The sequence below is a fragment of the Vicugna pacos genome, chromosome 2 (genome assembly GCF_048564905.1).
Source record: "Vicugna pacos chromosome 2, VicPac4, whole genome shotgun sequence".
NCBI classification, from domain to species: Eukaryota; Metazoa; Chordata; class Mammalia; order Artiodactyla; family Camelidae; genus Vicugna; species Vicugna pacos.
The window spans coordinates 121,620,523-121,756,186 of record NC_132988.1 but is presented as its reverse complement, the minus strand read 5'-3'; the positions used below and the strand labels follow the sequence as shown (position 1 = coordinate 121,756,186).

Below are 135,664 nucleotides of genomic sequence, written 5' to 3'. Positions count from 1 at the left end.
GTTTCTATGATTTTAACTACTCTAAGTACCTCGTGTAAGTGGAATCCTACAGTACTTGTCTTTGTGACTGGTTTATTTCACTGAGCATAATATCCTCAAGGTTCATCCATGTTGTAGCATATTACAGAATTTTCTTCCTTTTTTAAGGCTAAATAGTACTCCATTGTATGACTATAGCATATTTTGCTTCTCCATTCATCTGTTGATGGACACATTAGCTATTGTGAATAATGCTGCTGTGACCATGAATGTACAAATATCTCTTTGAAACACTGCTTTCAGTTCTTCTGAGTATATACCCAGAAGTGGAATTGCTGGATCATATGGTAGTTCTGTTCAGTTTTTTAATAACTTCCATGCTATTCTCCTAAGTGTCTGCACCATTTTCTGTTCCCACCAACAGTGCACAGGGGTCCCAATTTCTCCACATCCTTACCAACACTTGTGTTGTTTTGTTTTTGAAAGTTGCCATCCTAACGGGTGTTTGTTCTGAATGTAGTCCTGATTTGCATTCTTCTAATGATTAGTGATATTGATTATCTTTTCATATGCTTATCAGCTATTTGTATACCTTCTTTGGAGAAGTGTCTTTTCAAGTTCTTTGCCCATTTTTTAATCTGGTTGTTCGTTCTGTTGCTTTTGTTGAGTTTTAGGAGTTATCTGCATAATCTGGGTACTACTCCCTTATCAGATCTATGGTTTGCAAATATTTTCTCCTAATCCATGGGTTGCCTTTTTACTCTGTTGATAGTCTCCTTTGATGCACAAAACATTTTGGATTTTCAGGAAGTCCAATTTGTCCATTTTTCCTTTTGTTGTCTGAGTCTTTGATGTTGCACCTAAGCGATCATTGCCAAATCCAATGACATGAAGCTTTTTCCCCTGTGTTTTCTTCTAGGTTCATAGTTTTAGGTCTTACATTTAGTTTTGAGTTAATTTTTGCTTATGGTGTGAGGTAAGGATTCAGCTTTGTTCTGCATGTGGATGTCCAGCTTTCTCAGCGCCATTTGTTGAAAAGACTGTCCCTTTCCCGTTGAATGGTCTTGGCACCCTTGTCAAACCTCATTTGATCATATATGTGAAGATTTATTTCTGGACTCTCTAACATGGTCCATTGATCTGTATTTCTGTCTTTCTGCTAGTATCACATGTTTTGATTAATGTAGGTTTATACCATGTTTTGAAATAAGGAATTACAAGTTCTCTAGCTTTGTTCTTTCTCAAGACTGTTTTGGCTATTCAGAGTCACTTGAGATTCCATATGAACTTTTGTATGGGTTTTTTTTAATTTCTGTGAAAACATCATTGAGGTTTTGATAGGGATTGCACTGAATCTGTAGGTCATTTTGGGTAATATTGACGTTGTAACAATATTAAGTCTTCCAATTCGTGATCAGAGGATGTCTTCCTATGTATTTATGTCTTCTTTATTTCAGCAATGTTCTATAGTTTTCATTGTTACAGTAAATCTAGCTTTTACAGTTGCCCATGTTTTTACCTTGACTGAGATCCTTATTTCTCCATGTGGCTTCAAGGTGCTGTCTGGTGTCCTTTCATGTCACCTGCAGGACCCCTTGAGCACTTCTTGGAGGGCAGGTCTGCAGGTCATGAACTCCCTCAACTTTGGGATTTCTGAGAACGTCTTAGTTTCTCCCTAACTTTTGAAGGGCAGTTGTGCCAGATATGGGATTCTTGGTTGACAGTTTTTTTAAGCACTTTTAGCACTTTGACTATGTCAGCCCACTGCCTCCTGGCCTCCAAAGTTTCTGATGAGAACCCTGCCAGTGATCTTGCTGAGGGTGGCCCTCATGTGTGCTGAGTCACTTCTCTCTCTGCTTTCAAGATTCTCTTTGTCTTTCAACAGCTTGATTATAATATGTCTTGGGCAGGAGGGTGGGGGTTGGAGTTCATCCTACCTGGTGTTTTTTGAGATTCTTGGATGGTAATATTCATGTCTTTCATCAAGTCGGGGCAGGGTGGGGCGGGATTGTAGCCATCATTCCTTCAGGTATTCTCACTGTGTATCTCCTGCACTGGGGGAGGTCATCCCATCTCCCTTGGGTGCGCTGTCCTAAGTGCTCTCATTCTGCCCCTACTGTGAGGCTCCCCCTAAGCCAGGCCGTAACTTAATAGCTGTGAGGACGTTTCCCCAAATTCTTATCAGCAGCTCCAAAACAGTGGCCTCAGGCCAAGACTGAAATCCAATCCCCCACACCCCAGGTGCGGGCCTTGGGGAGGCAAGTCTGGGGGCGTTTTCTGGGCCAGGCTCCCCCATGCACTTTCCCCCAGTGAATCTCACCCAGATGGACTGTGTTTCCTCCAGGAAAGTCAGGTCTCAGGAGAAACCATGTTTTCAACTCTCTACGTGAATGCCCCGAGGCCCCCTCCCTCTCCAGATACCCTACTTTTCTGCTCCCCTTCACGCATCCTGTCTCAGGGTCCCTTTCCTTCTGCACCTCAACTGCCACCCCAACTCAGCACTCAGAACCAGACTTTGAAAACTTAGGTAGTGTCACCAGGTGGCCTTTGTGTTTGCTGGTCCCTCTGCCAAGAACACTGTCCCTCACACCACATGGCTCCTTTGTGGAGAGGTCTCCCCGACCCACCCTCGGGCCCTGCATTCCCTCCCGACCCCAACTACTGAGCCCCCTGCAGCACACTGGGTGGTTTGTTTGCTCTGTCTGTGTTCCAGCCACCACCCCTGGCAGAAAGTGAATTCTACGACTCTGGGATGTTTATCTGTGCTGTTGTCCAGTCACACCAGACCTAAGCCAGGCAATAAACATCCTTCCAGCAAGTGACTCTCTGACCCTGAGGAAACGCAGGCCACCTGGAAACTCGTGGTCTCTGGCTCCTCAGGCCACAGCGGGCACACAGGGGTTTTAGGTGGGAATTCTAACGACGGACATCCATGTCAGCCAAGTACTCTGAGTTTCCACTCAAGTTGCCTAACCCTCATAGAAAGCCATTTCTGAGCCCGAACAGACTGAACAGTATTTTAAAGAAAACTAATTAATTTCCACAAAGTACAGAGCTCTACCTCACAGCTCTTCTTGAAAAGAAAAGTCGAGAATGAACAGAGACTGGCTCCCACACTGCCTGCACCTTGTTTTTTTCTCTTCCTTGTGCTGTGGGAGTAGCTGTGAGAATAAAAGCAGTTCTCAGCACAGCGCTCACCCCCTTCGCCCAAATTGCAGTGACCCTCCAGGGCCCTGGGCCCTCCTCAGGCACTGGTGTCCCCTCCCCACTGCCCCAGTGGGTCCTTCCTGATCACTCTCCCTGGGGACTCCGGCTCAGGGGTCCCCAGCAATACCTTTCTGAAAGTGTCTCAGCCACTTTGGTCAGAGGCCATAGAAGCAGCAAGGACATCCTAGGTTTGGCCCTGGGATGGTGGCATTCCTCTCCGGTCTACTGTGTCAAGCTGACTGGTCAGTTATAACTGTGATTTCCACTGCCTAACAGGCCATGCTGCACCAGAAGCTGGACAAAAGGCCCACTGGTGCAGGATTTTGGCTTCCCCTTCTTTCCAGGCTGTCCTTTTGTCCATGATCCACTGGCTTATCGTGAAGACTGGAGGAGGTGCCCTGCCCCTCCCAGGACAGGGCGAGTGGCACCAATGTCAGAAGGCTTTGTAGAGAACACACATGCTCAAAGGCTGCTCTCATATTCTAGGTGTGTGAACAAGCGGAAGTCAGGATGTGTGGTCAGGAGGCAGCAAGGAGGGGCTGGCACGCCTCTCCACCCTGGGCAGTGCAGGCCAGCTTCCGTCACTGGGCTCCCACAGTGCTGTCACTGGACACGAGGTTGGGAAAAGGTGGACGCAGGGTGGACCATCTTCCCACCATAAAATATCTTAAGAGTATGGACAATAGTGAAATAATGAGGAAATGATGATTTGTATATTTATTACCTTTGCCTTAATATTCTTAATTTTTAAGTTAATGTTATTTAACTTGAATAATGACTGTGTTTCACAACCGGCTCACAAAATCCTGGAGATTCAGGGACCGACTCTTGGGAGCTTACCACTAAGGAAGAGCTTTGGGAGCACAAGCTGCCCGGGGCCCACGGGGTCACCTTTCCTGTCTGCCCCCTGTTCTCCCAGTGTCCTGACACCTCACGAGGCCAGCCTGCCCTTCCAGCGGCTGTGTGGGCCTCTGTATTGTCTGTCCTCACGTGCAGTTGGACGTCCCTCATTTTCCATGTCACCAGCTGGTCCCTCACCAGCTTTCATCTCAGAGCATTAAACCAGAACACAGTGACTCCGTGCAGGGCGATGCTGCAGCCCCTGGCTGACCACACACTCGTTCACTCAGTCACCGGGTTTTGTGTCCACAGAACACATGGTGCATTCTGGGCTGTGAGCGCTGGTGACTGTGGGCACAGGCTTGAGGCCAAGAAGGGTTTGCCACTCCCTGGGAAGGGGCAAGGTCTGGGGACTCACAGGGTGAGGCATAAGCTGCCCCCCCACCCAAAGAGGGCCCTTGTCATCGGCCACACAAGGCCCCCTGTTTGATTTGCAAGTCTCCAGATTTTACATAAGAATCAGGGTTTCTAGCTTTTCTAAAATGGCTGGGCCCCACCCCTCACCCTCAAGGCCTCTCCCTGAGGGAACTGGCCTGCTGGACTGCTCTAAATCCTGACCTGGCAATGGTTACACATGTGCATGCTGATGTAAAAATCCATCCAGCTGCGTTCTGAAGATCTGTGCACCAGACTCAACTCAGAGAGTCAAACATGGAAACAGGAAGGAGGGGGAAACGGCAAAGCCTCGGGGTGGGCCAGGCTGCCTGGCTTCAGACCACCATGGACATGTGCCTAACCTGCCGAGCCCCCACTTCCTTGGGGCCATAACAGGACCTGCTTCATAGCAGGGTTCAATGTGGTGACTGGCCCTTGGTCTGACTGGGGCACCAGAGGGGCAGGGGTGACAGGAGACGCTCTGCTGGGACAGAAGGAGGGTAGGGGTGGGGAGTGGAGGAAGGTCTCGCCTAGAGGCTGAGCTGTAAGGCCTAAGCCCTTTTCCTCCTCACTCTGTCCCTCTTCTAGGGGATGGGTTTGGGGACTGAAGTATTCAGGTGGCTCAAAAATTAGGTGTGCAGCCCAGCCCCAACCTCTGACATCTGGGATGTGGGTTCTGGTCCCAACCAGGGATTTGCACCCAGGGAGAGCTCAGTGAGTACCTGTGGGACAGATGCACAGGTGGCTAACACACACTCACAGGCACACTCACAGGCATGTTCACGCTGGCATTTAGGGTTCCCAAGAGCCAGGTGCTCCTCCAAGAGCATGACACCTGTTCCACCTTTAATCCTCCCAGCATTTGGAAGGTGGCGCATCATCATCCCATGTTATCAGTGGGGAGCCTGAGGTCTCCAAGTTAGTTGACTTTCCCAAGGTCACAGAGCTGGGGGGAGGCAGGTCAGCATTCTCACCCACTGTGTAGTGGGAAAGGTGGAGAGTTCTGTGCAGGGTTCTTCCATTTCCAGGCCATTACTCCCTCCCTCCCCCAACATAGGTGTGCAGACTTCCAGGTGGTAGCTGGCTGCGGAACAAGGAGTTCAAACAGTCTGCTTTAGAGCAGCAAATCTCACCACCTTCCACACACTCAACAAGCACACCCTGAGCACTCAGAGGCGAAGTGAAGCTCTGGCCAGGAAAAAGCTGGACCACCCGGCCTCACGGAGTTTGTGGTTAGGAGACAGTGAGACGTGCCTCTGCGAGGTCACGGATGAAATGGAGTGCTGCAGGGGATCTGGGTCAGCGGGTGCTCGAGGAAGGCCCTCCTGAGAAAACTTTAGGCTAAGTGAGACTCAGGGATGAGGAAGTTCTGGGATAAGAGCTATGAAGACAGAGGCCAGAGCCTGAGCAAAGGCCCTGTGGTTGGTCAGAATGAGCGTTGTGGACACAGTGGGAGTGCAACAAGAGATGCAGAGAGGGGCGGGACCAGGCCTCTGGGAAAGCCTGCTCCACCAATGGGGAGAGATGGTCGGGATCAAATCTCCATGAGCCTCCTCCACCAGTGGGGAGAGGTGGGTGGTGGACTGCCTCCTGGTTAGAGGACTCTAGGGCAAATGGGGTCTCCAAAGCCCATCCCTCCCTATGACAACAAAGAGTGGGTTTGCTGTAGAGGCCTCAAGGGTGGGGGTGGCAGGAAGGGAGCCACGCCTGGAAGAATCCCGGTGGAGGAGGGGCTGGGCACCCTCAGTGGGTGTGAAAGGGTGGGGCCTAGAGGGAACTACCTGTGGGCAGTGGCTGAGGCGGTGGGGAGGATAGCCCGTCTGGTGGCCCTGGACAGCAGCCTGGGGCCCTGTCGGGGGTTGATGTCCAGGGCACAGTCTGGCCAGGGTCTCCTGGAGCAGGTCAGTGCCTCGTCACTCTCAACTCGCTTTTCAGAGACCACAAAAGCACTTGACATCCAGAAAACAGTGACTTTATATTCTCAAGCCCGTGTCTCACAGGCTAATTATCAAGGCTAGCTGGTCAGATCTTTGCCTTTCAACCTATGGGCAACTGATTGCAATTTTCATTCATGACACTCCTGAACCCAGCCTGAGGCCAGCACCAGCCAGTGAGCAACTAGGGTTGGCCAAGTCCCGGAGGCCTCACCTCCCTGTAGGTGTCCAGGGCCCCTGAGGTAGGGAGTAGGGAGTCCTGTGCTTGGATTAAACGCTCTTTGCTAGCCTTCTGTGGAGATTCTGTTGGGAGAGGCACCGTTGATCAGTGTCCCTCCAGGGTTCTGGGGTCAGATGCATGTATGTGTCAAGTGTGACAGTTTACACGCAGGTGCTGCTGTGGTCAGACAGCTGTGTGTGGGTGTGGCCATAGGCCCACAGGTGTGTCACTTCCCCAGGTGCTGCTGTGGTCGGCCAACAAGGTGTTTGAGGAGCTGACAGACATCGAGAGGCAGTTCCACAAGGCCTTCTACACCGTGCGGGCCTATCTGAACTGTGACCGATACTCGGTGGGCCTCCTGGACATGACCAAGGAGAAGGTGAGGCCTCAGTGCCCCACAGTCTTCCTGGCCAACCTTGTCTGCCCCATGCCGACTCAGTGACTCACTCTCTTCTCTCCTCTGTCCAGGAATTCTTTGATGTGTGGCCTGTGCTGATGGGAGAAGCCCAGCCGTACTCAGGCCCGCGTACCCCTGACGGCCGGGTAAGTCACGGTGCAGGCAGGCTCTGCCCGCACACTCCGGTCTTCCTGACCTCAGCTCCAGCGGGGCAAGGGGCCTGTCCCAGCCCTACCCAGGGTGGGAGAGGGAGGGCTGGGGGAAGGGTGTGGAGAGGCAAGGATCATGGCTGCGAGCTTGCAGGCCCCTGAGTGCCATCCGCACAACTCCAGCCTGCAGGTCCTCCCCGGGCCAGGGGACAGGGCTGGTCTCCTGACAAATGTGGTCAGCCTGGCTGCAATGACCAACATCTGTTGTGCCTGGCCAGACCTCCCACTGCACTATTCTTAAATCACTGTAACATCTCCCCAGGTGGAGCCACATGTGTGTGCATGTGTGTGTGAGCAGGTAGGAACCCGGGCAGATACCCCTGCTCCTTGTGCATCCAGCCGGGGACACGCTTCAAAGCCCAGCCCCACCCCAGTCCCCTCACCTGTCAGGTAGGAGTGATAGCAGGACAGCACAGGGACTCCATGGTCCCCTGTAGCCCGTATGCACAGGAGTCTCTGCACGAGGCCTGGACGTGACCATGACGTGCCATAGTTGTGTGTGTGCGTGAGACAACTGTCCCGGCCCGGCGGGCTGCGTGTGTCTGTGTGAAGGCGCACGGGGTCCAGCGGGTGTGCGGGCTGGAGTAGGACACCAGTGGAGGGAAGACACAGATAAACCAGAGGGGCAACTGTGTGTCCCACGCGAGTCAGTGACGGTGCATGTGTGTCCATCACGTGCATGCCTGTTGTAATTATGTGGGTGTACGTGGTGTGTCACGTGGGGGGGTGTGTCCAGGGCGATTCCTCTCTCCTTGATTGGGGAACCCCTCATGCTTGCTGTGGTCTGTTTCTCAGGAAATCCTCTTCTACAAAGTCATTGACTACATCCTCCACGGCAAGGAAGACATCAAAGTCATCCCGTGAGTGCCAGGGTTTTAGAAGAAGCATCACCGGGGGGCAGGACTACCCCGGGGCTATGCTGGGCTGGCCTGAGGAAGTGTTATGGTGTAGTTAGCGGCCCCTGGCTCCACCCTGCACACCGGGACGAAGCAGAAGGTGGTGGGGATGGGGGCAGACTCATAGGTCTGGGAGAGGATGAGTCCGGGGAGGTTGCAGTGAGGAGGGCTGAAGCCCCGTGGATGGACATCCAGGGCATCAGGTGAGCTGTCCAGGTGGCCCTGTCAGTAGCAACTGACCTTTGAGGCCACTGGGGTCTCATCTTGTCTCCCCAGCCACTCCCGGAAGGGGAGGCCTCACCCTGCACACCCAGTGGGCCTGGGCAGGAGGGGACATCCCACCTGTGGGCAGCAAAGCCGGGGGAGGGGGGCAGCACTCAACCAAGAGAGGTCAAGATGGCAGCTGGTCATTTGCAGCCCTACAGCCACATGGCCATGGGTCCCCCTGACTCCATAAGGCTGTCAGGGTCCCACTCCACAGGCCCTGGGCCGCAGAGATGAAGCACGTGGCCCCTAGTAGGGGAGGGGTTCCTGCTGGGAGGGGCCTCAGCATGGGCAGAGAAAACGGAGCGAGGCAGCTCAGATACCCTCAAACCACATACCCCGCCTCCCCTCACCCTCTTCAAGTCCATGCCAGCCTGCCACAACTCAGCAGGCTCCTCCGCCCCACCCGGAGCTCAGAGAAGAGTCGGCAAGAACACACAATGGAGCATCTGGTTCGTCTGACTTCTGCTTCTCTCCCCGCAGCTCACCCCCTGCCGACCACTGGGCCCTGGTCAGTGGCCTTCCAACCTACGTGGCAGAAAGTGGCTTTGTGAGTCCCCTGAGCCCCTCACCTGGTCCCTGGCACCCTGGCCCTTCCCACCGGCCTGTGTCCCCAGCTCCATCTGCTCAGAAGCTCGTCAGCTTGGACAGTCTATTTTAGAATCACACTGTGCATTTGGCTGCTGCTGGTGTAATTGCTTTTCTGATCTCTTTTCAGATCTGTAACATTATGAATGCCCCGGCTGATGAAATGTTCAAATTTCAGGTATCTGTCTATTCATTACTAGAACGTGTACTGTGCTTAGGAGAGAAGGTGTTGTGGTTCAGAAACGATGAACTAAATTCACCTTTGCTACCTAAGAAACAACCTCAAACTCTGAGGCGGAGGGCAGCAAACACGTGCTCTGTGCACACGGGTCTGCGGGCTGGCCGGGCGCGGCTGCACCTGGCAAGGGCTCACGTCTGCTCTGCCCACACGTCTGCTTCACTCGAGGCCACATGACCAGGGCGAGCTCCTTTATGAAGGAGGCCTCGGTCAAGTGGGCCAGCGGACATGGGCTTTGTCTCTAAGAGCCTCCTCTGGGAACTGGCCGGGCCTTGGGGTGTGGGATAGACACAGCTGCCAGACCGGCGGGGCCCAGTCAAGGGGGGCCAGGCCCGGTGCCAACAACAATTAGGAATTTGGCAGCAGAGCAGTCAGTCAAGCGGAGGGCCTCCCAGGAGGGGACCCTGTGTGGCCACAGCACTCGCACGGGGAAGCCGCCCTGATGAGACAGCCTCCACTTCCTCAGGGGAACACTTCACCACACTCGCTCATGGACGTAAAGTTCTCCTGCACGGTGGGGCCAACAGACAGGAACAGTGACCCAGGCCCCGCAGCTTGAGGGCAGAAGACCCGAGGTTCCCACTCCCTGGGTGGCAGACCCAGCTGGCCAGACCAGAGCAGCGGTCAGCTCTGGACACTCTCCCCACAGGAAGGGCCTCTGGACGACTCCGGGTGGGTTATCAAGAATGTCCTCTCCATGCCCATCGTCAACAAGAAGGAGGAGATAGTGGGGGTTGCCACATTTTACAACCGGAAAGACGGGAAGCCCTTCGACGAGCAGGATGAAGTCCTGATGGAGGTAAACACCTGTCACAGGTGGGGCTCTGGAGGTGACACCAGTGTGGTGGGGGGACATGGCCACACAGGGCCCTGCCTGCCATCTGCTCTGGGCCCTGACCCAGCACGAGGCCCAAGGAGAGTGGGGACAAGGCAGGTCTGTAAGGTCCCATCCTGGAAGCCACTGAAGACCCCTTCAGGAGCTCTCTGCACAGGAGGGCATGCCTGGGGCCCTGCCCACAGGAGGAGCTCAGGGTGGGGGTGACGCTGTGCGCCGTCTGCAGTCTCTCACGCAGTTCCTGGGCTGGTCAGTGCTGAACACAGACACCTACGACAAGATGAACAAGCTGGAGAACCGCAAGGACATCGCCCAGGACATGGTTCTGTACCACGTGAGATGCGACAAGGATGAGATCCAGTCGATCCTGGTATCACCAGCACCCCTGTGGGAGGCAGGGTGTCCCAGTAGTCAGGGCACATCCTGCACCGGCTGGCGTCTATCCTCGAGTCCCACACACTGTGCACGGTGGGGGCATCCCTCCCCTGTGCCTCTAGTCCCCTAGCTGTGAGTAGGGGGTGACCACAGCCCTCTGGTCATGGCATGTGAGGACCCCAGCACCACTGTCCAGGAGGAGACTGAATGGAGTGGGAGAGGCAAGGACAGGCAGGAAGCGTGAGCTGGCTCACGTGCACCACCACCCACCTCTGCAACCGGAGGCTCCGGCTGGGCTTCCCAAGGCTCCCGCTCTTCTTTAGTGCCAGATGTCACTTTGTCCCACAGTCACCAGGGCAATAGGTGACACCGTCACTCTGTCTATCACATATTTGTGTTCTCTCCTAGCCAACAAGAGAACGCCTGGGGAAGGAGCCTGCTGACTGTGAGGAGGATGAGCTGGGGAAAATCTTGGTCAGAATCTGACCCCGCCCCTCAGGTGGAGGCGGGAGGAGCCTGAGGGGGGGGGGGAGACGTCTCCACACCCAGGAGGCTGGAGGAAGCCTGGGCGCAGAGTGTGGCCTTGTGGTATTTGCTGCTCTCTGTGCATCGCGAGTGCCTGTGTCTGTGTGTGTGTGTCTTTCTGTGTGCCTGTGTGCGCACACGGCCTCGTCTGTCTCTGTGCATGCCTGTGTATCCCAGTGTGCACATTTGTTTCCCTGACAACATCACTGTGTCTGCCCAGCTAGGCAAGTTCTTGCTGGGCCACCGGTGGGAGGAGAGGGGAGGAAGGGGGCTGAGCCAGCAGAGGAGGTAAGTGCCCTTGGCTACAGGCCAGATGTCACCAGACACTGGGTCCTGGGAGAAGAGAGGGGGAACAAGTGGGCTTCGGTGGGCCTGCCTCCCGCAGCCCCACAATCCCTCCCACAGAAGGAAGTGCTGCCGGGACCCACCCAGTTTGACATCTACGAGTTCCACTTCTCTGATCTGGAGTGCACGGAGCTAGAGCTGGTCAAGTGCGGCATCCAGATGTACTATGAGCTAGGCGTGGTTCGCAAGTTCCAGATCCCTCAGGAGGTGAGGGGTCGTGATCAGGGTCCCAGATGCACCCGCTGGTGGGGGAAATGTGTTCAGGGGACCCGGGTCTCACCGGAAGTTTGAAGGCAAGCATGTTCATTATGGAATGGACAGTGTAGGCAGGTAAAATATACATAGTGAGTATGCCTGGGGTACATGACTGGAGGGACGGATGGATGGGAAGCTTGATGAATAGGTGCTCCAGGCAGTTTGATCAAGTGCATCACTGGGCATCAATGGGTGTTTGGTGTGGGATGAAGAGGAAACAGGAGCAGCCCCTCACCTGTGGGGAGAGCAACAGCATCCTCCAGGTGTGAACACAGAGGGCCCCTCAGAGATGGTCCCGGGGAGGAGGGGACCACCTTCCCGGCTCTGCCCACAGCCCTGCCACTTCCCTGTGGTTTTCTAGCTTCTGCCCTGCATCCCCCTCCACACGTCAGGGAGCATCAGCTTCCCCACCACCTAAGGGAAGGAGCTGTCTTCCTGATGCCCCCTGAGAACAAGTGCAGCAGGCTGGAATTTTCTAAAGAAATTTTACGGAAAACTAAGGGGAAAGAAATTATAGAAAATATTAACACAATTTCTTTAAATTTCCAAATAATTTCCTGGCCCTAAAAAACAGTGTAATTAGTAAGAGGCTCCCTTTGATCTCCAGAGACAACTGCCCTGCAGAAAAAGGTCCACCCCTCCCGTCACCTCTTGGTCTCTGGACCTTCAGCCTCCATCTCCTGTCCCCATCCCTGTGCCAGGTGCCCACACATTCTGCCCTATTCACATACCCAGGCCTGAAATGGACCTTTTCTTCTAAAGCATCTAGCCCCTCGCCTGGAGTCCTCTCCCCAGGGGCTTGGCGATGCCCTGTGAATGCCAGAGCTGTTATGAGCTTTGGCTCTGCCCACCCCAGCTGCCTGCCACCCCTCGTCCATCCTCAGGTGCCACCCGCAAAGGTGGCTGGAGGCCAGTGGTGAATCGCTGGGACAGGGAGGGCCGACGGGAAAGGGGGTGGGATGTGGGGTGGCAGGCGAGCAGGCCTTTCACACAGCTGTCAGCTGTGAGTGCGTCGGTGGGAGTCGGCGCCCAGTGCCCAGAGCTGGCTCCTCCTGGCCCCTCAGGTCCTGGTGCGGTTCCTGTTCTCCGTGAGCAAAGGGTACCGGAGAATCACCTACCACAACTGGCGCCACGGCTTCAACGTGGCCCAGACGATGTTCACCCTACTCATGGTGCGTGAACTAGGCATGGGGCAGAGCACGCCCCCGCCTGATCAGGGTTGTGAGGACCCTCCTGGTTCACAAGGACAGTGCCCAGGGTGCCTGGAGGTGGGGGCTCCTCCACATGGGAGGTGTGGGCCTTCAAGGGTAGAGGGGTGGATGACACAACATTGTGAAATAACTGTAACGCAACAAGAAAATGTTAAGGAAAAAAAGGGTAGGGGGTGGAGGAGGCAGACACCCCTCCTACTGTCGCACACCCCCGCCCAGGAAGAGGGTGGCCAGCACTGGAAGCTGGGGAGGGGCAGCGGGGTCAGGCCCACCCCGCCTGCCCCGCCCCGAGAGCAGGGAAGGAAGCAGGGCGAGGGTGCTGGCCAGGCAGCAGGATCTGGGCACCTGTCTCTGCAGACAGGCAAACTGAAGAGCTACTACACAGACCTGGAGGCCTTTGCAATGGTAACCGCCGGCCTGTGCCACGACATCGACCACCGGGGCACCAACAACCTGTACCAGATGAAGTAGGCGTGCGCCCTGGAACCCCCACGTAGCTGCCACGTGATTCAGTCAGAGCATCGCCAGGGAGGGGCCTGGCTGTAGACTGGGCTTGGGAAAGCGACCTCCTTGGGAGGGGCTGCAGATCCAGGGGGTCCTTCCCCACGGAGAGGGCGGGGCAGATGCCCGCTTCAGGGCTTCTGACCACTACTTGTTTCTCATAAAACCTCTGTACCAGATCCCAGAACCCTTTAGCCAAGCTCCACGGCTCCTCGATTTTGGAGCGACATCACCTAGAGTTCGGGAAGTTCCTGCTCTCTGAGGAGGTTCGTGTTCTCCCTTTATTCACTCGAGGTATTTCCTGGTCAGCTGACCCTCGCCAACATTCCTGGAGCTCCCCAGGCCAGCGTCCACACCACACTGTCCGGAGAGTAGATGTTCTGACCTGTGTGGGAGGCCCCAGTGGGGCTGGAGAAGGGACGCAGGCTTGGCGGCAGTGAGGCGATGGGTTCTGCCTGGTGATTCCAATTTGGAACTGCCCCCACCGCGGGGTGGGACGGCGGGGGTTAGGGGCCCTCCCGCCACGATGTGGATCCACCTGGGTCTGGTGCCTGTGATCCTTGGGTATAAGATGGAAGACCTCCAGGAGGTGGAGGAGGGAGGGGAGGGCGAAGGGGCTGCCGGGCCACATCTGTAACCCGAGGCCCTCCCGCAGAGCCTTAACATCTACCAGAATCTGAACCGGCGGCAGCACGAGCACGTAATCCACCTAATGGACATAGCCATCATTGCCACGGACCTGGCGCTCTACTTCAAGTGCGTGCGGCCGCCGCCTGTCCTCAGGGGGCCCCTGGGTAGGGCCCGTGGGGAGGGAGCCTGGCTGGAGAGGGCCGCACCTCCCGGCAGCCGCGCCCGCCCCGCGCCCGCCCCGCGCCCCGCGCCCCACAAGGCCTGGAATCCCCGCCTGGGTTCCTCTCCTAGAAGGGTGGGCGGCGTTAAGATCAAGGCAGGGTGCTGCGTGGGGGCGGGGGGCGGCGATCGACTCCCTCCCTTTGTCCTTGGGGTTCAGGAAGAGGACGATGTTCCAGAAGATTGTGGATGAGTCCAAGAACTACGAGGACCGAAAGAGCTGGGTGGAGTACCTCTCCCTGGAGACGACGCGGAAGGAGATAGTCATGTGAGCCGCAGAGCAAAGTCTCCGCCCCTCCACCGCTGGTTAATCCTGTAGACCTCACCCCCAACCCCGCAGGCCTAGGAGGCCCAACGCCACGCCCCCCGCCCCGCCCCTGGCGTTCCAAAGCAAAAACAGCTGATTTCTTGACAGCTTCCGCGCCTCAGACAAACGCGCTGCCTCACCTGCTCTCCTCTGGCGGAGGCAGCAGGAGGCAGCGGTCAGACAGGCCGTGTTCAGTTTGTGGCCTTTGGCAATAGCTTGCTCACGTTAGGAGCTTCCATTCCTGTATCTGCAAAGTGGAGATTCAGAACTACATCCTCCCCCAGGCCTGTCCCAGAGATCTAACAAGGAAATATGTGTAAATCACCAGCACTTAGAAGCCCCCAGTAAAAACTTGCAAGAGGGAGGGATGAGGAGGCCGGGAGCATGGGGAGAGAGCTGCAGTGGTGTGCAAGGTAGGACCGTCCGCTACTGGAAGTCACTGGGGCTTGGACTTGTGCCCACGGTCACTGGACCTCACTGGGTGGAGGCGAGGGAGGGAGGCCAGTGTGGGTGTGCCTGGAGCTCCATTTGCCCGCAGGGCCATGATGATGACGGCGTGTGACCTGTCTGCCATCACCAAGCCCTGGGAAGTCCAGAGCAAGGTCAGAGCCACATGGGGCCCAGTGCTCATGGGGTTGCACCTGGGTGGAGCCTGGAATGGGGGACAGACCCAGTCATCTGCGAGTAGTGCTACTGGCGGCTTCCTAGCTCGGGGGCCAACCAGTGCCGCCACGGAGGAAGGGGCTTCTGCATTCCAGTGCGCCAGCCCAGCCTGAATAGTAGGGCCACCAGAGTCTGGGGTGGAGAAGACCGAGGGGGCACGGGCCTCCTGGCAGGATCTCAGGACAACATCTGACCAGGCACTGAACTCTACAGGATGAATGCCTTTTGTGTGCACTGCAGGTGGCCCTTCTGGTAGCGGCTGAGTTCTGGGAACAAGGAGACTTAGAGAGGACGGTCCTGGACCAGCAGCCCATTGTGAGTGTGGCCTCCAGGATCCACCACACCCATCATGGTCACTGGGAGCCCCAGGCCCGGCTCGGGGAAGACAGGGGCCCCCAGGGGTCCTGGGGCCTAAATTTCACTGTGTAGGGTCATGTGAGAGGAGCCTGGTGAGAATTTAGTGGGCCCAGGATCTGGGTAAAGTTGTGGCAAGTAGGGATTGAGTAAAGCTGCGATGGCCGCACAGAGGCAGAAAGCTGTTGATGAAGCTGCAGAACCAGGCTGCGGCTCATTACCAGAGGCCTCTGTGGGCCCAGGAAGCTCCGCGGTGAGCCCCTGCCGCGTCATGAGCAGCTCTAGGAAGGCTAGGGCAGGGCAGGCCTGGCCCATGGGGATAGTGCCAGGCCAGAGAAAGCTGGTGGGTGGAATTCAGGGTTCACACCCTGAATGTGTCTGTGGCTGGAAGGGGGAGGTGGAGAGGAGGCAGGGAGCATGGGGGAAGGCCAGAGTAGTGTGGACAATAGAAGTGTCCAATACTGGAGGGACACTGGGGCTTGGACCTGTGCCCTTGTGGTCACTGGACCTCACAGAGGTGGAGGGGAAGGAAGGAGGCCAGTCTGCTTGTGCCTGGAGTTCCATCTGCCTGCAGCGCCATTATGATGCCAGGGCCTTCAGGTCAGCAATGTGGGATCAGGAATCCGTTGGTAGACTGAAGTTGCACCTGCATAGGTACCAGGCGACAAGGACACAAGCAATGCCCAAGAATGTGCAGAAGACATGGAGAGAGGTTTTGTCTCACAAGCCAACTCCAGCCACTGAAGAGCTGTCTGAGCACAGGGCTGGGAGGGCTCTGGGCCAGGTGCAGACTGCAGGAAATGGTGCCCCAGCCAACTAGCAAAGTCTCTTGGGGTAAGGGCAGGCAGCCTGTTGGTCCCCTCCGGGCCAGGGCCTCTAGGGTCCTGCATGGACCCGCGCGGCACGCTGAGCACGGTGGGCAACTGCGAGGAAAAGACTGCCATGAGGCAGCCCATGGGGGTCCAGAGTCTGTGGACACCAAGGGCAGCTCCTCCAAGCGCATCTAGGGTTCGCCCCTCAGGAGTCAGGGCCGGGTCTTGGATCAGCACCATGGATAGCTCACTGGGGAAGCTGGAGGAAGGGGCAAGTGCGCTCTCCACGGTTGAGGGGAGGGGGTATTGACAGGGCTTCAGCCCAGCGCTCCCCAGGACACTGCCCCAGAGCAGGGGCCGCTGGCTTGGAGGGGAGTGGAGCACCCTGGCTCTCCCTTCTAAAGCAAGCTGGGCCCATGGGCAGTGCTCATTCTGTCTCCATGGACAAGTTCATCGAGCTCAGGTGGGTCTGAGTCTGGGGGTCTCCGGGAGGTGCCGGGCACACCCACCATTCAGTGCCTCACAGTGCCCCTGCTCCCCTACAAGCCTATGATGGACCGGAACAAGGCGGCCGAGCTCCCCAAACTGCAGGTCGGCTTCATCGACTTTGTGTGCACGTTCGTGTACAAGGTGAGCAGGGCGGTCCTGGGCTGCTTGGGTTTGCCAAGGATGGGGTGCTGGTGTGGGGCTCCCATACTCCTTGCATCTGCACTTAACATCTGAAATCCTCAGTGTCACCCACAAGGGGGCCCCTTCCCTCTACCTCACCCCGTCAGTTCCTCAGAAGCACCACGAGCTTTCCCACCCAGCTTTCTCCCTCCTGGAATGTCCTGCTCACCTTGAGGTCTTACCTAAAACCTCCTTTCCAGAACCCCCCTTAGGGCACTGCGGTGCATTTGTTCAGTGTCTAAACACTGGGAGGAGGGGGGTGGTCCACTGTCACCAGCTTAGTGTGTCAGGCCCAGCAAACACCTGGACACATCTGAGTGACAGTGGGACATGTGCCAAGGACCTGGAGCAGGTACTGTGACATCAGCTCCAGGGACTGGCCAGGGATTTAGGGGGCAGAGCCCTCCTGAGTGACACCTACCACCACGTCACAAGCTCCACCCCGGCTGTTCGCTGCAGTCTCAGGGCAGACCCCACACTCCAAGGAGGAAGTTGTCTGGTTCTGAGTGAAGTCACTCCTGACTGGCCCTGTCCCACTCCCCACCTCAGCTCCTGAGGCCTCACACTGCCCTTCACTGAAACACCACCGAGGGGCTATGAGTGCTGGGGAGGAAGGCAGGACCAGGATGTACGCACTGGTCCTAAAGTGGTCTCATGCTGAGGCCCCATCAGGCATTCCCTTCCCACTGCCCAACCCCATCCACCCACATAGCTTGTGTATGGTTCGTGTGTGCATGTGTCCACGTGACACACACTTCATGTCTCATGAGTGTTCAAGTGTGATCATATGCACTCTGTGATCCATGTGATGTGCACGTGAGACAAGTGAAGGAGCCTCAGGGCCTGCCAAGTCTTCCCAGTGCTGCCCACCTCTGACAACGTCCCTTCCACAGTTGTCTTCTCTCTGAGGGACCTCACCCTGCAGCTCCTGTTCTGACCTCAAGGACACAACCCCCAAGCCTTTCTCCCTTTTCAGGCCTTTGCTGGGAACAGGACAGCTCAGTGGTCCTCCCTCCCTCACCAGGGCAGTAGGGCCAGGATGGCGCCAGGGAGGAACAGGCGTGGGGAAGCCACCTGTCCCAGCCCACCCAGGAGCCCCTGGGAGGTGCGGTCGGACTTCCCAATTCCCTTTCTAGGAGTTTTCCCGCTTCCACGAGGAGATCCTGCCCATGTTCGACCGGCTGCAGAACAACAGGAAGGAATGGAAGGCCCTTGCTGATGAGTACGAGGAGAAAGTGAAGGCTCTGGCGAAGAAGGAAGAGGAGAGGATGGTGGCCAAGAAAGGTCTGGGCTCATCACCTGCCACGGCTGAGACTGTGGGCCCAGGACTGGGCCTGCAGGGGGCGGGTGTGTGGTGAATCCCCCAAGTTAAAGTGCATGAGGACAGGGAATTAAACAACCCAGTTACATGTAGAGAAAAGCCAGGCTTCAGGCAGCCCTGTGGTTAGCGCACTGGGGTCTGTCACTGCACAGGAAGCCACCGTGGGGAGGCCCGTCCCTGCTGATTCAGTGTAGCCAACAAGCCAGACTAAAAGAACTTACCCAGTTCCTAGCCGGGGACTCTCAAGGGAAGTGACTGAGAGTGTTACTTCCTTATAAAGGGGAGAAAAGCCCTGAAATATCATGATCTCTTAGCAGCTTTTGTTCCATCACCAAGCAGCAATTCCCTCCTGAGTAACTCAGAAATCTGCCTGTACTCCCATGCTACCCTCAGAAACAAAAGAGCAGATCTAGAAAAGAAGCAAGCTGAGTCAGCAGGCGTGACCCCATTCCCCATCCTGTGTGCAGAGCACTGTTCACCCTCACCCTGCCTTGTGGGACTGCGACTCCACTGTAACCAGTCAGCGCACCCCCACATCAGAACCTGTGACCCTGCTGTCTTGGCGTCTACATGGTCTCCAGAACTTTTGTCACCACTCCCTGAAATCTCCAGCAGGAGAGGGAACCAGTATAAACAAGACGGCTTCAGGGCTGTGGGAGGCCAGGGCTGGAGTGTCACTGATAGCTAAACTAAGAACAGCTGAGCTAATCAGCTTAGGCTGACTACAGACCCTGCTCTGCCCTCTGCCAGGCTGCTGGAGGACATGGCCAGGAGGGAGGGAGCTGGGCTGGGGTGCACAGTTCTTGCTCAGTCTTGTCTTCTCTTACAGCGGGCACAGAAGTCTGCAATGGTGGCCCAGCACCCCAGTCTTCCACCTGCTGCATCCTGTGATTCAGTCAGTGGGATCCCATGGCTCCCTCAGCCCACACACCCACAGACGTTCTGCCTCTAACCACTGGTACAAGCAGCTAGGAAGCCTGAGAAAAAGACTGAAGACAATTTTGGCTATTTTGAATGTTTTTAAGGTTTGTGTTTTTATGAACTAAAGCCAACTGTGATTTGAACATTGTAGCCCATCTTATGCTCATCCATCTTTTGGATGCATAGTGATACCACCAGAAGACCTCTGAACAGGGTCTGGGAACTGTGTCTAAAAGCACTGGGTGAATACATTCACAACTGCACATGTATTTATGTGCATACGCGTAGAGACAGACACACAGATGCCAACTCCCATCCGGTTTAGAACAAATATATGCACAGAAATTTAGAATAAAATAAAAAGAAAGCATGCTGCCCTTTTTTAACATGGCACAGGACATTTGTTTGTGACCAATTGTAAAATTCTGCCAGAAAGGTCAAGGCTGTGAGAAGCAGTGATCAGTAATGAACGGTGTGTGTGGAGTTGCTCTGAACCGCACTGATGGACCAGCCCAAGTCCTGCACAACCGAGGTTTCCTCCTCGGAAGCAACCACATGCCTCCAATGACCTAATGGTGCTGAGCTGTTAGGAAAAGCAGAGTCAGAACCAAGCGGCACAACGCACGACTCACGCTTGAAATGAGTACTAATAATCTGATAGAAAGTAGGAACTTTTAAGTTGTAATGAGCTCCAAAGCATGTTTCCAGATGCTGGGTACTCCTCTTGGCTGCAGGATGAGCCAGTGCCCTAAGGCCAATCTGGGTGTGGTTAAGGCTGTTTCCTAGAATGCCAGGTGGGAGGGAGGGCGCCCCACACAACCTTTTACTCACAAGAAGGAGCGGCTCAGTGATAAGGGGTCGTGTATGGGGCTGGGGGCTCCTCCAGGTCCCCAGAGGGACCCCAGTGCCAGCTGCCCACCAACCTCAGGACATCCCTGGGGTGTGCACCATCCCCACTCAAACTTCACCTCTACAAAAACAGGGCTTTGAAGCACTGGCTGCTTCCCATTTTCTCCTCATTTTACAAATGAATTAGAGCTCTAAGCCCAGATCTGCTCCAAGTGCAAAGCTGAGAACAGGACTTCGGACTTGCCCACCCCAGGTCTCCTCGGAGAAGCACAGCCATTAGCGTGGGACATGCATTCGGCTCAGGCACAAAGGCTGCAGCCCCCTGAACAGCTAGCTGCGCCCCAGCCTGGTCCTCAGGAGGCCACAGCCCCTCCCTGGGGCCAAGGGGAGCATGTGTGAGGTGAGGGGTGGAGCCCCAGGTCCCGACTATAAGGGCATCAGCCTGCCCCCGACCCTGCCATGCCCACCCGAGGGTCTGAGCAGGGTTAGGGTTACCATGGTTAGCAGAGAACACCAAGCAGCATCCAGGACACCAGGGCTAGCCATGTCTCATTACAAACTGCGCCCTTTGTCCACCACACCCCCCAACCCCTCCACCGCAGAGCAAGCGATGGTGTTTCTGTGATTCCCGCCTTGTCTATGCACCGCATCCTGGGTCTGTGGCCAGTGATTAGTTCTTTGAAACTCCCTCCCCATCCACGCCCTAAATAATCTGAGGAGGTGGGCATACAGCTGCTGAGCTCGGGTCCAGAAACCAATGAACTGGGGACAATAAAGGAAAGCCAGAGAACCTACACAGCACAGAAGGCTTTATTCGTCCACGCTGCTCCAGAGAAACGCAGGCTCACTTCAATATGCTGTCCTCTTGGGCTGAAAGGTTAGAAGGAAAACACACATGCCATCACACATTCAGGAAACCCAAAAGGACCACTGTAGGTTTTCGGCGTGAAACAATCCAGTATCTAATCTCAGTGGAGCCCAGCTGTGCTCTGCTTGCACTCCCACCCTGGTCTTTCCCATCTCTGCCTGTTCTGACTGGAACCTGCTGTTGAACCCAGAGAGGTGGGCCTCGTTCTGGTCCTGTGGCCCCTCTGAGGGTGGCAGACAGCTAACCTCCAAGGCCTAGGGGCTAGGCCCTCAGCAAAAGCAAGGATCACATGTCCCCCTAACACCCGTGACTGCTTCTCCCTCCCCCCAGAGAAGGACCCACTGGACCAGTGCCCTCCACTGTGGGGCTCACTGGAGCAGCAGCTGTTTCTGAAAATCCAGGTGGAGGGCAAAAACTGAGTAACACAAGTACCTTCTGCCAGTTCTCTCTCGATCCGCTTCAGTTCATCCTGCTTCTTTTTCTCCTCAGCGGCTATCCTCCTCTCCTCTTCTGCCCGAGGTTTCAGGTAATCTGTTTAAGGAAATCGGGGGGGGGGCACTCTCAATCAACCTCTTCACTGAAATGCTGCATAAAAGCAATTTAGTCCACAGGCAAAGTTATCTTCAGATGCATTGCGAACGCCAGAGGCGACTGCTTTCCACTCTTTTCCTGCATGTAGGTAAAGCCCGACATTCACCCAACAGAGAGCCCAACCCAAAAGGCAGCTACAGGGTCCCCGCGGCCACCCCAGACGCTCTGCTCTCTCGCTCGGTCCTCTGTGATGAAAGGAGCTGCCTCGAGTCAGACTGCAGCACTCCCACACACCCTCAGGACCAGTTTTAACAAAAATCAACTGCTTCCAGTTCCCTGGACGGTACCTGGCATCAGAAGGCGCTCGTCCCGGCTGCCTGAGACCGACTACGAGCCTGCTGTGGCCGCGCTCGAGGGTCGGCCCGCTTGGCCTCCGGGTCCGACACCTCCCACCCTGCCCCCTCTCCGGCCTGAACGCGTTTACTTCGGGGCACCAGGAAGCCCAAACTGGCCTCGAGAAGCCCCGTGCGCGCGCCGCGGGTCACTCACTGTAGCGCTTGGCTCCGTAGGCCATGCCGAGGAACAGGGCGGAGTAGCGGCCAAGCTGCGGGGAAAGGGCGGTCAGAGGCGGCGGCCGCGGGGGGCTTCTCGGCCCGCAGGGTCGGGGCGCGGGGCGGGGCTCCCGGGAAGGGGGTGGAGGGAGGAGGGAGGGGGTCGCAGCCGCCGGGTCGCGGCGGGGAGCAGTGAGAGGGGTGATCGCCCCGCTGGGTCGGGGACTGGGCCGGGAGTCCCGCGCTCCGCGGAGTTGCACACGGGCAGGCCCACGCAGAGCCGAGCACCGGCCGAGCACCAGTTCACCTTGATGAGCGGAGAGACTTGCACCGGCGGCACCATCTTGTCCGTGACCTTCGCACCGGAAGCACAATCCCGACCAAGGAGGACGCAGCCAAAGCCCGGAAAACCGTGGAGACGCCAAAAAAAAAAAAAAAAACAACCAATCACGCACCCTAGCGAGCGCATGCGCTATGGGGAGCGAGCAGGTGTGTGGGGCGCGCCCCCTGGTGGCCCCGAGGGGAAACGGCGCGCGCGCGCGCGCCCGTTCGAGGAGTGACGTCACCCGGCGCCGCTGGATTGATTGCTCATGCGCAATGTTCCGGGCGGTGCCGCGGGTACTCACCCTGGGGGATTAAAACTCTCGCAGACCCTGATGTTTTCAGGCATGGTTGAGCCCAAAATCGAGGTCCGGACACCATAGGTATAACATATTGGAAAAGTATAAGTCCTCCTTATAAAGTACAAAATAGAGCGCTCCCCATCCTCCTGCCCTGGGCTGTCCCGCCCCGCCCACGCTGCAGCGCGTTCCCCAGCCACCCTAGGCCTGTCCATGCTTGAGGCCGCCCCAGGTCAGCCCCGAGGACGGCCCGGGAAGGGACTCCAGGCTCTGGTCAGAGAATTTGGGGTCGTCCTGATGCAGGGTGTGACCTGAGTCAGGCGGGCTACCCCTGGGCAGGTCCATTGCCCAGGCCCCTCGCCTTGTGGAGAAGGGTGGCAGCGGCTGGCCCCCCTGGACTCAGAGCCCTGTCCTGGGGCCATACTGCCTGGGGTGCCCCCTCCCGCACGTGACCAGCCCCAATACCAACCCCCCAGCAGAGCTACAGCTTCCTCACCCCAGGAACCACTCCAGCAGAGGGGGTTGGGGTCCTCCTGGGAAGTCCACTCCAGCAGAGCTTGCTTCCTGCGTCTCCCAGACTCCTGCCCTCAGGACCGTGCAGCCCCAAGCTCAAAGGTACATCTCAACCCAGGAATCCCCAGAGGGGCCCTGGCTCTCACTTATGCTGCCCTCTGCTGGGGAGGCACGATTCTCACTGGCGGGGTACTCTGTATCCTCAGAGGAGACGCCTGTCTCCCTCAGCTCTGTGGTCAGCCCCAGTTAAGGAGCAGCTGGGCCAGCCGCTGTATACAGAGGGGCTGCCCAGAGATGGGGCAGTGGTGGCCAGACAGCCTCCCAGCTGAGCAAGCTGTGCTTACACACGGTTCCCATGGCAACGGGGCTTGGGGGTTTGGTGGAGGACCACCCACCCCATGGGCAGGGCTCTGCTCCCAGCATAAGCTCCCTGAGAACCAGGGCCTGGGGCTCCACTATGGAGGGAGACCATGCTTCTGTTTCTAAAGGGGACCTGTGATTCTAAAGAGAACAGAATGCAGAGACAAAAACTCCAGGATAGGTAGCAGGTGCTCAGTAAATCTGCACCAAGGGGAGGCTCCAAGGGTGGCTCCAGGGGTCTGGGCAGAGCCTGCTCTCTCTCCACTCACTGGGGAGTCCTGGCTCTGGGCCTCCCAGCAAGGAAACTAGAAAATCACCTGTATCCTGGGCTGGGAGTGGGAACAGTGAGGCCAATCCTATAGGGCAGCTGGGCCCTTATCTGAACCCTCTGAGGGTCCTGCCTCCAGAGGCTTCTGCAGGCCTGGGATCAGGGGAGGGCCTCGCTAGCCCCCACCCCCACAGCACTGCTCCCTGAGGAAGCTGTAAGTGCAACTGACCACCACAAGGCCCAGAGTCAACCTTCTCCACTGCCACCAGGCAGTGCTGAGACCACCCCCACGACCCGCCCTCCGCCTGACCTTGCCCTTGAGCAGCTGGGCAGGTGACCTCAGGGGACAAACATGTTCTCCCTTCCCTGGGGTTTTAAATAAACCAGACTTCTCAGCAACTCCTGCTCCAGAATCAAAAATAAGGGTTTGTTGGGCTGGAGGTGGACGAGAGTATTAGTAATAGCTTCACTGTGGGGGTGGCAATCAGCAGAGGACACACACAGGTACAGGAACACATGCACACAAAGCCCCCCAGGAAAGACCCCTGAAGTGAGGGGTGGGGGGGAGACCCACATTGGCCCAGGGTCCTTCCTGGGGACTGTAGGGGGTTAGTGGGGAGGCATCCCACCTGGCTCGGGACGCAGGGGCGGCCTGCTGGTGTCCACTCTGAATCCTGATATTCTCCCAGGAGCCAGGCTCCACCGCTGTCTTTAATGCTGTGCTCAGACCCACGCCAGCCCCAGGAAACCTCCCAGTGGCTCCGCTAGCCTCTTCTGGCTTTCCCCAAGTCATGACCTTCTGAGCACAGATCCCACAAGCCTTCCCCTCTCAGTGGAGCGCTCCCCACTCCTGTAGCCTGGCCGAGGTCGGACCAGGTGTCACACCCAGACCCTGCCTGGGTGGGAGTGGCAGGGTCCCTGTGCAGCCAGGCCCAGGTCTCCCCAGTTAGTCACACGTTCGCCCTCTGGGGTCCTCTAGGCAGAGCCCCCCGGAAGCCCCTAGGTTCCTCCAGTTGGATGTGTGAATGGTGAGCTGGCCCTGGGGTCTCGGCTGGCAGCACTTAAGGGGTGCCATGTGACCAAAAGTGTGTGCCCCCCCCCGAGGAGCAGGGCACCCCTGTTTTCCAGCTTCAGCAGGTGCTGTGTGGCTCAGAGACATGCCCCAACCCCACCCAGACCTGTCCTGGGGGCTAGGAAAACTTGTTCTCCAGATGTGAAACTGCAGAATCCTGTCTGCCCACTTCCCTCTCCCCTAGGCCTCCTCCTCCTGCTAGGCCTGCAGACCCCCATTCTTCCCAGCCCCTGACTCTGCACTTCCCCCAACCAGGGACCTCCGATGTCTGGCACCACCAACGGACACCTGGGCCAGTTTCCCCAGACATTGCCGACGGGCCCCTGGTGTAGCGGGAAGACCTGTCTGAGTGCGGGGCCCAGTCCCGCCCATTTGGGCTATCCTCCATCTCAAAAATGTTATCCCCCACTGTGTGCCAGGCAAGGAGCTCCCTGCCATGGGGACAGGAGGGGTGGCCCCAAGGCTGGGGTCAGGGGCCCTGGAACTTCTCTGCCACCAAATCAGGGAGGTGAGGGCACACAAAACTTGTTCAGGGGAACACTTGATGACTGGCCACCAGGGCTATTCACAGCAACTCTGCGAATCTGGGAAAGGCCCTCCTTCCTCTGCTCCTGGAGCCCCCAGGCCCTCACCCACAAGCAGGTGGCCCTGGATATGCACAGAATCCAGGAAAACAAAGGCTCCAGAGTTGAAGGGACAGATGTGGAGGTGCCGGGGAGGCTGGGGGCCTGTTGGACGGGCAGGATGAGGGCGTCTGACTGACGTCTGACTGACCGCTGGCTGCCAAAGCTCACTCTGCAATTGTCTGGTCCCCGGGGAACCCTGAGCCTGTCCTTGTAGGGAGTGGCAGCCAGAGTCTGAGCTGTCCTGGGGGACTGGGTATGAGCTTAAGACGGGTGACCTGTGCAGGGAGGGCACAGACCATCACATCAGGCAGACCCAGGCATGGTGATCCATGATGTGTGTGTGCAACTGCGTGGATGAGTGTGTGTGCACATATCACATGAGCCAGTGTGCTCTGTGTGAGTGTGTGTACGCACGTGAGGGTGTGCATGTGCTGGGCTGGTGGGGGATCTGTATGCCATGACAATCCTGGGGACAGCCTGGGGCTGGAGGATGGTGTGTCCTGGCCTGCACCCTAGTGGGACCCACTGAACAAGCCTGTCCATCAGCTGGCCACCTGCACAGGCCATTGCTCCCCCTGACAGGACTGCAGACAGAACCAGGCACAGTTCAGGATGAACCTTGGCCTCCTCAGGGACCCTCCGACCATGCCAAGCACCTGCAGTTGCCCCACCCCAGGACCCAGGCTCAGGGAACCTGGGAGCCCCAAGTGCCACGTCCACTCATCCTCTGTATTGTCCCCCCAAATGCCTGGGTGCTGCCCAAGGAGACCCTCGGGCAAGCTGAGGGAGCCTCAGTCTTGGTGTTCTCATCTCAGGCCAGCAGGAAGACCAAGAAGGAAGAAGAGGGCCAGCATCTTCCCCAACTTTGAGCAGACCTGCCCAGGAGTTCAAGGAGGTGAGGCTTTGCCCTGGTACCAGGAGCCCCTCCACCCAGGAGCTCCTGCCTGAGGGGTCCCCTGGGAGTTGTAATGCAGGTGACAAGGCCCTGTACGAGCCTCATTCAGCACAGCCGAGTGACCCTGGCCTCCATTTCAGGCATTCATACTAATGGATCAGAACCGACATGGCTTCATTGACAAGGACCTAAAGGTCACCTATGCCTCCCTGTGTACATGCCCTGGGGCAAAAGTCCACCCTCCTGCAGGAGGGTCCTCCAGCCCTAGAGAGCCTTAAAGCCTGATCTGACCTCCCAGGGACTGTGAGGAGGTGGGCCAGGCCTCCCTGGGGAGAAACTCCCTTCTGGTTTGATCAGGGCTGGCAGAGGGCATCTTGGGGTGGGTGGCCCAGTCCAAGCATGGGCGTCCCAGAGCAGGAGATTGAGACCAGGGCTCTTGGGAGGGGCTAGCGCCTCCACATGGAAGAGGGGCTTGCCCTCAGACCTCCAGGCACTCATGGTAAGGGGGCCCAGGAATGGAGCTGGGAGAGGGCAGGGAAGCTCACTTACGCTCCCTGAAGAGCCCAAGGCTGGCCCTTCTCGGGCAGCACAGCCAGGCCTGCGCCCTCCCTCCACTCCCCATCTGGGGGCACTGTCCTTCACCTGGGGTGGTCCTGCCCTTGGAGCTGCAGAGAGCAGGCTGGTTTCTACTCGGGAGGTGCACTCCAACCCACCTTCCTCTGCCCAGGAAGCAGATCACAGACCTTCTGGGCTCCTCTCCCCTCCTCAGTCCAACTCCCAGGCTCAAGTCTGGGGTTCTGTTGACCACTCCTGGGCTCCCCTCCCTCCCCCAACCCGGGGCCCCCAGTTTTGTTCTGGGACGGCCCTGTGGGGCACCTGCACCACTAGGACCAGGGCTGGTGACATCCCCGCCCTCCACCCACCACAGGCAAAACCAACGTCGAGGACGAGGAGCTGGACGCTATGGTCAGGGCGGCCTTGGGGCCCATCGGCTCCACGATGTTCCTCAACATGTTTGCAAAGAAGCTGAGCGGTGGCCGCAGGGCCAGCCTGCGGGTCTGCCGATGCCATGTGTGCGTTTACTTAGAAATCCTGACATCTCACATAAAACCCCATGGGTTCAGGACTTGGCACCTGTGGGGCACCATCAGCCCCCCAGCGGGTGAGCCAGCCTCTCTCCTCTGCCCGCTGGCGGAAGCCTCTGTCCCTCACTGAGCGCTGTCCCCCACCAGCTCTGGGCCTGGTGGGACGGTGGGGACCCTGAGAACAGGCCCCCCAGGGTGGAAGCTGAGAGTCTCCCAGGTGCTCAGGGCAGGAGGGCCATTCAGGCAGAGGGTATGGATCCCTGGGCAACCGTGGCTCATGCCTCCTGTGCGCAGGTATGGGCGCCGAGGAGACCATCCTCAGCGCATTCAAGATGCTGGACCCCGACGGCAAAGGCAGCATTAACAAGGACGAGGGAGTGTGGCCACGGGCGCCAGGCATCTCCCGGGTCTGAAGGACACCCAGCTTACCCCCCCCCCAGGTTCCGGGCTTTGACTGGCCTGCCCAGATCCTGGGTTGCTCAGCATAACTGAGGGCAGGACCAGTCCTACCCACCTGGGGTCAGTGGTCACTGCCACTCGGACTATCATGGGGTCCTTAGCCCCTTAGAGGCCTCCTTCGGCCAAGAACCGTGAATGGGCATATTCAGGGCTGAGAGTCAGGAAGGGCTCCCTGTGCCTCTCTTCCCACCCTGTGCGCCGGACTCCCCAGGGCCAGGCTCCCACGAGGCACCAGCAAAGAGCCCTGCCCCCCACGGAGGAGCCGTGGTGTAAACTGACCCCTCACAGGGCTCCCCTGGGGCTACCTGTCCTTTCCAGGTTGACCCCTTCCTCCAGATCAGCCTAATCCGCCCCCTCCCTCCCTGTCCTCAGCATCAGGAGGCTGCTGATGTCCCAGGCTGACAGGATGACTGCTGACGAGGTTTGGCCTTCGGTCCCCACCCCACCTTCTTCCCCCATGGCCCTCTGTGAAGTCCAAGGATGGCCCTGGGGACTTGGGGGTCCGGAGGGGGATGTGCCCCAGCCCCCTAGAGACTGCAGCATTGGGGTGGGTGGGACACTCAGGGTCCAGGAAGGGGGACGCCTGCCTCAGCCACACCTCTCGCTTTGCAGGGTCTCCCCCCCACCTCCCTTCCCCGCAAGCACAGAAACAAGACAGAGCCTGGAGTTTAGTGCCTGTAATTCACCCTTTGGTCGTGACCTTGGGGACCCTTCCACTCTGCCCCCACCGCCTGGGCCTGACGCCCCCCACCAAACCCGCAGGTAGACCAGATGTTCCAGTTCTCAACCATCGACACTGCTGGCAACCTGGACCGTAAGGCACTGAGCTATGTGCTCACTCATGGGGAGGAGAGGGAGTGAGGGCCCCCCCACCGGGTGTGGCCGGCTCAATAAAAGTGAACCCAAACCTGCCTGCAAGTGTCTCTGCCGGGGGGAGAAGCTGTTCCCCTGGGTGTGGGAGGGTCTGCCCAGGGCCCAGGGCCCACCCTCTGCTCCTCTCTCCAGCCCAGCCTGGCCCCACCTGCTCTCCCCACCTGTGCTGGCACCCAGCTGGAGGTCTGTCATTCAGTCGTCAGCAGAGGCTAAGAGTGGCTCTGGGAGAGATCCTTTAAGGGAGGCCTTCCCCACACCTGTCCATTACAGGCTCAGCCATGCAGGGGCCCCCAGGGGCCCCAACCCAACAGTTCCCCTCTGCCTATGCCCCCCAGGCCAGCCCAGCCTCCCCACACATAGTCCCTTCATCAGATACCCTGAGTCTGGCCTGACCCCTGGGGCATCAGCCTGGTCAGTGGCTTCCTGTCTACAGAGCAGCAGCTCCTGCTACAGCCATAGAGTGTCCCCTGGGCCAGCTTGCCAGGCCCTGGGTGTTTAATGCCCCAAGTCCCCCCGGATTCTGACACTGTCCCAGGCACAGTCATGACTGGCACAGCCGGGGTGACCAGAGCCTGCCTCTCCCCACCTCCCCTTCGTGTCCCCAGGCCTGCTTCTTGACACACTAAGCTACCTTGGCCTCTAGCCCTCTGCAGGGCCCCCATGATGTCCCTGGGGGGCCCGGGGGGCCCAGGGCTCCCAGGCGGAGGGAGGCAGGGTCAGGAGCTCAGGTTCCAGGAAGGAGCTGTCCCAGGCTTCTCGCCGGATTCGTGCTGGGGGCTAGGTGGGTGCTGAGGCAGAGCCTCGGGGGTGGCTGCCAGGTGGGGTATGTGGTCCGAGGTTGCCGGGTACGTGTCCTCCTGGATGGAGAGGCTCGCGTCAGCCTCAGCCTGCAGGCGCCGGTACGGGGCATGGAAGAAGAGCACCATGAGGCAGCTGAAGAAAGTGCACAGGCCGGCCATCAGCAGCATGGACCCTGGGGAGACACGGCCCAGCTCTGCCCGAGGCTCACCCAGCAGCCAGAGCTCCCTACACAGGTGCGGGGGCCACAGAGCTGGCAGAGCCCTGTGGACCCCACTAATCGTGACCACGGAGTGACCCTGGGAATAGATCCTGTCCAGGCCCCCAACAGGCCCCAAAGGCGGGTTCACGGACCCAGGGCCCGTAAGCCGTGAGCTCCAAGGTCACTGCGTCAGGTCTGGAGACGTGGCGTGCAGCAGCCCTTTCTCCGACTGTTTCTCTGCCTCTACGTCTCTCTCTGTCTCCGTCTCTCTCTGTCTCTCTGCCTTTCTCTGTCTCTGTCTCTGTCTCTCTCTGTCCCTCTGTCTCTCTCTCTCTGTCTCTGTCTCTCTCTGTCTCTGCCTCTCTCTGTCTCTGTCTCTGTCTCTCTCTGTCCCTCTGTCTCTCTCTCTCTGTCTCTGTCTCTCTCTGTCTCTGCCTCTCTCTGTCTCTGTCTCTGTCTCTCTCTGTCTCTCTCTCTGTCCCTCTGCCTCTCTCTGTCTCTGTCTCTGTCTCTGCCTCTCTCTGTCTGTCTCTCTAGCTTTCTCCCTGACCTCATCTCAGAAGCACTCACATGGGGATTAGCGGCTGGGCTCCCATCAGGGTCCCAGGCTGCTCCCACCAGGCTGAGCCGGAGAGTTCCACCTGTTGCCCTCTGATCCGACCCATCCCCACCCTGTGGGTGCCCTGCACCCACCCATCAAGGACAGCGGCCATGGAGGGAAGATACCCAGGGCAGGCGTGGGGGCTGACCTCTGGGCCTGTGCACTCGGGGCCCCCATAGGACGCACCCTTCCAGTCCAGCGGATCCTGGCCGTCCTGACAGGTGGAGAAGGACGGCTCCGCGCGGCGCACAGTCAGAGCGGTCAGCAGCACCATGGTGAGCACACCCTCCGCCTGCCTGCACAGCCACAAAGCCTCAGCCCTGCCCAGGGCGCTGCTTGCTGCCCACGTGCCTGTGGTCACCCCGAGGGCCAAGCGCCACTCTGGTCAGTGTGGGCTCCAGTGGCCGGCCCAGGCCTGCACACAGCAGGCACTCAGAAGACTTAGGCTCTTGCCAGAGCAGGCAGGTCACCAGCTGTGTCGCGTGGAGTGGGGCGAGGGGAGGGAAGCAATGGAGGCTGGGCACTTACCCCAGCACGAAGACCAGACCAGCGGCCGCACCCTCGCCCACAGGGAAGGAGCACTCAATGGCCAACTCCATGGCAACGGGCGCCACAGAGAAGCCGAAGAGCCCAAGCAGCGAGCAGATGGCGGACAGCGCAAGGGTCTGTCCCTGTAGCTGGGACACCTGGGGGAAGCGAGCCACGCAGACAGATGGGGTGCATTCAGACATGCCGCAGCCCTGGACAGCCAGGCCCTGCCAGGCCCTGCACCAGCCCCCTGTCTCAGCTGAGTGGCAGCGCCCAAGGGCAGGGAGGCCAGGGGTCCTATCCCACTTGTGGACCCCCCAAGGGCAGCACCTGGGCCTGAGAGGGTCTGGGTGTCCATTAGAGTCCCTCCAGGGGACCCCACTTCCACCCCTGCATGATGGTCTCCGCTCAAGAGGACTCTCACCAAGGCAAAGGCCACACAGACCAGAGATGTCAGGCAAAGGCCAATCTTGACGGCTTCGGTAAAATGTTTGGTCCGGTCCACGTAGAGGCTGAGAGCCAATGCCCCCAGGATCCCAAATGCAATGAAGAGAGCCCCGCAGAGGCCAGCAAATTCCTGGAGGAGGAGAGGAGGCAGGCACCCCGTCATCAGGGCCCAGTAGGAGGCACTCATCCCTAGGACGGACGCCGTCACCACGGCGCCCACGGCAGGTCCCTGCGCCCGCGGCCCAGGCGGGACAGCAGGACAGCAGGGAAGGCTTGGCGCACCTTCGGCCGGCGGGTGTCCTCCCTAGAGATACTGCCTCCCTGTGTCAGCCCTACTCCAGGAACTCCACCTAGAGAGAAAGGGCCTGGCTCCTGCAGGTGCCCCTCAGTGCCTGTCACCCCTGGAGAACTGGGGACACGTGGGGCCTGAACCCCACACCCAGGGCTGATGCCAGACGTGGAGGGTACAGCAGGAAATGCTGTGAGCAGAGCAAGGCCTTCCCCTCTGCATCTCCAAACCTCAGAGGAGACCCGCAGGGCTGGGGTCGAGTAGGGCATGGGGGAAAGTGCCACACAAAATACCTGGGAAATGCACCTGGGTAGAGCTGCCACCCCTCCCCATGGGGGCCACCCTGCTGCAGACAAATTTTCACACACAGCATCTTAACACCACCCACGGCAGAACAGGAGGTCACCCCGTCCAGGTGTGGAAACCCAGCGTTTGGGAAGGTTGAGGGCACAGGAGTGGTGGGGCAGACAGCCTGCGGGGTGACAGGCTCCCAGAGCTCCGTCCTCGCACGGGGCACCCAGGGCAGGGCCACCACTCACATTAGAGTAGCCGTTCACACAGAGGACCTGCTCCAGGAGAGCCGAGAAGCTGGAGAAGATGCCAATGCCGCCCCCAAAGCACACGGCCAGGATGACATAGTCCTTGTTCCTCACCAGCTGAAGGGGAGAGGACTCTCAGCCCAGAAGCCCACCCTGCCCGGCCCCGCCCCAGCCTCCTCCCAGCCTCCTGCCAGCCCTGACACCCAGCACTGACCAGCTTCAGCCCGGCTAGGCAGTTCTCCGAGGTGGAGCGGGCAGCCCCAGCGGAGGGCGGGGTGGGGGGCACACTCTCCCAGAGACACGCAGTGGCCAGCAGGGAGGCCAGGCCAGCAGGCATGATGTAGGAGGCCAGCTGCAAAGAGTGTACGCATGAGTGCACGCGTGTGCACGCACATGCACAGCCCTCGCAGATGCGTACACATGTGTGGGCATCTTACGCCGCTGCTCCGGGCTCTGGAGGCACACCACCCCCTTGCGGGCCGCCTCCACCTGTCACCCCTAGATGGACACCCAGAGCTTGTGGTGGGCCTGCTCTGCGTTGCTTCATTTGGAACTCAGCTTTCAAGACACCACCCAAGGGTAGCTCCATTAGCTTGACCTTAGCCTGACCCTCTCTGGGAGCCCCAGACTCAGCTGTCCAACTGCCAACTGGACTGCCTTCCCTACCTCTGTGCATGACCCCAACACTCACCCAGCTGCTTGGCTGGAAGCCCTTCTCTCCTCAGCACACCTGCAAACCCTCCCCCTACCCGATCAAAGCCCTGGCTCTCTCCCTGAGTCATTCTGGACAGGATCAAGTCATTCTGCCCCCCTCAGACCCCCCACTCAGGGTATCCATCACACCAACATCAACTGCCTGCCACCGGGGCTGACCCTGCCCTCTATCCTCCCCTTGCTGCGGCCTCTGGCTGCAGACCCCACCCCTCAACCTCATGTCCACCTCAGGGCCTTTCTCCACTGGCCCCTTGTTTCCCTCTCGGCTACCCACCCCGCTCCGTCTCCTCCTGCTCCAGGGAGCCCCTGGCCCTACCAAGGAGACCACCCAACATCCTGGTCCCTGGAGTTGTGCCTGATACTGAGGAGGTGCCCCATACCTGCACAGGTGGGAATCCCTCATGGACTGAGTGCACTCTCCGGGCGGCTGTAGGAAGCGGCGAATGCACACACACAGACAGGCATGCACACAAGTGCACACACACTAGTACACACATCCCACGAATACGCACACACGCGTGACACACCAGACACCACACACAGGTGCACACACACGCCTGCACCCGTGAGCTCCCTCACCATCACGGGGATGTCCTCCTCCTTCCTCACCAGGGCCGGAGACAGCAGGTTGGCCGCCAGGACACCCAGGGGGTTGGCTGGACAGGCGGGACACACCTAGGCTCAGCATGACAGGCTTGGCCCCCGTCCACAGGGGGGCCCCCAGCCCTCTGAGAGCCGGGAGTGCACAGGTGCTGTGCCAGAGCAGAGGGCGCGAGCAGAGGAGACGGTCGGCCTCACCCCCGAGACTTACACATGGTGCCGACCATGTTGGCTGTGGCTCGCTGGTGCTCAGGGAACCACAAGGCGGCCAGCTTGGCAGGAGAGAAGACGACCAGGGTCTGGGCCAGGGCACAGAGGCTCTGGCCGCCCATGAGGAAGACAAAGGGGTCCTGGGCGCTGGGCACCATGCAAGGTAGGGCGCGGAGCACACTCCCAGCAAAGTTCAGCCACGCACACAGGATGGTCTGCAAGGGCAGGATCAGAAGAGCTGCCCACCAGCCCAGAGTCCCCTCCCAGCACTGCAGCCTCCACCCACCACCCCAGTGGCACTGCTTGGGGACCTGGGTCTAGGGAGGAGACCACGACTCTTGAGCCCACAGTGGGGACCCAGCCCGCACCACAGCAGGCCCTGGTGTGGGGCCTGACTCACCGCCCAGCGAAGTCCAACAGAGTCCAGAACCCAGATGGCCACCACGCCGGCTGGGATGGACACCACAAGGTAGACCAGTGAGAGCCAGTTGATCTGCTCGGTGGACAGGAGGAAGTACCGGGCAATCTTGTCAGCCACGGGCGCGAAGCTGAGCCACAGCTGCGGACACATGCCAGCATCAGCGCAGGGACAGGCCCTGCAGACGCCCCAGCACCAGCCCAGGGGCAGACCCCACAGACACGTCAGCTGCCTGCGTCCCAGGCATGGCTGGCTGGTCTGAGGGAGGGAGAGGGTCCAGCAGCCCCCTAAGGGCCAGGGTCTTCACCTGGTCACCCAAAGAGAAGGCCCCGGGTGGGGCTCATACTGTGCTCAGGCCGTGGACCAGCATCACCCTGGCAGGCATGGTCCTGGGGACAGGCAGAGGCCAACGACCTGGCTGGAGGCTCCAGGAGAGCGAGCCCCACTGGGACTAACCCTCCAAGGATAAGGCCCAAGGGCTGTCAGCAGAAGAGAGGTGTCCACCATGTTGGGGGCACTGTGTGGTGGGTGGGCATGAAGGAGTCTAGACCAGGTGCTGGACAGAAAAGGGGAGGTTGGAAGAGAGGGTAGGGGTGAGGGGAGCCAGTGGCCCTGACCCCAGTCACGTGGACCGTCCAGGGCCACTCAGTGGACACACACTCAGCGCCTGTGGTGGGCGCCCAGGAGGACAAGGGCCAGAGGTGGGAGGCCTGGAGCTGTGGAGGGTCCAAGTGGAAGGGACAGTGGAAGGGTTGCTTTCACTGGGTCAGGGGCTTGAGGGGGGTCCAAAAGGCATCTTCGGCCTGTCTGCAAAGGTGGTGATTGGGCCCTGGGGGGAACCACCCAAATTACATGCCAGCCTGACCTTCTCTACAGGAGACCCTTGTGTTTGGGGGGTGAGACATTTTCCAGCCACAGGTTCTGTCAAGTGCTGGGACCTTTAATCCTGCAGGCCTGCAGCAGACAGCGAGTGTGGCTGGGTCAGCAGAGAAGGCTTCCTGGAGGAAGCGAGACACCCGCTGGTCCCCAAAGGACGGGTGGGCCAAGAGGAGAGGAGGGGCTCAGCAAGGCTTAGTGCAGGGGGGCGGGGGGAGGCAGCCAGGCTCGGCCCCGAGAGGACGGTGTCACAAGTCACAGTCCACCATCGCTCCAGCCCTGAAAGCACCAGGAGTGGGGGAGCTCGCCCCAGACCAGGCCCTCCACGGTGAGGGCAGCAAGATCCAGGCTTCGTGACCCAAGCAAAGCCGTGACCACAAGGCCCCACATGACAGCGAGCTTGGGTAGCAGCTGCCTTTCCTTCCTGTTTTCGGGACAGAGCCAGGGACAGATCTCCCAGATTCAGAAAGAGCGCCCACACAGGCCCAGCTGGCTCTGCCCCCCGGACCCATCTGCGAGGAGGCCTGGGGTCTGTTTTCCACACCTGCGCTGCTGAGGAGCCCGCCTCTCCAGACTCGCCCGTCCTCGTCCCTGCCCAGAGCTTGTGGCCAGTGGGGTGGAGATGGGTCTAAAACACACAGGGCAACCTGGGGCCGAGCTTGTCCCCGCTGCACAAGAATTCCCTCCTGCTTGCTCCCAGCCCTGCCAGGTGCCTCCTCACGTCGCCTTGAGAATGCTGGCAGCCACTGCACATGCTGACCCTCACCCAGACCCACTTTGGGAGCCTGGACCTCATTCCAGGCACGGCTCCACCTGCACTCACGCTGCCCTCTCAGAACCCAAGAGCCCTGGTCTTGTGGCTGCAGGCGAAGTCAGAAAGGGGCGAAGTGGACCTGGCCAGGGAACACCTGGCGGAGCACCACCGTGACCATGGCAGGGATCACGACAGCTCCTGGTGTGACTCTTGTTTGCTCCATAACGTCTTGTGAATAAGAGAAGTCAGCAGGACACCCTCGGTGTCCAAGGATCTTCTCAAGACCACGTGCTTCCCGTCCCCTCTCAGACTCCCGGAAGCAGCAAGGGGTCTGGGAGAGACCCCTGCATGAATTCTCAGACCAACGCACCCAAATCCAGTTCTGGCTTCCCAGCATCTAGACACAAGGACCTGGTGAGTCCTGAAGAGGAAAGAGGTTTCTGGGTCATGGCAGACCCCAGGTCCATGCAGAGAGCTGGCCCTCCACACCCAGTCCAGCAAGGAAATGAGGAGAAAGGCCCTGAGGAGTCTGGAATGCCATCCAAGAGCAGGGGCTGCCTGGGAACCTCCCTGGGCCAGTGTCTCCCTGGGCTGTCCACGCCTGCTGGCCCCAACCCCCTCACGCATCTGTGCTTCCTGACTGCCTTGGCGCGAAGCCTCTCTGAACTGTGGGTCCTGTTGCCAACCTCAGCTTTGCACTGTGATTAAGTGGCCGCCAAATGCTGTCCAACCAGTCCCTGGGGTTCTGCGGGAGGCGGAGGGGTGGCAGGCAGAGGCCGCAGTACAAACGAGGTGAGGCAGGAGGGCCCCGAGTGGGGCAGTGCTGCAGCCTGACCCCTGAGTAGTGGCCATTCAAGAGTCAGGTGTAGGAAGTGCATGCGGAAGCCTGTCCAAGGCACGTGCGGGTGACCAGGCGGGGCTGGAGGGGCGGGGAGAGGTTCAGGGCTAAGCCCAACTGTGTGTGTTGGGCTGGGCTCTGGGCAGAGCCATGGGGTCTCAGAGCGGAGTCTGGGGGAAGAAGCGGGGCGGGGGGGGGGGGCGGGATGGAGGGCGGGATTTCCGGAACTGGCAGGCCCAGTTCTCACTGGCTGGTTCTCTGATGAGGCGGGCGCTCTGGGCGCACCGGGACACTGGCGGGTGGGAGGAGCGGGCAGAATCAAATGCCGGTGGTTGGGGCTCACTGGAGTCCTGGTCTAGGCCTGTCCCCCTGCCCCTGTCCCCAAGCCCCCAGCCCCCGCGCCTGAGCCCTGACACCCCGTACCATGGCGTTGGAGTAGCTGAGTAGGCTGATCACGAGTAGGAAGACCCAGCGACGTGCATAGGCGCGGTAGCCTCGCAGCGCATCCAGGGTGGGGGCCGTGGGGGCCGTGGCGGCCCCAGGCCCATTCCCCACCTGTCCCGCCATCGCTGCGGTGCCCCTGGCCGCCGGCTTTTGGAAAGGCGTGTGAGCCCGGACGGCCCTCCGAGGTGGGGCCCAGGCCGCCTCGGAGGTGGGGTCCAGTCAGTCTCCGCCCCGGGGTCAGGGATCACCAACCCGCCAGGCGGAAAAGAGACAAATTAAGAAGTTGGATCCTCCCCGTCGGCCAGGACGGAAGTCTGCCGCAGAAGCTGGGACAAAGTCCCCTCGCAGGGGCCAAGCCGGGTGGTGGCCCCTGCCGCCCACCGGGTGGTTGCAGGAGAGGGCGCCCTGAAGTTACTGTCTAGCAGAAGGCCTTTCCTGACGGGGGTGGGGGAAAGGTTCCCTCTGCCATCCCCACCCCAATTCCTGCAGGAGCAGCAGGAGGCCAGCCTGGAACAGGGGGCTGGGGTCAGGCTGCAGAGCCTCGAATCCATGCTGGTCATCAGACTCAGCCCTGTAGAGAAGCAGGACAGATAGGGGTTGGGGGTGGTGGGCAGGGTGGTGCTGGCCGAGGAAGAAGGGGGAGGCCAGCCTATCCTCTTACCCAGGGAAAGGGCTGTTCCGGAGCCCCGGTCCTTGGGCCAGGGAGGGGCAGGCAGCCTCCCCAGTTTGGTTAGTATCTGCAGTTCACAGCTGAGAAAACAGCTGGGTTTCTGTTTGTTTCAGATGGAGAGACCTGTGGGCTGGAAGGCAGGGAGGGTGGCGGTATCAACCTGTTTCTCTTCCACAAGAGCTCCCCTGTGGGCAGGCAGTCTCCTGTGCATTCCCCCCCACCCAGAGGTCCTCCTCAGACATCTCTCCACTCCTCCCCAGTACCTCTCCTCCTGAGGTCACTAACGTGAGGCTGACATAAATGGACACAACGCTGGCCTTGCACTAGTGCTCCTCCCCTTCTCCAGCCCTCCTGCTCTACTTGGGGCTCCCCCACCCCCACCCGACATCCAGAGGGCTCTTCTGTGGAGTAGGCAGCTCAGCAAGGCTGCTGGGTGTGAGATCAGCAACTGATTACATCTCTACTCACCAACCTTGAGCATGTGGAAACCGAAATTAAAGACATATACAATTTACAGTTACTTCAAAGAAAATTAAATACTCGGGTGTAAACCGTGCAAAATGTCCACAGGACTTGGATGCTAAAAATGATGCAACACTAATGGAAGAAATCAACAAAGACCTAAGAGATAGACCACGTTCTTGGAACAGAAGGCTCAGCATAGTAAAGACGTCAGGTCTTCCCAGGTTGAGCTACAGGTTTCACACAATGCCATTGGTGGGCTTCTGTAGACGTGGACTGGGAGAAAGTGTCTGCGAACCACACAGCCCACAAAGAACCGCCATCTAGAATATATAAAGAACCCCCAAAACTCAACTCAAAAAAAAAAGTCCAGTTACAAAATGGCCAAAGGACACCAAGGAATATTTCAATGAGGAGAATATACGAATGGCGGGTAACATCATCAGCCATTGGGAAAATGCAAATTAAAACCACAGTGAGTATGCCTGCACACCTTTCAGACTGGCTGAAGTGAAACTCAGTGACACCGAGTGCTGGCTGGCGTTTGCTGGGTCGCTCACGCACTGCTCTAAGGTTGAGAAATGTTACAGCCACTATGGGAAACAGATTGGCATTTTCTTATCAGACTTGCGTGCCATTATCCTAGGACCAAGCAGCCGCCTTCTTTGGCATTTACCCCAGAAAAGCAAAAATTTGTGTTCACACAAAAACTGTACCCAAATGTTTGTAACAGCCTTATGTGGGACAGCCCCAAAACTGGGAAGAACTCAGATGTCTTTCCAGGGGTGAGTGGTGAAGCTAGTGGAGTGGGGGGCATCCACCGTGGAACAAAGCAGACGGTTCAAACGCGCAGCAGCCAGGTGAATCTCAGTGTAGTTACGCCCAGCAGGGGAAAGCCACACTGCAAAGTTTAGCTACAATATGATTCCATTGTACAACATTTTTGAAAAGATAAAATTTTAGAAGTGGGGAACAAATGAGCAGTTTTGGGGACTGGGGAACAGGAGGGACCCCAGTGATGGACATGCTCTGCATCTTGAGTGTGTATACACTCAAGGATACACCACCTAGACGTACGATACACTCGTGTCAGGTACACACACATGTGAGTGACAGGGAAACTGGGGAATCTGCATGGATCCCGGATTGTGTCCACATCTGTGTTTTGCAAGATGTTATTTTAGGGGAAACTGGGAAAAATGTACAAGGAATCGTGCTGTTACTTCTTAGAACTGTGTTTGCACCTCTAATAATTTCAAAATAAGAAGTTTAATTTTTAAAACTTACACACTAAAAAAACAAGTAAAACTTACACACTATTTGGAAATAGTGACTTTTTCTACTCTCACATTTAATGAAAAGGTTTTGTTTAAATTGTGGACGAGCATCTTCCACAGAAGCATCCACACTGTTCAGGTTTGCATCTCACAGCGTAAGAGCGCCCGCAGGCCCTGAGGATCCATTTGCACGCCTCGGGACGTCGCATCTTGAAGACGTACATGCGGTAGTGATCGCCACACAAAAACCACCTTGTGTCTTGCTTTTGAAAATTATCTGTAAGGCTTGTTTAAAATAATATTCAACACACATAATTATGCCTAAACCTGTGTTTCGATGTCTTTTTCTCCTTTTCTTTTAAAGAAATGTAGGCTCCTCTCAGCGTCTCAAACTACCATCAACAGGCTTCTGCAGGCGAACGTCTCTTCCTTAAACAGTGGCCTGCTTAGAACCAAGCAACTGGGAGGGGTCTCTTTGCCAAGACTGAAGCAAAGGCAGCTCCTCTTTGCTGAGGATAACATCGAGGGAGAAAGCTAACCTTATTGAAGGAGGTGCCCCGTCCTGTTTGTTTGGTTTGACTTGGTTTTTATCTTCTCCTCTCAGGAGAATGTCAGCTATGTGAGGGCAGGAACCCGTCTGTCCACACCTGAATCCCTGGAGCAGGATGGAACTGGCCCCATGGCAGTGGCTGAGAATGGCAGTGTGTGGGGTGGGTGACCTTCGGGGCAGCCCCATGTCTCCAGGGCCCACGGCCTGCCTGGCAGGTTCTCCTAGGGGTGGCCCGCTCCCCCAAAGCGCACATCCGGGGCAGGAGCCGTCCGGACCTGTCTGATGCGGAAGCACACCCTTCCCTCCCAGCGTCTGGGCCTGTGCTCATCACACTCGTGTCCCCACTGCCGGAAGCCCACGCACGCCCGCACCACCCGTGGCCAGGAACTGAGCAAGCAGATCAGGATCTGGACTCTCAGGCTACCTCCGAGAGGACAGTGTGACTTCGTCCTTACCCACATGGGAGGCCAGTCAGGGACTCGGTCCATTGAAAACACTTGACAAATCTGCACTGGACGTAAGACTGTTTGCTTAAACGAGGGAAAGCTCTGGTTGCCGCAGCCTGTGTCCACACCAGGGCTGCACCCCATCAGCTCCTCTGCCTCTTTCCAGCTGCGTCCCAGGCAGGTCAGCACGGGGGCTCACCTACACCCTAAGTCATGGAAACACGTATCTGTGTCCCGGCTTGCTGGCCCCTTCCCACTGAGGACTCCGGTCCCATCCACATGTCTCAGAACTCCTCAGCCTGTCGGAGTGGAAGCTGGTTCCCTCACTGCTGTGTGTGTCTGTGCGTATGAGTCAGGCAACTGTGTGTGTGTGTGTGAGAGAGAGAGAAAGGTGGGTGTAACGTCGTGCATGGCTCATGGCTGACATTCATCTATTTTGTACCTGTGTCTAGTGGGAGGTGGGCCTCTAGTGTGTGTTCACAGCATGTTATGTAAGGTTGTGTGGTGTAAGAGAGTTTTGTCTTCTGCGTATACATGGGGTGAAATGGTTACTTACCTTTTCTGTCTGTGGGCATCTAATTCTTTGATATACAGTGAATGAAGGGTGTGTGAGAGACGTGAGTGTCCAACTTATTTGTTTAAAGTGTGAAGTGAGTGTCTTTTTCCTCTATGTGGCTGAAATTAGTTTCTCCTTTTTATGGCTATTGTGTGGCGTATTTTGTGTATCTATAAGAAAAAATAGTTACCAAGTTTTCTGATGTACCCTGGAAACGAGTATCTGTTCGTGTGCATATGCTGAAAGTTGAAAATCTAATATTTTGTTATGGTATGAGATAGGCACGTCTTTTTTGAATGTCCTTTTCCAAAGTTGTCTGGTATTTTTAGGCTCTCCCTGAGTAGGTCAGGGGTCTTAGAATGTGTCACCTCAAGACACACACATCCTTCTTGTGGACATCCTTGAGAGTTTTAGTTTTGAGTTGGAAAAACCGCACAAGTTAGGGATGAGTATTATTTCACTGGTGACGGTTAAATTAGAATCCGGCGTCAGCCGTTGCCGACGTGGCATCTTCTGCTGGTCTGAGTGCCGCTCCCCATCAGGCCAGGAGCCAGAGGGTGGCTGGCTTCCCTGTCTTTCCTGGGTCAGGAGTCTCAGCATTCTCTTCACGTTAGTGTCTGGATCTGCCAGGTCAGGTTAGCCCTCAGATCTGCAACCTCGGCTTCTCTCTCATCAAGTGTTGCCTCTGTGTCCCCCACCTCTTCTGCCAGCCCCGGGCCACAGCTGCCCGTTGACCTGCCTTCCTGCTGCACACAGATGCCCCTTGGTTGATGCACCCACTCCTCCAGGCCAGGCACCGCTCCAGGGGCAGGGAGTGCAGCTCTGAAGAGAAGGGACAAAACACACCCCTGCCTTCCAGGGAGCCTGGTTTCCAGAGGGGAGATGAGGACAACAGAAAGGAAAGAAGACGGTCTGTCCGCTCCTGAAGATGGTGAGCCCCGGGAAAAGTGGGAAAAGCACAGAGCGGGTAGCAGCCCATTTGCTTGCAATTCTTAAAGTTTTTATTACGGAAAATTTGAAACAAACACAGAGGGAACAAGAATTGCATAATAAATACACACAGACACATCGCTCGACTCCAGCAAGGATTGACTACGGCCAATCTTGTTTTCTCTGGGCCCCTCCCTGACCCTACTCCCCCAAGGTATCCTGACAAAATCTCAGACACCGTATCATTTCCATCCATAGATATTTCACTCTCTCTCTCTGAAAGATAAGGACTCAAAAAGACACACCATGATACCATGCTGACATCAAATATTGCAACAGCATCCAGTCGCTCCAACTGATGCCTGCGTGTCTAGTTTAGTTTGTTTGATCAGGACCCAAATAAGCCGTTGGTCAACACTCACTTCCCTTTCCATCTGTAGCTTCCCTTGCTGTATCTCTTCAATCCCTTGCAAGTTGTTTCTGGAAGGAGCAGTTTCTCACACCACAGCTCCTGGTACAGCCTGAGTGGTCTCACGCCGCACCTGTGTGCCCTGTAGGCAGCGGAGACAGGAGCCTCCGTCTGGGTCTCCTGGGAGGCAGAGCCTGAGACAAGGACGCAGTGCTGCCGCACTGGGGAGACGCTCCTAGGAAGCAGGAAAGAGCAAGAAGGGAGAGACAGGCAGGAGGAAATGCCAGACACAGAAGCACACGAAAGGGCACCTCCCACAGGAAGGGGGCTGGAGCAGCACCCGCTGCCTCCCCACCACGGCGCAGGGCTGACCCAGGCAGCACGTCTCACTCGCGCGCCGTGTGTGGTCACAAGGCTCCTCCTTCCCCTTGCTGGGGAAGACCTGGGATGGAGAGGGTCTTGCCTGGGACAGGCAGAGGTGGGCACGCAGATACGGATCTGCTGCCCTTGGAGTCAGGCTGGACCTCTTGGTGATGCTGCCCTTTCCTCAGAAGGTCCAAAATGTCTGACTACTCCCTTTGGTGATGTTAGCACACGGGTGGGCATTTCCATCGGGGCTGTGAGAGGGCAGAATTGTAATTCTATATTTCTTCTTCATTTATGAGCTGGAATATTCACAAAGAAAAGCGACCCCTCACCACATCTTTGGCTACCCTGAGATGCAGTCTGTGTATATGGGAAGGCAGATGGTTGGTTTTCTCCATCATTTGCCAGGTTTAAACATTACGAGTTGGCTCCTCAGAGCTCCACAGCACGGCCACGCTGGTTTGCTGTCGGCGGCGCTGTGTGGCTTGCTCTCAGCGGCGTTGTGCAGTCGTGGTTTGTTTTAACCTTCTGCTGCCCTCACTCTCTTCTGATGCTCAGTGGCCGGTATAGGCCCATGGAGACTGCCTGGGCTGGGCCTGGCTCCTGTCCACGGTGCTCCGAGCAGTGCCTTTGCTTTCTGAGATCTTGTTCACTTCCTGATTCACGTTCAAGTGGGCCCATGACCTTCCCGGCCCTTTGAACATGTGGGAAACACTTACCTGAACTGTTTTAACGTCGTCGTGTTGGGGTGAGCCTGCCTCGGTAACTGACCCCCTCCGTCATCGTGGGTCGCAGGTCCCCCTCTGCACGCCCGCTAAGTGCAGCTGGCCCAGGCGTGGTGCCGTGTCCGCGCCGAGGGTGCTCCTGTCCAGTCCCTGGGCTTTGTCCCCATGCGGTCGGGTCCTGTTCTTCCAATCCTCTCCCTGCTGAGGCCTGGTGCCCTGCCTGTGTGGCCTCCTGAGTGTCTCCTTGGCCTCCCCGGGGCTCGTCCCAGCCCTGGGCCTCTCCCTCCCTGCACACCCACCTCCAGGCCACGCCCAGGACTCAGACCCTCTGCTCAGCGGGCAGCCCTCCTCTCCCGCCCCAGCCCTGCTGGCTCCAGCGCCTCGGCTCCAGCGCTGGCCAGTGTTTTAGGTGCTTCCCGTGGGAGGGCGAACTCAACGCCTCCACACACATGCTGGCGTCAGGCAGCAGGCACGGGGGGCTGTGTCCTCCTGCTCATCCCAGGGCTCTGGAGTCGGTGCTGGCCGCTGACTGCTTCTGTGCCGCTTGCCCCTCTCTGTGTCCTACGAGGTGTTCAGGGAGAGGTAAGCCCCGCTGCTGCCACAACTTCCCAGGATCCACACGGATTTCTGACACGGGCAACTGCGTGGCGCACACAGTGACCTCCACATACTGGGTAGCGGTTGCAGGCTGAACTCCCTTCATCCTTCTTGCCTGTCTTAACGATATGCCCCGGACATGGTGCTAGAGGAGGCCTGGTGACAGCCTGCCCAGGTGCCGGCCCTCCTTTTACAGCTGCAAGGACCCTGTGTAGAGGTTCAACAGCTTATGAATTACCCGCACTTGCTGACATGTGGACTGTTCCAGTTTTTTCTATTATAAATTTGTTGCAATTAATAGTCTTGTTCACGCATCTTTTGCATTTTTGCCAGTGTGTCTTTGGGATAAACTCCTCTGTGGGGATTGCTGGGCCAAAGAGTAAATACCCACATACTTTGCTGGATGCTGTCAATCTCACCTCCAATCCCACCAGCGACACAGGAGATGAGAGCCTTGCCAATGAGATAAGTTGTCCAGAGCTGAGGCTTTGTTGCCAGATTGGTCAGGAGAGGCCTCAGAAGATATGTGAGCAGAGACTGAGGGTGGGAGGAGTGTGGGTGGCAGGGACGAGCCACCCAGGCTGGGAGCAGCTCGGCCTCAGCCTTCAGGTGCAAGGGCTCAGCATGAGGAGGGCTGCACAGCCGGAAAAAGTGAGCAGGAAGGGGAGCAGAGGCCAAGCCAGAGTTGAGGCAGGGCCCAGGCCCAGCACAGGACCTCAGGGACTTGGAGCAGCCCCTGGGCCCCTAAGCAGAGGCCTGGTGCACTCTGACTGAGGTGTTAAGTTGTCAGCTCATTGGCTGCTCTGTTGAGGATAGAATGGAGGCGGGGGTGGAGGCTGTGTCTCCAGCCCAGATGAGACAGGTGGGCTCAGGCCAGGACAGCAGCTGTGGAGGCTTGGAGCCACGCCTGGATGAAGGCATGCTTGACAATAGAGCCAACAGGACTTCCCTGTGAACTGGATGTGGGATAACAGAGAAAGAGAGGAGTCAGGAATGAGTCCAAGTGTTTGTGCTCCAGGAACAGAAAAGATGGAGCTGCCACTGGCTGAGATGGGGAGACAGGAGAGGGGTCATGTCCTGAACCTGACAGGAATTATGTCTGCTGTTCAGCGAGGGGCACATCGCTGCACACACACTGGAGGGTCACCAGCATCAGGACAGAGCTCAAAACCATGCGGCATTGTGAGGTCGCTGGCCAGGAGAGACCTCGAGGAGAGGAGGGGAGGATGGCTGGGGGGCTGAGAAGGTGTTAGTCAGAGGGATGGGCAGAGGGAGCATTTCTGGGAGGAGAGAGCAGCACGGGGGTTGCAGAGATGACACAGACCTGGACCAGAGTGCTTTACTTGGGGAGGGCAGAAGCCCCGGGGGATGGGATGACACGGGGAGGGAAACTGGAGAGGGCAAGTGTGGACAGCTCTTCTGAGGAGCCGTGCTGCAGACGAGTAGAGAAGTGAGGTGCATGGTCGAGAGAGGGCCTGTTTTGTCCTGTCCCGTTGGTAGGATGGGCAGCCTCACTGAAACCTCAGTCAGATAGGATGGCCCTTGAGGGCAGGGAAGGGGGTCAGCTGGGTGTGGAGGATGTCAGCCCCGGGGCATGGCTGGGTGGCAGAGGTGTGAGGACAACTGGCCCCCGGGAAGGAGGCGGCATGGACATGGTGGGGTGGGAGTCTCCTCTCACTACTTGTGTCCTGGTTCTGGTTCCTTCTTTCTGGCCTTTCCTATTGAGGTATAACCACACAAATGTAACCTGTGCACTTCAGTGAGTTCTGACCCATTTCTACACCCAGGAGCTTATCACCACCAACAACACAACACACATTTCCATCACCCCAGGTTTCCTCGGGCCCCTGTGCCCACTGCTTGTGCTTTTGCCCTGAGTGAGGCCCCTGGAGGACCTGGGGCAGAGGACGAACATTCTCTGGTTGGTGTGTTATGAGAGTCACTATTGCATGTTGAGAATAAATTCAAGGGCCCCGGGAACGAAGCAGGAGACCCGTCTGCGGTCTGTGCGCCAAGTGGGGAGTCGATGGCCCGGGGCAGTGGGGGGGGTGGGGGACCTGTGGCAGATTCTGAGGCATCTGCTGACAGTGGGCCTGGGCATGGGAGGAAGGACCCCTGTGCTTCTGTTCAGCAGGCAGGATAGAGTCCAGCATCTCTGCAATGAGGCTGGGGGTAGGTCAGAAGTTGACATTCTGACATCAGAGCCTGAGCTCCCTAGAGATAACCCCAGCAGAGATGTGGCTGGGCATCTGGACACAGCTGGAGCCCAGGCTTCAAGGTCAAGGTATGGGGTGTTGTCACCGGCCCAGATGTCTGGTCTGCACCCCTGGTGAGAGACCCTGGGCCTGGAACAAATGTGGAGCTGTGGCTAGGCCTCACACACTTGCTCCTGGCTCTCCCCCATGTGCAGGCAGGTGGCCATGGTGTCAGAGGCATGTCAGATGACTTCTGGGGTCACTTTGCCCTAGGCCTAGGGTTGCTCCTGGCCTGCTGTCCCCTGGGCCTCCACTTCTGATCTGGGTCATAAACAGAAGCAGCTAGGAGAGATCTGCACCAGGGTCGGCCTCCCCCAGTGTGTAGGGCAGCCAGCCATCCCCTGGATCTGGTCCCCAGTCCTAGATGGGGACTTGGGCTCAGTCAGCATGGTCAGTCTCCTCCTGTGCCCAGCCAGCAGCAGTGAGGCTGCCAGGGCTCCAGCCAAAACAGAAAACAGCCTTCTCTTCCCAGCATCCTGAGTCCTGTTTGTGGCTTCCAGTCTATAATTGCATTTGCCTCTTCCCTTGAGCAGTCCGTTTCACCCCAACACTGCACCCACACTGCACTTGCCACGGCCCCCGTGGGGCCCCACTTCCTTCACCCCTCCAGCAGTTGACTAGACATCTCTCATCCCTAGGGGTCCTTCTCCCCGGTCTGCTCCATCTGGATCTTTCTTCCTGGCTGCTCCTGGACTCCAGAATTTCTCTTCTGGGAGGGCTGCAGGGGGCTTGGTCCCCCATTCCTCATTCACTCACTTGACCATCTCCAGATGCTGCAAGCCCACTGCACTCCTGCACCACAGCCTCACAGCAGCCCCACTGGGGTTCTAGAGACATCATCTTCCCCAGATGGTCAGCAGCCACCCCATCCTGCCTGCTTTCATGCCGGCGCCCCCAGCAGACCCCATCATTTCTGCCCTCCATGGCACCACCACGTGCACAGCTTCCTGTTCCAGTCCCGCCCCACAGACACAGGGCACCCAGAGGCCAGTCCCATGGCCATAGCCCTTCACTCAACCCACCCAGTGACCTCACTATCTGACCTCATCTCTAGCCTCTTTCTACCCTCTAGCTTTCAGGCTGATCTCTAGAAAGCATCCTTCACGCCCCGCCCCACCAACTTTGGGGCCAGGGGCTGGGTGGACTCCTTGCCTATGAACTGTCCCCAATCCCTGGTATCTGCAGGGCTCGCTCCTGCGTCTCTTCCGTGCCCATTCACTCTATTGTAACCATCTCCGAACACCCACTGCCTCCCCTATCCGGCTTGTTTCCCCCATGACACCACATTTACGTCTTCCTCTATTTCCACCCCCTACCCCCTGCAGTGAGGACCCCACGAGGGCGTCACGGTCACTACTTGCAGCTCCAGGGCGGGGCCTGCAGAAACGAGTTTTGGGGTCAGCCTTGCTGCCTTATGTCCGGAAGCCTGGGATGCAGGGTCCCTGTCTGTCCGCGGCGTCCCCGCTCCCGCCTGGGGCACTGAGGGCGCTCGGTGCTAGTTCTCAAGAAGGACAGAAATGCAAGAAAGAAACCTCCTCCCTCGAAGGAAACCGCTGGCCCGCGAGCCGGGCTCTACGCCCAGCAGCCAGCAGGGTACCGGGTTCTGCGAGCGAGCCGCGCCCCCGCCCGGCTCAGCGCCCGCCAGCCCCGCCCCGGCCCCGCCCCCAGGCCCGGCCGACTGCGCCCCGCCCCAGACAGGCCCCGCCCCCTCGCGGGTCTCTCTGCTGAGCCCGGCCCAGAGGCTCCCTCTGGCCACGCCCCTCCTGTCCTCACTCACACTCTCTGACACCGCCCCCCCCTAGGTCCCGCCCCCAGGACCCTCGTCTCTCCAGGTCCCGGGGCCGAGCCCAGCCCCGACGGGCCTGCGACCTCTGACCACGCCCTGTTCCCCCTCCCACTCTGCCCCGCCCCCTCTAGGCTCCGCCCCCGCCCCGCTGCTGGGTGGGAGCCGGGCCGCTCAATGCGCATGCTCCAAGCGCGGCGCCCCCGACTCTGCGCTCGGCTCCACTCGGGCATTTCCGCCTCTTTGTTTTAAACTCCGGACTGGTTTTTTTCTCCTGCTCTTGGGGGGGACCCGGAGGGAGCGGCGCCCCCTCCCCCTCCCGGCGCGGCCCCCGCGTGCGCCCCGCTCGCCCGCAGCGGAGACGGCAGGTCAGTGAGTCCGCGCCCCGCCCGGGCTGGCCCGCGGCGCCCGCTCCACAGGCCGCGGCCTCGGCCCGTGTCCGGGCCCGAAAGGCTCCGAACCCCGGCCCGCGCCCCTGCGTCCTCGTCAGCCAGCCCTGCGGAGCCCCAACTCCTCTCGGCAGGCCCAGGCCAGGGCCGGACCCTCGAGGGGCCGGGACCCCGGGGTGGGCCCGACCCCGGGACGGGCTTCGGGAGGGACTAGGAGCTACAGGACCCCAGAATTGGCTATCGAGGAGGACCAGACCCCTGGACGGGTCACCGGGGAAGGACCAGGAAGGACCGAACCCCTAGATGGGCCACCAGGGTGGACCGGACCCCAGACCCTCACCGTGGAGGGACCAGGGAGGACCAGACCCCTGGTCGGGCTTCTGGGGAGGGCTGGATCTTGGGACCCACCAGAAAAGCACCAGGAAGCACTGTGGTCCCTGAGGCAGCTCACCTAGGAGAGTCCAACCCTGAAATGGGTCATGGAGTAGAGTCCAGCCTCACTATGGGTCACGAAGGAGGGCTGGAACCCTAAGGACCAGCAGGAATCAGAGAGGGCTGGACCCTGAGACAGGTCCTGGAGGAGGGTCAGACTGCAGGACCAGGCAGGACCCCGGAACAGCTGGCACACTGGGGTGAGTTGCTGGAAAGGGCCAGGAGCTTGGGATGGATCACTGGGGATGTCCAGACCCTGGGACCAGCCCATCGAGAGATCAGGAGAGTACTGGGACCCCAGGGCTGACCCCCATTAGGGCCACGGTCCTGGAACATTCCTGTGAGTACCTCTGGGACCCCAGGACAACCCCTCCAGGAGGCTGAGACCCTGGGACTGTGACATGTGGAAGGCTCTTGCCGTATGACATGCTCCTAGTGGGTCACCTAGGAAGGAGCTGGGGCAGGACCCTGAAGAAGGCTGGCTCTCAGGGAGGGTCAGGACAGTGATGAGAGCCAGAACTTGGAGACAGGTCCGCAGCGAGGCCAGGACTCTTGAATGAGTCTCTGAGAAGCACCCAGACCTCAGGGCAGACTGTAAGGAGCCCTGGGACCTAAGCTAGGCCCCAGGGTTTGGGCCCCTGGGGCAGGATCCCAGGGTTCCCAGAATCTGCCCATCCCACTCAGCTGGACCTGTCTGCTATAAAGGCTCTGGAGCATCAGGGATTCCGATTACCTGAGCCCCACAGGTGCTAACCAGCCCTCTCTGTGAGGCCCCTGAGCACCTGGGCCAGCCCCACAAACCTCTGACCTTCAGCAGGTGAGGTAGACGTGAGGCAGGGTTGGGGCCTATCCTCCCAGCTCTGGGGACTCGAGGGGGGCTCCTGGTCCACACTGGCTCCATGCCCCAATCCAGCCCTGTGCCCCCTTCCCCATTCTTCCAGCCCCTGCTCCAGGGCTGCTGTCCTTTCCCTCCCTTGGCCCTGTGGTCAGTGTCAGGCACCTTCAGCCACTCCTCCCTCCTCTCCCTCTGGTGGTGTCACCAAACGAGCCCTGTTCTCAAGGTCTGGAGGTGTTTTCAGTGTCCAGGAATTCCCAGGAGGGGTGGGGTCTGAGCTGGGAGTGTGGGCCATGGGAAGTGTTTTGGGGCCAGTTGGCCCAACGACGTGTCAGGGGAGTGGATCAGGCCCCTTCTCTCCTCCAGGAAAGGAAAGTGTTAGAGGACTTGGGGTGGGGGCTTTGCTTCTCTGAAACTTCTGAATCAGACTCACCTAGAACTTGCCCATGTTGCCTTTAAGTTGGAAGTGGGGACGGAGTAGGGCTGCTCTTCGGCTGGGCAGGGGCTCTGGCATGTGCCCAGTAAGACAGTGTCGGAGGGTGTGAGAGGGTGAGAAGCCCAGGGCACGGGCCGCCTGGCCTGGGGTCAGCGCGCCCTCATCCAGCGAGCCAGAGAAAGGCAGGAGCGCTTTTGGAAAGGTGGACTTGCATTCGCTTGCAGACTGACCCAGAGGTTGAGCAGTGGGATGAGGCATAAATCTAAAACCTCCAAGGGAGATGCTAGAACTGGTCAGTTCAGTGTTTCATTTTGCGCCATGACTTCACTCTTGGTTACTTAGGAGAAAACCGCTTTGAATTTTCAGTGTAACATTTCACAGGACTTAATCTTAACCGGACGGAGTCCCCAAATAATCCAGCACAGAAACTTTTATTTGCCAAATGTAACCATACTCAGGTCCTTCTTACTCAATGCTTGCTTCTTCTAATTTTTTTTTAACATTGCACTTTACTTTTTAAAAAAAAAACTTAATTTGCCTTGTGAAGTTTTGGAAAAGATCTGCAAAATTGGGCATCCAGATTTGGTTAGATTCTTTATTTTCCCATTTTTGGATTTTTGAAGGGTTTTGAAGCTTGTGTTACTTGTGTATTGCTGCCCAGCAAATTACCCCAAAACTTAGTGCCTTAAAACAACTTCAGTTATTATCTAATCGTGTCTGTGGGTTGGGAATCTGGGCACAGCTTGGCTGGAACCTCTGCTTCAGGGTCTCATCAGGCTGCAGTCAGGTGACCAGCGGGGGCTATGATCGTGTCTGTAGGCTCACATGTGGGGGGATCTGCTCCCAGTCTCATTAATGCAGCTGCTGGCTAGGATGTCCATGGGGCAGCTCAGAACAGGAGAGCAAGCAAGGAGGCCACAGGCCTCATGACCTGATCTTGGCAGTGACATCCCACCTCTACCGGATTCTGTTTGTTAGAACCTAGTCACCAGGCCCGGCCCGCGCAGAGAGGAGGGCCTCCACATGGGTGAGTGTACAGAGAGGGGCGGGGGCTGCTGGGCCATCAGAAGGGCCTGACCGAGTAGTGCCTGCAGGCGAACTAACAGCTGTATACAGAGTAGTGTGTCCAGGCCTCGGTTGCAGCAGGTCAGCTGCCTCTTTAGTTAGGAGGCTTCTCTGATGTCGCCATCGTGACTGAAACTGTTGTGATACTGGGGCTTACATGTAATGGAAGGTAAATTACACGTAGGAAAGATTTTTAGGAATTAACTTATAATTTAGAACACCTGTAGCAAACCACAGATTAAATCGTAGGTGTGTGTGTCAGGGATGTGGAATTCTTTGATAGCTTCAAGGGCAGCGATTTTAGTTGTTTCCGGAGCATCATTTTATTTCTGTCAGTTATTTTGCTCCAGAAATTATTAACTGACCTTTGTAAGACATTTTTTAGATGTGAGAACCTGATATGTTTGGGATATTCTACCCTTGTAGGGACTGTGACTCCAGGACGCTGTGTGCAAGGGCCTCAGTGCTCAGCCCGCAGCTCTCTGCGTGCCTGATTGCACTGTGTGTGCTCGGGCTGGGATGCAGGGGGCCACGTGGGAGGCCTCCCGCGAGGACCCATCCCCACCCTGGGGGAGGTGTCCCCTCCTGCCACTCTGGTTTCTGGACCTGCAGGTTCCACCTGCTGGTGTGAGGGCAGGGCCCTCTGCCAGTGATTGGAATTCTTTATTTGGGTTCTGTGATTTGGATTATAAAATAAGGTTTGTTTTGGTCTATAATATTATTCTTTAATCTATTAATGGCAGGATTTGTTATTTCCCTTGGAGCTTTATTTGGTTAATAAAATTGACTTTGAAGTTAAAAATGTAATTTTCTTTTATTATTGAAATGTTGAGGTTCGGGATGTTTTCTTATTACCCTTCTGATACTTGCTATTTCTATCACAGAAATGCTGCACAATTCATTGTGCTTCAAAAATGGAACTGCTGTTCTTCAGTCTGCAAGTTGGTAGTTTTTTACTGAGTTTTAAAAACTGAGGCCTTTAAAAGTAAAAAGACTTAACGGGTGTGTATAGCTTAGTGGTAAAGTGCATGCTCAGCATGCAGAAGGTCTTCGGTTCAGTTCCCAGTACCTCCATTAAAAAAGAAGAAAAAAAAAGACTTTCTTTTCTCATCTGCTTGTTTCTCCCTATAGCACTGAATTAAGTGAGGGCCCGAATGACAGTAATGAAACCCTTACCGTCTGATGGGAGGGTTAAGGCATGAGCGTTGCTCACGTGCACTTTTAGAATTGTCTGTTGAGTTAAGGAAAAACCCTCACCCATAGGGACTAAAACTCACTAGAAAACATGGTCCTTAAAAAAGCCATTGGTAGGTTGATTTTTTTTTGAACGGAACTTCTAATATTTAGGTGAATTTAGAGAGTAAAGATTAACTGGATATTTTTTTTTGGCAAATACATCAATATTTGCTGGACTTTACTACATTGACAGCAAATGCTAGATGCTTAACAAGAAATAAGCAAACTGTAGAGAGCTGTCCACCCACCTCCGAGAAGCCTGCTAACTTGTGGGTCCCCTGTGGGTCTCGTGGGGTCTCGCCAGCTGCTGTATCTCCTGGCTCAGCAGGGCCTGCCCCATAATAGGTGCCTGACAAAGAGTGACTAAAAGCTGACCTTGCTTGATGCCTTTTGAGGCCCTGATCTGAAGGTGGTGTGTGTACTAACTCCTTCGGTTCTTAGGTCACCCCAGGACTGCGCCCTGATCACCCCACAGGGCGCAGGCACAGCCGGGCAGTGAGGGGCAATGGGGACGGGGCTTTCTTTTCACTTTCCTTTTTTACCAGTTTTCATTGAGAAAGCAGGACAGTGGAGAAAAGCTGACAGACTGGGCAGAGAGCACCCTTGGCCCCCTCCACCCAGGCCTCATCTGAGTTTTCCCGTACTTGCTTATCTGTTTCTAAATGCACGTTTGTTGTGGGCTCACCTGAAAGCAGCTGCAGACAGCCTGGCGTGCTCTCCAAGTGAGGCGGAGCCCACGGGCCCCGTCATCGGAGGCTCCACCTGGAGGAGGGCCCTCCGGCCACAGGCTAGCTGATTTCTGGTGCATTTTCTTCCCCGTCGTTGTCTCAAGAGCGTCTCCCAGGCGCTTCCCTGAGCCTGGTGCAGACGGCTCCCCATGTGGCGCTGGTGGCATCTCGCCCCGCCTTCCCCCCCTCAGCATTGACTTTTCAGGCCACCTATCACATCTGGATTTTCCAACTCTTCACCTGCGCGTCGCCCACCCTAGTCTGTCATCTCCAGTTTACTCTGTAGACTAAACGGGGAGGCTGGTTGGGCTCTGGGTTTGTGGGACGGCGTGGTTGGCCCCCTTCTTTGCCGGCTCTCAGGCAGGGCCCTATGGGCTGGCCGAGCCTATCTGGAGAGGCCTGGGGTCCAAGCACCAGGCCCAGGGGTCGGGCCTCTGTCCCAGAGGGTCACACTTGCTCTGTGAATCTGCCAGGCCGTCTGTGGGCCATCCCACCATTTCCCCCAGCGCACGGTCAGCCCCCTCTGTCAGCTTTGCTACTTTCAGCCGACTTTACAGAAGGTTCATGCTTGTGGAGGGAACTGTGGCCTCTGCTGTGCAGTAACATTTCCTTTGCTGAGTAACTGCCTTCCGGGCCCTGGAGTGGGGCTGCTGATGCCCACTGGTTTCCCCGCCTTTCACTGAAGGCCCCCTGGCAAGGAGGCCAGGGGGGCTGTCCCAGGCCGGCTGCCTCAACCACGCTCCAGTCAGGGTGGTTTACAGGGCCAGCGTTTGTTTCTCACGGTCCTGGGGGCCGGGGTCCGAGATCAAGGTGCTGGTGGGTTTGGTTCCTGGCTGGCGGATGGGCCCACGCTGTGTGCTTGCTGGTGGGGCGGCGGGGCAGCACCCGGTATACCTGTAAGGGCCCTAACGTGTCGTGACTCTAACCCTGTGGTAGGGCCACCCTCGTGAATCTGACCCTCCCCGAGGCCTTGCACTTAGAGACGAGGGTTAGGGCTTCAGCATGTGATCTCTGGGGGCACAATCCGATGTGTACCGCGGGCTCCAGCTTCTTCCACGTGTTTATTAACCTGATTCTTATCTGTAGAATTGGAAGAATAGCTGCCTAATGAGAATGTTTTCAGAGGTGGTGGCCCCTCTGTGTTCTACGTGTTTGGGAACCTAGCCCATTCTCCTGCGAGTAACTTCCATTCCTCTAAACTACTGTATTTGTTTTCTATTGCTGGATAACAAATTGACACTGACTTGGTGGCTTGAAAGGACACCCACTTACTAGTCACAGCTCCGTGGGTCAGGAGTCCAGCCGGCTGCAGCTGACACCTCTGCTCAGGTCCTTGGAGCCTGAAATCCGGATTTGGGCCAAACTGCAGCTTTCACCTGGGACCCACTGGCTGGGGACGCCCGAGGGCCTTTGCCCAGGACTGCGAGCAGTTGAGAGAATGTTGCCTTCTGCCACCAGCTGGAGGAAACTCTGCTTTGAATGACCATGAATTTGGTCAGGCCGCTGGATACTCGCCCTACCGTAAGGTCAGCTGATGTGAGTCTTTAATTACATCTTCAAAAGCCCCTTACCGCAGTACCTGGGTTGGTAAGGGCAGAGGTATGTGTACTCCAGGGCCCACAATCTTGGGGCCATCTCAGAATTCTGCCTGCTGTAGTAATTCTATGTACCATTCTCTGGCCCCCAGAATTCGCATCCTGCCAAATGCAAACACACTTGCCCCTCCCTTCCAAGGTGCCCGCACATCCCCCCTGTCATCTGTTTGGTGTAATCCCCTGGGTGCAACCCTCGGTCACCTGTGAACCTGGGGACAGGTCGCCCTCCTAGCACCCAGCACTGCAGGACAGACGGGACAGCAGGTGCAGCTGTCCTGGGCCTCCTGGGAAGTGGAGGTAACAGGTCACAGGTCCAGTACAGCTCTGAGCCCCGGGGGCCTCCCAGCTGAGGTCCTGGGTCGAGTTTCAGGCTCAGGGTGACCCAGACGGCTCCCAGCTTGCCCTCTGGGCACCAGGTTCCGTCTGAGTGGTCTTTCTCCTGAAGAGGCCTCGTGTCTGTGGCCAGCAGCCTCGTTGGCCAGTTGCCTGCCAGTAGAATCTTGGGGTTCGACAGCCCCTCCCACTGCATGTTTTCATGCGTCTCCAAAGCTTGGCTCTGAGAGTGGGAGATCGATGTGATTATGTTAATACAGTCTGTTTCAAGGCTCCGTTCCAATTGCATCTTCCCTCCTGCCTTACCTTGCCCGACATTACTGTCTCCTGTCCCACGTCCTCAAGGACCACGTCTGAGCCTGTGCCCTCCTTGGCCCTTGTCCTTGTCCCCCCACCCCATCCCATCCCGATGCCTCGGCCTCTTGGCCGGCCACGTGGTGCTCTTACTGGGCTCACGGGGTCCCTCGCCCCATCTGCACAGTGCCCCGCCCTGTCAGTTCCTCTGGTCTCAGTGAAAAGTGGCCCCTTCACCATCCTTGGCTTCACGGCCTGGATCCTCTTCTTCAAGGTGCTCCTCGCTGCTGGTTAGCGGCGGAGTCTGGGGCTCCGAGCCCACCTGTCATGACCCGTGAGGACAGCTGCGGGCACATGTCAGGTGCTCAGTTTGAACGAGTGCTAGCACTCGTGACCTGAGCCCTGTGGAATTTCTTTTCACACTTGGTCAGCAGTTTGCTGGGATATAGAATTCTGCATGAAAGCTGTCTCCTCAGGACAGTGAAAGAGCTGCTCCCTTGACCTTTAGGATTCAGTCCTGCAGGTGAAGAGTCTGACGCTCTGAGTCCTGTTCTGTGGCGGTGGGGGGGCTCCTCTCCCCTGGAACTTCGGGTCCTTCCTTGTGCCCTCAGGGTCTTGAGATTTGAGGACATGGTTGGATGTGGGTTGGCACGTGGGCCCTTGCAGTCTGATGATTCTTCCAACTGGGGAAACTCGAGTAATTTTTTTCCAAGTCTTCAAGAGGAGCGTAGCGAATGACATACAAGTACCCGTGTGCTCGTTACCCAACTTAAGAAGTAAAATACTAAACTGTGTTTCAAAGCTCCTTCTCTGTTTTCTTTTTCTGAAACACCTGTTAGTTGGATGTTGCATCTTTCGTATTTCCTGTCTTTCTCGACCCTTTGGGAGGATTTCCTCAGCTTTATCATATCGTCCTATTGAATTTCTAGTGTTGCCAGTCACATGGCTGGCACTGTTGTGTAGGGAGCTGGTAATAGCAAAATAAATGTGTGAATTGTAAGTTCAGAGGTGGTGGCTTAGAGTCCTGTGTGTGTGTCATTTTAAACAAGGTGTTCTCTAAAGGCTTGCTGGCAAGGTGACGTTTGAGAGAAGGCTTGATGGAAGGGAGGGAGGGGCCGTGTGGCCACCCGAGAGAGAATGTTCTGACAGAGACGGTAACGCAAGGACGGCGAGGCAGGATTGCACTTAGAAAGTTCTGCAGCTCACAGGGGGTCCGAGTGAGGACGGCAGCTTGGGGCTGCGGTGGCTGCCGGATGCCTTAGCTTTCCCTGAGCCTTGGAGGACTTTACACAGGGGAGTCCCACGAGCTGGGAGTGGTGAGCATGGCCCGGTGGGGATGGCACGGTCGAGGGGTGCGGGCAGTGCGGCTGAGACCAGGCACAAGCCCTGGTGAGTAGGAAATCCAGGTGAGACTTGGAGGTGCCAGTACCGTGTGGAAATGCATGCCTTCCGAGTGGGCCACAGGTGGCTGGTTCTGAATTTGGGTTTGGGGAGTGTTGAGCTGGAGGAACCTGAGGTGTAAACGTGGTGGGGGGGCCAGGGGAGGAGGCTGGAGCAGGCGTGGGCTGGGCCCTGTGGCCTCCGCCTGGGAGCATTTGGTCTGGTCGTGGCAGGTGTCTGACATGGATGCTGCTCAGGACACGTCCTGGGGTCCCACCTCAGTGACTGTCTCAGTCATGAAGTTACACCCAAATACCTGTGCAGATGTTTCATTTAAGAAATGAGAGTTGGGAGCAGACTCAGCAGCAGAGGTGGCCACCAGCCTTTGCCGCGTCAGTGAGTGGTGGTTGTCTGTCCGTTCATTCAACACGCGTCGGCACACTGGGCTGTGGGGATCGGGAATGAGCAGCGTGGTCCAGGCCCCGTGGTCTGCAGCAGGGCAGAGCGTCCCTGAGTGGGGCCAAGACCCCACACAGAGGCTGGGCGAGGAGCTGAGACATGGTGCCCTGGGGGCCGGGGAGGCCTTTGCCGGAGGGTCAGGTCCCCGTTGGAGGAGTGGTGGGCAGGGACTCTCACTCGTAAGTCGCAAACCCACTCGAAAATCTGAATTCAAAGCACTTCTATGTTATTCCTTTTTATTATTTTTTAAAAGCTTTCATGGTGATGTGTAGCCTTGTAGAAATACGTTTAAAGTTTCTTTTCTCTTGTGATCTTGACCTGATTTCAGTGTCCCAGCCAGGATGTGCACAGTATGGGTGTGCTTATCCAGACAAGGTTCTGGCGAATCCCTGCGTCTGCCTGAGTGAGACCCTGTGACGTCCTCGGGGTGTGAGTCCCGCCGCATGCTGGGCGCTGCGCCACTGCAGGATGGCGCTCGCGTGAGGAGCAGGACAGGTGGAGGACGCCAGCAGGCGTGTGAGGAGCCCGCCGTGTGCCAACGCTGCCACGGGGGCCGGGTACAGTGCCTGCCCAGCCCCTCCGGTGGGGGAGCAAGGAGCACGGGGTGCCCAGACCGGACAGGGAGGGCTCGGCAGTTTGGTGATTTCTGTGAGAATGAGGACGGACGGGTTTCCCGAGCTCCGGGTGAGGGCAGAAAGGGTGGCTCTGGCTGATCCCACAGCGTTTGCTTCCTGGGCCCCGGCTCCCAGCAGGCGCTCCACTGGGCATGGTGTCCCATGGTGAGGACACAGCCTTGGTTCTGCTGAGGGGGTGACTGAAGAGGGTGACAGCATGGGGGTTTGGACTGGGGTTTGGTGGCCTGTCCGAGAGTCTCGGGGTCTCTGCCCACCACGTGGTGGTTGAAGCACCAGGCCGTCGGGGAACAGAGCTTACACAGCTGTGAGGCGGGCGAGGCCCTGGGAGTGGAGCCAATGTGGACTACGGGGATATGTGGGCAGGCCCTGCCGTGGATGGAGCTGGTGTGGATGCCAATGTGAATGGGGCAGAGCCTGGAGGGAGGGCATGGCCTGGCAGGAGTTGGGGTCCCTTAGATTAGTTTACTCAGGAGGGACCCATCTGGTTTGCTATTCTAAGTGTTGGTCAGACTTGTCTGCGGAGAATGAATTGATGATGTGAGTGGGAGTGGGGGGGCCTGTCCTGGGTGGATCTGCCGTCCAAGATGGGAGCTGTGGTGTTGTCCAGGAAGTGGCCGTGGGCACAGATGACGGACAGAGGGTGTGGTGTGGGGAAGGATGGAGCGGGAGAAGGGACCCCACAGGCACACACGACCTCCCCAGTGGGCAGAGACGTGACCATGACTGTCCACAGCAGGCTTATTCCCACCAGCCCCAGCGCAGATGTCCACCTGCTGGCGAGTGGGCCAGAGTTATGGTGGACGCTGCTCAGAACAGAAAGGGTGAGCTGTTCATCCCCATGGCCCCACGGGCGAATCTCAGGACCATTACCTAAGTGAAAGGAGCCAAAGGAAAAGAGTGCACACCTGATCCCCGGGGCTCAGGGCTGTCGTCTGGGAAGATGGGGGTCCCCGGAGATGGGTCTTGCTCTTGGCGATCCTTACAGAATATTACCTTTTAAGCATGTAGTTGTTAATTTGTGAAGTATTTTCAGTAAAGCGGTTTATAGAGGTCACAGGATGCAATGAACAATTTTGTGCCAATGAATTTGATGGCCTGCTTCCCTGGAAAATACAAGTTAGCAAAACTAACTCAAAAGTAAGTAGAAAACTTTGAGTTTCTTGCAGGATGTGTTAACAGAAGGAAGCATGACCCCTGGGGGTGTGAGGAGGCAGGTTCTCTCCCTGGGGGTCCCTGAGGGGAGGGAGTGGGCTCCTCCAGGCAGGCCTGCTGGTCACGGCTGGTCACACGCAGCTGACCTGCAGACGACCTGCAGACGTGGGAAGACGGGCGGGAAGACGGGCCAGGGGTCTCTTAGTAACCCCTCGCGGTGTGGGAGGGTCTGGAGCGCAGCTGGTCTCCACGACCTCCTACCTCCCCCGGTGGCAGTGCTGTGTGGGAGAAGTTGGGGTGTTGGGTTGGAGGGATCAGCTGGGCTGCAGGGTGGGCAGTGGCCTTGCACGGGGGGGTTGGTAATGTCCTCGGCCTGGGACCTTGTCGAGAGCAGTTCTATAGAGTAGGGGACGGAAGTTGGGGGAGAGGGGTGAAAGGCTGGGGGGTCCTGTGGGGAGGAGGTCCTGTCAGGAGGGAAGTATGGAAGGTTCTGGAATGAGAAGGGCTTGCTGGAACGGTCAGCACCCTTGTAAAGCAGGAGGACGGTGTCCAGAGTGGGGTCTGGTCAACCTGGAGACCAGGGAAGGGGTGTGGAGGCTGCCCCCTCTGCCCCAGGGAGGGCAGTAGGGTCCCCACAAGAGCACGTGCTGTGGGGCTGCGGGGCCGGAAAGAGGCCGCCTGCCAGCCCTCGGTCAGCTTGCGATGGGCTTGTCAGGGCAGATCCCATCGAGGGCCCAGCAGGCCCAGGGCACTGAGAGTCCGAGGTGTGCATTTCTCCTGTGACCTGCCGGAAGGACTCCTTGTGCTCAGGGCTCCAGACTATTTCAGCGGAAGTTCACAGCAAAATCAGCGAAGGAAAAGGCATGTAGGGCGAGGCCTGGGAGAACTGAGCGGGGCTTCTGGAGTCCTCTCCCCTGGGGTCATGGACGGACACGTTGTCACCCAGGGGCCTGTCAGGGCTCTTGGAGGTGTCTGCCTGGCACACACCACACTCTCTGGGCACAGGGGGCCACTCTTGGCATTCAGGTAAAGTTTTAAATTAATGACAGGAACTGTCACCAGCCAGGGTCCCAGGGCCCAGCCAAGGGCTGACCACGCTAGCCTCTGGCAGGACGAGTCTCAGGTTTTGGCTGGAGGAAAGGGATTGTGTCCTGCAGCCACACCGGCCACCGCGCTGGGCAGCACAGGTGGATGGCACTGGTGTCGAGGGTAATGGGACAGAAAGTGAGCCCCCACACCTCTGGTTCAGGAAGGGGGACAGATCTGGTGCTGTGTTTCGTTATTATTTGGTCCCCACACATGTGTCTTATGTTTTTTAGTGTCGATAAAACATAAATTAATTTTATGCATGTTTATGTCACGTGCAGCGAAAAATTGTCCTGGGCCACTTGGCAGCCAGTACGCGGCCCATCTGGCACTCACTCGTCGGTCAGCTTCAGACCTCGGTCCCCTGTGGCTGCCAGGTGGCCGCCCAGACCCCCGCCACAGAGCCTGTGGGCCGGGGTGTCTGCCCTGTGCCCTCTCCCAGCTTCGCAGGCGGCGCTGGCGTGGGGCAGGACCAGGTATGTTTACGGGGGGTTATTTTCCAGCTTTGAAGTTTCTGCCAATTAGGGAACTGAGGTAAATCAGACTTGGTGAGAAGGCGTCCACAGGACTGGGCCGGACAGGAGGCTCCATGGACGGCGGGGCCTGCTCTACCAGCCGGGGTCACCCTCAGCGGCTGGTGTGGGCGGGGCTGCGGCCTGTCCGAGCCCCACACGTGTGTCTGGCTGTGTCCAGCTTTTCCCTCATAAGAGCTGCAGGCAGTTGGCTTGCTCGTGGCTGGACGGACGGTCGTGGCACCCTGTTCCGTTGATGGTCATGGGCGGGGTTGGCCGTCTGGGGCAAGGATGCCTGCAGGGCGGGTCCCTCACCTGCAGGGGGAGCAGGCCACTCCGGCTGGAGCCCTCGTGTCTCCTAAGGCTTAAAGTTGTGCGTTTCACATTTGGTCTCCGTCACCTAGAGCTGGTTTTTGAGGATGAGGAACAGGGAGCCTGGTGGAGTTTGGTTTTCTTTCAGTTTCACCACCAGGAATGATGTGTGTTGTAGTTCTTTTGTTTTGGGTTTTTTTGGGTAAAGCACACTTTTATGGAGACATCGTTTATGTGCACTAAAGCTCCCTGGTTTGATGTGCAGTTGCTGTCCAGTCACCTGACTGCACCCCAGTCCCAACCTGCCCTGGACGTGTCAGTGGGGACATGCATTTCTTCCCTGCCCCTGCCACATGGCTGGGCTCTTTCCCACCTGCTGACCTCGCTGCGGCTGCAGGGCTGCTGGGACAAAGCTTCGAACGTCAGGCACAGACCTTGGAGCGGGTTCTGTATTAGTGTCTCTTAAGTGAAGAACCTTCATCGGGTGCGGACATTTCCTTCTGTTCTTCATTTGCTAAGAGATTTTTAAATATCATGAATGGATGATGAATTTCATTAAATGATTCCTATGTGCCTTTGGGAAGGTCTTATCATTTCTCTTCTTTTATCTTTTGTCACAAATTCGATTTATTTCTTACATTGAGCCCACTGCATTCTGGGTGACCCTTCTGTTCATGCTGGGCAAGGTGTCAGATTGTCACACTTGGTCTGTTTGTCCCCCCAGTTCTGCTCTCACAATGAGACACTTTCTCCCTGGTTCTCTGAGAGGGTCTGTGAAATTGGTCCCTGCTCGCAGGTTTCATGGAACTGTCCTGAGTCAGATTCCTTGGAGTTAAAGAACTTTCCAGTTTGTTTATTTCTACTTGCCTCAACTGTGGTGAGTTATTTTTCTAGAAATTCATCAATTTCTATAAAGTTTCAACTTTACAAGCATAAAGTTGTTCATGACATTCTGTTATTACTGAAATGTCACCTCCTCAAGGAAGTCCTCCCTGACCACCCTGTTCTCCCCACCAGGGCTCCCGACCCTCTTTCCTGCTCTTACCCGTGCTGTTTGTCACCTCTGATGTCCAGAGAATCTGTCTCTCTGTGCACGTAGTGTTTCTTGTCTGTCTCCCTCTGTTAGAATGTAGGCTCCGGGGATTTGTGTGTCTTTTGTTCCCTGTTGTCCAAGAGTGCATGTCAGCAGTCTGCACTGTGTTGCTAAATTAAGCAAAGTGCACTGAGAGATTCCACGGTCACAGTAGCCAGAGTTCAAGGGCTCAGTGGCCACTGCGTGACCAGCAAGTGGAGAGGTTTCCACCCCCACGGACAGTTCTGGTCTAGACCCACATTCATGTCTCTTCATCTCTGTTCTCTCGTTAAGGGCCTTTTAATCTTCCCGAATAACTATCTTCCTCCACCTCTCCCTTCCTCTCTTCCTTTCTCTTGCGGAAGTTAATTGAGCTTCAAAGACTAGTTAACACAACGTGCAGTTACGGAGAAACTTGGAGGGTAAAAGTGACACAAACTGGATGCACTGCGAACGTCACTTAAGCCTCTGTCAGGCCCTTGTCCCCAGATCATGGGTAGCCACTGCCGTGCAACCACAGGCGCCTCGCGTGGTGTCGGGCTCAGCCCCTCTCCTGCCTGCAAGGTGGGAGGCCTCGGATCTCCGGCAGGCCTGGGGAGCACGGCAGGCAAGTGGGCAGCCTGCCGAGGTCCCCGAGGCCCCGACCAAGCTGCGTGACCCTGCGGTCCCCAGCCCTCAGAGCGTCTGGTGGAGTCCCTGCCTGCCCCCCCATCAGCCCCTGGGCCTCGGTGCCACCCAGCTGCCACCAAGACCTGCCCGTGTCTCCGTAGTTCGTGCTGGTGTTTTACTGTCATTCAGTTTTGCTTTTCTTCTGATTGTTTTAAGCAGGTGAACGAACAGACCTATTTAACTGAGCAGCCAAAGCTCCAGGTCCAGTGGGGCCAGGCTCCGTGTGGACGGCCCGTGTGGGTGACGCCCTGGTCCCGGGTGTCTCCACGGGCTTCAACATGTAGCAGAGGACGAGGTTGTGTGTACAGGTGAGTGCAGTTTGAACTTTGACTTTTCTCCTCTTTCAGTGCTTGCGAATTGATTAAATTTGCCTTGAATTACACTTCACGAGTATATTGTAGCCATAGGAGAAGTTGGCTCCGTGTAACTCCTTTAAAGTGTCATCTCTGGGGCACAAACACTTGTGCGTATTCAGATTTTCTCCTGAGTGATGTTCCTGATTGACCGTTGCACTGTTGGCCATGTGGGACTCATCCATAAGTACTGGTAAGAACTTCACTACAAGACTGTGTGTGTCACACGTGAATGACGTGGAAGTCAGTAGCAGGAGCCGTTTCTGTGCTAGAAATGGGAAGAGGAGGAGAGACGGAAGGAAGGCCCCGAGGTGAGGAGCCAGAGCGCAGAGGGGACGGCGGATGAGGAGCCGCCGAGTCATGGCCATAGCCCAAGCGCCAGTGCAGAGGCAGGAGGAGGGGACGGCGCCGTCTAGCGGAGGTGGGGGACGTGGCTTTCTTGGGCCCGCTCTGCCCCGTCTGGGGAAGCATCTGAGGGGCCGGCCCGGGCCTGCAGTTTTGTGGAAGGCACAGGACAGGCAGCCTTGAGCCGATGCCCCAGTCCAGTCCAGGTGGGCCCCACTCAGTGTGCGGTGTCGGTGTCGGTGTCTGGTGTCTGGTGTCTGGTGTCGGATGCTGTGCAGAGCCTGAGAGCGAGGGGGCTGGATGGGACCCTCCTGAGGTGGTGGTGACAGGGTCCCAGCTGAGCTCAGCTGCTCCTGCACCCGAGGCCGGCAGAGCCCCAGCCTCTGACTGTGGGTGGTTACCGAGCAGGTAACCAGGCCGGTCTCGGCTGGCCCTCAGCAGGTGCTTCGTCTTTCCTGGTCTCTGTGCCCCTGACGGTGTTACGGAGGGGCCTCACCTACTCGGGGCTTGTTTGCCGTCCCCGCGGGCTCCCGCAAGGGCGTGCGGCTCCCGCCTGAGGCCCCGCCCTCCCTTGCAGCTGCAGGTGTCCAGCGAGGGTCCTTGGAGACTGTATGGCTCCGCTGGCCGCTCACCAGTGTCCCTGAGTGGGTCACTGCAGGTGCTGTCTTGGGGTGACCTCACAGTCCCCTCCTGTCTGTCGGCCCACACTCGTCTGTGAGGAAGGGTGTCCCTTGCTTGTCTGCCTGTCCGTCTGTGTGGCCTTACAGGCCTTGTGTTGCTCCGTTGGTTACAAGTAGTGGCGACAGTTGTCCCCAGCCTGAGCACAGCGGCCCCTTGTCCAGCCCTGGGTCGGCCGCATGTCCAGGCTGCACCAGCTCCTCGTGCGGACAGTGATGTGCGCACACGAGGCCCCGGGGCCACCCAGGAGTGGTCACTTCTAGGCCCCCTCAGCAGACAGAGCTGGGAGGTGGGTGGGTGAGTCCACCCCACCCTCGCCCCCGCCCCCACCCCCACCTCCGCGCAGGAGGCGTGGAGCCCGGCCCCCGGTCTGCGTGACTTTGGAGCTGGTTTGGTTCTGGTCTGGCTGTTGGGTTGGTGGTGGGTGTGAGTGTGTCTCGTGTGTGAACAGCACCCCCAAGATGGGGCCGGGTGCTGGGCCCGGTCAGGTCGGCTGCGGAGGAACGTCCCCAGTGGGCGCACTCCTGTGCTGCTTTGCTTTGCTTGGGAGCGGCTCCAGGGCTTCTGTCCTCTGAGTGCTCGTTCCCAGCGCTTCCTGCTCCGCCGACGAGCCTGACCCTCCTCACGGATCCCGGGCCAGCCAAGCCCCCGTGAGAGCCCCTCCAGTCTCTCCTGTCTGGTGGGGGCCGTGTCTGCTCCTGTGCTCGAGGGGAGGGCAGACCCGGGTAAGCGAGCACACGTGCCCGCCTCCTGCCTCACTGCCTGGACCTAGCGTGTCGCTGCTCCTTCTCTAAGCGCACTGAGTCTGCGGCCTTGCTGACCACCTCAGTTTGCTCCGATGGTTGGTTCTGGTGGGTTTCTGCCCAGGTGACGAGATCATCTCCTGGCAGCCCCTCCCCTCCGGGCCCTGCACTGCCTCTCAAGCCGTGAGGCCTCGTCCGCCCAGAGGTCTCCTTTCCTTTGCCTTTTCTTAAACAGCACTGGACGCAAGCGTGTCTGCGGGGCAGCCCGCGAGCCGCGTGCGCTGTGGCCACTGGCCGAGGCTGAGCCTGCACCCTGGAGGAGCCTTGGGCCTTCCTAGGTCTGTGCCTCTGTCTCCAGAGGCAGCGCATTTCTGTCTGTGCAGCCCTGTTGGGGATGCTCGTCTTGAAGCTTGTCCTCGGACCCTGCTCGGTGTCAGCATTCAGGCGAGTCTCCTACCTCTGCTGCAGCCGATCACCAGGAACCTAGTGGCTGAAGCCACGCAGGCCTCTCACCTACCGGCGCTGCAGGCCAGGGGTCCCAGACCAGGTGTGGGTGGGCTGCCTCTGCTGGGGGCTCTGGGGAGAGCCCTTCCTCTGCTTCCTGGCACACACTGTATCAGGCCAGACAAAGCCTCATGAGCCTGCGGTCCAGCTGGAGAGACGGTCAGAGCTGCCACAGCTCAGGGGCACCCCCGGCCACCTGGGCGGGGAAGAGGTGTCCACACTCTGGGGCACATGCTTGGACTTCTGTGATGTCATGTGTGTGCTGTGCTTCCCCCAGTGGGCGGGGACATTGCCTGCTCTCTGTGGTCACCTTTACGGAGGGCCCGGAAGCTCCAGCAGACCCCTCAGCCCCTTACCCAGGCCCAGCGAGGCCTGCCTGCTCCCTGGCCCCTCCCGCAGCTCCACAAACCTTCCATCCAGCTCCCCAGCTGACCTTGCTCGGTTCCGAGCAGGAGGAGAGGGTGGGGGCTCGGAAAGAGGGCAGTGCCACAGGGGTTTTAGGAAAGAGTGCTTGCAGAGTGCTTGTTACGGGCCCCTCGGAGAGCACTGCTCGGGGGCGGGGGGAGGACAGTCCCAGCCGTCCTCCGGGAGGTGGGAGGTGGCCGGCTGCAGTGAGGACAGAGGCCTCACAGATGGAGGCCACGCCCCAGGGCCTGCGTGCACCCTGCCTCTGGCCTCCTCACCTGCGTTCCTCCCGGTCAGACTGTAACTTGTTTACACTGAACCTGAACCTTTGTTGAGACCCATTAGAGAATTTCAGATACCAGTTAATACACGTTTCTCTCTTGCAGAAGCCAAAGATGTTGACCAGAAAGATTAAACTCTGGGACATAAACGCCCACATCACCTGCCGCCTGTGCAGCGGGTATCTCATCGACGCCACCACGGTGACCGAGTGTCTTCACACGTGTACGTGCAGAATGTTCTGTGTGCTACTTGGTACTTTGGCTTTTTTACCAAAAGCTTTTAGCCCCAGCACAAAGCAGGTAGTGGGGTTAGGAGGTCCTGAAGGTGAAGGAGAAAAATGGCGTGAAGTCGCTTCAGCAGAGATGTCGCGTGAGGCAGCTGAAGAAGCACAGGGAGCAGCGAGGTGCTTCGATGCAGCGGCTGAACCGCCGTGTGTGGAGCGGCCGAGTGTTCCTTTCCAGTGGAGAGCACTGTTTGCTTTTGCAATTTCCAGGCCAACGCTGTAGGTGTTTTAAACAAGGAGCCTGGTGTCCTCCTTGCGGCCGGCCACCTGGCTTTGCTTTAGACAGTTAGCTTGTGCAGAGCGCCGCCTCAGCTGTCTGTAGACCCCGCTTTACTCGGGGCTCATCCGTGAGGACGCTGGTGAGGAGCCCACCTGCAGAGGCCCAGGGCATTTCCCTGGACGGGTCTTTACCCTTAACACCGATGACTGATCTTGTATTTTCACTGTAGGAAATCAAAGATTTGCCAGTTTTGATCAAATCTTTATTTTAAGGTTAATTCAATTTTTGGATATTGGCTGGCAATATTTTGTTATTTCGTTGAACTTTGTCTCATTTTGTTTTATGAAGAAACTTGGGTGGTCTTTTAGCTTGAGGAATTAGCCCCTGGCGCGAGTGTCCACACGGGCCGCTGACGATGTGTCTTCTGGTCCCGCATCCCCACTAGGATTTCTCTCCCTCCTGGGTCCTGAGCCTCAGCTCTGTCACGGGGGCGGAGGTGGGCGCCTCACCAGAGTGCTGCAGGGTTGCGGGGTCCCTGTGGCCTCCGCCCGTGCCCCCTCCCCTCTGACGCTGGGCTTGCCTCCCCCCACCCCACAGTCTGCCGGAGCTGCCTGGTGAAGTACCTGGAGGAGAACAACACCTGCCCCACCTGCAGGATCGTCATCCACCAGAGCCACCCCCTGCAGTACATCGGGTGAGTGGCCCGCGGAGCTTCTGCTGCCCCAGAAACCCGAGTCCGAGCCTTTGCGAGACCTCAGGACCCGCTGGCCTGGCTGTGGTTTCCTCTGCGGTGGCAGCGGCCCTGCGACCCACCTTTCTGCCGAGGATCTCGGCCCCTGTGCCACCCCCGGGGTCCTGGGGGCCGTGAGTCAGGCCACAGAGGCGGGAGTTTTGGCCTGTGGCCCTCGGGCAGATCAGGGGCTGTGGAAGGAAGCAGAGCCACTCGCACATGGGTTCAGGAGGAGAGGCCCGTGTGCTGGTCTCTCCGGATGCACAGGTGTGTCCTGTGTGCCCGCGGGAGGCCTTAGAGATGTGGGAGAAGCGAAATGCTCTGCAGAGGGAGGCTGCTCGCAGCCCCAGAGCCCGGGCCCGTCCTCTCTGTGCCTCATCTTGACTCCCCTGCTCCCCACGCTGGAGGCCTCCACTGTGGGCTCTCAGGTGCCGGGCCGTGAGCCACGTGCCTCCCCGGCTACACCTGGCCTTGGGGTGGCTCTTTCCTGGTAACCCTGTTCCTCAACCCTTGTGGTCAGAACCACACAGGCCCGGAGTTGTCATCTGGCCAGAGTGATCATCCGGTCAGAGTGGTCATCTGGCCAGAGTGGCCATCCAGTTGGAGTGGTCATCTGGTAGCACCCATCGTTGTACCAGGCTGGTTCAGAGCCTTGTTCCTGATGTGGCCTTCCACTCCGCCCAGACCCCGCAGTTGCCTGGGAGGCCTCCAGCTTCAGGGTAGGGCTGTGAGGGGGCTGGTAGCAGGGCCTGGCATCTGCACTCACAGACCCAGACCGTGACTGAGGACAGGAGGAGAGCTCTCAGGGTCTGGGGGTCAGTGAGGCAGCCCTGTACCCCTCAGGCCCCTCTTACAGCCGAGAGCTTCTGTCTTGTGGGCTGGTGGAGACCATGGACCATGAAGAGGTGAGGGGTGTAGCCTCTAGCTCGGAGCAGGCGTGGGGCCGTTTCAGGGGCTCCCACACCAGGGGCCTGGGTGGGACTGGCCCCGGGAGGAATGTTCCCTCCCCAGCTTGCAGTTCCCTGACAAGAGATTCCCCCAGACCCTCCACTCCAGCCCCGTGGGCCCTCGCCAGGCTGGGGGGCCCAGATGTCGAGCAGTGGGGCAGCGGTTCTGCCTGGCGCCCCATCCTTGTTTGGGGGGGTGAGCTTTACTAGGAGCCGGTGGGGTCAGTAGGAAACGGTGAGGGTACCGTGGGTTCTGAAGGTCCGCGGTGTCTGCACATCTGTGTGTGTGCGTGTTACCCGTGATGCGAAATGTGCTGCTCAGCAAGGATCACGATCAGGAAAGTTGGAGAAGCCCTCTCTAACCCGGCGCTCCACAGGCCCCGGGGACCCTCGGAGCCTGGCGTCTGTCAGAGGTTGGCAAGCCCAGCGGGCAGAGAGCCCTCGTCACCAAAAGGGTCTTGTCTGTGTCATTGTTTGAAATGTTCGTAAGCGTCTAGAACCCAAATTAAATGATGCATTAATTCAGGCTACATGTAATTCTTCCTAGCACAGACTTTTTAAGTGCAAACTGGAAGCAAAATTCAACCAGAACTCCAAATTTGTGATTGTGGACTTTGACACTGTTAGGTGGAAAATGTGTGAGTTACAGAATTGCCATTTCGAGCTAACCCACCTGTTGTGTTTTTTTGCCAGTCATGACAGGACCATGCAGGATATTGTTTACAAACTGGTCCCAGGCCTCCAAGAAGGTAAGTGTCAGAGCGCCCACAGACCCCCATGTCTGCAGCATGGCCTCCGAGGGCTTTTCTCTGACTGCAGGGCCCTTCTGGCCACACCACCTTCACGCTTATCCCTGCTCTGAGCTCCCTTGTCTCTCACGCCTCCGCCCCTTCGTTCAGGACGGCACAGTTGGTGCTTGGGCGGTGCTTGGGCGGTGGGGGTGCAGCAGGGAGCCGGGGTGGAGGTGCAGCCAGGAGCGCGTCAGTGAAGCTTGGCTATTTATTGCCGAATCTCACAAGAATTAAAAAGAAATACTGTGTAGTCTGAACGCCCTGAAAGTGGAAGTGGCTGTTCTTTCTAAAACTTGCCCGCAGTGCTGCACGCAGACTCTGTCCTGCTCTTGGTGAGGGGGCCGGCGGCCTCAGAATCCCGTCCGGTGTGGGTGGTGGCTGGTGGCTGGTGAGGCAGTGCCAGCCAGTAAAAGCTAGCCGCAGCTATCTTCCAGAGATAGGCGATGTGAGGAATTCATTTGGGCTGTGTTTTCTCATTGTTGTTTCAGAAGAAGGTGATAATTTATTTAAAATACAGCTTCCTGTGGTAGGTCAACAGATGTCACATCTGGCCTTCAGTACGTAACTTAGGGAGTAATATTGTCTTCTTCCAGTGTTCACGGAATTCATTCATACAAGAGTTTAAATTTCCTGAGTAAATGTAGATAGGAAGAAATCTTTTGACATCTGAAGGGTTTTTATTTCTGGAAAAAGGCAAAGAATGCATGAAGATAAAATCCCGAGACCTTTAAAAGTTACTGTAGGGTATTTAAAACATGCAGAAGGCAAAAATCTCGAGAAGAACCCCACGCCTTTGTGACCCAGGGTCAGGAGTCGCCGCCTTGCGGTGAGGCCTGTTTCTCTGCCCACCCCGCCCCCCGCCCATCTCTTACTTCATCTGCGTACATTGCCATTTGTGTCCCCGAAGAGGGTTCTCCTCAGAACTCGGAACCACCATCCTGGTCGGCGTAGGCGCCCCGCCGTCTCCCGGGGTCTGGTGTGTGTCTGTCAGGGTCCAGATCAGGCCGCCGCAGCCCCTCCGCGGTCCCTGAGGACCCCTGTCCCATAAGCCGGTGGGGTCGAGAGGCCCGATCGGACTCTGGCGCACGTTCTCCAGGCTAGCTCCCCGTGGAGCTCCAGGCGGTTGTTCCATCAGGTCGCCCCCGCCCCCCCGTGGGTGATCCTGGCCGCCAGGCCCCGCAGAGCCGCAGCCGGGATTCCTCATGGCCGCACAGCCTGCCCTCCAGTCTGTTTTCCTTCTCCACTGACGAGGGCTGCTTCCATGAAGACACACTCTCTCCTTGGTTTCCCTGAGGTCCTTCCTCTCTGTGCGGAAACGGAAACACAGAGCGAATATGTGAGGTTTTCCTATATTTGTTTATATTTGAAATTGTAGAGATTCCAGAATTCTCCAAGTTCATGCTCTGATGCCCAGGACAGCCCCAGCTCTGCCCTCAGACCAGGGTATTTTCTGGTCTGGTAGGCAAGTGATTGGTTTCTCTGCTTCTCAAACTTTCAGTCCTTTGTTGCTCTTTTGAAGATCATTGTAACTTTGAAATCCTTGACAGCGGGACCGATGTCTCTGGACATCGCAGGCTGTCTGCAGCTTTGGTTTTGTCGTGACAACGTTGTAAAGCTGGCCTCCCAGGCAGGGCCTCTCTCAGGTCCTCCGGACGAGCCAGGTGCGTTTCACCCTGATGTCCGGCCGAGAGACGGAGCAGTGATGGGCCGGGGTGTGTCTTGGAGAGTGGCGGCCTGCCCTCCACAGCCCCTTTGAGCTGTTCCCCTGTGACCAGGCCTACTTGTGGCATCCAGCCTCCCACACGTTTTGGGAAATAAAATCAGCAGCTTTGTGGACTCAGTGGGTTGCTGGCTGGCTCCGTTTTTCTGTGCCCTTGTAGATGAGACCTTTTTGACGGAAAACTAGTTTTTCATCATTTGTTGTTTTTGTTTCTATAGTTTTTTAAAAACCTCTTTTGCCAGAGGCCACATCTTTACCTATAAACTCGATCAAGTTGTCAGTGCGTCACGCTGCCCCTCGGGTCCCTCCCTCTGCATGGACTGTCCGTCCCACCTCTCCCGACAGACACTGAGGTGTGCCTCAGTTTTGCTCTAACGTAGGGCAGGGGCGCAGGGAATACCCTTCTACAGATGGTGTGGACGTCTGTGACTTCAGTGAACACACCTGTGGCGTTGCTTTGGAAGGGGAACTGCTTCAGCCATGATCTGCGTTGTTCTTTCTCTGCCTCTGCGCCCTGGCAAGACAGGAGTCAGCAAACCGTGGCCACAGACCAGATCAGCCCTCCTGTCTGTGTGTGGCTCTGGAGCTAAGAGTGCTTTGTACATTTTTAAATAGTTGGGAAAACTTCTTTAAAATGGTATTTTGTGGTGTGACAATTTCACGAGCTGAAATGTCCAAGAACGGTTTGTGGGGACGGACACAGCCCCGCCTGGTGACCCACGTCTGTGTCACACTCGACGGCACAGTGGCAATCTGACCGCCAGCCCAGAGCCGTGTTGTGGGTCAGACCGTTCCAGTGCCAGCACCGGCCATGTGGAAAGCGGCAGAGCAAGGAAGCGGGGATGGAGGCCTCAGGCTTTTCAGCCACAAGCACATGTGGACGGTTTTGCTACAGGATTGTCCTTGTCAGCTGTGGAAGCATCCTGTTTGTCTTGCGCTGATGCTCCGTCTGTGCCGAAATACAAGGGTATAAGATGTGCTGGCATCAGACCAGACCACTCAGAGGAAGCAACTTTTGGAAAGAATCGAAAATTTAAAATGGAATGTCTCATCACAGCAGAATTTCTTCACAAAAATAAAAAAGAGCATGAAAGTGCAATCAAAGTAAGTTTCTGATGGGCTCATCTGTTAGTCAAACTAGGAGAATCATTTACGGATGAGGAGCTAATTAAACCCTGCAGCAGCTGAGGGGTCTGTGCAAAGCAGGCAGGGCGGGCAGGGGCTGTCGGGAACAGCAGGCGGGTGGCTGGGGGCTCCTGGGCTCTGGGCGCCCCTGCGTCTGCTTGCTGTGCGCACGGTGGGTTTGAGATGATGGGAGGGTCTGCCCTGTGCAGTCTGTAGGACTCGGCCGCAGGCGAGGGTTTTTGGGGAAATTGAGGAAATGCTGATCAGTACAGGACGAAGCGGAATCTGCTAAGAATGTTACAACCAGTGTTGGTAAAATACATGTGGGTCACGGAAATGCTTAGTTGGACAAATTAGCCAAACGTGAAAATTAAGGTTTTCGATGAAAGCTCATCACGTTTCTCGTCTGCCGGCTCCGCGCAGAAATACTTCGGTCTCTCATACGTTCTGAAACAAGCGGTTGACATCACTCTTGGGTGTAGTTCACTTGAGTGAATTTCTATGAGAACTGAAAGCTGAATATCCCAGCTTTCCTTCCCCACTGTACTTCAGAGCCTTCGCGGTGGTGGTTTGTCTGGGGGGCGGAGGGGTTGAGCTAAGGGCTGACTGAGGTTTTTCCCGAATGGAAAGACGCACCTTTAGCCAGGCCACACCCTGAGTCGCTTCAGAGGTCAGCTTTCGCGGAAGCCCAGGTGATGTTTCTAATGAGCCCAGCCCGACACCAGGCAGCGTGAGCAGGGGTGGACACCCTCTGAGAGAACCAAGGAGGAGGGCCGGCGGTGCAAACACAGAAACGAAGGCTCTGTTTGACAGGCTGAGTGGACTGGACACAGCCCAGGGGAGACTCTGAGCTAGAGGGCCTCTCGGTACAGACCCCGAAAACTGAAGAGCAAAGGGGCGGCGGGGCGACCTCAGAAGGTGTCACAGGCACATGGCGGGAACTCCAGAAGAGAGAGAGAGAGGAAGGGCCTGAAGGAGCCCTGAAACAGTACGGCCGACACTTTCCCCAAAGTAGCACCAGACACCAAAGCACAGATCCGGGAAGCTCTGAGGACACCAGGCAGGATACGTGCAGGGAAACTACGCCAGCCGTGACAGCTTCAAATTACAGAAAATCAAGGAAAGAAGAAATCCTGAGAGAAGCCGGGGGCGGGGACGCTTTACCTGCAGAGCAACCAAGAGAAGAGGTACATCCGACTTCTCCGGAAACCAAGCGAGAGGGAAGTGAACTGTTCGCAGGGTCGGGAGAAAAAGCCAGCAGCCCAGGATTCTCTGCCTGAGGAGCTACCCTCCAACAGAAGAGAAATAAAGACTCTCTAACAAAAACTCAGGCAACCTGTGGCCAGAAGACCCGCCTTCTGGAGATGTTGTTGAAGAAGTCCCTCAGAAAGAAGGATGAGGGGCAGAAACTCAGATCTCCGCAGGGAACAGAAGAGCATGGAAGGAGGGATGAACGAAGATCAAATAAAAACGTTTCCTTTACTCGTTCTTTTTTTCCCAGGTGCTCTTTTGTTTGTTTGTTTTAATTGAAGTGTAGTTGATTTACAGTGATTCGGTTACACACACACACACACACACACACTTTCTTTTCAGAGTCTCTTCCATTACATGCTGTGACCGGAAAGTGAATGTAGTTCCCTGTGCCATACGGCAGGTCCTCGTTGTTTCCCTTTCTCGTTCTTAATTTAATAAAGAACTTTTCGTTCAAACTGATAATGGTGACGCTGCACCCGACGTGAGTGCTTAGGTACACACTGCACGTGTGTACACACGTGCTTAGACGTGCCGGGGGGACGAGCGAAGTGACCAGCGATGCGAGGCCCAGGAGGGAGGAGTCGGGGTTCACGCCTGTGGAAGCACACAGCACACCCACTGCCTGGGAAGCGCTCAGATGCCACCTGCAGTGGACTCGGTCAGCAGTGACGGGCACTGCAAACTCCAGGGCAACCACTACAGACGGCAGAGAAAAGCAGTATGACTGCCGTGCCGAGAGAGGAGAGGAGATGGGACCTTGTAAAACGCTCAGCGACAACCACAAAGGACAGAACGGGGTGGGAGGCAGAGCAGCACCGAAGGACGAGGGCGGCGGCCTGAGCTCGGGCACACGTGTGGCGGCTGTGACTCCCACCACAGGCGCCCCGGGGACGCCGCGGTTCCGTGGACCAGCAAAGCGGATGCGGAGTCTCTGGTTTCCCGGTGCGGCTGGAAGTCTTGTTCACACGACGCTGATCTGTTTACAGCCTGCGGCAGCCTCGTATCCACCAAGCGGGGTCCACCCTTTGATCAGAATAGCTCTTTGCTGAAAACCGCCCGCCTCCACCGAGCCTTCAGCAGGTCGCTGCCGTGACACCAGAGATCCCTGGTCACAGACGCCACGACCAGCACAGTGACGGTGACGAGGCAGAATCAGGACGTGACTCGCAGACGGGACGTGGGCAGGCAGGGCGAGCAGCTTGTCTGATGCCGCGTCGCTGCACCTTTTGCGTCGGTCAGCGGGGCTGCCGCCCCGGAGGTCACCACCCTTTGTGGAGACCGTGGAGATGGGCTCAGCCTCAGGCAGTGCGGTTGTGGCCTTCGATCCTGTGCCTGTGCTTCTGATTACTTAAGGGAATAACTTCAGGCTAATCCAACTTTCCAGACTCGTCACTTTAGCCCCAGGGTTCCCGTCGCTCCGGGCTGGCCCTCGGCTCCGACTCTCCCACGACCTCTGTCCTTGCACAGCTGGGTGCTCTGGCGTCTGTAGGTCCAGCAGGCGTGTTCCTGGCCCTTTTTAGACTCATGGTTTTAGGGGAAGGCAGACGAGCAGGTGTCAGCGCAGCCAAGCTCACTGGCTCAGCTGCACATGAATACTTCCTGCGGCGTGATTTGTAGGTTGCTGGTTTGAGCTGGGTTTGAATTTCCTTGGCTGCCTGCGTGTGGCCCTGAGCCACGACTGAGGCTTCATCATAGGATGGGAGCGTGGGGTCACAGGTGGAGCATCGGCTAAACGTCGGTTAGTAGCCACCTTGGGTCCCGGAGTTGGCCTTCCCGCCCACGCTTGGATGCAGCCTGCAGCAAGGCTGAGTGCCCACAGGAGGTGGCGTGGTGACCATCACCCTCTCGGGTAGGGACCCTCTCCCTGTGGTGGGCGACTCGAGCGAGCTGTGACAGCTGTTCCTGGACACCAGGGCGGCCCCACAGCAGGTGTGCAGACGACGTGAACTCCGGCGCCCCTCTGCTTACTCCGAGATGTCTCTGTCCCAGGAGGATCCAGCGTGGCTATGCAGGGAGTCGGGAGAACCAGCGGCACCTCAGGTCGCTGGGCTGCGCTGTAGGGGTGGGGCTGCTAGGCCAGGTCCCCCGGCCGGCTTCCCAGTGGTCAGCGAGGTGAGGGGTCTGACAGGCCAGCGGTGGGGCTTCCTGACCCACTGCCAGGGACAGATGATGGCTCAGTCCTGGACACCGGCCTGAGGGGTGAAACCATGTCCTCTCTTCCTGGCCCCGCAGCCCCAGGTCTGCATGGCGGGCGCTGCCAGGGCCCAGTACGTCCGGGCGATAGGGGTTCCCACTCCCTGGCGCTTCCCACTGGCCGCAGCTGGCCGCTGCCCCGAAATTCTGTGAGCGGTGTCCGGCTGTGTTACTTTTTCATCAGTCGCAGCTTCAAAGCCTTGTGATCCAGGTCTGCGATTTCCTTCCCGTGATGTCCATGAGCATTCTGATGTAATCCGTTGCCTGCTTAAGACTAAGGATTGTGTGTTACTTTTTAATAGCGGAAATGAGAAAGCAGAGGGAATTCTACCACAGATTAGGCCTGGAAGTGCCTGGAGACACGAAGGGGGAGGCCTGTTCTGCGAAACCACACTTAGATTCCCATCGGAGTGGTGAGTGGTCGTCTTGCTTGGGACCCCTGCTCACCTCCCCTGCGGGCGGGGTCAGGCCGCCCCCGTGCTGGGGCCGGGAAGCAGTGGCGGACTGGGGGGCTGAGTGGTAGGCCGAGTGAGGGGAGGCCCAGGGGCCCCGGCAGTGCCTGGAGGTGGGGTGCACGGGGACCGCAGGACGTCCCAGGACTCTTCTCTTAGCTCCGTCTGTTTTGCTGCAGGATGGCAAAACACCCTTTTGGCTTTGATGTAAAATTAACGGTGCTTTAAAACCTGAACACATCGTAACAACTTTCTGAGATCTTTGATGCCATGGTATTTCTCTAGTGGACCACACAGATTCCTGGGGTTTCGGTCTGCCCTGTGCCTCTAACACTCTGAGAAGGAGGGGGAGGCCCCGGCTGGCAGCCTGCTGGGGGCTCGCGGGACCCTGGGGAAGCGAGGCCACGAGGCAGCCGGGGACCCCGGAGTCCTGTCCCCACTGCTCTCCCGAGGCGGGGTCTTTGTTTCAAAAGCGGAGCTGGGACAACACAAGTTCCAGGAGTCGTGCGCTGTTTAGCGGGGCAGGTTGAGGCACTGAGCGGTGGAGGGAGGAACGGGGCGGTGGGGGCTCCTCGGGGCCCCGTCACCAGGGGCCCCGCCTTCGGGACGCCGCGTTGTAGAGACACGCCTCGGGCCCCTGACTCTCGGACGTGCAGGCTGTTGTCACCGGGGCTCTTGCAGCGTTTCGAGTGCGCTGTGGCGCTGAGATCGCGGTGGGTATTTGGGGTTTGATGATGCAGTGTTTTCTATTTTCGCTACAAGGAGAAACCAAAGCAGATGACAGTTCGAACAAAGAAGCAGCGGAAGAGAAGCCAGAAGAGGACAGCGATTACCACCGCAGCGACGAGCAGGTGGGCAGAGGGGCCCCGGGGACCCCCGGTGCCCTCCCCTGAAGCCCAGGAGGAGGCCGGAGACACTAGCGTGTCCGCAACTTTCTTAGTTCTTTCCTCCAACTCTTTCCTTTTCCCTCTTTTTTTGATTGACAAGGTAGTATACACTCACTGTAGAACACGTGAAGTGTAAAAAGGTTAAAAGTTTGCCCTCCACCCACCATGGGTGTCCTCAGCCCACTGCCCAGGTGGTCACGCGAGGCGTGTGGGGCCGGGCGTCTTCCGTGCATGTGCGGACATTATGCAAAAGAAAATGGAATTGCAGGGCATGAAAAGACGGTGAAAATGTAACATGCAGGGGTCTGTTCATGTGTCACTTGCTACATTTTCAGATTAAAGGAAAACTAAATAATCACGGAGATGCCATGAAAGAATTTGATTAAGTCCCATCTACAGAGCTTTTTATTAGTGTCTTAACTTGAAAGCTGCAGCAGTCATCGTACTTTATGGTGAAACAGAAGTGTCCCTTTAGTGTCAGAAACAGGGAAATGTCTGTTCTCAGCTGTTACTCAAGAAGATTCAGGAGACCCTAACCCGTACACTCGGGACAGAAAGAATGTGGACAGAGTGCCCCGTTCTCTGGCTGCACGTGTGGCGTAGCATCTCAGCCCTGGGGCTGCTCGTTCGGGTGACGAGACCCGTGTGTCACGGTCAGTAGCATAGGGACGGGGGCTCATCCACGCAACTGATGAAAACCTTAACACAGCCTAACAAGGAGCGTGTAAGGCCGAGATGAAGACCCCAGACCTTACGGAGGAGCACGGGAGGAAGCTCCGAGTAGCTGCGTGTTCCTGGTGGGAAGGTTGGGGTTAAGATGTCAGTTCGCTCCGAGTTAATGTCAGAGGTGTGATCTCACCATTTACTGTGGAACTTAACCAGCTGCGTCTGAAGCTTGTCTGGGAGAGGAAAAGCTCAGATAGCTGTGAGAAGTGGGGTGCTGTCCATACAGAATGTATGCGATGCGTCTGCAGACACGCTCACGCGTGCAGGCAGCGTGGAGAGACGGCTGTGGTCACGTGATTGTCACAGTGAAGTGGGTCCCGTGCGCTGTTTAGTCTCGGCACAGGTAGGAGTTGTGTTCCCACTGCACTGTGCTCTGTTGAGTGTGTGACGGCATCATGCCAGAAAAACAACACACACGCCTTGATCTAAAATTTGTGAAAAGCAAAACATGCTGTCATTCGACAACACAGGGTTGGCCACAGATCTTGAATTCGTAAAAAGCACGATGTCTGCAGAGCACAGCGAAGTGAGGTCTGCCTGTCCGTGTGTGTTCTGATACACACGTGTGTATTTAATAAATGGAGGGGTCACACATAGACACGTGCACTTACATTTATTAAAGACATAATTAAAATGGTGTGGTTTGGGGATAAGAATAGAATAACAGAATATTAATTTTGCAGTTTACATGCTTCTGTATTGTTAAAAATTTCCACGAGCGTCACAGACATAGGCGCACGCGTGTGCAGGACGGAAGCAGTGCCCAGGTGAACGGAGAAAAGTATAAATGCTGTGGTGACGGGCACCCCGGGGCCCGCATGCTGCTCCTCCCCTGGCTCTGACCCGGCTGGGGTGCGAGTCCTCCTGGACGCCTCCCGGTGGCATTGGGGGCCCACCGGGATCCGGGGTCCGTGCTGGCCGGCCCCTCTGGGCACAGGCCGAGCGCCACGTGTGAAGGTGCCCAGGGCTCTCCTCTCACTGAGCCCTGTTCTGTCGGGTTAGTCTCCGGGATTTATGTTTATCGTTACTGATTTTCACCTTTTCTTTTTTATCCCAAACATGGCGGGCTTGTCTGTTCGACTGTCTTCACAAGAGCCAGTGCTGGGCGTTCATGGAGCGAGCGTCCAGGTTTTCTCTGGCTGCTTGGGCTGAAACCCTTGTCTGTGGCTCTTAGTCCCCTTTCTGCACTTAAGGCAGGTACTGTCCTGCTCTGGCAAGCAGCAGTTTCTGAGGCCGGGCTCCTCCTGGGCTGGGGGACTCCTGCCTGGCTGGGGGTGTCCTGGTGCATCCCCCCCGCCTCACCTCCAGCCACCCTCGCCTCCTCTCGGTCAGTGGGGACTGTTAACCCAGCTGCTTTCAGGCCCCAGTGATGCCCGTGCATCTGGGACTTTGTGTCGGCTCTGCCAGCCTTGTCCGTGGAGGAGCTGGACAGGGCTGTGTTTGTGAGTTTGTTCCGCCACCCTGTCCCACCGTCCCGTCCACGTGCCCGTCCAGGGAGTTCTCTGCCTGGAGGATGCAGCAGCTGCTGCCAGGTGGGACTGGGGTAAAGGCAGTTCTCGGGGGGCAGGAAGATTAGAGTGAACACTTTCAAGAAATACTGAATGTCCTGCAAGGCCCACACTCAGCCTGCTTTTGAGCAGGTGGGCGGATGGGCTGCTGCGGGGTTGCTCCACACTACGGCACGAGGAAGGGCCGCGCGGGATGTCCTGGCTCTGGGAGGGAGGCGCCACGGTCTCTCTGTGCCTGGCCTGCCCTCACCCAGGACCTGTGGCGCCCATCCTATTGGGACCCGCGGAGCTGACTGGCGAAGGTGCAGGGATGGGGCAGGGCCTGTGGCAGGGCGGTCAGACGAGGCCTGGAGGTGTGGCTGCTCTGCAGAGACCGGAGAGGCCAGGGCAGCCATGGGAGACCAGGCAGCATCCATGGCTCAGACAGGCGATGGCGCAGAGGCCAAGGGCCTGGGACGTGTTTGGAGGAGAACGTGGGGGACTTGCGGGTGGTGGGCCTGTGGGCACTTGGCTGTTTGCTGACCTAGATCACTGAATCTCCACATGTACGTACGTAGCCATAAGCACAGAACGCAGAACCTGTGTCTTTGTGCAGCTTACCTCTCCTATTAAAATCGTATTTTTGAGACTTTCTGAGGTGCACGACGTACCCACTGAATACTAGTTGGTGTGTATGACAGTTTTGCAGCAGTGCCAGGGCAGCACTGTCTCCAGGGCTCCGCGTGCCCTGTGCTCACAGCCTTCCGGGCACTGCCCCCGGCCTCCCGGGGCGCATCCCAGCACACGTGTCCCAGACTCGCGTGTGGGTCAGCCTGTGGGCGAGGGGGGTGCCCGGCACTTGCATCCCGTCCCGTGCAAGTCGCTTGCTCTGTTCCTGGACTCTGGGTGTTGGGCGTCCCAACATTTTCGTACTCGTTTTACGGGAGTTAGTCTTCTCTTTGCTCGTGTGTGATTGTGTGGTTATGTATCAAGTCAAGTAAGACAAGCAAGTCTTCTTCAGTGTTTTATCCTCTACCGACGTCTGTGTGAGACGGAGACCATCAGTTTTATGGACTGTTGGTTAAACTTCCTATGAAGACGTCATACCTTGATTAAGTTTTTTTGGAGAGAGGTAGGAATATTTTTAACCACAGATTAAATTTCTGTAATGGTTTTAGTCCTTCTCAAGTCTGCTGCTTTTCTAGTTCATTCTGTTCAGTCATATTTTCCCTAGGAACTTTCTAATTAGACTTAGGTTTCCTAATTTTTTGGCATTAAACAGTTCATGGAATTCCTTCTTCTGCCTGTGGCTTTTGCTGCACGTATAGTTATTTTTCCATTTCTCCTGACGGCATGAGTGTCTTCCGCTTTCTCGGTCACTCTTGCCAGAGGTTTGACCGTGTTCTTTTCTGTTCGTTGTTGCTCTTAATTTCCTCTCTTCTTCTCTTTGTAGGTTCCTTCTCTTAAGTTCTTGAGTTGAATATTCATACGATTTCCAACTGTAGTAATTTGGTTCTGAATAGTTTTAAATGTTCATTATGACTTGTTTGACCCATGGGTTATTTTTTAAAGTATGAGCTGAAAGTTTTAAACATCAAATCTTCCTAAAAAGCTACAGTAATCAAGACATTGTGTGATAATGTCTTCACCAGTGGTGCTGGGACGGTAGGGTCCTCACATGCAGAGATGCATTTATGCCTTTACCTCACAGCATGCCCAAGAGTTAACTCAAAATGTGAGAGAGAAAACTTGAAGGCTTCACAGGGAAACATGAGGGAAACTCTCTGGGACCTTGGGTTAGTTCTCAGATTCAAAACCAGTTGTGTTAACTCAGAAAAGAAAACTGATGAATTGACTTCATCAAATTAAGAGCTGCTGTTCTTCAAAAGACCCCGTTAAGAAATGAAAAGAGGGGCCACAGACTGGGAGGAACATGTTTTCAAATCACATGTCCGAAAAGGACTTGTCTCTGGAGTATGTAACTCTTGTAACTCAGTAAGAAGATAAACCAAGTAAGAAGTAGGCAGAAGATTTCAGTAGATATTTCACTAAGAAGACATGCAAGAGGCTAATGATCACATGAAAAGATGCTCAACATCGTTAGTCATTGGGGAAATAAGAACCCTAATGATACATGATGTTACACTCACGAGGATGGCCGCCGTCGAAAAGACACGTTGTCAGCAAGGATGTGGAGAAACGGGAACCCTCCCACTCTGCTGGTTGGAGTGTAAGTGGTGTGGCCCCTGCGGACAGCAGCTTGGCAGTTTCTCAAAGAAAGAGTTAAACATAAGTTAACCACATGATCCAGCACCTCTGCTCCTGGATGTGTGTGGAAACATGCATCCACACGAAGACTTGCTATGAACGTGAACGTTCATAGCAGCGTTATTCAGAATAGCCAGCCCTGAGAACGGTCCAAACGTCCATTGGCCAGTGAGTGGATCGACGAGACATGCTCTGTCCACACGGAGGAGCACTGGTCAGCACGGGCTGCATGCAGATGCGTCTGGAGACACGTGAGGACCACCTGTGCAGATGGACAGGGTTGCCTAGGGCTGGTGTGGGATTGGCCACAGAGGGTGTGAGCCTCATGGGGTGATGGGGACGACCTCAAACTGGACTATGATGGTGGTCGCACAACTTGACATTGACTAAAAATCACTGAATTGCAGACTTAAAACAGATAAATGTAAATTATGCCTCAGTGAAGCTGTTAAAAAATCACAAACATGCTTTCACGTATTTAAGTAGGTGGTGGACCCATAGCCCAAAGATCAGCATGACATGACGGTCCCCTGTGCTCCCCAACTTTGCAGTCACCTGTGTTTACAGACCGAGCATGCTTTGAGCCCCTCCTGTGTGACAGCCGCGCTCCCTGAGCAGGACGCGGTCCTGTGCGAGGGGTGGGGGCCCAGGCCCCTCTGGTGAGCCCCTGTGCCGCCGGTGGTGCTGGGTGTGGTCGACGTCCCGCTCAGAGGCAGGTCTGCGGGGTCATGCTGCTTCGGGCCTGGGGCGCAGGTCCTCGCCCATCAGGCGTGGGGCGCGGCAGCGCCCTCCCGGCCCCACTGTGACGTGGACTGAGTCACTTCCCCTCAGTCCGCCGACGGCAGTTTGTTAGCAGAGCAGTTACTCGTAGAGATATTTCCCTCCTTCCAGAGTGTTTTCTTACCAGATTTCTGCCTTACAAGTCTGCCTTACGTGATACTAACAGAGCTCCGTCAGCTTCTTTCTGGCTCATATTTGCCTGGTGTTTCCATTTTTTAACATCTTTCTTAAATGTGACACTTTTTACAGCAGAGAGCTGTGTTTTTTTAAAAAATCCAATCAGAAAGTTCATTTAAATGACAAACAGTTTCACATTTACTATGTTGCTGGTGAGTTGAATGTATTTCTGCTTTAGTTTGTGCTTTCTGTTTACATTTTTTAAATTTAAATTTAAAAAATGTTTTTAACTGAAGCACAGTCAGTTATAATTGTCAGTTTCTGGTGTACAACATGATGTCCCAGTCATACATACAATACATACATTCGTTTTCATATTCTTTTTCGTTAAAGGTTATTAAAAGATACTGAATATAGTTCCCTGTGCTGTACGGGAGAAACTTGGTTTTTTTTTTTAAATCTATTTTTATATATAGTGGTTAACATTTGCAAATCGCAAAATCCCAAAAATATCCCTTCCCACCATCTTTCCCCCTAGTAACCATAAGATTGTTTACTAAGTCTGCGAGTCTGTTTCTGTTTTGTAGATGAGTTCACAGTGTCCTTTTTTTTTTTCTTTTCTTTAGATTCCACATATTAAGTGATATATGGTATTTTTCTTCCTCTTTCTGGCTTATTTCACTTAGAATGATGATCTCTAGGCCCATCCATGTTGTTTGCAAACAACATTATTTTATTCTTTTTTCTGGCTGAGTGGTAGTCCATTGTACAAATATACCACATCTTCTTTATCCAGTCATCTGTCGAAGGGCATTTAAGTTACTTCCATGTCTTGGCTATTGTAAATAGTGCTGCTGTGAACATTGGGGTGCAGGTGTCTTTTTGAATTAAGGTTCCCTCTGTATATATGCCAGGAGTGGGATTGCTGGATCATATGGTAAGTCTGTTTTTAGACTTTTAAGGAATCTCCACACTGTTTTCCACAGTGGCTGCACCAAACCGCATTGCCACCAGCAGTGTAGGAGGGTTCCCTTCTCTCCACAGCCTCTCCAGCATTTATCGTTTGTGGGCTTTTGAATGATGGCCATTCCGACTGGTGTGAGGTGATAACCTCAGTGTAGTTTTGGTTTGCATTTCTCTGATAATTAGTGATACTGAGCGTTTTTCATGTGCCTGTTGGCCATTTGTCTGTCTTCATTGGAGAAATGCTTGTTTAGGTCTTCTGCCCATTTTTGGATGGGGTTGTTTGTTTTTTCTTATTAAGTTGTATGAACTGTTTATTCTGGAAATTAAGCCCTTGTCAGTTGCATCATTTGCAAATATTTTCTCCCATTTCATAGGTTGTCCTTTTGTTTCATTTATGGTTGCCTTTGCTGTGCATAAGCGTGTAAGTTTAACTAGATCCCATTTGATAATTTTTGCTTTTACTTCTATTGCTTGGGTAGACCGCCCTAGGAGAACATTGCTGAGATTTATATCAGAGAATAATTTGCTTATGTTTTCTTCTAGGAAGTTTATAGTGTCTTGTCTTATGTCTAAGTCTCTAAGCAATTATGAGTTTATTTTTGCGTATGGAGTGAGGGAGTGTTCTAACTTAATTCTGTGCTCCCTGCCTTGTGTGCCTTCTACTGAATCAGTAAATTTTATTTAATCTTTTTTGCCTGTGCTGGGCAACTAATTGGCGAGGTATATGTTTGATTTCTATTATTTTAGCAATTACAAAATTCTAAAATGAATGCATTGTTTAAAAGTCGGAAATTAATACAAGTCTCTTCCTGTCTCCTAAGCGACACGAGAGTCTTGCCCCTTCCTGGCGCCTCCTGCTCCCCAGCCAGTCGGTCAGTCAGTTGGTCAGTTGGTCAGTCAGTGGGTCAGTCGGACAGTCGGCCACTTCTCGTCTCCTAAACCCCAGCCAGTCCGCCTTAAGCTCTTTCTTTCTGAACTACATCTTCTACTTCTTTGCTGTTTTCATTCCTTGTCACACACTGTCCACTCAGAGGTGACCGTGACTTTGGACTTTGTGCTTTTGCTCACGGTGTGTCCTCTGCTCAGGTGCTCTGTCCTCTGGTGAGTCTGCTGTCTTCTTTGAAGGCCAAGAGTAATGTGACTTCCTGCAAGCCTTCCTCCAGGCATTCCTGCGGACACGGTGGTGTCTGCTGGTGTGACACGTCTGTCCCTGCCGTGCTTCCGCAGCAGGGAGCACGGTCCATGGGGCGACGCACGTGTCCCAGCCCCCAGAGACTTCCAGAGCAGGGTTCCAGCCTTTGTCGGTCCTGCCCCGAGGCCAGCACACACTGCCACAGTGAATAAGTAATTCTTGGATTTACTTGAAAGCGCTATGTTAATAAGACAAAGCTAATCTTGTTGGGTTATATTGCACACAATGGCAAACGGTAAGCGGGTTTTAAGATAAGCTGTGTAAAGTGATGAGAGTTCTGATTCTACAGTCAGAACAGATTCATGATTTCGGAAAAGTCAGCATCCTCAGACTTGGTGGGATTAGTACACGTCTCAGGGAGCCTCCGGGAGCGGCCCCGCCGGACCCCTGTGCGGCCTCTGCCCAGCTGTGTGTCCTTTCTCTTGAAGGTGAGCATCTGTCTGGAATGCAATAGCAGCAAACTGCGGGGCTTGAAACGGAAATGGATCCGCTGTTCAGCCCAGGCAACGGTCCTGCATCTAAAGAAGTTCATCGCCAAAAAACTTAACCTTTCATCTTTCAATGAGGTAATAGTTGCACCATAGATAGAAACTGTGACAAGTCAGTTTTTATTCATAAAAGTGGTGCTTCTGAAGTTCTTTGGGTTTGTTTATTTGTTTGTTTACAACTTTTTCGGAGACTTTCAGTCAGGAAAAAAAATCTCCATTTGTTTTGCCTGCCCACAGAGAGTGTGAGCGTAAACAGCAGTGAAGGTTAGGGAGCCGCCCCGAAGGGAAGCGGGGATGTCGCGGGGCGGCAGCGGGATGTGCTAAAGGTTCTCATCACAGAGCAGTTCTGTTCTTTAATCCCACAGGCAGATGGATGGAGTGGGGGAATAGATCGAGGGGGTGGATGGAGAAGACAGTCCCGAGTTGGGGTGAATGCTGAGAATGAAATAAAGCCTGTGTCCCAGGGGTGCACAGCAGAGGGTGGGCGCATTAGGAGTCCCTGGGGAGCCCTCCGGAGCGTGTCACACTTACGCTCAGGTGTAAGTTGTCAGAGGAGCTGGCCATGCATAAGCAAGTGTAAGAGAGGGCTTTGTGGGGCCTTAAGCAGGGGATTCATGATGTAAAACAGTCCTCTGGCTGTGAGGACAGTGGATTGTTGGGGTTCAGAGGTGGAAGCAGGAGGGGCCAGCTGGGCCAAAGCCCCAGGAGAGATGGACCAGGGCAGTGCAGTGAGGATGCAGAGAAGGGACGGCTTTTGAGATGTGTTTTAGAGAAGAATGTGTTGGATTGTAGCCCCAAAGAGACGTGTCCACACCCTAACCCCCACTGCCTGTGAATGTGATCTTTCTCTGGAAACAGGATCTTTTCAGCTGTAATTAAGTTACGGATCTGGAGCTGAAGTAACCCTGGGCAATCTGGGTTGGCCCTATACCCAGTGACATATGCCCTTACGAGAGTGAGGCAGAGGGAAATTTGAGACACTCGTATGGAGGAGAAGATGGGTGAGGACAGAGATGAGATGGGAAGCATGTAGTCACAGGCCAAGGGACGCCTGGAGCCCCCAGAGTGAGCACAGCCCTGCTGGCACCTTGATTTTGAACTTCTGTCCTCCAGATGCAAGAAAGTAAGCACCTGTTGTTTTAAGCCACCAGGTTTGTGGTACGTTGTCATACCTGCCACAGGAAACCAAAACCAGTCTTGGTGCTAGGACGTGGGTGCCGCTCCAGCAAACACCTAGACCTGTGAAAGCGCCTTGGGAATCGTGTAAGAGGTAGAGGCTGGAAGGACTTTGAGAAACACCATTTTTAAAGAATCTAATTGCCTTGAAGAGACTGTCGGTATAAATATGATCTTTAAAGATGACTCTGGTGAGAATCCAGAAGGAATTGAGCAAGGTGGAGAAAGCGTCTATCATCTTTGAAGGTATATGTTGCACAGAGACAGGGGCTCAAGGATGCTACTGACTGGGGCTCAGAAGGGGAAAGGAGCGTAGTGTTGGAAGTGGGAGGAAAACTGGCTATGACTCAGCGGCAGGAAGCACGGCTGATTGTGCTCCACAGTGGTGTGCAGAGCAGAGCTTGGAAGGGATGAACTTGGGGATTTCGCTAGGAGACTTCCCAGCAAAGTGTTGGGAGTGTGGTCTAGTTTCTTCTTGCTGCTTGTAATCAAATACCAGAGGAGCGAGATGAGTTCAGGAAAGAACTGCTGAGCAATATGGAACTAGCGCTTGATGATCTGGAAAATTCACAGCACCACTTGCAAAAAGACGGTAATAGTAGGAGTTTCAGTGCTAGGAAAACATGCTCTGGAGAGAAGGCCAAGTGTGTGGCTGGAAACCTTTGGCTAAGGAGAGAAGTTGTTTTAACGGTGGCTCAGCCATCTCACGGGACCTAGGACTGGAGAGGAGGTATCCAGGGAAGATCTGTGGAGGCTGTCTAATGGCCTGGACCTCTGACATGCATGGGAGACCCACAGAGGTTTTGGGAAACACCACCAGCTTGGACTGAAGGGAACAGAGACAGGAAGAAATGAGAGAAGGCTGTCAGACTTCCAAACTCCTTCCTGCAGGAAATAGGCTGATAGAGCTGCTCAGCCACAAACATGAGCTGCCCTTCAGGAAAAGGGAAGTCTGACTCCAAAGTAGAGCCTTGAGCCCAGAGGGTGAGGCCATCACAGGCCCAGAGGGCAGAACCTCGACCCACAGTGGTGTATTCTCTTGAAAAGTCTTGAAACCTCATAGACTTTTCTGTGCTGGGTCTCAGAAGTTCATGAGACCAGTGATCCCTTTATGCCGCTGTACCTCCCTTCTGGAGCAGGAGTATCTGTCCTGTCCCATGCTTGTGTCTTTGGAAGCAGATAATCTGTGTTCTGGTCTCACAGACCCACAGCCTTGGGAGAGGGCGTGCCGAGGCTCACCCACGCCTGACCACGGCTAGAGGGGAAGGCGTAGGGCTTGAACTTCAGAGGAGGTTTGGGGATTTGGAGTTGATGCTGGATTAAGTCTTTTGGGACGTGGGGGTGGTGTGAGTGGATTTTGCATGTGGGGCAGATGTGGGTTTTTGCAGGGCCAGAAGGTAGACTGTAGTAGGTTGAATGGTGACCCTGCCAAAAGATACGCTCATTTCTAAACCCCCAGAACATGTGAGTATGACTTTATTTGAAAAAAAAGTTCTTTGCGGATGTGTAAAGAACCTTGGGGTGAAGAGACCATCCTGGATTACCCAGGTGGGCCCTAAGTCCAGTGGCAAGGGTCCTTATAAGAGAAGAGCAGGCAAAATTGTCTCAATAGATTTAAAAAGATAGACATCATACCAAGTATCTTCTTGGACCCAGTGGCAAAAAGTTAGAAATCAATGACAAGAGGAAAACAGGAAAATCTACAAAACAGTGGAAAGAGAACAGCACACTTTTAAACAATCAGTGGACCAAGAAGAAATCCAGGAGAGATGAGAAAACACTCAGAAGCAAATGAAAACAGAAACACAGTGTAGCAGAACTAATGGGTGCAGTGAGAGCAGTGCCGAAGGGGAGGTTTATAGCCATCGACGCACTGAACACAAGGACGATCTCAGATCAACCCTTAGTTTACAACTTAAGGCACTGGAGAAAGAAAAATGCACTGAACCCAAAGCTAACAGAAGACAGAATGATAAAGATTGGAGGTGGGGAGGGCGTGGCTCAGTGGTGGAGCGTGTGCCTGGTGTGAACACAGTCCCTGGGCCTCCGTTATAAGCAAATAAATAAATCGAATTACCTCCCTCCCCCCCCAAATTAGAGCAAAGATAAAAGAGAGATGAGAAAATCAATGGTTCCGCCAAAAGTTCAGAAATACTGACAGACTTTGAGCTAGATGGATGAAGAAAGAGAGAAGACTCAGATTACTAAAATTGGAAATGAAAGTAGGGACATTACTACTGATTCTACAGAACTAGATGATAGGAGCATATCATGAACAGATTTACATCAACAGATTGGATAACCTGGATGAAATGGACAAATGCCTAGAAACACAAAAACTGCCCAGAGTAAATCTCAAAGATACAGAAAATCCGAACAGACCTGCACCTAGTAATGAGATTGGATCAGTATCCAGAAACCTCCCAGCAGAGGACGAGTGCTACCAAGCTTCCAAAGGAGAGTGGACACCAGGCCTTCTCAGACTTCTTCAGAGACCTGAAGAGGAGGGGACGCTTCCTAGTTCATTCCATGTGGCAGCATTACCCAGACACCAAAGTCAGACAGTGACACTGCAGGAAAACAACAGACCAGTATCCCTTATGAACAGTGATGCGGAGGTCCTCAACAGAACACTAGCAAGCAGAATCCAGCACGTTGCAAGGGTTCACACACCATGACCAAGTGCGGTTTATTCCTGGAATGCACAGACGGTTCAGCACAGGAAAAATGGACCACTGTAGTATGCCTCATCACAGGGTGGAGGAAAACCCAAGCAAGCATTTGACAGAAAAACAAGCATTTGGCGAAATTTAGTTCCTTTCATGGTAAACACACTCAACAAACCAGAAATAGTAGCCATATATGAAAATAAAACCCGTATCTGAGAAACCCATTATGAACATCGTACTCAGTGGTGAAAAGCTGAAAGCGGCTTCTCTAAGACCAGGAACAAGGCAAGGACACCCGCCTTCACCCTTTCGAGTCACCACGATCCTGGAAGCTCCAGCCAGCAAAATTAGACAAGAAAAAGAAAGAAAACACACCCACTGGAAAAGAAGAACGTAGAAAATTACCTCTATTTGTAGATGATATGATTTTATATGTAGGTTCCACACAAAAAAGAACCTGTCAGAACTAATCAATAAATTCAGTAAGGTAGCAGAGTACAAATTCAACAGAAAAATCAGATGCATTTTTGTACACACGCAGTGAACAATATGAAAAGAAAATTGCAAAAATAATTTTATTTATAATAGCGTCAAGAAGAATAAAATACTTAGGGATTAACCAAGAAGGTGAAAGACTCACACAATGAAAATTACAAAAATTGCTGAAAGAAATTAAAGACACAAGTCAATGGAAATACACCCCACGGTCATAGACTGGAAGACTTAGTATTGTTAAAATGTCAGTGTTACCCAAGTGATCTACAGATTTGGTGCAATTCCTGTCAAAATCCCAAAGATACTTCTTGCAGAAATAGAAAAATCCATCCTAAATTTTTCATGGACTCTCAAGGGACCCAAATAACCAAAACAGTCCTGAAAGAGAACAGACTGGAGGACTCACACTTCCTGCTTTCAGAACTTACGGCACAGCCGCCGTAACCAAAACCATGTGGTGCTGGCAGATAGACAAGACAGACAGACACCCAGACCAGTGGAGGAGAACACAGAGCCCAGAAACAAGCCCTCTGCGCGGCCAGCTGCTTATTGACGAGGGTCCCGAGATCCTTCAGCGGGGAAAGAACGGTCTTCTCAGCAGGTGGAGCTGGGAAAACTGGGTGTTTACATGAAAAAGAGTGAAGTTTGACTCTTACCTAACACGATAGACAAAGCTTAACTCAGAATGTATGAGGGACATGGGCCAAAACCTTGCGACATTGGGTTTGGCGATGATTGCTAGAACACCAAAGGCAGGGGCAACAAAACTAAAAATAGACAAATTGTACTTCCTTAAAATTGCAGAAAGGATTGTACAGGGTGGGAGAGAGTGTCTCCAAGCCATGTATCACATAGGTACTACTGTCCAGAATATACAGAGAATTCCTAAAACTCAACACACACACAGAAAAACCAAACAGCTCAGTTAAAACATAAGCAAAGGGCTTGAATAGACGTTTCTCCAAAGAAGGCACACGTCCAGCAGGCACAGGGAAGATGCTCAGCATCCACGGCCACAAGGCAGATGCAAGCAAAACGGGTCACGGGCCCCCCGCACGCCCAGGGTCTGGCTACTTCGTGAGAAGTGAGGGTGTGCGAAGCTGGAACCCCCGTGCACTGCTGACAGACGTGAAATGGTGCCGTCACTGTGGAAAACAAAAATCAACTACCATAAAATCCAGTGACTCCACTTCGGGGTAATACCCAAAAGAATTGAAAGCAGGATCTCGGGGAGACCCTGGTACCCCCCACATTCACAGCAGCACTGTTCACGGTAGACAGAAGGTGGAAGCAGCCCAGGTGTCCATCGGTGGACGGTGGATAAGCACAATGGGGTGTGTGTATATCCACGTGGCAGAGTGTGACTCAGCCTTCAACAGGATGGGAATTCTGACACTGGCTACAACCTGATGAAACTTGAGGACTTCCTGCTCAGTGGAGCAAGCTGATCCCAAAAGGGCACGTGCTGTGTGACTCCACTTGTGTGAGGTCCCTGGAGTCCTCAGAGTCACAGAGACAGAAATGGAATGGGATGTCTGGCTGAGGGAGGGGTGGGAAGTTACTGATTAACGGGGACAGAGATCCACAAGATGAAGAGTCTGTAGGTGTGGGTGTGGATACACTTTATGAATGTGTTTAATCTCCTGAGCTGTGCCCTTAAATGGTTAAGATGGCAAATTTTATGTGTATTTTACCACAACTTTTTAACACTAAAAAGGAATGAACTATCGATACACACAGAAGAGGGTGGAGGGAGTCTCGAGGCACGGAGTGGACGGCCACCTGAAGACAGAGGCAGAGGCAGAGGTTGGAGGGAGGAAGCAGCGAGCCAGGAGCCTGGAGCCTCGGAGAGTGCGTGCCTGCTGCTCTGGGACTGGACCTGACACGCCGCCTCTCTTGTTTTATGTCCGCAGTTGTGGTGTTTCCGTTGACAGCCACAGGAGACACAGATTCCAGACCCTTCTCCCCTGCCTTGAGGGAGAGGTTTAAAAGGCCATCTGGGTCATCACTTGTCATCAGGGAAATGCAAATTAGAGCAACAGCGAGGCCCCATGCCACACCTGTCAGCACAGCCGAATCTGGACACTGACGTCCCCAGCACCGGAGGACGTAGAGCAACAGGCGTGCTCGTCACTGTGGGTGGGGACGTGAGATGGTGCAGCCACTTTGGAAGACAGTTTGGTGGTTTTTCACAAAACTAAACACGCCCTTACTATACGACCCAGCAGTCCCACTCCTTGGTGCTCAGCCAGAGGAGAAGACTTACATCCACACAAAACCCCGCACACAGTTGTCTACAGCAGCTTAATCTGTCGTTGCCAGAACCTGGAAGCAGCCAAGATGCCCTCCGGCAGGTGATGGATAAATAAACTGTGGTCCCTCTGGACGCTGGAATATTATTCAGCACTAAAGAGAAATGAGCTGACACGGCATGAAAAGACACGGAGGAACCTTAAATGCACATCACCAAGGGACAGAGCCCGTCTGAAAAGGCCGCAGACGGTATGATTCCACCTGTGCGGCATCCTGGAAAAGGCAAACTGTGGCGATGGCGACAAGACCAGTGTCTGCGGGGGGTGGGGGAGGTGATCCAGCAGAGAAGGGGGTTTAGGGCAGTGAAACACTGTGCGCTGACACTGCAGTGAGGACGCCTGTCACCGCACGTTTGTCCAAAGCCGCAGAGCGCACAGCACCGAGCATGACCCCTGACGTGAACTATGGGCTCCGGGTGATGATGACGTGTCGTTGCAGGTTCATCATCTGGGACAAGTGTGCCCTCCGTGGTGGTGTTGACGGTGGGGAGGCTGCAGGGTAGGGGCAGGAGATACGTGGAACTAAAAATAGTTTTTTAAAACAAAAAATGAAAGAACTGTCTGTGGAGCCCTTTCCTAGTGAGGCAAGCGGGACAAACAGCCCGAGAGCGGACGGATGTCGGGGGCAGGGTGCTCTTTGGATGAGAGCAGCCTGGGGGCTGCAGCCCCATAAAAGGTGTGGGGCTGTCTTGTTGGGCGTGGACTGGGGCTCCTTTCCACCTGTGCTGCCCCAGAAAGGAGGGCAGGGCCCTTCGCCAACTGAAAACGTGTGACCCGACTGGCATCGCTGGTATGGACAGAGGCCCCGCTGACCGAGTCTCGTTTTTCCACCAGCTGGACATTCTATGCAATGAGGAGATCCTGGGCAAGGACCACACACTCAAGTTCGTAGTCGTCACAAGGTGGAGATTCAAGGTGAGACCCTGCCCTGATAAGCTTTATTGGATTTTCAGGACCCGCTCTGAATAGTGGCTGCCTTTGTATGCGTGTTTTCATTTGAGAGCTTACGAATTGTTTTGAACTCAGTCATTCTGAAATCAACAACCCCAGAGTTGCCCCGGGGAAGGCGCAGTCCACAGGCAAGGTGACCAGGGTCCTGGGGAGGAGGGACCACTGCCATCAGAGGTACCCTCAGGCCTTTGGTGCCTCTTTCTGAAGCAGAAAGCAGATGTGTCCCCAGGGGCTGGCCGGGGTCGCTCCCACTCGCGGCCTCCAGGGAGAAGGGGGGTAGACAGCCGGGGCAGAGTGTGGGGGCGTGGGTCCTCTTCTGGTGGCCCTTGTGCCCCGTCGCCCTCACCCTTGCGTCGTCTTACAGAAGGCGCCACTGCTGCTGCACTACAGACCCAAGATGGACCTCCTGTGAGCCGGGCACGGGGCCAGGCGGGACTGACACGCAGGACGTGGCCCCAGTGCCACGCGGACCAGGCTTCTGAGCAGAGTGTTTATGACTTTCGTACGAGACCTGCCCTCGACAAGACACTACCAGCACCAGGGCTGCGGGCGCCTGGGTCCGGACCGGAGGGGCTTCCTCCTGGCTCCTTACCTTTGCTTCTTTCCAGGCCTTGAAGATCGCCAACACTTCGTTCAGTCTATGAATCAGGTTTCATGACAAGCCCCCAAAACACTTGTACGTTTATTGAACCCTTCCTAAGTTATTGAAAAAAATGTCTTTTCATGGTGAATGACAATATTTATGTTGCCTTTACCTTCCTGAAGACTTGGAAGATATATAAAAATTTCATTTAAAAGCGTACCAAAAGAGGTTTCCATGAATACATTAGCCAAGCGACTTCACAGCCCTGGGCGGGGGGGACGCAGGGGGGCCTGCCTCGCCTCCCGCACAGTCGCTGGAGGTGCTTTGAGCAGCGCGACGCCAGTTTGCAGAACAAATCTTGTTCTTAAAAACTGCTTCTGTTAAACAGGCACAAGTTGTGTAGTTTCCTGCCTCTTGCTGAAGAGGTGGACGGTGGTGGCGTGCAGGCCTCTCTGAGCCGGCGCCTCTGGTGGGCAAGGGGCTGGTGCCAATGGACAAGTTTGCAGCCGGAGCCCAGATTTGTGGACCCGGTTCCCACTATCCACCCTTGGAGGTGGGCGAGGACGGGGCGGGCAGCGGAAGCTGCTTTCTCAGTTACTTAATGACCTAAACTCGAGGCAGCACACCCTTTGTTAACCTTTTCTCCTCCCAAATGTTAGTATTTTTGTGGAATTGGAGAATAAACTCTTTGCCAGCACATAGAATTTTGTTCCTTTACAATTGTAACTTGGCATGTAAAGGCAGGAACGAGGGGCAGGCCTCTCCTGGGCAGTGGGAGCCCGACCCCGACCCCATCTGTGAGTCGGCTGGCTTCCTGTGGAACTCTGGGCTCGCCGTCCTCTGTCTCCCCCAGACCCCGGGGTCTGGGCGCCTTTGTTTGGTAGGTGGTCCTGACGGTGTGGGCTGGGTTTTCTGTGATGAATTTCACCTTAGTGACTAGACCTCTTCTTGAATTTGCTTTGGAAGTGGTCAGTTTGTCTGTTTTCTCCCGCTTCCTGTTTCACGTGCACAAGTGCCAACCCAGGTCCTCAGTGATGAGGGAAACATCCAGACCAACTCAGGCCTAGTGGTTTTAATATAAGGCCTTTCAAAAACATAAAGACAAGATTCTGTTCAGAATTGGGCCAAAGTCACCTCTTTATTTCAGCCCATTCCGCCCAGTGATGTTTGAATTATTCAATTCCCTAAGCTCGCTATCCATCCAAATCACTTTTTAGAGTTACTGCAAGGGTTTAATGAGCAGATGTGTATGAGTAAATATTGCCCGTCTACCTCAGATACACACTTCTGCTGAAGCGCTCCGTAAGACCGTAAGTCGCCACAGCGCAGTTCAAGTGTGATGTTAGAATCTAGGTATTTTCCCATGTGGTGAAAGGAAGGAAGGGTAAACAGTAGGAGCCTCCAGACCCAAAACGAATTCACAGGTCAGACTAAAATGAGCGCCGCTGTAACAATCTCACAGTGCACACTTGTACTTTGTAGCTCTCTTTGAAGCCACTTGAATTTGCTATGGTGCTAAGTTGACGTACTCACACAGAAGGTCGAGGGAGTCAGACCTCTCCTGCTGACCCCGCTTCCGTAATTGTGCTAACCTGATGAGACCTCAGCAGCAGAAGTACCTGTTTTTCTAACATTTCCTCGTGCAGACTGTCCTCACTGCCCGAGACCCCGGTGGCCATGGCCCCCAGTCTGACCGCAGCCTCGAGGGCTGGAGCGCGTGGGCCTCGCCGTCCGAGGGAAGCGCCTGCTGGGCCCTGTCACTGCTCTCACGCTTCCATTTAACGTCAAAGGCAAGAGTTTTATTTTTTCCAGCATGAAAGCCAGGATCAGTTAGTGACTGGATCCTATTAAGTTTTTTTTTTTTAACAGATGGAGTTACTGTGAAATCATTTTCACAACTATTTATGCTGGTGAAACACATGCCGTTCGGCTGCATAACGGCGTCCTCTTCAACGGTGGGACCTGTCACCTGTGCACAGTCTCACTAGATACAGTTTTCATGAAAATAGAAAACACAGATAGAATATATAATATTGAATTTAAGATTTGGGGGGGTTAAGAAAAAGAAAGCTTAACTTTATAAAATTATTTATTCTATTTTAAGCCTTCTATCATATTTTCCCATCCACTTGTTTGGTTTCAGTGGTCCAGCTTTATATACAGGCATATAAAATGAAATTGTGAGATGTTTTGCAAGCTTCTTATTTTTACTTTGAGTAGCTTTTAATTTGTGTGTTTTGTTTTATGTGGATGAAGAGCATTTTCTGCTTTTGTGCAATAGGGCTCCAACACGCGTCCATAGACACACGTTTAAATTGTGATGTAGTATCTTTCTGCTGAATCGAAAGGGAATGTGGGTGGACTTTGAGAACACGCACCTCCAGCTATCTGAATTTTCCTGCTCTGTAGCTGTTACTGTAATAATGCTTTACGGGGAGGGCCCCGGTATTCAAGAGGAGGTGACGTGCAGGTGGCCCGGGACGCACCACCCCTTCCCCCACAGGGGTGAGGGCGCTACTTCCCTGGGCCTGCGGCCTTGACGCCTCCCCGTGGCATTTGAAGTCTTGGAAATTCATTAATTTTCTTCCTCAAAGCCCCCAGGATGGATTTTGCAGTGATTTTGAAAAGTGTCATTGGATTGAATGTTCTAGGAAAGAGCCAGCTTCTACTTTGTACGTAAACGTCTGATGTGCTCGCAGACGCTGAAAATAAATGTAGTGCAGACAGAGAAATCACGAACAGTGCAGTTCGTCTGTTTCCTCAGGAAATCATTTCACTTCCCCACATCACTCGTGAACTTCCCGTGCTAAACCAGTGCGTTTCTCTGCCTTGGCATTTAACAAACTAAGTTGGGATAAGCCGGTTAGAAACCTGTTCCAGCCCCAGAGCCTTCACCGTGACCCGTCCCTGCAGGGCCGACCGCTCTCCGCCAGCTCATGAGTCACCTCGCCCAGAGCTCACCCGGGGGACCAGAGCGCGAGCGTCCCCTGAAACATGTGTGGTGTCGGTGGGAGTGTCCGTTCCAACAGCCTGGCTGGGCCCAAGGAGGCTGTTCTTCCCCTGACGACGTGCGTGTGGGGCGAGAGCTCGCCGCCAAGCCCGGGCGTCCGAGTGGCCACTTGGAGCTGGGGCGGGTTATGGAGGTGACACTACAGACACGCTTTTGACTGTTTATTTTGAAAGTTTACATTTTTTATGCTTTGTGTTGGTGTGTAATTTTTGTACTATTGGTGGCTAGTTTTTGTCTAAAATCTTTTTTGGAATATTGCTTAAATGTTTTGATTTTATGATAGTGAAGCTTGTATTCAGTGTTTTGCCAATTAATATTATATGCTTGTAATAAAAGCAAAAGAAAAAGTTACCTAATTCTCCCAGGCTGGACCTTTGTTATGTAAGATACAGTGTAACAAACTATAACAAAAAATTTCCCCCCTCCCAGTGCAGTGAGGACCGCATGCACGTGCACACGTGCACAGCACACGCACACACGTGCACACGCATGCCGCTGTCAGGCCATCCCCTCCCCAGCCCCAGTCCTGCACCATCATGGACTGACGTGACCTTGGATGCAGATCTTCTTCAGTCGGTCGTTGGGCACAGAGGCTGGACAGGACTCCGAGAGTCCCCGCGTCCTGCTGCCCAGAGAGAACACACGGTTCCTGCGCACAGTAAAGGAAAGTGCAGTGTTTATCACAGGCACCAAGCGCAGAGTGCAGGTAGCTCATGCTCCAGAGTCCCCAACTCCCCGAAGGCCTTCGGGGAAATTTAAAGTTAGGGTGAGGGAGGGGGGCTGTGAGGTGCGTGGTCAGCTCGTGGATGGTCTTCTGACTGGCGAGTGGTGGGTCATCAGGAGTCGATGTCTTCCACCTTCTGGGTCCAGCCGGTCTGAGGTCTCCGTGCTTGTGGGCCGCACAGTTAGTTTCTTCCACCTGTCTCCACCCGTCTCTGCAAAACAGCTCAGAGGACCTCGTGCAGGACGTTATCTACAGCCCTTGAGCAGGAACTAAAGGTCTTTGACTTTGTTTAATGGCTAAATGTCATTATTTTGTCTTGCTTGACTGTGTTCTTTTGTTTCTGCATTTTCTCACTTTTCTGATTAAATTTATCCTTTAAACTCAGAAAAGGCCTGGAGGATAAAACTTTTTCTACCAGTAAGAATCAGGCTGGGGACATAGGGTCCTGCTCGGTTACAGTATCACATACTCAGCGCCACGTCTCCCTGGGCTCCTCTTGGCTGTGACGTTTTCTCAGACACTCCTTGTTGTCTATGACCTTGACAGGTTCAGGACGTGCCAGCCAGCTGCGTTACGGACTGTCCCTCAAGTGGGGCCAGTCTGCCGCTTCCCTCACGGTTAGACGGGGGTGTGGACTTCAGGGAGCAGGGCTGCAGAGGTGGGGCGCCCTCCCTCACCACAGCGCTACAGGGGCACACGCCATCAACACCAACGCCCTGTCACCGCCGACGTGCACCTTGGTCCACGGAGGGTGGTGGCGGTCGTCTGGTTTTTCCACTGCAGTGATCCTGTCAGCCCTTTCCCCAGGGAGGAAGTCATGATGTGCAGCGCACACTGAAGAGTGGGGAGCCTACTCCATCTCCTTGGGGGCAGAGCATCTACGTCAAATAGACTCCTTCTGCAAGGGAGATCCACCTTTTCCCCATCTGTTTATTTTCCTCAGTCATTCATGGCAGTGTGGACTCACGGACATTTATTCTATGCCTGGGTTCGATCCAGCATTACTTTGTTCCAAAAACTGGTCCAGATTTGGGAGCTCAGTCCTCTGACATGGGTTTGTTTTTGCTATTTAGCATTTCCTTACTTTCAGGCTCATCTTAATTCCTGCCCTGGTCATCAATGAATTCCTCCTGACTGGTGAATTTAGATTATTTATTTAACTTTATTTCTGCTCATTGTCTGAGGAATTAACTGTGGGAGAATCCGTATGGATTCCATCTGACCCTGGAAGTTCCAGCCAGGCCCTGCCCCTACTGTCTGGCCCCAGTCCTGGGCGGGTGAGGGAGGGGCCAGGAGGTGGATGGGGCATGTGGCCAGGGCCTGGTGGCTTGTGTGGGCAGATGCTGACTTCTGGCCAACAGACCCTAGAGTCTAGGACTCCTTTGAGAGAAACGGGTTTTGGCCGCCTGGATACAGAGCACAGGGCCCTCCTCGTGGGCCAGCTCTCTCTGCAGCTGCACGAGCAACAGCTCTACTTAGCGATCGGTGGAACCCGCAGATTGAGGCAAATCAAAGGCCAGCGCTTGGGCCAGGCTTGAAGGCCAGTCAACAACACATTAATACGTACCTGAGAAGCCATCCTTGCACAGGGAACCTTGACGGAGACAGCTAGGGAGAAGGAATGGCAGGAATGGTGCCCAGGACGTCCCCCAACCCCCCAGGTCTCCTACTCCCAGAAGCTTCCCGAAGACAAGGGCTTTTGCTAGGCTCCCCCACCCCTCACCCCGGCACATCCCAGCCTTCAGGTCTTTCCCCTGCCAGGCCAGCCTGCTCTTTCCTGGCATAGTCCTTTGCCCTCTCCACAGCATAAACCTCAATGTGCTTCCTCCAGGGTGCAAGAAATAGTGTTTTATTTTGTAGAAATCAAACTAAATTTCACTCCCACGCTGCATCCTCTCGGGCTGAGAGAAATCACTCAGGGCGCCGTTGGGGCCTGGGGGCTGGTGCTTAGCTCTGGGTGGGGGTCCTGGAGCACCACCAGGCTCCACCTTCAAGGACAAGGGACGTGGACAGCACAGGACTCTGGGTGCCCAGGACTCTGGTACTTCCCTGAGCCTCAAGCTACAGTGTAAATACCCACTAACGGCCAGCACTGGCCACTGGAGCCTGCTCTACCCTCTACACCCTCCGCAGCTGCAGCTACTGAGGTCCTGCCGGAACCCCTCCCACCCCCAGGCTCTGTCCCTAGACAGCCATGGACCTCTCAGCCCGCTTGGGCCCTCCCCCTGGGCCTCACACCCCCAGCGCCACGACCTTGGAGGACTGGTGTGGGGGCTGGGCGGTTGGCGGGAGGGTTGGCCCCACCCCACAAGGTCGTCTGTGGGACGCAGGCGCCCTGCGCTCCGCCTCGACGGGCCCGGCGCAGGGAGGGCCCGGAGGACACGGGGAGGGCGCGGGAGGGCCAGGACGGTGCGGGAGGACACGCCTTCCAGCTCAAGGACAGCCCTCCACCCGCCGCGCGCAGCCCCTCCTGCCTCGGCGTCTCGGGGCTCGAAGTAGCCGGGCTCCGGCCACGTGACCCTCTCGGGGCCAATCGCAGCTGTCCGACCCGGCACGCGCTAATTGGCTCAGGCCGGGCGCGGGCGGGGCCGCCTCGCCGGGGTCCCGCGCGCGGCGGCGGCGGCGGCGGCGGCGGCGGCGGCGGCGGCGGCGGCGGCGGCGGCGGCGGCGGCGGCGGCGGCGGCGGCGGCGGCCTGGGTCCTGCCGTGGGGCGCCTCCATCCGCGGGGCCGCGCAGCTGTCGGCCGACACTGGCCAGGCGTCGCCGCAGCCCGAGGGCACCCGGTCCGCCCCCAGCCCCGCCCCCAGGTCCTGCCCCAAGCGTGGCCCCTGGTTGGACCCCTCCACCCGCCCCTCGGCCCAAGCTCGAGCCCGGCTCCCGGGGAGCCTCCTTCACCCGAGACTCTACCCTCTTTTCGGGCCCGGCGGGAGCCAGCCGAGACGCGAGTGGAGCGAGTTCCAAACTGCGTGGGCAGGTGGCCCAGACCCAGGGTTCCTTGAGCTCCGCTGGCTGCGACTGTGGGCAGCAGGGCTGTCTCGCTGCGGGTGAGCAGAACTGACAAAATGTCCTTAATTGCCAGGTCTTTAAAACTGTGTCCTGACAGCCTTGGTGGTTAAGTGGCTCTTGACTCAAGCTGCTCACCGAGTGTGGGCGCCTGTGAGGAGAGGCCGCAAACCCAGGCAGAGCGCTGCCGGCGCTGGCTGCCCGCAGGGCCTGGGAAGGAGGGCGTCGGAGCCGGGAGACGCGGGACCTGCCCGCCTGCCCGGTGGAGGACGTCTCTGGAGGGCGCCAGCGTCAAACTGCGCTCTGCTTTGTCAGAGCAGAGTTAAATGTTCCGAAAGGAGAGAGACTCTGCTAAGTGACGGTGTGGCCTAAAGCAAGCATCCGGAGGCAAGGCTGTGTCACGCTCTCTGAAGTGCTCAGCCCCGGCTGCTGCCGCCCGCAGGGCCGGCTGTTCCTTTCCTGGAACGTTCTCCCACCCGAGGCCCACAGGGCTCCCCACTCCTTGCTTGGGGTCTTTCTGCACACGTCGCCTCCTCAGAGGTCAAACAGCAACCCTCACCATACTCTCTGCTTCAGTTCCTCCAAAGAAGAAATCACCGCTTGACTTACCATGTATTCATTTACCTTCTGTCTCCCGCCAGTGAACCTCAGTTATCCCCAGTGCCTAGAACAGAACTCTGCATATCTCAGGGGCTCAGCAGACGTCAGGAGAGCAAGTGCCTTTCCCCGGCGTCCTCGGACCCGTCACCTAAGGGGTCTGCGCCACTGGTCACCGAGGAGAGACTGGCTGGGGGTCCCAGGGTGGGCAATCCAGGTCCCTGTTGCTCAGGACTGAGATGAGTCCAGGCCAGGCTGTGGTGCTGGGGGAGGGAGTGGAGGGTGACGGTGGGTGCAATCTGGGGTGTCCTTCTACAGCCCAAAGCCAGAGTTGGTGACAAAGGCTTCTGTCCAAGTTCTGAGGCAGAGGCAAGAGGGTAATGAGTCCAGGGCAGTATTCTAGGCACAGCTTAGTGGGGTGGGAAGCGGTGGTGAGGGGAGGGGGACAAGAGTGGCCTTTCTGTTCGCTGAAACAGGACAGATATGCTGGAAGCTTCCTGTGCATTCCCAGCCACCAGTGTGAGGAAAATCACAGTGACTCACCTCCCTGGAGAGAGGCCCCCAGAGATGGAGGTCAAACAAGGTCTTCCTGGGGACAAGTGGTCATGGGGTGGGCCTTGGGCAGGGGCCCAAAAGGAAGGTGGCAGTGTTGTTTGGGTGGGGGTTGGGGTGCCCTGGGCCAGGCCCCAGAGCCAGCAGGTCCCACAGGCGTCTCGACGGCCTCAGCCAGATGGGCAGGTATCACCTGCAGGAAGTGGAACACAGGGGCCTCCCTGAGGGCACAGGGAGGAGAGGTGGCCATCCAGGACAGAGTAGGGCCAGGACCCTCAGGGCTGAGCATCAGTTCCCCGGTGGGCCCAAGGTGTGGCCAGTACAGTGGGACCTGGTGCAGCTGTGGGGCAGGAAAGACCCGTGATGGGGTCTGTGCAGGTGGGAGACTTGGAGGGGTGGGGGCTCTCAGGGAGGGGCCGATCTGTGTTTCAGATGGAGACTGGGACTGCAAGGCATGGGGGCAAGTGAGGGCCGTCCCACAGGGCCCAGAGAGTGTGGATCCCTGTGGGCTCTGTCCCCCTCCCCAGGACTCCAGCTGCACCCTCCAGCACCCCATACTCCCATCGCCTGCCTCCCTGGGGGAGTCAGGACTTCTGAGAGAACGGCCACACGGCCTGAAATCACTGTGGTGTTTATTGGCTGTGATTCCATCCGGAGAGAACAAACACAGCGGCCCCCGACATGCAGGAGGAGGCGCAGGCGCCAGGACAGACGGACAGAGGACACCCATGGTCTACACCAAGCGCGGCTGCTGGGCACCCCACGCGCTGGGAACGGGATGCGGAGTTTCTACGAGACAGCGCTTTGTCTGCTCAGAGCTGGCTTTTTAAAGTGTGAAAACAGGAATTTTAAAAAGACGTGGGACGGGGAGGAGGTGGGGCGCCTGGACGCGCGCCGGCGCCTACGACCAGAGGGGCGGCAGGAGTTAGTATTGCAGGCTAATCGTTATGGCTTCTCTAAGAGCTAGGGAGGGCCACGCCCCTGGCCCGCGACACGTGGACACAATGAACTTCTGATGTGGACAGAAAGGGCCCTGGTACCGGGACAGAGGCCAGGGGCTGTCTGTCTAGATAAAACTCCTCAAATACAGAAGACCTCATTTACCTGAGATTCAACATATTGTGATGCAAACTAAACAAGGGCAGAGGAAACAGGAGGGTTTGGGAGGCTGGCGTGGGGGTCCCCGTGGCTGTTACCGTCAAACTCTGATTGGGTGGTCCACCCCAGCCCCAGCTCAGGGGCCTGCACCAGCGCAGGGTCTCCGCACAGCACAAGATCCCGGGGTCTCTGGGTCACCTCCTCAGTTGTGGTTGAAGGAGTGGATCTTTGGAGGGTGAGGGCAGGGCACCCCCCCCCCCGCAAAAGCAGCTCCAGACGAGACAGAAGGTGCCAACCAGGGAGGGGAGTGGGCTGGGCTCAGCTGGGCCCCCAGACTCAGGGGGAACTCGAGTTACAGGGTGTGTGAGGGACTCCGTGAGTGTGCCACAAGGGGAGCAGGGCCTGAGAATTTCCCCCTTAGCCTATTGCTTTGTGTCCCTAACTTGAGAAGAGGCAGGGCCATAGCATTCCTAAGAAGCAAAGCCTTCCAGAGGAGTGGCCAGAGAGGGAGAGGGAGGGCAGAGAGACAGACTGACGAAGAAGGTCGGGTGTGCATGGAGAGGTGGAGGGCAGGCAACCAGCCTTCAGGAAGATGCAGACACAGCAACCCAGGGTCAGTGCAGGAGGAGGGGTTGGGGTCCTGGCTGATCAGGAGGGGGGTGAGCCCCAGCTGCCAGCTGCTCGCCTCTCCCAGCCCCCACCCCAGCTGGCACGACTGCCCAGCCTCCCCCCACTATGGCTGTGCTCCTGAGTATGGGCCCCCACCCACGCCCACCGACGCAGGGGTGGTGGAGGGGCTGGCCTCTTCGCTGGCCCCAGCCTCAGTGCTGCTAGGTGGGTGGTGAAAGGTGGGAGCCGGAAGGAGCTTCCCAGGCTCTGGGGGAGAGTCCACTCCACCGGCTGCCAGGGGAGCAGGTTGGCCAACCCAGGGCCTCCGGCACAGAATACAGCGGCCCTGGGCAGGGGCGGGGGGGGCAGGCGCCCCTTCCTCCGTGGCATTGGCGATGGCAGTGCGGGGAGGGGTTGGGGGTGAGAGGTGGGCGGAGGGTCCCACGGCCTGAGCAGGGGAATATGGGGAGAGACCTAGGACTATGGCTTGTGTTGGCGCTGGGGGTGCACTCTGCTCCCGACACCCCCTCGGGGGCCTCTGCGGAGGGCAGGACGGGGGGTGAGGGGCGGGTGCTGTCCAGCTCTGGGGCTTTACTTCTTGAACATGTCCTGCAGCGGCCCAGGCAGGTACTTGATGACTGTGTCCAGGATGCTCTCGTCCTCCTCCTCGGGCTCGTCCCCGCAGCCTGGTGGGATGGCCTTCTTGGGCCGGGTCAGGCTGCCCTCCGAATTGGCCTCCATGGCTGCCTGGGCCTCGGCTTCACGCTCCTCCTTTTTCTTGATGCCGTACTGCAGGGGACAGGGCAGGCAGGGATCAGGCAGGGCTGGGGACCCCCGAGGGTCCAGGATCCTGCCTCCCAGCCCCGGGCTGGCCGGACCCAATGTGCGTTTGCAGAATGGGCTGAGAGGCCTCAAGAGGCAGCACCCGTGGTTGAGAAAGGTGTCCACAGGGGCCAGTAGCCATCAAGACCCCCAGAAGGAGAAATGCGCACCCAGGAGGGTGCCAGAAGGGGTGGAGAGACCCTCACGGAGAAGGTGGGGACAATGGCAAAGGCCTGGACTGAAGGGCCACCCTAGGGGGAGGGGAACCGCAGGAGAGGGAGCAAGGGGGAGGGGAAAAGTCGCATTTCTCTTGGGGGGTGCTAAGGCTGAGACCCCGTGCTGCCCCTGGCTCCACCCTCCCGTGGTTCCCCCTCGTAGGGCAGCTGGCACCATCCTCAGCCTGGCTTAGGTGGTGGTCCGGGAGCCCCCAGAGAGGCCCGCAGGGGTTGAGAGAAGTCGTTGCTCTGGGCGGCCCAGATCCTCGGTCTGGTGACATGTGGCCATGCGCCATGTCCAGTGGTCACTTCTAGGTGGGTGTGGTGCAACCCCTCCTCGGTGTGCCCTCAGCAACAGTCCTGGACACAGCTCTGCCCCTCCCCCCAATTCTGGTTTCTGTGTGTGTCTCTGCCCCAGGCTTTCCCCATCTCCCCTCAGCGGTGGATTAAATGGTGCTGTTCCCCAAAAGTTCTCGTCACCTGGAACCCAGAATGTGACCTTATTTGGAAATAGGGTCTTTGCAGGTGTGGTTAAGGTAAGAGTAGAGATGAGATCTTTCTGGGCCCTAAATCCAATGAGAGTTTCCTTGTAAGAGAAAGAAAAGGACACAGAGCAGAAAATGAGAACAGAGAAAGGGCTTGGACATTGCCACGAGCCAAAGACCCCAGCGGCTAGAAAAGACAAGGAAGTCTTCTCCCTCCAGGTTTCCGGCGCCTGTGCTTGCCAAAGCTTGCACTCACGCTCACTGCTCCCGCTCAGCAGAACACGTGGTGCTGGCGCAACAGGGGAGTGACAGCAGGACACGCATGTAAGGGCAGGACGTGTGGTGTATGATCACGCAGAGGGACCTCCCTGACCAGGGAAGCAACTCAGGGGGTTGGGGAGGGACTGTGTCCGAGTCCTTCCCTCTGGGGTCCAGGAAGGAGACCCCCAGACCACAGGCCAGTCACTCCACTCAGGATCAAAGTCATTCTGAGGTTCAGGCCACGCGGGGCAGACCTGAGGGTCACCTTTCTCTGCCCGGGCGGGGCTCCTGACCTAGGGCCCTTCTCAGAGCCTGCTCCGATGTGGTGGGACCAGAGTGGTCCTTGACCACTGAGACGGCAGGGCTCCACTGCACAGCCCATGGCTGAGAGGAAGCCCAGGGCAGCCAGTGACCTATGGCAACACGGCACTAAGGACTGTGAGAATCAGTAGTGTGACCAAACGACGAACAATCGGCAGTCACTCCCCCACCTGCTAGTGTCAGCACAAACCTCAGGCTGGGCCTTGAGTGACCTCGGGGGACGTGGGGCCAGGTCGACTAGGACCCCCCAGCTCGGCGCTGGGTCTGGCTCCAAGCTGCGGAATGTGGGCGACTGAAAGCACCAAACCTGGCAGTGCAGTGCAAACCAGAAGGGGGCTATGCAAATTAGGAAGTGCGTATGCAAACCAGGCGGTGCGTATGCAGATGAAGCTGGTGGGCCAGTGTCCTCTCCCACCTGGACCCGCTCCGTGCATCGTGACAGTCTAGGGAGAGGAGGCTCTGCTCACCAGCCCCCGAGGTGAGAAATCTCAAATGCAGACTAGGTCACCTGGAGAGCCGGGCGCCCAGGGGACGGGTGACTCTAGCCCAGCCCTCCAGCCCTCTAGCCTCCATTTGATGGGTCTCCCACCATGATGGGGCCCCGTACCGCACAGCTGGGTGAGTGGACGCTGCACCTGGAGAGGGCTGGGAGAAGTGTGTCTGGGACCCCGGGGCCAGAGAGGGCCATTGGGGAAGTCACGCCTGACAGTCAGGGTTCCCACCTGTGTGGAGCTGGAAGGCAGCAGGGGGTTACCTATGCATGCCAGGTGGAGGAGGGCCCTGCGGGGAACGGTGCGGACCTCGCGGGGGCAGGGCCTGGGGGCGCATCAGGGATGGGGGGCAGGGGATGCCCGGCACTGAGCTGCCCGCACCAGCCACCAGGGGGCGCCCCGCCCTCATGGTCGAGACAGCTGGGCAAGGGGGCAGCTTTGGCGGCCACCCTGCACCACAAGGGCAGCCTCTCCTCCCACTTCCCCAAGACCTGGGGCAGGGTGGGCACCTCTCTGATGAACTGGAGGCTCCTCGGAGGGGTGGACCAGATTCTGGAGACCGGAATGGTGAGGCCAGGAGGACGTGGGGCTCCCCAGGCTCAGGCATCCAGAGCATATAGGACTCACCTGGTCCATAAGGGGATGGGGGTGCAGGGGGTGATCAGCATTGCCCTCTCTTCCCTGCACAACCCCACGTCTGGCCAGGCGACTGCCACCTCCTTGAGGTCTGTGGCCACCCAGGAAGGGCCCCCACCCGGCAGACTCAACTCTGTGGTGTCTGTATGCTCCCCAACACACCCCACACATTCCCTGTAGGCCGACTAGTCCTGCCTGCTTAGTCCCACCACAGCGGGAGAAGTGACCTGCAGGGTGGGGTGGGGGCCCAGCTCTGACCCCAGCTCTAGCAATGACTCAGCAGACATCACAGCGCCCCCCTGGGCGGGCAAGACCAGAACCCTGGATATGCACACTGAGGCCTGGTAGGGACAAGACCTCTGTGGCTGGTGGGGCCACGGCGGGTCTGGGAGCTGGCAGAGGTGAGGGGTGGCCTGGGGCCTGGAGGGGGTTCAGAAGATGATCAGCCCACCCAAGGGGGCCCCAGGTAGGGAGTTGCTCGTCTAGGGAAGTAGGACCCCTGGTGAGGGGACCCCAGTGACACCAGGCTGGAGGGTATTTCCATGTGGCCACCCCAGAAGCATGTGATCCATCACCTGACCCTGGCTGGGGAAGTTTGGTGAGGGTCACCCTGCCCTCTGGCTGCCCGTGGAGCTGCAACCTCCCACTCCCACTGGGACTCACTCTGTGACCCAAAGTCCCACCAGGTGCTCCTGAGAAAGAGAAGACCCTGGAGCTGATGCCTTTTCATCACTCATTCACTAGCTCAGCAGCCAGAGGGCGGAGGACAGCGTTAGCCAGTGGTAACAGCCCAGCGCAGACAGTCAAAGCTCCCAGCCAATGGGAGCAGCCCAGTGCAGACAAAGCTCCTGCCCCCGGGGCAAGTGGGTGGGGACCAGCAAACAGGTAAAAAGTATGAGTGTGTTGAAGGAGGGCAGGTGGGGGAGCAAAATAAACGCAGGGAGGGGGTGGGGAGGGGAAGGGAGAGAGGTGCCTCCGGAAGCTCCAGGGATAAGCAGCCGTGCCAAGGCCCTGGGGCAGGGGCAAGGGGAGGGGTGGGGCCTACAAGCAGAGCCGTGGGGGCAGAGGTCACCACGCACCTTGGGCTGGGGCCCAGGAGGAAATGGGGGCCACTGGAGGGTTTGAAGAGAGGAGGGACGGGGGCACTTTCATGTTAAAGATAAAATGAGCCGAGTGTGCTATCACACGGACTCACACGATCCGCCTCTACCCGCCCCCACCTCCGCCTCGGCGCCCAGGCCACATCCACACCTGGGCCCCAGGAGAGTTCCCAAGGCTCTGGGTTGGGGCTCACTGGGTGCTGGGGAGGCCATCCCCACAGCCCCACACCCTGCACACCCCAGGGGGCTCCGAGGCCTGTCCACACTTTGTGACCTGTTTATGAGGCCTGAGAGCTGGGATCAACAAGTTCACCTCCCGATTCCCCACCGGGTGTCCACGTGGGGTGAAGCCATGGCCAGCTGGGTGGTTGAATGCAGATGGACAGATGGACAGGCGCTCCAAACACAGCTGCTCCAGCCCTCTCCTCACCCCTCTCCTCCCCTCCCCTCCCCTCCCCATCTCAATGTCTCTGCCCCTCCCTCAGCTCCCTCACCCCACCACTCCAGCCCACCTTGGACTGGCCAGAGCAGCTGCCCAAGGCCTGCCCTCTCCCGGCCCCTCTTACCCTCTGACCCAGCCGCTGGACGGACAACTGAGGCTGTGCAGTAGACATACCCCTGCAGCTCAGCTCAGCCTCCCACGCCCGCCCTGCCCTGGGCCTTGGTTTCCCACCTGTGACAGGCATGAGGCTCTGGCTGCCCCGGGCACGAGGGACAGTCACCCAGGTGACTCTGGAAAAGACCGTGGTCTCCAGCTTGCAGCCATCCCGATCCAGACCTTGCAGCCCTCACACCTTGTTGTTAACCTCGGAAGGTCTGAGGCCTACAATGGGTGGTCAGGTGTATCCCCCACCCAGGGTTTGCCTGTGGACCCACTGCCACAGCAGCCCTGCCCTCTCCCTCCCTCCAGGGCCGGCCTCTCCTCCAGGCACTTGGGGGCAGTCCTGGGAGACCCCAGTCCCGGTGAGCCTGCGTGACAGACGTGGGCACTGGGGGCACGGGGCCTCACCATTCCTGCTCCTTCCCGTGGTGAGGCCACCTCCTCCGGGAGCCCCGTGGGACTGTCCCAGGGGGCGGGGCACCCACCTTGTCGCGGATGCCCTGCCGCATGGCCTCGCGCTCCGCCTCCATCTTGGCGTACTTGGCCTTGCGCTCCTCTTCCTCCTGCCGCAGCGCCTCCTGCCGCTCCTCCTCCTTCTTGGCTGCGTCGGGGTCCTTCTCCTCATCACCCCCTAGCATCTTCCCCATGTCCTTGGTGGCCCCTGGGCACAGGAGGGCACCAGTCAGCCAGGCCCCAGCTCTGCGGCCTGCCCCACCCACCCGTCCCTTTTCTGTCCCTGGGCAGTGCGGCTGTGTATGTGTGTGTGAACCCAGGGGTGGTGTGTCTGTGGATATATGCGTATGGCTGTGCGTGTGTGATTGTGTATCTGCATGGTTGTGTGTGTGTGTGGGCCCCGCGGGGTGGTGTGTGTCTCTGGGTCTGGGTGCAGCAGGGGCTCAGCCTCCGCGGGGCAAGGGGGCCAGAAGCGCCCAGGATGGGCTTGTGGCGGGCCCCTGGGTGTGCCAGGCAGGGCAGCCGCTGGCCTGGAGCTGCTGGCAACTGCTCTGGTCACGGCAGCAAGGCCCTAATTTCTCCGCCTTGCCAGCCACCACTTTCCTCATGAGCTCCTGATTCACAGGCAACAATAAACACCTCCTGGACACACTCCGTGGCTCAGCCCACAGGACAAGACATGTAATTACAGCCTCGGAGCGCAGCCCTGGCCCTTAGCGCCTGGGGAGCACAGCAGCGGCCGCCAGCATCGCAGTGGGAGGGAAGCGCACTGGTTAGCGCTGTGGGTCAGTGATCTCAGCCCCGGGCAGCCGGTCCCGCAGAAGCCCCCACATACCCACACCCCTCGGTAGGGGTGAAGCCAGCTATCCAATCACCCCGGGTGCTCCCTTGGGAGGGGAGCACAGTCTGGGCTGCTCCCCACACCTGCCATCCTGTCTCTGTGTGTCTGTGTGTCTGTCTCTGTCTGTGGTTGTGCATCTGTGGTTGTGTGTCTGCTGTGGTTGTGTGTGTGTGTCCCCCAGCTATGCCCTCCCGTCTATTCCCTGCCGCCCCAACATGGGCTCCGAAGGTCCCACCTCTATCCTCTCACCCTTGACGACCCCTCACATGCGCTGCCCAAGGCTGGCTGAGTCCAGGCTCGGGAACAGGCCCGTGTTTGGAAGGGCCCCCAGCTCTGTCCTGCCCGCTTGTCTCTGAGCCGGTGACCACGCCGCTTTTCCATTCTGAGGCCCGTGGCGCTCCGGGTGCTGTGCCCTGCTCTGTTACGGCACAGGTCCGCGCAACACCGAGTCCAGAGAAACTCCCTTTCCTGCAGATATTTGCACCACATGCTGCCTTTGCCAGGGACTCAGGAGTGAACCCCCCTGCCCCTGCCACCCATCGTGGAAGGCCAGCAGCTGGTGGGGGGAAGGGAACAACTTATGGTTGACTGCTCTGGGCTGAAACTGGACATCCGTCAGGCTGGGCCATGCCTACACCACGTGGGCCCTCCTAGCTGCCGGAAACCACTGCGGAGGGGGGCCAGGGCCCAGGCCAACCTGCCACCACTGTCACGGTGGGGATGGAAGCCTGCCCAGACAGTGGCCAATGGCACAGACACAGATTCTCACACAAACCCAGAGCCTCACGGTCAGTTTCAGACACACCTGCACAACTTTGCAAAGCAGATTTTGAGCCAGTGACTCAAGGGAAAGTAGGTCATAAACCAAGCTGCCGATTGACAGGCTCCTCCAGCAGGTCCCAGGTGACGAGGCCACAGCCTCTCACCCCTGGCACTGCTGTCCCTGGCAGCTGGGAGGGGGAGGCAGGGGCTGGCCCCCGCCATCCAGCCCCCTCCACCTGCACATCCATCGGTGGACCCTTTAATGCAAATGCCCCCAACAAGCTCGTCACACGAACGTGAGAGTGCCTGAAAGCTCTGTCTCCCTCAGGAGAGTGCCTGCATCCCACTCAGTCTCGTCCACATCTCTCTCCTGGGAGGGAGTGCGTAGTTGCTGCAGTGGGGGCCGGAGGGGCCACCCTGACGGGCAGGTTGGAGCCCAAATCTTGCTCCCCCAACACATCATGTGGGCCACAGGCCTGCTGAGCAAATGGGCATTGACTGAGCACCAGCTGTGTGCTGAGCTCTGCTCCACCAGGAGCTGACCCTCCTGGCTCCGGACCCGGCATCCGTGTCCTGCCTCCACTTGACCTCTGGGCTGGCCCACGTGGCCCAAGAGGGGGAGGCAGAGGAGGCCAAGGGAGGAGCCGCCCCAGCAGGCCGAGGGGAGAGCTGGGGGCCGGGTGGCCTCTCCTCGGCCAGGGGCAGCGGACCGGTGTACATTCCCACTGGCGGGCAGGCTGCTGAGCCACTCTCAGTCTGTGTGGGACCTGTTCTTGGGATGTCCACTGCGCCCCGACAGCCAGGGCCCAAGCTTCCAACTGCGGGAGGCTTGGGGTCCAGCAGCTGCCCTGTGCTGACCATGCAGGGGGTAGGGGCGGGAGCCAACGCCCCAGTCCCTTCCCTTGCTCTTCTCTGAGCTTCCACTTCTCGGGTGACTAGTGGAGGGGAACGCACAGGTCGGGGTGGCAGGTCCAAGTGCCTCCTCAGCAGTCAGGTGAAGCTCCGGGGGCACGACCCCCGTGCAGGGCAGGGCGGGGGCACCTTTCTATCCAGGGGTGGGTCCCCTACTGGGGGGGCAGGTTCTGCAGAAGCCCCACAGCTGGACTCCCCACACCTGGAGCAGTGCCCAGCACTTGGTAAGTCTCAGCGAGTATTCGACAAATAGTAAGTTTTTAAAATTTAAGAGACTGATGTCAGGTTCTCAGCCACAAACGAAACCTTAGGAAGCCCTGCAGCTAACATCACAGTCTGCGATGAGGTACTGAGCGCTCTTCAGCAAAGGACGCTCCTGGTCCCCTGGTGCTGGGGGCCTGGCCGTGGCACTAAGGCAAGAGAAGGACGAAAGCTTAAAGATTGAAGAGGAAGCAAAAACTGTCTTTATTAACAAACAACATACCATCTACGCAGAAAATTCGAAGGACTCTACACACCACCGTTGGAACCAGGGAGTGACTCTGGCAAGGCCACAAGCTACGCGGTCAGCTCCACACACGGCAGCTAGCAGCTGGAGGGTGACACTTACAGACGGCGCCACGAGCCATCCTGACAGAGCACGACGTGTCTGTGACTGTGTGTTTAATAGATGCGCAAGCCTGTTTTGCCTGAAATTACAGAATTGTTGCCAGAAGTTAAAACGACCCGAAAGAACAGAGAGACGCGCCGTGTTCACGGGCTCGTCCCTGCCATGAAGTCGGGGTCTTCTGACTGATCCGTAGATTCAGTGCAGTCCCAAACAAAATACAAACAGGCTCTTTTGAATAAATTCACTGCCTGATTCTGAAGTGTACGTGGAAATGGCAGAACGTCTAAAGTAGATGAAACAACTCTGCAGACGGAGAACAACTTCAGAGGACTCAACGCTGCTTGCTTTCAAGATTTCCTGCAGCTGAGACAGCACGGTATTGACAAAGAATTGACATTTGGATCCGCGGAACAGAGCAGGCAGTCCAGAAACAGACCAACTCATACATGGCCAGTTGACTTTTCGACAAAGCTGCAAAGATAATTCAGTGAGGAGAGGACAGTCTTTTCATAAGTGGCCCTGAAACAAGGAGAGGTTCCCACACAAGCAAATGAGCAAGCTTCTCCCCTTGCCGCACGCCTTCCGTGGGGCTCGGTAACAGACGTGATGTGAAAACCAAAAGGGCAGCATTTCCACAGGAAAGCACGAGAGAAGACTCCCCGTGACCCTGACCTAGGTAACGATTCCTGACACAGGTGACAAAAAGCGTGGACCTTGAAAGGAAACTTTGATAAACTGGACTTCACCAACATTAAAAACTTTCGTTCTTCAAAAGACACTGTTAGAAAGAAAGAAAAGAAAAGGCTAGTCTGAGAGAGTGTATTTGCAAACCATGAGTTTGACAGAGGGCCCTTACCCAGAATACGTGAGGAGCTCTCACAGCTCAGCGACAAGAACACGAAACACCTGATTTTCAAGTAGAAGATTTGAACATTTCCCCACAGAAGAGCTACAGACGACAGCTGAGCACGAAGGAGACGCGCTGGCTGTGACGGACAGAGCTGGTCCACGTGAGGGGCCACTAAGGACACAAACACAGTCACGGGCGGCACCACTGCACGGCTACTCAGACGTCGACGGCGAGGGAGATGGGCCACAGCAAGTGCTGGGAGGCCCTGGAGCGGCCAGCACCCTCGGCCACTGCTGGTGGGCGGGTGCGTGGTGTGAGCGGCTTGGCATATTCTTACAAAGTTACATGGGCACCCACCACGTGGCCAGCAACCCCACTCCTAGACATTTACCCAAGAGAAACGGGGACGTAAGTTCACTAACCCCCAGCCGCGGGGATGCGCAGCCTAACCTGTAAAAGCCCACACCAGAGCCACCCCCGTGTCCATCAGCAGGTGAAAGGTGGTCCGTCCACGCAGGGGCACTGGTGCTCACAGCACCCTGGGAGAGTCTCAACATCTTCACATGTGAACAAAGCCAAGCACAAATGATACGATCTCATTTCTGTACACAGAAGAGCAAGCCCGTGCGTGGTGACCACGAGCACATCGGGGCCCAGGGCGGACGGCAGGCGGACTGCAAAGGGGCCGCAAGACAGTCGGAATGCACAGAAAGGGACTGTGCGGCAGTTGCCATGCCTACGTCGCACCGCAACCAAACCGACCGGAGTCCCCAGCAAAACAGACACCAGAGACTGCGCAGACCGTCCGGCTGCTCATCGCCCAGTCAAACCACAGACAAACCACTGGAGAGACGACCAACCCGAACTTTGTAAGTTTCCGTTTTAGAAACATGCACCTAATTAACCCTTAGATTGAGGGGAAATAAAAACTGAAGCTGCAAAAATGCTGGAAAGCAATGAAAAATAACTTTATATCTAAACTTAGGATCCGTGGCTAAAAGTGGTTTGGGAAGAAAACTCTTAACCTTCAGTTTTAAAGAAGGAAAACAGAAAGGATAGGCACTTTACTATTACCTTTTAAAAAACGCTAAAGAAGACAACACGCAATCCAAAATAAGACAGGCAGAGAGAGGCAATGAAGACAAATGCTGCAACTGCAGAAGAAAACAAATAGAAATGACGAGTGGGTGAACCTCCTCACGGAGAATCAAGAGCACAGCGCACAGGCCTGACTGAGCGCTAAGCGCGGGGCTTCGGAGGCCGCGCTGAGCTGCACGCGGAAGCGAATGATGAGCCTGCACCACGAAAGAAGACACAAACTCTCTGTCCCCACTCGCCTCTCTGCTGGTGACATGATCGTGGACCGAAGACACACACAGCACTCTGGCGAGAACCCACCGCAGCCCATCACGGCCTGCAGCAGAATGGCTAACGGCAGTATTTCTGGGTAAAAGTTGATTTTGAGAATTTCCCCATACTTTTAGTAACAAGCTAGAAACTAAGTGGAGACCATAGTCCATTTACAATAATTGTAAAAATGGGAAATACTCAGGGATCAGTTCAGCAGAGAGCTCTGCAGCACCTGTGTGTAGACGTGTCATCTCCTGGAACGTGACGGCTTTGAACAGACACGCTAGACTTTGGTGGGCAGGTTTACTGTCATAAGATGCCAGTTGCTCCAAAGTTAATCCATAATTGTAGGCAACCTGGATTACACTTCCAATTTAAACTCCAACAACCCTTTCTTTTTTCCTTTTTGGGTTAAGTTAAGACTCCTGTGGCAGAATGAACGTCAGAGGAGATCTGATCCCAGTGACATAAGGATGGGAGAGGCCACCCTCGCTGTGGGTCCCAGAAATTCCAGGAGAGTGCCAGACAGCCAGAAGGTCATTGACTGGAGATGTTTTCAGTGTGATGATGTCTCTTCCTGGGGGGTCTGGGAAGGCGCCCCTCACAGGCTGTGGGGAGAAGGGTGTCCCAGCGGGCTGGACCAGCAATCACATTCTTAAGCACATTTAGGATTCAGCCCAGCTACCCGACCCCTGCACCCACCCCTCACAGGACAAGCACCCACGCTGCCCACTTGTCTCCGCTGTGGCCCTTGCAAGTGGCTGGAGACGAGCACATGGCCACACGCCACCATCACCCAGTCAGGGAGCCCCAGGTGGTCGTGAGAGCCAGGCGCAGACACGCTATGTCGCACATGCCACTGGAAAACCAAGGAGGAAAAACCCTACGTGAAATCCCTCTCCCGAGCTAGAAAACACGGGTGAAACCACAGTCCCTGCGTCTCTGGGAGCTGGAGAGCGAGGCTGCGGTCTAGCGAGATCCTTGGGGTTACCACCCTGCAAATCCCTGGTGCACCCTGCTCCAGACCGCGGCCCGCCGGGCACAGGGACGGGCAGCCCGCTCCAGGCAAGAGGATGGAAGAAAGCGTAAAGCTGTGCAAATCCAGGAAAAACGAGTGAGAAATAGCTGCAGGTCGGGAGGACATTAAAATGATCGGCGAGTACAGTCACACTGTATCCTTACATATTTGAAAACTTGAATGAAGTAGATTTTCTAAAAAAGTGTTGTCAGAAACTGAGAACCACATCTAAGAATTCACAGATGGAGCCTCTCAGATATTCAAGAAGCAGATAATTCGCTGATATTTAGAATGTCCTTGGAAGGGAGGAAAAGAAGGAAATCCTCTGGGTTATTTTTGTGAAACCAGCATAAGAACGATGCCGAGGGTGGACCGGGCTCCCGCGCAAATAGCCGCGCAAAGTGCCACCCAGAGACGGGAAGTGAAGTTTGGCACTTCTTACGGAGTGGCACTTCTACATTCTGTAGGAGACAGAATGTGTGCTCAATGGAGCTCATGTTCGGGAAGGAAAGATGCTTCAAGCAGACAGTAGTTACTGGCCTGGCACCGCCCAGACACATAGCCCCCTCGTGGAGCAGCGGGGCGTCCCAGCACCTGCGCTCGCCCTCCTGTCCCTCAGAGGGTGCGGAGCTGGACACGGCCCTCCTCCCCGTGCTGGGCCAGGCAGGGTGGGATGAAGCTGTCATTCCCCCCGGGGCTGCCTGTTCTCTGCCACCTCCCCAATCCTGCCTCCAGTGGGGAGCCGGGCCTCAGGTGCTGCGGTCCACTCTTGTGACCATGGCATGACCATCACAAAGGCAGGCGTCCTTGGGAGAACAGCCCATTCTGGCTTTTTTTAACTGAAGTACAGTCAGTTACAATGTGTCAGTTCCGGGTGTTCAGCACAATGTCCCAGTCATGCATAGACATAAATATACTTGTCTTCATATTCTTTTCCATTAAAGGTTATTACAAGATATTGAATATAGTTCCCTGTGCTCTACAGAAGAAACTTGTTCTTTCTTTTTTTTGTTGTTTTTACTTTTTTTTTAATTGAGTTATAGTCATTTTACAATGTGGTGTCAATTTCCAGTGCAGAGCACCATTTTTCAGTTATACATGAACATACACACATTCATTGTCGCATTCTTTTTCGCTGTGAGCCATCACAGGATCCTGTATATATTTCCCTGTGCTGTACAGTACAATCTTGTTTATCTATTCTGCATATGCCTGTCAGTATCTACAAATTTTGAACTCCCAGTCTGTCTCTTCCCACCCCCGTCCCCCTGGCATCCACAAGTTTGTATTCTGTGCCTATGAGTCTGTTTCTCTTTTGTATTTATGTTCTCTCTCTCTTTTTTTTTTTTAGATTCCACATATGAGCGATATCATAGGGTATTTTTCTTTCTCTTTCTGGCTTACTTCACTTAGAATGACATTCTCCAGGAACATCCATGTTGCTGCAAATGGTGTTATGTTGTCAGTTTTTATGGCTAAGTAGTATTCCACTGTATAAATATACCACATCTTCTTTATCCAGTTATCCATTGATGGACATTTAGGCTGTTTCCATGTCTTGGCTATTGTAAAAAGTGCTGCTATGAACACTGGGGTGCAGGTGTCATCCTGAAGTAGGGTTCCTTCTGGATATAAGCCCAGAAGCGGGATTCCTGGGTCATATGGTAAGTCTATTCCTAGTTTTTTGAGGAATCTCCATACTGTTTTCCACAGCGGCTGCACCAAACTGCATTCCCCCCAGCAGTGAAGGAGGGTTCCCCTTTCTCCACAGCCTCTCCAGCATTTGTCATTTGTGGACTTTTGAATGATGGCCATTTTGACTGGTGTGAGATGACACCTCATTTCTCTGACAATTAGTGGTATTGAGTGTTTTTTCATGTGCCTATCGATCATTTGTATGTCTCCATTGGAGATGTGCTTGTTTAGGTCTTCTGCCCATTTTTGAAACTTGTTTTTTTTTTTAATCTATTTTTGTATATAGTGGCTAACATTTGCAAATCTCAAACTCCCAGATTTATTCCTTATGGAACCATAAGATTGTTTACTATGTCTGCAAGTCTGTTTCTGCTTTGTAGATGAGCTCATAGTGCCCTGACAATCCATTCATAAAGCAGCTTTACAGAGGGATAATGGACTTTAAATCGCTCCGATTGACCAACCGTGAAACCGTCACCACCATCAGGATACAGGACACGCTACATCCCTAAAGGTTCCTGGTGGCCTCGTGTGATCCCTCCCACCAGACTCTCCCTAGACAACTCTGATCCACTCGCTGACCCTGTCGATGACTGTGCGTTCTCCAGAGCTTGTCTCACTGCAGTCAGGGCCGCGTGGTGACTGTGTGGGGGTCCGGCTGCCTCTGAGACCTGTCCCCGCGGCTGAGCACCTGTGGCTCATAGACCGCTGGTGCCGAGAGGATGATGCCAGGCTTATCCGTCCACTGGTGACCCGCCCGCTGGCTGCTGGTGTCTGGGTTCCTCCCAGTCTGGTCTCTGTGAATGAAGTCGCCCTGAACATTCACGGCCAAGTCCGAGCGCGCACATGGGGATGTTCCCAAGAGCGGACTCTGAGTTGCGTGGTAAGTCGAGGTTCCACCTTTAAGAACTGCCGAACTGCTTTCCAAAGTAGTGGCGCCACTGTAAACTCCCACAGCAGCTACGAGGGTCCCAGGTTCTCCACATCCTTGTCGACATGTGCTGCCCCCATGCCCGTGGTTCTAACCGTCCCCGTGGGCGCAAGGCTGCTGCGGTGTTTCCCTCAGGACTAATGTTGCTAAGCGTCTTTCCATGTGCTTAGTAACAACTTTCATATTTTATTTGATGGAATCCCTACTCAAATCGTTTGCACACTTTCAAAAATAAGCTTTCGTCTTGGAATAATTTTAGGTTTACAGTAAATGATGAAGACAGTGCCACATGGCCGGCAGGACGGGGAAGTCATATTCCCCATTGTCAACACATGACCCCAGCAAGGTGCACACGTCCGGTCGAGGGGCCCACACTGGCAGCACTGCCACCACCTGACCTCCTCGGTGTCCTTGTGCTCCAGGAACCCCCCCCCCACCGGGGAACGCACGCCGCAGTCCTTGGGGCCTCAGAGCGGTGACGGTTTCCCTGACTTCCCTTGTCTTGACGACCTTGCCAGTACCAAGGAGTGTTTTCAGGAATTCTGTGCATCTCTCAGCTGCGACCTGGCTGATGCTTCTCTCTTGATTAGACGGGGCTCCGGGTTTGGAGGAAGACTCCGGGGGACCAAATGCCGGTCTCATCCCGGCTCGTCCGGCCGTGCTCTCATCGTGACCTGTCTGGATGCCCCAGCCTGGCCCGCTTTGGAGCCGAGGGCTGTGGCCCCCTCCCAGAGCTCCTGCCCCTTTCTTCAGTGGGTTGTTGGTCTTCTACTATAGAATGGTGCCCATTCTTCATATACTCTGGATGTAAGTCCAGTGTTATTTCCTTTCTTAGAGAACTAGCATCGCACATCATCCCTGCCCACCGTGTCGTTCACCTCTGTTCTGGTATTTATCGCTTCCTTCCCTCCGCTTACTTGGGGTTTCGTTTGACTTTCTTTCCCTAGTTTCTGATGTTAGTAGTTGAAGTTAATTATCTGAGGCCTTCTTTCGTTTCTGCTGAGGTGCTGGTGACACAAATTTCCCTCCAAACACTGCTCTACGGATCCCACAGATTTTGGCTTTTCTTTACTTCGATTCAGTTCGCAGTACTTCCTAGCTTCCCGGTTGTCCCTTCTTGGTCCCATGGGCCGTTCGTCTGGGGAGGGGTTCCCGATACCTCCCTGTTATGAGTTTCTTGTTTCATCTCACTGCTGCCAAGGGCACATTTGGCACAACTGGAGTCTTGTACATTTATTGAGCCTGGCTCCATGGCCGAGAATAAGGTCCCTCTTGGTAAAAGCGCTGTGTGTGCTGTTTGGAGAGCCTGGAACGTCAGTGGGCCAGGCTGGTTGGCGGTTTGCTCAGGTGTGTGTGTCCTCACCGCCTCTCTGCCTGTCTGCTGTCGGCTGAGTGTCTCCCCCTGAACTTGTGACCTGTCTGTTTCTCCTTCACGTTTCATCCGTTCTGCTCCTGTGTTGTGAAGTTCAGTCATTACAAGTAACGGCCAGCTTCATTCCTGGTCGTAATCTTTGCTCTGGACTCCACTTTGTCTGGCATCAGCGTGGCCGTTCTGGACTTCTGACTAATGTTAGCAGGGCCCATCTTTTCCCATCTTTTTACTTTTCCCTGATTTGTGCCTTTGTGTTTCAAGTGGGTTTCCTACAGCCATCATAAAATTGGGCTTTGATTTTCTGCCCAGTCCAACAGTCTTCGCCTTTTTATGAGCATGAACCCGGCAGCAGGGGCCAAAAAAGCCGCAGACCCCAAGGCAGCTGTCAGAGTGAGAAGGAGACAGCCGGGACTGTGGGGGAATTATCCTTAAATTAAATATGGCTCTGCTCCCACTTAACAAAGCTTAAAAACAAGACAGGAACGACTCAAACTGACTCTAAATGACCCGACCACATCCTGAGCAACGTGAGTCTATTTAGGAAAACAGAACATCAGCACCAACAGGGCGACCTAACGCACGGCGTCTGGCCCGGCGAAGCCTACCAGGCCCGCGGGGCGGGGGGAGCACAGGCCCCCACGCGGGAGCCGCCCCCCATGCCCGGCCGGGGCCGAGCGTGTGAGCGCGCGCGGTGAAAACGCGTGGAAGACCACGAAGGCAGGCGGCGAACGTGTAAGTGGCAGGAAGCGCACCTAGAAGCCACAGGTCGTGAACGGCGGCAGCTGCTGGGTAGCCAGACCCTTGCTGAGTGAACGGAAGATGTTAAATCACACTGTTACCCAAAGATGTAATTAAACATGGGGTCAGTTTTACCCATCCCCCAGCCATCGTGTGACGGAGCCCCACTCTGGGGACGCGTGTGGTCCCGGAGCGCTGCCGCGTGTGGACTTGCAGCGTTTGTTTGAGACGGCGGTTTGGAACCGTGTGTCAGGAGGAGCCAGCCGTGCACGCCCTCCTGCTGCAGCGTGTTCCCGTCATTAAGGACATCGCGGTTTCCTGAGAGGCCACCCTCCTGCAGCCATGGCACCAGCACCATCACCTCAATACAACAAACTGCCTCAGAAACAGAGCCTCTCCCTGCTGGATTTCCCTCCTGCGTGGAACTGTCGTGGCCTCACGTTCAGTGTTTGTTTACCTGGGTTTTGTTGTCCCTCTCCAACACTAGAATGTATGTTTCACCAGGACAGAGACCGTCTGTGTGTCCGGCTCGCGGCAAGAGCTCAGTGAATACATACTGAGTGACAGGGTGTGCGTGCAGGGATGCCCGCTGCAGCCTTGTTTGCACGAGCGAGAAACCTGACGTGTGATGCCTGACGTGCGGCATCGGTTCAGTCACTGGCAGCGAATCCACGCAAGCCCAAGGCAGGCGTCCTGAGGCCACAAGTCCTAACGCCACGTGTTTGAGTGCCAGGTGTCCAAGTACCAGGTGCCCTAATGCAGGCAGACTTTGTTTTAATGTGCCTCCCAGGTACTGCATTTTTCACAGATTGAAGGTTTGTGGCAACCCTGGGTCAAGCAAGTCTATGGGCACCATGTTTCCAACAGAACCTGCTCACTTCATGTCTCTTGTCACATTTTGGTAATTCTCACACTATTTCAAACCCTCCACCAGCAAAGATTATGACTCGCTGAAGGCTAAGATGATGGTTAGCATTTTTTAGCAGTACATTTTTTAACTCATGACATGCACGCTATCCTGGACACGATGTTGTTGCGCACCTCACAGACTACAGTGTAAACATATCTTTTGTACGCGCCGGGAAACCAGAAAGTTCCCGTGCCTGCTTTGTTGCGATGGTCTCTCTGTTGCAGTGGTCTGGAACCCGACCTGCGAGACCTCGAGGTGCCTGGACGGGCCGTCCTGACACCAGGCGTTCTCACTCCAGTTACCCTTTTGCTCCGTGTCCCAGTTCCAGGTGTTTCTGACCTTAGGTGTCCTAATGCAAAGTCCTTACAGTTGAGGGTCCTCACTGCTGAGTTCTGGTTAAACGCGCTGGACGGATACACACCGCTTTCCCCAACCCCACTCAAAGGAGAGTCAGGAAATTTAAAAGCGTGATTCCACAGGGACAAGCAGAATAGGGGAGGAGAGAGCAAGATAACCGAGGTGTCGACGCCGGGGGAACCGAAGGGCACCCAGCGAGGGCAGAGTGAGATGCGCAGACGAGTTGACGTGGCGGCGGGACTCCGGGGGGACTCCAGGTTTGGTGGCGCCGGGTCCTGTGGGAGGCACGGGTGACCAGGGTGGGCTGAGGTCTCTCTGAGGGACACCTGTGCTCCCCACCCTGGGGACCCACCACCCAAGCAGCAAGGGGGAATCAAAAATAAGCTTCCCTGGAGAAAAAGAACCAGAGACCCTCCAGACCCGGCCCAGGTTCAGGGCTGCGGGGACAGAGACACCCTGCCACCTGCAGACTGGGGTCAAGTGGACGTCTGTTTCCTGAAACTGGGGACCTTGCCCAAGTCCCCACCACTGCCTGCCCACAGAACCCGCGCTCCAGCCACGTAGACTCTGTTTCTGGAGAAAGGGAACCGCACCGCAAACAAGCCCCAAAGAGTCTTCCAGTCTGACGTCTCCAGACACCAGAGCCAGCTCATCACGTGCCTGTCCCGCAGGTGAGCCTGAGGCCCCACAGCACACGGAACCTCCCGGCCAGCTCTCAGAACTCACTCTGACGCGCGAGTGTGCTCCCTGCGCGCCCCTGGCACGGAGACTGCACTCGGCAGACCGGCAGGTGGGGCTCAGGAGGCAGTACAGGGACAGGGGAGCTCTCGAGAGGCAGGGGACTTGGAATGCAGGAAAGAGCTTTGGGAAGCGAAAAACATAAACGCAAATGAAAAATTCAGTTGAAGAGTTAGAAAGTGAAATTAAGGAAATGCCCTAGAAAGCAGAACAAAAGCTGCAGAGCTGGAAACAGGCGAGAAGATGCAGGAAAGAGCATCGGATCAGGGCGCACAGCGGGCAGGGTAGGAGGATGGGTCACCACGCAGCAGCCGGAGCAGCGCCTGGGACTGAACCACCTGCACCCGCGGTGCAGACGCCAGAAGACTCACAGCAAGGTCCCGAAGTCTTGAATTTCAAAATGCCCAGGTTGGTGAGGAAACAGCAAAAACCTCCAGAGAGAAAACAAAGAGGTCATGGAAGACGCACTGGAGGTGAGAACAGCATTGGCTTCTCAGCGGCAGCTTCAGAGCCTGGTGGGCAACCGGAGTGAGGCTGCAGACGCCTACGGCGGACATGGATTTAGATCCAAAATGTATATCCAGCTTAACCGGCAATCACGCATGAAGGCAGAAAGAGGGTCTATGTGCCCCTGACGCACCCGCTCTCAGAAAGTTCCCCAGGGCCCAGCAGGAGAGGAGCGAGGGGCATCGGGGCCACAGCAGGTGCAGCCGGGAGTGGAAGGTGCCAGAGTCCTGGGGCAGCCACTCCAGGGGAGAGAAGAGCCACCTGTTCATCTGGAACCTTTAGCCACGTGGAAATACTGGGTGGTGGGGCTGCCAGAGGGTGGAGAGTTAGAGAGGGTTCACAGAGAAGGAGGCAAACGGAGAATGAGACATGTTAACTCCAGGGCAGACCAAAGGTCCCACAGGAGAGATGTGATCGGGGCTCGCAGGGAACCCTGTGCATGGCGCCGATGTGACCCATTACAGGAAACTAATGAAACGTCCAAGATGATCCAACGAGCTCGTTTCTGAGAAACACGAGGCCTCTCACTAAGGCAACCTGAGAAATAACTTTCTTTAAGTTCCAGGTATCTCATTAGATGAAACCTGCAGCCCGCGCCTCGGCCAGGAAGACGAGAGGAGAGTGGCAATATTAACAAACTGCTCCTGGAACCGGGGCTCAGTCTGTAGTGATGCTCACCACCCGCAGGGCGAGTCTCTGCCCACGTCTGTCTGCACTGCAGGCAGAGGCGTCCCCGAAACATGCACGGTGCAGAGAGCTGTCGCTGGAAACGACACCGTCCCAGCACCAACTGCGCTGACGCCTCGCCAGCTGGCTCCTGGGACTGGTGCTAACACACCGACATGTAAAGGACTCTGCTGAGTCTTTTAAAACTGGAACTGGACCTGAAGGCCTCTGTCTTTGAAAAAATACTTTCAAATAAAGTAATGTGTGATTCTAATGGATGAGCTGGAAAGGAATATAGTGGCTCAATTCTCCACATCACTTCTTTATACTTTTCTGTGTTATTTCAATTCCCTACAATGAACATCTGTTATTTTAATGATGGGGAAAAAACCCCACTTTTATGTTGAAAAATAAATATGGGTATATACCTCTGATAAAATTGAATGCAAAGATAGAAATGTTTTTTATGTATTAAGAAAACATAGACTGCCACCAGTCCTCTAGCTCTAAATCACAAGGGCCGAGGAGGAGGGTGGGGGAGAAAGACAGAAAAGCACCCAGAGCTCCTGGGAAGACTTCGGGAAGAGCTCGAAACACAGTGTCGCTCGTCACCGTGGCAATCAGGGCTTGAGTAATGCTTTTAAGGGCATATGGGTTCCACAACACTGCAGAAGGGCTTAAAAAGAAAATGTGGTCCACGTGTCAGGACAGCGTAAGCGAAACGTTGCCAGAGCACTTTAAAAAGGTGACAGTTAAGATGACAGAAGCCACAGCAGGTATGTTAGCTGTGAATATTCCTGCAAAGTGAGACGTAAAGCCGAGTTCCCTTGAAAGACACCCACTGGCTGCCCCGCTGGTGGGCACCGGGCCCTGGGGGGGGGTGCTGCAGGCACCACGCACCTGGGCCACCCTGGCCCAAGGAACAGAGCAGCTTCCAAGGAGCCGCAAAAACTGCCCCGGCCATCCGCCCCGTCCCTGGCTTCCCACACCCTGTCCAGCCCCAGTCCAGGTCAGGAGGGACTGGTACTGGAAAAGTGCTGTATCGTCCTTGCTGGCAGACAGCCCACACCCCGCCAGTGCTGGAACCCAGCCTGGGGCCCCACGGGAGGGGAGGCACAGGCACGTGGCCCGGTCTCACCTGCTGACCACCGTGCTCCAGGCCCTGCATCTGGTGGCCTTGCCTCCAAGGCTGACTGAGGGGCATGGCCAGGGACTGGCTGGAGGGTCACCCAGAAAGTCCCTGCCTCCTGGTCCTGCCAGCACCGGACCTGAGCCTGCCTCAGGGACATGGCCCTCACTCCCGGTGTGTCCCTCACCTTCTGGCACAGAAGCACCACTCCTCCGGCTCTGTGCCGACGGCACCCCTGCCCTCCCGCCCGCTCCTTCGCTGGCCCTGCAGACCTTTCTCAGGCATCTGGGCATCTCCCCCTGCCATGCACAGATCACGGATCCGCTGCTCGGTGCCCGTGGGGAGGGTCCCTGGGCCCCACTGGCCCCGACTGCGGAGGAGGGCACCAGGCCGAGAGCGTCTGCTCTTGGCTTCAGGGAAGGACGTACGGAGGCAGAGGCGAGACGAAACGCCAATTAGTGAGGCCGAACAGAGCCAAGCTCCAGGACAGATGGCGCGGCCACCGGCTTGGGGGCCAGCTGTCATCCTGTCCCGCTGCTCACTGGCCGCCTGTCCGTCTGCAGACGCTGCCCCCAGCGCACGCGGGGGACACTGAGATGTTCCTGTCGGGGCCTCAGTGAGTGTCAGGGACGCCTTCCCCTGCTGTCTTCACCTGGGCAGGGCAGGCTCCGCTAGCAGGGCATCTGCTTGGCCTGATGGACAGACAGAAGGATGCTGTGCTCACCCCGCGGACCGGGTGCGAAGCAGTCCACCTCTCCAGAGCCTTCCTTCTGAAGGAAAGCTAAGTGCCACGTGGTCCCCGTGGCCCCAAGGACCCTCGAGGGCCTGAGGCCAGCAGCTTCTGGGGACCCCACGCCTCACCCTCCGTCCTCACCGGTTCCTCCTCCTGCTGCCTACACGCGACGCCTGCACGTCTTGCCTCTCCCTCCCCCAGGAGGCCCCATCTGCGCCTTTCCTGCCAGTCCTTCGGCCACTGTGGGCCGGAGGGTGGAGGCCTGAGGGGAGGGCAGTGGACGGCACCAAGGAAACATTAGGAGCAGCACTAGCACCACATGGCGTAGGCCGGGGCACCAGCCTGCCTGTGGGCTCTGCCAGAGCTGCTCCAGCCCGCTGCCTGGCCCCCGGCGTCCTCAGCCCTCTCAGTGTCTGTCTGCACCTCGCACCCAGCACTCAACAGGTAGCACTCGGCACCCAGCACCTGCACTCGGGACCCTCAGCACCCAGTACCCTCAGAGGCCAAGCACAGGCAGGCCAGGAGGAGGGTCTGGAGAGCCCCCCGCCCCCAGACAGAATCGGGCGCTCTGGCTGCCAACAGCAGGAATCTCAGGACCCTGCTCTCTGCCCAGGCAGAGCACGAGCCCTGGGGAGGGGCCGCTCGGCACTGTGGGCACCCCGTGGGTGCTGCCCTCACCTGATCTGGGCTTACAGGCCGCGGTCTCTGGGACTTGCCGACTTCGGGGCCTGCCTGGGCTTGAGCTGGTTCTGGGGTTTTCATTAATTCCCAGCCATAAACGCACCCGGCCCAGAGCCAGCCCAGAGGCTGCGATGAGGGCAGAACAGGAGCGACTGAAACAGATGTTGTCATCCGAACCGAAACTTCTTGCCAACAAGGCAGAAAACAAACGACTTTATCAGCTGAAGTGCGTTATGTGCCTTTTATTCCCCCATCGGGCAACAGCGTTTATAACGGAGCTGCAGCGTAACCAGCCGGGAGCACCCTCTCCTGAGTGAAGGCCTGTCCTCCAGGGTCTCGGGGGAAAAGGCAGTTTCTCTGAAGTGTCTTCCAGCCTCTAAGAGATTGGCGGGGATGGGTGTGGATAAGTGGTGTCTCTCCTGAGCCCCGTAAGGTAACTTAACGCCTTCTCGATGCAGCACGGCATTTGGGAAGCCCCTCCTGAATGAATATTGATATTTCACTATCAAGTATTTGCTGGCAGCCTTGGAGGAACCCGGCTCTCAAGAAAGAGCTGGGGAGAAGGAGGCACCTCTGCTCTCTGAGGGCTTGTGGTCTGGGGCTCTTGCATCTGCCTGGCCATCACCCATCCTTTTGTTTGGAGGGTGAAGTGCCCACTTGGTCCTCACCTTCCCAGACCCTCTTGCCCATGACACATCCACAGAAACCCTTCACAAGATTCCACAGACACATTTGCCAAGCGGATGTCTCTTTTCTCCTGCCCTAACTGTGGACGTGAGGCTGGAGCAGCAGCAGCCACTTCGTGACAGGGAGGAGCAAGCTGAAAACTCCACTAGGATGACAGTGGCACAATGAAGGGTGAAGCCAGTCCCTGCTGGCACTGCTGAGCAACTGAGCCACCTCCTGATACCTCCACATGTGAGAGAAACAAACTGATTCAAGCCACTCTGTTTGGTTCTCTGCAATTTGAGTCAAAAGCATCTTCCCCAGTGCATAATTCTAGAGTTTCTCCAACCGATCTGCTCCTTCCTCTGCAGTCCAGCTCAGCCTGTGATGCTTATCCTCCCAGATGCCAGAGAACCTGGCCTCCCCGGTCAGTGTCACAGCAGGGAAGCCCCGGACACGCGGGAGGCCCCTGATAAACAGAGCGAACCCCAAAATAGACAGACAGGGCAGTGAAGCTTGTGGGACCAGCCTTGCCCTCAGGACCTGGGTTTGGGACAGGATCGGGAAGCCTGGCCTTGCCCTTAGTGTAGAGTCTCGGAGTGGACACTGGGGGTCGGGACAGGATTGCCTCCACGACCCTGAGGTCCTAGGAGGCGCGAGGAGGCAGGGACTGGGGAAGGGTCACGTCTGAGCTCAGGAGTCCAGCACAGCCACAGACACACAGGCCTCAGTGTGTGTGGTGGGGCCAGCAGCAGGGAGAAAGGTCCCTCGGGCTTCACAGAAGCAGGTACCAGACAAGGAGGGATGCCCCTGCAAGGCCCTGGCAGTGCTGGAGGTGGGGGAGGGGCCGGCACTGTCGGAGGAGCTTCCCTGCCCAGGGCTCCCGACTCACAGAGGGACTCTGCCCACCTGGCCCCACCTGCCTCCTGCGGGCCCCGAGGTGGGCACAGCCCTCCCTCCTCCTGGGTCTGGTCCCTGTGGCCTCCACATCTGGGGACTGGTCCTCATGAGACCCCCGAGGGGTCTCTGCCGAGAGTGCACATCCTATGCCCCACGGGGTGTGGAGGCCCCACCCCCAGGGTCTCCCTTCGCCTCCTTCCACCAAGGCCTGGGTTCCCCTGCCTCCCACCCGCCTGCAGCCTGGGCTAGGGAGGCTGCGCTCCCTCCCGTGAGGACGTGCTGGCCTCAGGACAGCGGCTGTTCACGCCCTTGCCCTCCCCACATGCCAGGCTCAGGCCCCCAGGCCCTCCGAGTCCAGGCCAGCCTCCCTATCTGCAGGATGGGCCTGGGGCCACTTTGCCAGGACACATTCACACCGACCGAGCGGCCGGGTGGCCGGGGCACAACTATCAGGGGTCTTGGCAGGGAGACCCCCTTCGGCTGAGTCCTGAGGTCCCGGGACCCTCCCACCGCCCTCCAAGCCCCTGCCAGCCCCTGGGGCCCCGGGCCTGTGCCCCAGTCTCCGTGCTCCTCCTGGGAGCCCACCTCAGACACCCCTCCTCCCCGCCCACTCACGGGCCCCGAGGACCTGCACACGTTCCAGACCCGAAACATGTCACGCTGAGGCAGACGGTGGGACAGCCAGCCTCCACAAGGTCATAATAGCCCCGCTGCTCCTGCTTCAGCCTGAGGAGAGCCTGTGGCCACGACACAGCCCTGACAACTGCCCGCTCCTGGCCACCATGTAAATACAGCTCCCGGGCCCTGGGCCACTTCCTGGCCTCGGGGGAAAACAGTTTCTTCAAATCATGCCCTTGAGGACCCTGAGTCCCAGATCCAGGCAGATGTGGCCAGAGCGCCTGGCCCCGGTTCAGAGCCGAGTTGCCGCAGACAAGTTCCCAGGCCACCACACCAAACTCTCTCGGGGACTGAGTGTTGGCTAATTCAAATCTGGGGGTGTCTTGATGGTTCTCCAGGGGGCCAAGACCTGTAAAGGTCTCCAGGACATTCTCTCGTGAGAGCAAGTCTGCCAACAGCCGGCCACTTTCCTTGACAGCCTGGCCCAGAAGCAACCTCTCTGGCCCACCCTGCGTGCCCACAGCTCCCTGGTCTCTGGGAGGACCCCAGCAGAGCTGTGTCCTGGGGGTGCCCCTATCAGCCCTCGGAGAACTCAGGTCCCAAGGGTGGGGGCTCCCGTGGGCCCCACCTGGTCCCCCTCCGGCCATGTCACAGGAGAGAGATGGCTGCTGTGCAGAGCCAGTCAGCATCCACTCCAGGGACCCAGAGGCTGGAGTATCTGGGCAGCCTTCCATCTCAAGGGGAGGGGCCCTGGAGCGCTGTCCCTTCCTCGTGGTCCATGGCTGCCCTCCTGCCCTCAGAGAGACATCTCAGCACCAGGAGTCTGAGTGAAGTCATGGTTTGGTGCCACTGGCCTTGCTGGGATGTGGCAGGGCAGGGCAGGACAGGTAATGTGCCAGCACCTGTGTCCATGGTCCCAGGCTGCCCTCCCGGGCATGGGGTCCCCCAGGGGGCTGGGCTGCAGAGCCAGGGCAGGCGAGTGTCTACAGAGGACTGTGGGAAAGGCCCAGGCTCGCCTGGGACTTCAGGGCCATCAGAGTGTGAGCTGGCCCTCCCTGAACTCCAGGTGATACCCTACCCGTCCCACAGCGCCACAGGCTGCCGCCTCTCGGGGCCCAGGCTGGCCTTGGGGTGGGTACCCAGAGCAGGCGGATAAGTGGTGTGTGGGCAGATACCAGATGACTGAGGGCGGGAGAGGCCTATGGGCCACAGAGAAGCCTGGTCAGCCCTTCCTGAGAAACGCTCAGAGCTTGAGGGCCCTGGGCGGGGCGGCAGGCACCTGTCTGAGGCCCAGCAGGTTCCAGACTGAGCTCCTCCCAAGAGTCCGGAGTGGACAAGGCTGAGCAGACACACCCTTGCGTGTAGGGAGCTGTGCGCACCCCATCTGTCTGTCTGTCTGTCTGTCTGTCTGTCTGTGGGACTCCTGAGTCCTGCAGCTGCTGTCCCCTCCACGTAGTCACCTCAAAGCCTCTGCCCCAACAAAGGCCTTGCTGAGATGCAGGGTCAGGGCAGACGACAAGGCTCTGGGAAGTGTGTTCTCAGGAAAGGATGTGCCACTGCAGCCAGCGAGCTGGGGACGACAGCCTCAGATGCCACAACCTAACAAGGCCACATGGAGTCTCGTCCCCAGCACCACAAGGGCCTGCACTTCCCTGGCTTCTGCTGTGAGTCCTTCTCTGAGTGTGCGCATCTGTGCCCGTGAGGCCGTGGGGGGATGAGTCTGTTTCTTAGTGTGTGTCTCTCTGTCTGTCCCCCTCTGTCCATGTATCCTACACTTAGACTTCTTGACCTGTTTCCTTGGGTTCCCCGGTCTCCATCCCAGCCACCCTGTCTTTTCTATGATATTTTTCTCCGGCCATTCTGCTCAGAGCCTCTGTCTCCCCAGTCGCCTTCTCTGCCCGACTTCTAGACAGCCTGGCCCCCCATCCCTCCTCTCTCCCTCCTGCCCAGTTTCCCCACATCCCTCTCTGTCTCCAGTGTCTGGGGCATTTCTGGTCATCTTTCTCTTGGGCTGTTTACCCGCTGCATCTTCTCTGGGTTAACCTATTTCTAGATGGCTTCCAGAGTTTGCCAGGCCTGGGTCTGGGGCTCTGGTCTGTCTCTCTCAGAATCTTCTCTTGGTCTCTGCCTGTCTCCTTCTCACCCACACTCACCCTGAGAGACCAAGAAGACACTCACCGCAGGGTGCAAAAATACGGGAACAGGAAACAAGGTCTCACCCGGAGGTCACACGCGCCGGACCCCAGCAGCACTGGCACTTGAACGGGGGCAGGCAACGCTGGGCCTGGGGGCCCTCAGGAGTGGCTGCTGCCCAGAGGGTGCTCAGGGGGCCTCCGGCTGCCTCCTCTTGGCACCCACGTCTCTGGTGAAGCCTGCCCCATCGCCGCCACAGGAGAAACTTTGGGTTGACACGGAACAAAGGGGATCCAGGCTGGCAATTACCCAGCTAATTTCAGCCACGTAGACAGCCAAATCAGATACTTCAGTTTTCTTACAAGCCCACCTCGAGGCCTGAATTAGCCACCTAATTAATTATCTGTGCAGCCTGGGACTGGCTGGGTGGAATCTGGATCCCTCCCAGAGCCTGGATGCTGCTTGTCCCTGAATCACGTCCTGGTGACGTAATCATTATAATTAGACTCAACCTGCAGCCTATCCTTGACCGCAGAACCTCAGGAAACATGGCCCCGCGCCAGGCCCAAGCATCTTTCCATTTAATTTGTGTTAAATGGAAACGCAGTCACTCTGCAGGAGACCAGCCCACATGGGCGATGCCCATCCTGGGCACAGTGGCACAGGCCCCTCTGTCTTGCCCCCGTTTCTAGCACAACAGACCCCACCACTCCCCACCTCTGGTGAAAGGCACGCAGTCACTCCTGCCAAGAGGTGGCCTCGCTGGGCGTCACCTGACTCAGTCTGTGAATGGCATCAGGTCAGGGTGTGGCCCTTGGAGGCCACGTGTGGTCCAAGGGAGGTGCTGTCACACAAGGAAGCCATCTCCAATGGCAGAGTCAGGCCCCAGCCACAGGCGCCCACCACCAGGAGCCCCGGGAGCTTGCACTGCACCCGGCAGCTGAGGTGTGCAGGGTGGGCCCCATGGGCCTGGGCTGAGCAGACTGATTTGCCAGGATGCGTCTGTGCCATGAGGACCTCAGCACACTGCCCCACCCACCTCCTGGGCCAGGGTCTCAGCCCACTGTCCGACAACACCCTCCTCTCCTGGTCCAGGGTCTCTGGCCATGATCGTGGCCTTGAGCCACGTAGGCTCAGGATTCCCTTCAAAAGCAGTCAGCAGGGTTGGAGGGGGGCAGTCTCCTCCCTCAAAGCACAAATCAGAGCTGCACTGCCTCCATGCTAGGGCTGAGCTCACACAAGCTACCCAGTGTCTCTCTCCTGTCCCTGTGCTCAGCCAGCCCGGGCTCCCTGTGCACGCTGCCACCCCTTCTCCAGCAACACTGCGAAGTCCTTGGTGGATGCCAAGGTCCCGCCCAGCTCCTCACTCCCACTCCAGCTGCCGTGGCCACCCTGCGGCCTCCGGCAGCTCTGCTTACCAGAAGCAAGATGCCCATGGGTGCTACCAGATTTGGCCGATTAGATAGGCCCCTGGTGCCCCCCAAACCCACCCTGGGGTGTGCTGCAAGGCCGAGAGGAGGTGCTCTGCTGGGCTTGGCTGGACCGCAGCACACCAGCATGCATCCCACAACCCCAAGCTGGCCAAGGTGATACAGGAGGTGCTGACTTTGTCCCCTGACTTTCCAGAAGGAGCCTGAGGTGTGCTTTGCAGGGCTTGTGTGGTGAGGTCTGAGGTGACCACGTGCTACACATGACCCCGTGTGTTCAAGTGCCCCTGGGTGTGCAGCGTGCGCCCCCTACCTCCCAGGGCCTGTTTCATCACGAACTCCATGGCGATGGCTTTGTGTCCTCAGCTGGTCCTCAGCGAGTCGTAGCTCACATGTGAGTGTGGCCAGGAGTCCTCTGCCTGGGGGAAGACGTGGTCACAGGTCACCCGACTATGCTGGGGAAGGCTTCCTCCTTGTCCCCACCCAACTTCCCCTGGCCGTGGGTCTGGGGTCAGAGAGAGCCTCATTCATGGTTCCCCCTCACACCTGGACTCCAGACATCAACACTGGGACAGATACCTGGGAGGGTTTGGGAGGGTCCTGCAAAGAGGTCTCAGCTAGCCCCTGGGGTTTCTGAAGCTGGCTTCCAGCTGCTACTGCAGGGAAAGGGGTGTGCAGCTCAAAAGAGCCAGACTGCGTGAAGTGGGGGCGAGCCCAGGGGCATGTGGAGGTGACTGGCTCTCCTGTCTCCTTAGTGGAGCCCTGGGCCACAGAGGTGGGGACCCATCTAAAGGATGGGAAGGGTTAGTGCAGGTGGGACCCGAGTGGGTGCTCCCTTTGGCTTCTGATGGAGTCTCGGGAAAACAGGTTCCCTCCAGTGGGGGAGACCAGCACTGCTGCAGAGACAGGTGGAGGGAGAAGCTGCAGGGGCCCAGCCTTCAGGGAACCAATGAAATGGGGGGGGCATACCACCCCTCCACCTGCATCTGCATGGGTGGGGTTCTCTAGGGTCCAGGCCAGCTGGAAATCTGGTGGGGAGGTGCTTTCTGTAAAATCAGCAGCTGCAGTGTTCCCCCCCTCCACTACCTCTGGTGAGGTCGCTCTTGGCAGGGAAACCCAGGTCACTGGAGAGCCACTGTTTTATGTGTTTTTCCTCTTCAAATGAAGGAAATAAGGAAATCTGCGTGTGTGTGGACTAGGGAGACCTGGGAGTGGGGGCGGGACTCCCCCATCTTCCGACAAAGCGCTGGGGCACAGGGACGCCTTTGCCGCAAAGCAGATTCTCTTCCAAACTTCTCCCCTGGCTCCTGACAGGGAGGCAGCCGCAGAGCCCAGCAGCAGAGAGGTCGGGGCGCTGTTGGAGCTCCCCCAGTGCTCTCATCGCCGCCCTGCGCGGCTAGGGGTTCCTGCTGCCACCCCACCCCTTGGCTTCATGGGCAGGCGAGTTGCCCAGCTCTGCCAAGGGGCCCTCAGGCGGGAGCGCGCCAGGAGAGAGAGAGAGACAGAGGACGAGGGAGGAGAAAGGGAGACGCGAGAGACATGAGACTCGGGAAAGGAGTAAGAAAGAGCGAAGGCGTCAGCCAGGACTGTGGGGCCGTTTCAGCACCGCGCCAGTGGACAGCGCCAGCCAGGGGCCCAGGATGGGGCACCGGGGCGGAGCGCGCGCCAAGCCCTGGCCGGGAAGGGGCCGCAGAGCCAGGGAGGGGGCAGCTGGGGCCCGGGAGGGGGCAGCTGGGGTCAGGGAGGGGGCTGCGACAGGGGCTCTGGTTACCTTCCTGGGGCCGGGGCGCGGGCGGCGGACGGGCGGACGGTCAGCGGCAGAGCGCGCTCGGGCCGGCCGGGTCCATGTGGCGCCCCGGGAACTGCGGCGGCGGCTGAAGGGCACCGCGAGGAGGGCGCGTCACATGTAGACGCTCCCCGCCCCCCGCCCGCGTCCGAGCATGACGAGGAGGGCGGGGCCGCGGCGGCGGGGCGGGCGCCGGCGCGGGGCGGGGGCGGGAGAGGCGGAGTCGTGCCCCACTCTCCCCTTCAAAACCCTGCCTCCCGGCCGAATTCGATAAAGGGTGGAATCCTGGGGCGCGAGCTCTCCGAGTCGGCGCGCACGACCCTGGCCCACCCGTCAGTTCGGAATCCCAGATGCGCTGACTGCCCCCAACCACCACCAGCCGGTCTCCTCTGTGTGGACCCTGGCGGCGGGTGGGGCCTCCCCCCACCCCAGACCAGGTCCTGCACTCCCGTCCGCTTCCGCCCGTGCGGGGCACCCAGCGTGCGGGACAGATACGTGCGCAACCCCAGTGGGAAAAGTCCTTTCTATTCCGGCCGCGGGGAGGGGACGGGGGTTGGGTGTCCCAGCTCCCCTCCGCCTTCCACTCTGCCCGGGAGCGCGCGGGAAGAGGGTCCCCAGCAGGGGCAATGACTGCAGTCCCGACCAGGCCGAGTGCCCCTGAGCACTGTCCGGGTCCCCGACCCCCGCTGCTCTCGGGCCTCCCGCACCTCTGGGCGGGAGAAGGGAGCCCGCATACTCCTGAAAATCCATCTGACCCTTGGCGGAGAGCTGCCCGCAGACCGGCCAGGACCTATTTTTTTTTCTGCGAATAGGTTTGCAGAGAAAGGGCCACGCCGTTTCATTTAAGTGGGACAGAAGTGGCGCGACCCCCACCTCTCGACCAACGGCCTCACGCCGTGTTAGGGACGCGCGAAGGTCACTGCGGACCGGCCGCTTCGCCCCGTGTCCCTGCAGCCCCGCCCCCGCCGCGGCCGCCCCCTCCCCTGGCCTCCGGGATTTCCTCTGCGACGGATGCCGCGCAGCGAGGAGAGCCGGGTCGCTGCAAGGTCGGCAGCTCAGACTCCTGTCCTGCCGCCCCACCGGAGGTGGGAAGACCGGGCCCTGAAGTCACTGCACACCAGTGCTGTGGGCAGGGCTGGGGGGAGGGGGCCCGCAGCGGGGCAGGGGTCAGGGTCTCCACTATCCTGGTCGGTGGGTGGACACCCCTGGTGTTCGCTGCATAAACTTTCACAGTCTTCTCCCAGCTGAGTCATCAGGACTCGCTGGGCCTGAAGTGGAAGGGGGCAGATCCTAGAGACCCCTGGAGACCATTCCCCACGTTGCCCAACCAGGACACACAGCCTGAACTCTGGAAACGTGCCTGTTTCCCCCAATCCGCTGGGCACCTTGGCTCCCAGCTCCTATCCCTCGTTCACCATCTCTAGGCCCACTTGGGCCCCACAGTGGCCTGCCAAGTGGTCCTCAGCGGGCAGGAACGAGCAGAGGGGAAGGGATGGAAGAGGCCAGCACTCTGCAGCACTGGTGGCCCTGGGGGAGGCCCACATCAGGACATTCAGAGCTGCAGCCTCCCCGGACCCCAGGGCCATGGGACCTGGCCTCAGTCTTGTCCGCTCTTCCTCCTGATGGCTCCTGTCACTTGGACCTGGGCCAGGAGGTGCAAGGTGGGTGGGGTGGGGCTGCTCATAAGGGTGGGTCTGGGGACAGAACATGGGACTCCCACCTAGGCTGCAGGAAGCCTTGTGCACCAGCACCCTGGGCACATTTCCCTTCTACCCCCACCCTTGACGTGAGGTGGGGTGAAGCCCCAGGCCTTCTGTAGGTGTGGGGACAGGTGCTCTGCGGAGGGAGTGGTCACCTGTTCCCAGGTGTCTGAGAGTCCTGAGTGTTTGCTCAGCCTGGTGCTCCTGGTGTCCTCAGAACCTGTGTGTGGATGCCAGAGGGGAGAGGGGTGGGGCCACGAGAGAGAAGCCACTTCTTCCTGCTGAAGCCTCCGCCCTCCACCCCAGCCAGCAGGTGGACCTGGAGGACCACAGCTGAGTCCTGACGGCAACCCCACAGAGGCCCCCAGAGGTGACCCCAGCCGAGTCCAGAGCAGGCCCCACAACCAATGACCCCAGCTGCCCTTACAAGCCACGGAGACACCCCGTTGGCCTTGCGGCAGCCAGTCTGGGCAGCGTGCAGCTTGCATATCACCAGGATAGAGGGGTCCACGACCTCACCGGTCCCATGACCCAGGCCTGGCGGATCTCCACACACCCTGAGTCACGGGCTCAGGTTGGGGACAGAGGACAGAGGCCCTCTGCTGACCCTCCAGCGCTCTTTCTCTTCCCTCCCTCCCTGTGGGGTCATCACCTGTCTCTCTCCTCTATAGATACACATCTCTGTCTCTGTGTTTCCCTTTCTGTCTCTTTATCTCTTGGTCTCTGTCTCTCTGTCTCTGTCCCTCTGTGTCTCTCTCTGTTGTTACCTGTTGTAGACTCCTCACACACATAGCCACCCCACCTCAGCGCTCACATTTGTCCAGGCCCTGGGCTAGGGGTGGGGGTGGGGGGGTCCAACCAGGACTCAGACCCTCCTGGGGGAAATAGACCAGGTCTGTGCCAACCCCGGGTCAGGGTGACCATGGCTCTGGGAGAGGAAGGTCAGGAAGCAGTGGAGCCTGAGGAGGGCTGGGGCAGACAGTGCCAGCTCTTGGCAGGGAGTGAGGACACGTAGGGAATGGCCTGGAACAGTCCCCCTCCTCCCGCCAGGTCTGTCCCACGGGGAGGCCACTCAGTTTATGGCCTCCACCCCACCTTGGGGCCACACCTCAGATAGGGACTCTGGCCTTGTGAGTCCCCAGAAGAGGACCTGGGTTCTGGTGACCATTCCCCAAGCCTGCAGCCGTCCAGAGAGGCAGGAACTGAGAGGGAAAGGTTGAGCCAGGGCAGCCTGGTCAGCGTCACCGGGCTGCAGATCCAGGTGGGTGCAGGCAAGCGACGAGGAGTGTAGCGGCGGGGTGTGGCGGGAGGGCAGGGAGGGGGGCAGCTGGGAGGGAGGCTGGCCAAGGCAGCAGGAGTGGGCAGGGCCCTGGAGGGACTGGGAGGGTCTGCCACCGAGAGGTCAGCTTTGGGGCGTGTGTGTTCGGTCACAGCCCCGGCCAGCGGGCAGGACAAGGCTGGAGCCCCAGGTCAGGGCTCTGCACGTTTCTCAAATACACACCCTCCTGAGGCTGGCTCCTTAAGGCTAGGAAGCCCTGACCCAAAGCTGGGTTGTGCTGAAGAACAAGACCACATGGCACTGGGCTGAGATCCCTGCCACCGAGTCCCCTCTGTAGCCTCCAAGGGGTCACTCCAGATGGCAGGGAGGGGAGTCAGCTGCCCTGCTCCAGCGCACCCCCAACCCAGCCTCTCTGGAAAACCCTGCCTGGGGCCTCCACTCCCGCCCGAGGCGCCTGGGGCCTGCGGTCCCCTCTGTCTGGTGGAGGCCCAGCCACTCCTGTGCCCCAAGGCAGCCTCCCACTCTGGCCCCAAAAGTGCTTTCAGGGTCACCTGAGCTTGTTCTTCAGTCCCAGCACGGGGCCTGGCGAGGGGGCTGCTGGCCCCGCAGGAAGGGCTGAAATGGGCCCTGC

General features: G+C 56.9%; 7 protein-coding genes across 24 annotated transcripts in view; 4 read left to right on the top strand and 3 right to left on the bottom strand.

Moving 5' to 3' along the window:
- The window catches only part of LOC140688784 (rod cGMP-specific 3',5'-cyclic phosphodiesterase subunit beta-like), a 19,153-nt gene extending 9,387 nt beyond the window's left edge, over nucleotides 1–9,766 (top strand). Inside the window, exons 4-8 of the mRNA XM_072948745.1 lie at nucleotides 6,854–6,994; nucleotides 7,084–7,158; nucleotides 8,017–8,081; nucleotides 8,865–8,931; nucleotides 9,674–9,766. Of these exons, the coding sequence (XP_072804846.1) occupies nucleotides 6,854–6,994; nucleotides 7,084–7,158; nucleotides 8,017–8,081; nucleotides 8,865–8,931; nucleotides 9,674–9,766 (441 nt within the window). The remainder of the gene's footprint in view (nucleotides 1–6,853; nucleotides 6,995–7,083; nucleotides 7,159–8,016; nucleotides 8,082–8,864; nucleotides 8,932–9,673) is intronic.
- A 123-nt stretch (nucleotides 9,767–9,889) lies between these two features.
- Nucleotides 9,890–19,293, top strand: LOC102535192 (rod cGMP-specific 3',5'-cyclic phosphodiesterase subunit beta). The gene is made up of 14 exons (XM_072974523.1): nucleotides 9,890–10,006; nucleotides 10,269–10,412; nucleotides 10,826–10,891; nucleotides 11,348–11,494; nucleotides 12,607–12,714; nucleotides 13,111–13,220; nucleotides 13,433–13,520; nucleotides 13,910–14,010; nucleotides 14,264–14,371; nucleotides 14,949–15,012; nucleotides 15,314–15,388; nucleotides 16,786–16,869; nucleotides 18,045–18,130; nucleotides 19,059–19,293. The coding sequence occupies exons 1-14, from the start codon at nucleotides 9,905–9,907 to the stop codon at nucleotides 19,273–19,275; spliced, it is 1,500 nt and encodes a 499-aa protein (XP_072830624.1). The 5' UTR covers nucleotides 9,890–9,904; the 3' UTR covers nucleotides 19,276–19,293.
- Nucleotides 19,294–20,793: 1,500 nt separating this feature from the next.
- Nucleotides 20,794–23,202, bottom strand: ATP5ME (ATP synthase membrane subunit e). 3 transcript variants are annotated; one of them, XM_072947935.1, is made up of 6 exons: nucleotides 23,066–23,162; nucleotides 22,576–22,602; nucleotides 22,257–22,304; nucleotides 21,948–22,002; nucleotides 21,300–21,398; nucleotides 20,794–20,869 (listed from the first exon to the last, which is right to left on the bottom strand). In XM_072947935.1, exons 3-6 carry the CDS (start codon nucleotides 22,290–22,292, stop codon nucleotides 20,844–20,846), a joined length of 216 nt encoding a protein of 71 aa, XP_072804036.1. In that variant the 5' UTR covers nucleotides 22,293–22,304; nucleotides 22,576–22,602; nucleotides 23,066–23,162; the 3' UTR covers nucleotides 20,794–20,843. The 3 variants fall into 3 exon arrangements, with proteins under 3 accessions (XP_072804036.1, XP_072804027.1, XP_072804041.1); XM_072947926.1 differs by lacking the exon at nucleotides 22,576–22,602 and having other exon boundaries at nucleotides 23,066–23,202; XM_072947940.1 differs by lacking the exon at nucleotides 22,576–22,602 and having other exon boundaries at nucleotides 22,257–22,372; nucleotides 23,067–23,189.
- On the top strand, nucleotides 22,543–28,758 carry MYL5 (myosin light chain 5). 4 transcript variants are annotated; one of them, XR_012063223.1, is made up of 5 exons: nucleotides 22,543–22,653; nucleotides 26,224–26,303; nucleotides 27,232–27,376; nucleotides 28,220–28,268; nucleotides 28,460–28,758. XR_012063223.1 is itself a non-coding variant. In XM_031684928.2 (5 exons), exons 1-5 carry the CDS (start codon nucleotides 26,456–26,458, stop codon nucleotides 28,706–28,708), a joined length of 399 nt encoding a protein of 132 aa, XP_031540788.2. In that variant the 5' UTR covers nucleotides 26,444–26,455; the 3' UTR covers nucleotides 28,709–28,758. The 4 variants fall into 4 exon arrangements, 1 of the variants encoding a protein (XP_031540788.2); XR_012063222.1 differs by having other exon boundaries at nucleotides 27,232–27,465; XM_031684928.2 differs by lacking the exons at nucleotides 22,543–22,653; nucleotides 26,224–26,303 and adding exons at nucleotides 26,444–26,516; nucleotides 27,683–27,767 and having other exon boundaries at nucleotides 27,232–27,336; nucleotides 28,610–28,758.
- Nucleotides 28,576–37,203, bottom strand: SLC49A3 (solute carrier family 49 member 3). 3 transcript variants are annotated; one of them, XM_072947914.1, is made up of 10 exons: nucleotides 36,958–37,203; nucleotides 34,049–34,141; nucleotides 33,650–33,863; nucleotides 33,418–33,494; nucleotides 32,339–32,476; nucleotides 32,125–32,241; nucleotides 31,274–31,426; nucleotides 30,850–31,007; nucleotides 30,508–30,617; nucleotides 28,576–29,693 (listed from the first exon to the last, which is right to left on the bottom strand). In XM_072947914.1, the coding sequence occupies exons 1-10, from the start codon at nucleotides 37,099–37,101 to the stop codon at nucleotides 29,437–29,439; spliced, it is 1,461 nt and encodes a 486-aa protein (XP_072804015.1). In that variant the 5' UTR covers nucleotides 37,102–37,203; the 3' UTR covers nucleotides 28,576–29,436. The 3 variants fall into 3 exon arrangements, with proteins under 3 accessions (XP_072804015.1, XP_072804008.1, XP_072804020.1); XM_072947907.1 differs by having other exon boundaries at nucleotides 28,579–29,693; nucleotides 34,049–34,207; nucleotides 36,958–37,200; XM_072947919.1 differs by having other exon boundaries at nucleotides 29,528–29,693; nucleotides 30,470–30,617; nucleotides 34,049–34,207.
- A 10,993-nt stretch (nucleotides 37,204–48,196) lies between these two features.
- PCGF3 (polycomb group ring finger 3) lies at nucleotides 48,197–96,107 on the top strand. Of its 8 annotated transcripts, XM_072947863.1 has the most exons (11): nucleotides 48,198–48,372; nucleotides 54,385–54,651; nucleotides 62,784–62,932; nucleotides 66,039–66,156; nucleotides 67,035–67,131; nucleotides 68,808–68,863; nucleotides 75,500–75,610; nucleotides 76,412–76,500; nucleotides 84,501–84,638; nucleotides 92,047–92,127; nucleotides 92,528–96,107. In XM_072947863.1, the coding sequence occupies exons 4-11, from the start codon at nucleotides 66,048–66,050 to the stop codon at nucleotides 92,573–92,575; spliced, it is 729 nt and encodes a 242-aa protein (XP_072803964.1). In that variant the 5' UTR covers nucleotides 48,198–48,372; nucleotides 54,385–54,651; nucleotides 62,784–62,932; nucleotides 66,039–66,047; the 3' UTR covers nucleotides 92,576–96,107. The 8 variants fall into 8 exon arrangements, with proteins under 8 accessions (XP_031540814.1, XP_072803993.1, XP_072803987.1 ...); XM_031684954.2 differs by lacking the exon at nucleotides 54,385–54,651 and having other exon boundaries at nucleotides 48,197–48,372; nucleotides 76,415–76,500; XM_031684938.2 differs by lacking the exon at nucleotides 54,385–54,651.
- A 5,140-nt stretch (nucleotides 96,108–101,247) lies between these two features.
- CPLX1 (complexin 1) lies at nucleotides 101,248–132,157 on the bottom strand. 4 transcript variants are annotated; one of them, XM_072947828.1, is made up of 4 exons: nucleotides 132,040–132,157; nucleotides 130,582–130,687; nucleotides 107,757–107,932; nucleotides 101,248–103,128 (listed from the first exon to the last, which is right to left on the bottom strand). In XM_072947828.1, the coding sequence occupies exons 2-4, from the start codon at nucleotides 130,610–130,612 to the stop codon at nucleotides 102,931–102,933; spliced, it is 405 nt and encodes a 134-aa protein (XP_072803929.1). In that variant the 5' UTR covers nucleotides 130,613–130,687; nucleotides 132,040–132,157; the 3' UTR covers nucleotides 101,248–102,930. The 4 variants fall into 4 exon arrangements, with proteins under 4 accessions (XP_072803929.1, XP_072803942.1, XP_072803934.1 ...); XM_072947841.1 differs by lacking the exon at nucleotides 132,040–132,157 and adding an exon at nucleotides 128,928–129,106 and having other exon boundaries at nucleotides 130,582–130,660; XM_072947833.1 differs by lacking the exons at nucleotides 130,582–130,687; nucleotides 132,040–132,157 and adding exons at nucleotides 128,928–129,106; nucleotides 130,260–130,519.
- Between the last annotated feature and the right edge of the window lie 3,507 nt (nucleotides 132,158–135,664).

Bases quoted from the DNA above. Each gene is read 5' to 3' on its own strand.
- ATP5ME (XM_072947926.1), bottom strand. From the start codon at position 22,292: ATGGTGCCGCCGGTGCAAGTCTCTCCGCTCATCAAG. The intron at 21,399-21,947 runs GTGAGTGACCCG...TTCCTTAAACAG, and splicing joins CTACGGAGCCAAGCGCTACA to ATTACCTGAAACCTCGGGCA. The intron at 20,870-21,299 runs GTACTTGTGTTA...CTAACCTTTCAG, and splicing joins CGAGAGAGAACTGGCAGAAG to CCCAAGAGGACAGCATATTG.
- SLC49A3 (XM_072947907.1), bottom strand. From the start codon at position 37,101: ATGGCGGGACAGGTGGGGAATGGGCCTGGGGCCGCCACGGCCCCCACG. The intron at 34,208-36,957 runs GTACGGGGTGTC...ATGTGTCCGCAG, and splicing joins TCAGCTACTCCAACGCCATG to CTGTGGCTCAGCTTCGCGCC. The intron at 33,495-33,649 runs GTAAGTCTCGGG...CCGCCTGTCCAG, and splicing joins CAACATGGTCGGCACCATGT to CCAACCCCCTGGGTGTCCTG.
- CPLX1 (XM_072947828.1), bottom strand. From the start codon at position 130,612: ATGGAGTTCGTGATGAAACAGGCCCTGGGAG. The intron at 107,933-130,581 runs GTAGGGGGCGCA...TCCTGTGCCCAG, and splicing joins GATGAAACAGGCCCTGGGAG to GGGCCACCAAGGACATGGGG. The intron at 103,129-107,756 runs GTGGGTGCCCCG...TGTCCCCTGCAG, and splicing joins GGCAGGGCATCCGCGACAAG to TACGGCATCAAGAAAAAGGA.
- MYL5 (XM_031684928.2), top strand. From the start codon at position 26,456: ATGGATCAGAACCGACATGGCTTCATTGACAAGGACCTAAAGGTCACC. The intron at 26,517-27,231 runs GTACATGCCCTG...CACCCACCACAG, and splicing joins GGTCACCTATGCCTCCCTGT to GCAAAACCAACGTCGAGGAC. The intron at 27,768-28,219 runs GTGGCCACGGGC...CCCTGTCCTCAG, and splicing joins ATTAACAAGGACGAGGGAGT to CATCAGGAGGCTGCTGATGT.
- PCGF3 (XM_031684938.2), top strand. From the start codon at position 66,048: ATGTTGACCAGAAAGATTAAACTCTGGGACATAAACGCCCACATCACC. The intron at 75,611-76,411 runs GTGAGTGGTCGT...TTTCGCTACAAG, and splicing joins CTTAGATTCCCATCGGAGTG to GAGAAACCAAAGCAGATGAC. The intron at 84,639-92,046 runs GTAATAGTTGCA...TTTTTCCACCAG, and splicing joins ACCTTTCATCTTTCAATGAG to CTGGACATTCTATGCAATGA.
- LOC102535192 (XM_072974523.1), top strand. From the start codon at position 9,905: ATGCCCATCGTCAACAAGAAGGAGGAGATAGTGGGGGTTGCCACATTT. The intron at 14,011-14,263 runs GTGCGTGCGGCC...CTTGGGGTTCAG, and splicing joins GACCTGGCGCTCTACTTCAA to GAAGAGGACGATGTTCCAGA. The intron at 15,013-15,313 runs GTCAGAGCCACA...TGTGCACTGCAG, and splicing joins CCTGGGAAGTCCAGAGCAAG to GTGGCCCTTCTGGTAGCGGC.